Here is a 144,179-nt window from a genome sequence, read left to right as displayed (position 1 = left end):
CATTTTCATGTGTTTCTACATACATAGTTTCTACTTTACCAACCCTTATTTCACTTCTGATAAAGTGATATCTAATATCAGTGTGTTTAGACATTTTGTGGTACATAGGGTTCTTTGCTAAGTTACTTGCGCCCTGATTGTCAACATTCAACAAAACACACTCGCCTTCCTTACAAATACGCAAATCAACACACAACTGTTTCAAAGATTTTGCTTCCTGAATAGCTTCATTCAATGCCGTATACTCAGCCTCACAAGTTGACAAAGCAACTGTAGATTGCTTCTTACTCCTCCAAGAAACCAAACCACCGTTCTCACTCAACCTGAAACCGTAACTTGAAATACTACGCCTGTCATCCACATCGCCAGCCCAATCATAATCAAAAAAACCAACCAATTTTAAAACACCTTCACCTTTTCTAAATGTAAATGTCTGATCTATAGCATCCTTTAAGTATCTAAGAACATGCTTTGCCTCCATTAGGATTGCTTGTGTCGGTTTTGCCATCTTTTGAGACAGCTTTGTTACAATAAAGCACAGATTCAGGTCTAGTTCGTGTCATAACATATATAAGACTACCGACAATTTGTCTGTAAAGACTTGGATCTTCTAGCTGAGGCGATTGATCATGCGACATTTTATTTTTATCGGAAGATGATGGAGTGGGTTTGGGTTTACACTCCAACATGCCAAATTTTGTTAGTAACTTAATAATATATTGCCTTTGAATCATTGTTATTTCACCTTCTGAACATTTGAATTTAGTCCCTAAGAACCAGGACAATATTCCTAAATCTTTCATCTTAAAACGGTCGCTCAAGATTTTCTTGACACTCTGCATTAATGTTTCATTGTTAGCAACTATGATAATCTCATCTACCCATACTATTAGAATAGTAACATCTTTTCCTTTAAATCGCGTGTAAACTCATGGGTCGACTAATGATTGTTTGAAAGTTTTCCCGATTGAGTGTTCATACAATACGTTATTCCAATTCCTACCACTTTGTTTTAATCCATACAAAGACTTTTTCAGCCTGTACACTAATTTTTCACCATTTTTATATACTTTCTCATATCCTTTGGGTTGATGCATATAAATTTCGCAGTCTTTTGGGACGTTAAGATAAGCTGTTTTTACATCCATCTGATGCAATAACATGTTGTTTTGAACAGCGTGTTGAAGCAATACACGGATAAAACTCATGCATGCAGTTGGCGAAAAGGTTTCTTTGTAGTCAATACCGGAAGTCTGGGAGTATCCTTTTGCTACCTAACGGGCTTTATTGGTCTCTTCTTCATGTTGCCCTACGTTTACGGTGTATACCCATTTTCCCCTCACTATGTCTCTATTTGTTGTGGGTGGAACAAGTTTAAACGTATGTATTGTCAATTAACGCTTTCATTTCATCATTCATGGCTTTTTGCCATTTTACTTTTTAATTGAAGCTTATTGCTTGGGAATATGTCGTTAGGATGTTGGATACTCTATAGCAATAATCTACGGTATATGAGACAGTATCCTCCCCTGAAACTTCTTCTGTCACATACTCGTCAAAATATTTAGGCTTACTTCTTATCCTAGTGGGGTATCTTGATTCTCTAGATGTCTCTAGAGTACTAATGTCTTCGTTAGTTGTTTTGGGGTTTCTTTCTTGAAATTTTGCTATCTGAGGTGCAAGTTCTTCATCATCTAGTTCTGGCAGTTCCCTGCTACCTTCTCTGAAGAACTTAACGCATCTTACACGCTCTACCTTGTTAATGTCAGAGTAGTATAGTAGATATGCTGGACTATGTTTATCATACCCTACGAAAATACTTTCTTTCTTTTTTGGGTCTAACTTTTTTGAATTTTGTGAATAAGCGTAATAAACACAACCAAAAATGTGCATTTTGCTCAAGTCTGGTTTTGAGTCTGTAAACGCTTCGAACGGAGTTTTGTTCAACCTCGAATTAAAACAACGATTCCTAATATAAGCAGATAGTAGTAATATACATGGGGGTACGAATCCATAAAAAGTTTACTTTTTATGTATTCGAATCCCCCATGTATATTACTACTACACACCGTGGGTAAAAACTATTTTTATAACAACGTAAAATAAGACCATGGTTCAAAGACGTCCCTCTGGTAAAAGGTCATGTAAAAAAGCTGTGTAAAAAATAGTCATTGGGTAAAATCTCGAGGTTATAATCTATAGTTTAAAAATATGGAATCTATATGTTTTAAAAACGGTCTTTACAAACAAATGTTAAGAAAGCATCGGTTCGGAGGAAATTCGGCAGCGCAAATTTTAGCGTAGCTAAAATTGAGCAGGGGAATGGAATTTCCGAGAATTCTCAGCGATTTGGGGAAAATTTTCACGAAGTGAAAATTCGAGCGTCCCCTTACATTCGAAGAATATTCGAAGAATATTCGAGAATAACAGAGGCTTAAGAAATGCTCTTCAAAACCGTCTTTAATAATCAAGTGTTAATAATCAAGTGTTAACAAGACCCTGTCAGGCGCGTGTCTTAGTGCATGTTTTCAACAATGGTTGTTTAATGTAATAGCACATTTCATCAGCGCATGTATAATAATCAAGTGTTAATAATCAAGTGTTAACAAGACCCTGTCAGGCGCGTGTCTTAGTGCATGTTTTCAACAATGGTTGTTTAATGTAATAGCACATTTCATCAGCGCATGCAAGTGTTAATAATCAAGTGTTAACAAGACCCTGTCAGGCGCGTGTCTTAGTGCATGTTTTCAACAATGGTTGTTTAATGTAATAGCACATTTCATCAGCGCATGTATAATAATCAAGTGTTAATAATCAAGTGTTAATAATCAAGTGTTAACAAGACCCTGTCAGGCGCGTGTCTTAGTGCATGTTCTTAACAATGGTTGTTTAATGTAGATAGCACATTTCATCAGCGCATGTATAATAATACAATTTGTACAAAACTATGGAATCTATATGTTTTTTTTTAATTTGTCTGTCAAGCGAGTGTCATATAATTTTTGTTAAAATTGTTTTTAATAATTGTTTCAGGATTTTGAATTCTTTTGTATATCGCTTTTTATAAACAGTTATGTGATATGTAGTCAAACATGAGGATTATTCTTCATCTTAAGTTTTAGCTTGATAGTTATTTTTAATAAATTTTTTTAATTTTTCGATTTCATCATTTACAAATTTTTTAGTTGATAGAATATTATCTTCTATAGTAGCCCTAAAATTTTGTGAAAAACCATTATATGACATAGATAATGTAGATTGATGTTGTGAATAAACTTGAATTTTGGTTAATCCATTAAATGCTGCCAGCCATTTTCTTTTCCATTCGTCATAACCTAGTGAAACTGAAGATTTTGTTGGTTCAATAATTAATAAAATATTATTATCTTTATCATCAACACAGTATACGTGATATAAATCTAGTAATGCATTAACTATCTTTTTTTCATTATCATTTGTTACTTTAATGATAAATTTTTTTTTAATCTTATCTACCATCATATCTAATTTAATTGTTTTAGTGTTATCAGATGGATTTATTAATAAAAGTGTAAATTCAATAAATTTAACATTTTTAAAATAAATTCTGATAATATCTTGTCGGATATTAAAATTTTTATAATTTAATTGATTGCTATGGTGTACTACTTTACCATTTACTCTGCTATCAATTTCATTCTTTGTATAATAGTTAGTTAAATTAGAAGTTAAAGCATACTTACCATCTGTTTCATTCTTTGTATAATAGTTATTTAAATTAGAAGTCAAAGCATACTTACCATCAGATTGTGTTTTATTATAATAGTTATTTAAATTAGAAATCAAAGCATACTTACCATCTGTTTCAATCTTTGTATAATATTTATTTAAATTAGAAGTCAAAGCATACTTACCATCAGATTGTGTTTTATTATAATAGTTATTTAAATTAGAAGTCAAAGCATACTTACCATCTGTTTCAGTCTTTGTGTAATATTTATTTAAATTAGAACTTAAAGCATACTTACCATTTGTTTCATTCTTTGTATAATAGTTGGCTAATCTTGAAACAAAAACATATTTATTATCAGCTTGTATTTTAGTATAATATTTTAGTAAATTAGAAATCAAAGCATACTTGGAATCTGAGGCACTTTGGTATAATAGTTATTATCACTTTGTGATTTGGTATAATAATGGTCATTAAATTTATTATCAACTTGAGATTTGTTATAGTGGTTATTAAATTTATTATTAATTTGTGTTTTAGTATAATAATTATCTGATAGATGTGTTTTATCTACAGACCCTTGTATATTTACATTAATATCTGTTTTATCATGCCCATAAAATAAGCTCATTTATATTATTCCTCAGATTTTATATCTGGTTTATTATTTTTATGTTCGTAAACATGTCTACCTATTATTATAAAACCACTTAAAAAACCTAAAAAAGGTAAGATTGGTGATATTTTTTCTACTAAACTGTACACATCTCGTTTTAAAAGGTCGTCTGATTTAAGTTGTTTGGTTAATTCTTTGGAGTCTTCAATAGCATCAAACCCTTTTAATACATCTGAAAATTTTGATATAACTAAATCAGTTAAAAACTCATTGGCTTTTTGTAATCGTTTTTTCTCGTATTCAGTGTACAATTTATCAATAATTTTTTGACTAGCTTTTTTAATGTAAGCAACTGACTTGTCTAAATCACCATCTTCAGATAGTTTAAGTAGTTGATCTCTTTTATTAAAATTTTCTTGCGGTTTATCTTGTATATTATCATCACATACTGCATCTTTGATAGTATCATTTGCGGAATCAATCTCATTAATTATATCATCAATTGTTTCAGGTTCTTTACGCTTTGGCATATATATATTAACACATATTTTATTGCGGAATAACAATTTTCCATTGGTATGGATATATTAGTTGAATAAATAGATGAGCAAATTTATTATTTTTCAATTTTTTTGTTATTTCTTCTATATCATCTTTATCAAAACCATAAAGATAATCATCAAATATTGTTTTCATATTATTGCGGTTTGTATTATAAAATGCAACTAAATAACTTATATTTTCACGATAAGGTTTGGCAATACTTGTCAATTGCTGTGTAACCACAATAGTAGAAAGTCCATAATGACGAGCACTGAATGCTAAACGAACTAATTCAGATGTCCTATTTTTAATGTCTAATCCACTTGCGCAATCATCGAGAATAATAAGACTATTTGTACCTTTATATACATCACTAACATATTTTAAAACAATATCTATTTGATCTTGGTTACATTCTACCTTAATTAAATCAGAATCATTTATATATTTCCATTCTTGATAGGTTTTATTATATGATAATGTGGGGCATACTAAAATAATATAATCAAAATGGTTACTAAAGTTTTTTTCTAGCATTCTTAAAAGAATGAATGATTTACCACAATTTGTCATACCTACAATAATCATATTAAAAGGTGTATTCATTTATATATTACTGGTTATTTAGTATTGAATACTTTGTAGATCATTATTAACAAATTGAACAAGAGCATCACTAATAACATAGATGTAACAGTTTAAATCTTTTGTATATGCTCTCTTTTAATTTCAAGCAGAATGCCGTTTTGAGTATTAATAATTTTTCTACCGTTACCAGCAATATTTTTTTCTTGAAAGGTGCGTAGATCGATAACTAATGCAAATTTATCCTTATAAAATTTTTCAATTGTCATGAAGCAATCTATTGGAATAGTTCTATCAAAAAATTTTCTTGCTTCTTCATAAAAATGTTTTTTATTCATACCTTGGGCGAAAATACAATTTGGCACACCCTCTATTGTCACAGAAATTTTATCGATTAATGGAAATAGAAATTTTCACTATCACTAACTGAATCTTCTGTAAATAATAGTACAATGCCTTTCATACTTTTACGAGGGACATTTACGTTTATATTCTGTAATGTACTTGACTTATCCCATTTTTCCTTTTTTAAGAGGGTTATATGTTCATAAAATAGGCTTCTTCCTATAGAATATAAATTTGTCACCTCATTTGCAATTTCTTGGTTTTCAATAGTTTCATATTCAAGTTGAATATTTTCTAATTCATAATCACCTATATTTTGACCACTTTGGGGGATAAGGACTTGATCACTTGGTGGTAATGTTATTATGTATTGAAAGTTATTATTCATATTGAAAGGGCAATACAGACCATGGTCTTTAAGAATATTATCAATATTAATTTTTGTCTTATACCATAAATATCATACATTAATTTGTCTGATACTTTTCTGAACTTCCACTTGTTGCAGCAGTATCATCTTTCGAAATGCTACAAATACCGTATTCAATAAGGCCTTGTCGATCACTTTTAGGTAACCACAAGTCTTTGTATACACTTATAACATTATGTTCACTACAATCGTAAAGGGTTTCCCCAGCCACTTTAATTTGTAGTCTATGTTGTAAAATCTGACTGAGATTATTTATAAAGTGACTTTTGTATTACTGATTTTAAGATCAAACGATAGATTAAGTGAACCAGGCACTAAGCAACTATTTGCTTTCAATTTCGGAATATTAATATAAACTTGTTCATTCGGTTTAAGACTATTAGGGTTAAAGGTTATACTATAAAAGTACGGTTACCTTTAATTTTTGTCATAGCAGTTTTTTTATAACCAGGTATAAGCTGTTCTTGTAATAATCTATTCATATATATTAAAACATATTTTATTTTCTTCTTTGTTTATACTGATCATATATTAACAAAGCAGCAGCAATAGCTAAAATCCATAGATTAGAAGCTAGCCATGCTAAACCTTTAGCTCCCCAAGATATAGCCTGAGCGATAATATTCAATAATGGTCCTAACACTGGCCATAATTTCTTACCTATATTTGCTAAAGCCTTAGAAAATTTACTAGTAGTTTGAGCACCTTGTAGGATTGCTTTTCTAGCTCCTATGACAATAGTTGTAATTATACCAGCCACAGATATAGCTAAAGCTGATAATCCTGGGATATTTTCCTTAACCCATTCTTTAAATCGTTGTAATCTAGTAATGTCTTCTTCCTGTTCCTCTAGTACATCTTCTTTCTCTAATTGTTCTTCTTCTTCTCTAATTATAGTTTCTAATTCAGCGGCTCTTTCATGTAAAATAGTTAATTCATCAATATTGTTGTCAATACCATTTTCATTTTCATTTTCTTCTATTTCATTTATTCTAAATTGAGTTTTGTTTAGCTCTTCAGTAAAGTGGTTTATTTGTGCTTCTATGAATTGCGGGCGTGTTCTTTTATCAATAGTTCCAGAGGGGGTCATTACACCTTTATGTTCTCTAAGTTCTTGATTAGTTATTTGATTGAAATTTTCTGTATATTGAGTATTTAAATCAATCATAGGCATACTCTCTTCAGTTTTTAAAAATTCTTTTTGCAAATTAATAATTTTTGTAATTTCTTTTTTAAATTTTTCAATAGCTTCTTTAGCACTTTTTGATTTATTGTATTGTAATTTTCCATTATTATTACGTGTTAAAATAATTACATCTTTTTTGCTTCGTTTATTTCTTGTATTTAATGGTTTGTAAGTAATATTATTTATATCAGTTTTACCTAAATTGAATCTAAGTTTTATACCTTCATCATATGCCATACCTTTTAGTTGATTAAATCTAAACTCTTGTCTATAATTTTTTGTAATAAAATCTTCAACAGCAAAAGAAACTTCATTTTCAGGTCTATTAATATTTGTATAAATAGGAGTGGAAGTAGGAACATCAGGAATAGTATTAGTTTTATTTGTCTTTTTTCTTATTGTTACACCATAATTATCATCAGTAAATGATGTTTCATCAATAAATTGAAAATTTTGCCAATCTTCATTATCATCGTTATTATCTTCATTATAATCGTTATTATTTTCTTGCTTCTTATCTTCTAATTCAATATAATCAAAACCTCCTTCTGCCATTATATAGATTACTCTATATTTTGTATTTCACTTTCAGGAATCCAACTGTTATGTTTATTATCATAACCTAACCATTTAACTAAAACCATCTTTTTACCTTTAACCTTCTTACGTTTTAATATCTTTTCAACTCTATAAACATCATCTTTCTTATTAACAACTGATAGTTCCTCTTCATAAAATTTACCAATTATAGGCTCTCCTTCTAAATCTTCTATCTCATATAAATTCGGGTCTCCTCTAATAACTTTAGTCACTTTAAACAGCTCTTCTGTAAAATTTGCTTCATAGCCTTTCGTAAATATAGATTTATACTTTGATATTCTAACCATATCACCAATTTTAATCTTAGGTAATGGTAAATAAGCAACTTCATAACCGTATAATGTATTCCATACTTCATCTTCATTATTTTTATTAACATCTTTAGGCTTCATCAAAATTGTACTGTGTTTTGTATTGTTATAATTATATACTAAATCATCCAATATATCAACCCATTTATATGTTCCTTTACTGTAAAATATTTCCACATAGATGTTTTAAGCGTTCTGTTAAATCGTTCGACAATCGCAGCTTTTTATCATTTTTAGTAGAGAAGTACTTAATTTCATGTTTCTCTAATAATGATTTGACACCTACATTATAAAATTCTTTACCATCATCAAATTGAGCTAGTTTCGGGTAATCATTAAATCTATCTTTAAATTGACTTAATAGTTTTGCAACAGCTTTTGTCATATTATTTGTGTCTTTCCTATAAACAGGGATAGCAAATGCATATCTACTTAATATTTCAATAGCTGTTAATATCCAATAATAACCATTGTTTTTATACTTATAAGAACCCATATCAACTAAATCCATTTGTATTTGTTCACCAAGATAGTTTACCCTTGTGTGTCTAAATTTATGTCTCCTAATAATAGGTTTATATCTAGTGTATGTATCTTGAGATATTAACCATTCTTTAACCTGTTTTCTACTAACATCTATACCTTCTTCTAATGCTTTCTGATAAAGCCGTTCTGCTGATTGATAACCTGTTTTAGGATCATAATAAATATCTCTTAAACTTTGCTCAATTTTAATATCTTCATCCATTTAGCTTACTCAAGATAACATTCCAATAGAATACTACCTACATTCAAAGGGTTACCATCTTGATCTAATACATTAAATATTAGCTCGTTAAAGGATCCTTTTATAATTGTAACTTTAGATTCAATATCATTGTATTCATATACAGTACCAAATAACGACTGAATTGTTATTACTGGTAAAGTTAAAGTTATATTACTTTTTTTTCCTTCAGGATTATAATTATAACTTGAATTTACAATATTAGAAGAAATTTGAATATAGTTTAATCCTCTGTTTATATCCACTTTAGAAACACCATTTTGTACGATACCTTTTTTAATAGTTTTTATAGTATCATTAAAACCTAACATTTTAATAAGAGTATCAGACAATACTAATACCTCGTCATTATTATTAGTTATTTTACAAGTTCCGTTGTTTTCTACCATCTCAAGCTTTACGTTAACAGACTCAAGAAACGTTTTAAGCATTTTAAAAGTCCAGTAACCAGCATCTATATTATATTTTGTTGTGCCTATTGTAAAAGCTAAAGTATTATTTAATTTTATATTTTTATATTCCCAATACACATAAGCTTTTTTAATATATAAATATGAATAGTTAGTTGTTACTATACTTTCTTGTAAGTCAATTTTTTTACGATCTCCGTCTATAAAAACAGTGAACTTCATATATAATATAATATAGCTTATATTATATGTCAGACAAACAAATCGAAGAAAATGCTATAAAATTAAGTGATGATAATTCAAAACATGTATCATATACAACATGGCCTAAAATATATTTAGAAACAACTAAAACGCCTTCGTTTTCAAATCTTGTGGCAGCAATAAATGGAGATGAAGGTCATTACCAGGATTTTTTCGATCATATGCTGCATAGGTGGTCATCAAAGTTTATTGTAAAACCTACATTTCAAAGACCGGTAAATGTTAATATCTGTAACTTCAGATTGTATGTCACAGAGAATGATTATTTTATGAGCAGTTTCCCACCTATAACAGCCACGTGGTCAAGTGAAATTAAAAGTAAAAAAGAACAACCTACTGGTATAAGATACAATATTAAAAGTCATTTAAATTATAAACAAGAAGCATACTATGCTATGATTTGTGGATGTTATGTGGCTTCGTTTCTATCTGGTATTGGGCTTAATCATTTAAATTTTGATAAAAGCAGAATTATACAAAGCCTTGTTAAATACCATTTATATTATCAGATTAAAAAATTTATGAAGCACCCATCGTTATTAGATAAATATGACTTTACGGAATTGAAAAAGCATATACCTTATAAAGGTATTTTAAAATTTGATAAAAACAATGATGGGTATTATGTTAATTTTCAATATTCAACTACTGATTATCGTAGCTTCATTGCATATCATTCGGAAGGGATTACATTAATTGGAAAAATTCTTTTACAACAAAGCATTGAAAGTTTTGTTTATACAATTCTAGGTAGCCAAGCCGATACAAGATGGTCAATAGTTAATCATGGGGCTAAAAGCCTGCAAACTCAAAACGTTTTTAGAAAATTATTAAAAGATACTATAGTACAAAATGATACGACTGTATTTATATCTAACATGAGGAAAGCTATAAAAGACACGAATGTTATTTTGAATATGGCTATCAGTCCTGGTATGATTTTAATACCCAGCCGTTTGATTATTCTAAATAAAAAAATTGATGGGTATAATAATATTTTAACATTAGCTAATAAAAATATGCAATTCGGTATTAATTCTAAAATAAATTATTATGGAGTTAAAACGGAAGAACCGAAAAAAGTACATCAAGATAATGTACCATCGCAAAACCTAGATACTCTAGATGAAGTGCATAAAAAACCAGTAGTATATAAACATACAAAATTGATAGTAAATAATCCCCATCAAACAGATATGATTGCTTTACTTGGTATATCAACGCTATCAACATTCATATTAGTTAAATATGTTTTATAATATAATATGAAGAAAGTTCTAGATTTTAATCATATTTCGAGTGAGTTGAGTCAAGATGAATTTGAAAAGCTGAAAAAGTTGTATTTGTACTATCATAAAATGTATACCTGTTATAAATGGAAGTATAATAAATTAAAGAAAATTAGACTATCATTAAACATGGGAAGTATTTTTCTAGTCTCAACTGGTGGTATTGTTGGTAGCGTAACCCTGAATCCGATAGTTTTAGCCTCCCTGAGTGGTTTAGGGGCTTTAATTCAAGGTTATATGGTTAAAAGTAAGATTAATAATAACTTAGAAATGTGTAAATTTGGATATACATCATATGAAAAAATACTTATGAATATAAGGTCATATTTAAGAGGATTACCTTATGATGAAGTGATATTTCTATCAGACATAAAAGTTATCGATGATATTATAATAGACAATTGCACTACTATAGATGGTATGGTGAGTAAATATAACAAAAAATATAAATGATCTGTGAGTTATCTATAAGATTGTCTGTGAGTTATCTGTGAACAAAATCTACAGTATTATATAACATGTCTGAAGAAAATCTAAAAATTACTACATTTAAGAAAGAGAAAGACCCTATTAGAGTCGAAGCTGGTAAACGCTTAGCTGCTATATCAAAAGTTGCTAAAGAACAAAAAATGAGAAATAAGATTGAATTAGAAAATAAAAAGAAAATTGAGGATAATAGTTGGAATATTAATTATGGATTCTTATTTGGAGCAGTTGGAGTATTAACTGCTATTGCTAGTCTCTATTATGCAAGGAAAAATGATAAAAGGCAGGAAAAATTAACAAATGATAAAGCGAGAGAAGAAACAACTAGTGAAAAACATGTTGTGATACAAAAAAATAAAAAATATAATTTAGACTCATTTGAATAAAATATTTCCTATTATATATGAGTAATACTATGAATAAGAAACAATTTATGAATGAAGCTTTTGATGCAGTGCTTGTGACAACAACTGCTGTAGGTCTTTCTATGGTGTCTAAAAAACTACTAGGTCAAAAATTAACAGATACTGATAATATTAAAGATTTTACAAAATTAGCTATTGCTATTACAACATCAACAATGCTAGTTAAATATGCTCAAGACAAAAAATGGGTCCCTGAAAATCCATTTAAATCTACATAAATATATATGACAACTGTTATTACTAGTGGGATTGGAACAGCTTTTGGAGCTGTTGTTAATGGTTTAGGATTTAGTCTAGCAGGTTGGTTATTTCATAAACTTGATAAAAACGGTTATGTTGATGAAATGAAAAGATACCACGATTCTCTAATAAAACTACAAAAAGCTAAAGAAATTTTCGCTGAAAATGAAATTAAGCAAAGAGATAAAATTCAACAACTAAGACAAGAACTTCAATATTCTGATAATGATATAGAACTTACAAACAAAGCTTTAGATGCGCTTAGAAAAGTAAAAACGATACATTACAACGGGTTAACATTTCATAGAGAACCACAATTAAATGACTTTTACAAACCATCTAAGAATATGAAAAATTATCAATCTGGTACAATGGTTGTGATTGGTATTATATCTGGATATTTATTATATAAAATTACTTAAAAAATAAAATATATAGTATTAGTATATATGTATTGCAATGAATTTGTTCATAAAGAGTTAGAAGAGTTTTTTGGTTATGTAAATTGTTGCTTTTGTAATAAAAAGATTTGTGATAGTTATATTAATAGATCTTCTAGGGTATACTTATGTTGTGGAAATCAAGAAATTATTTCAGATAATAAAATGAATGTTTGTATACACTGTGGTACTGTTCACATGTACATAAATCATTTTGTTAATGAATGGATACCAGAGATTTGGAAATATCAAAAATCAGTTCATTCAAGGAGAAAATGGTTTTATAATAAACTTAAATTGTGTGTACCTTTTGAATATGTTGAGATGATTACAAATGATTTTATAAAAGTTGTTAGTACTATGATTAAACATAAGTTGATACAGAAAAAGAATATTAGCATGTATAACTATTATATAATATGCTTAGTCAGTCGTAGGGGTATACCATTAAAACACCATATTAAAGATATGAAAAATAGTAAGACAAAAATAGTTTTTGATAATAGATTGTTTGGTGAAGTATATAAAATTCTTGAGTGGGATAAAAATATCGACTGTACTTATTATAAAAATTGGATAGAGTCAAAGAAATAAAAAATTTACTATTATATATGAATCTTAAAGATCTATTAAAAAGATTAGAAATTTTATTCTATGTTGTAAAAAACTAGTTCTAATATAGAAGGTGTTTTGAAGGATTTTGAAAAACATTGTATAAAAAAAGGATAATTTAAACACCTTAAAAAATAATATATATAGTAATTATATAGAATGGTGAAAGTTATAAAAAACAAAGATGTATATAAATTTAAAGGACATGAAATTAATTTAGATTTATTAGATGAAATTATGAAAGATAAAAACATGTATATTAAATCATTAAAGTACGAACTTTATTATAAAGACGATATTGATAGATATATAACTAAATATTATGAATTGAATACAAATGAATGGTTATCTTTTTCAAAAGATAGATATAATGTTGAAAATATAAAAAAAATATTAGATGTTATGTGTAGTATGAATATTGATTATGAACCTGTTATATTGAATACATTTAAACCATCTAATATTTATACTATTAGTAGTGATTTTTATATACCTAATATATATAATATTAGTAGTGATTTTTATATACCACTGTTTACACATATCACTGAAGCTTTGTTTAATAAAGATCATGGATGGGATGATTGTTATTTTAAGTATGAAATCAACAATATAGATACAGATGTTTATGTTATAAAATTTGATTTATATGAATATGGTCCTTATATAACTGCTTCTGGTATTATTAGAATCTATCTTAAACGCATTAAATAACTATTTAAAAAATAAAATATATAGTATTAGTATATATATGTGTTCAGATAAACCAATACGAGGAAGACCAAAAATTTATACTAAAGAACAAATCAAACAACATAGGACATTATATATGCTATCAAAACCATGGCATTGTGATTTATGTAAAAAAACATATAGTTTATCATATAAAACTTTACATCTTAAAACTAGAAAACATTTAATAAATTCAAAAATTTAGGTGCGTTTAACAAAAAATTTAAATATATAATAATTATATATGATAGAAAATATAAAAATAATAATGAAATTCTTAGTCTAGTGTATTTCGCTGGCTGGGATTTTCGAATGGTTGATAAAGATTTATATTCTAAATTTAGTTTTTATATACATAGATGCTTTACCAACAAAATTATTACATTATCCACCTGATTCTACAGGATATAAAAAATGTAAAGATCTCCCAATATTTATACATACATTAATTACAAAAGCAAATAAACATCAATTAAAATTAGTTGAACATCATAAACATTTAAGGTTATTAATATTTAAAACTAATGATCATAAACAAGAACTTCACTACTATTATAATACAACAGTACAAGAAGCTCTTGATAATAAAATTATTAGAGAAAAATTAAACAAAGTGATCTGGATACATGAGAAGGGTTTCATACCATGGTATTTCGGTCTTGAACCAGGAATGTTACCCAACACAATAAAAACTAAAGCTAAATTAAGAGAATATTTACAAAATATTTAAAAACACTCAAAAGTTAAATAGATTAATTTAATTATTTTATAAAAAGTTTTAAATATAGATTTATTTCTATAATTAAAATTAGTGCGTTTAAAAAATAAAAATAAAATATATAGTATATATATGAATAGAGATTATTTAAATCGAAAGGTACTTAAAGACAAACCTATATTATATAATATGCAGAATATGAATAGAGATAAAACAAAACATAAAGTACTTAAAGACATGAGTATTTTATATAGTATGCCTAATATGAATATGATGAACTTCAAAAGTTGACTAAAGACGATTTAATTAATTTAATATTAAATCAAAAGCCGTGGGTTGAAGGTAATAACACTTCAATTTCCAAACCAGTACAAAAAGTACTGTCACAATCCAATATCAAACAAATGACTGTATCTCAGTTAAAAGTTATTGCTAAAGAAAAAAAGGTTAAAGGTTATTATAAACTTAGGAAAAACGAATTAATCAAAGTATTAACACCAGTCCCAAACCAAGAAAAGAGAAATGGTTAAAAGTATGAGAATAAAAATAAGAAACCAGTACCAACAAAAGAGTTAAAATAAGAGAAACAAACAATGCTCTTAAAGGATTTACTAAATATTATTGAAACACAATTAAAGATTTACATTTAAAACAAATATTAAAATTAAAAATTTGTTGGCTTGATTTGTTGATTGTTGATATATGATAAATACTGCTTATTTTAACAGTCAAGCTTTAACAATTATAAATAATGAAAATATTAATGAATCATTACAAATTTCAAAACAAAATATATTAAATATAATTAGTAAATTTAATCAAGAAGGTTCTTCATGGACTATTAAATCTATAGATAATCATTATCTTAATATTGTTAAATACAAGCCATTACAAGGATCTTCATATATTAATTTACCACAAGAACTTAAAAACTCTAAAAAAGGATTAATTAATATCAAAAATACAGATAATGAATGTTTCAGATGGTGCCATATTCGTTATTTAAACTCACAAAATAAACACCCAAACCGAATAAAAAAATCTGATAAGGAATATATTAACAAATTAGACTACTCTGGGATTGAATTTCCAGTCACTGTTAAACAATATAATAAAATCGAAAAGCAAAACAAAATTAACATTAATGTATTCGGTTATGAAAATAAGCAACCATACCCAATTTATATATCAAAAGAAAAATTTGAAGACCATATGGAACTACTATTGATAACTGATAATGAAAACAAACATTATGTATTAATAAAAGATTTTAATGCATTTATGTACAATAAAACAAAGCATAAGGAAAGAAAACACTTTTGTATGCGCTGTCTTCAATGTTTTAGTTCTGAAAAAATATTAAATAACCATATAGAAAACTGTATACTAATAAATGGTATACAATCAGTAAGAATGCCTGATAAAAATAATAACATACTTAAATTCAACAACTTTCATAAACAACAAGCTGTTCCGTTTGTTATATATGCTGACTTTGAAGCAATCACAGAAAAGATATCTGGTTGTAATCAGAATAATAAAAAATCATTCACCGAAGCCTATCAGAAGCACACAGACTGTGGTTATGGATATAAAGTTGTTTGTTGTTATGATGATAAATTTACAAAACCAATTCAACTATATAGAGGTGAAAAGGCTGTTTACAAATTTATGGAAGCTATGTTAAAAGAAGTTAAATATTGTAAATATATTATGAAAACTCACTTTAATAAACCATTAAAAATAACATCTGATGATGAAGAAGACTTTAAAAAAGCTGATGAATGTCATATCTGTAACAAAAAATATACTAACAAAGACATTCAAGTTAGAGATCATTGTCATATCACTGGTAAATACAGAGGATCGGCTCATCAAGATTGTAATTTAAAACTTAGAATAGACCCTAATAAATTAAAAATCCCAGTAATATTTCACAACCTGCGTGGGTATGACAGTCACTTTATTATGCAAGAGATCGGAGCTATTGTTAATAAGCATACATACAAAAACAAAAAAGGTGAAGAAACACAGATGAATATAAATGCTATACCTAATAATATGGAAAAGTATATGGCTTTTATGTTAGGAAACCATCTCACATTCCTTGATAGTTTTCAATTTATGAGCTCTAGTTTAGAAAAGCTTGTTAGTAATTTACCTAAAGAATCATTTAAATATACCTCTAATCAGTTTAAAGGCGAAAAACTTAATTTAATGACACAAAAAGGTATTTACCCATATGATTATATGGACTCGTTTGAAAAGTTTGATAATGGGCTGCCTTCAAAAAAAGACTTTTATAGTATTCTTACTGATGAGAATATCTCAGATGAACAATACAATCATGCACAAAAAGTGTGGAATACATTTAATCTTAAAAACATGGGTGAGTATCACAACTTGTATCTGAAATCAGACGTTTTGTTATTAGCTGATACCTTCGAAAATTTTCGAAAAACATGTCTTGAATATTATAAATTAGACCCATGCCATTATTTTACTAGTCCTGGTTTGTCATGGGATGCTATGTTGAAGATGACAGATATTAAATTAGAACTAATGACTGATATTGACATGTTTCAATTCATCGAAAAGGGTATGAGAGGAGGTGTTAGTTATATTGCTAATCGATATGGTAAGGCTAATAACAAGTATATGGAAACATTTGATAATAATAAGCCATCGAAGTATTTAATGTATTTAGATGCTAACAATTTATATGGATGGGCTATGTCACAATACCTACCTACTGGTGGTTTTAAATGGTTAACTGAGAAACAGATTAACAACATAAACCTTGCTAAATATCAAGAAGATAGTAAAAAAGGTTTAATTTTAGAAGTTGATTTAGAATACCCTGAAGAACTACATACTTTACATAACGATTATCCACTAGCACCTGAAAAAATTAAGGTCACTAGCAACATGCTGTCAAAATATTGTAAGACAATTGCTTCTAATTACAATATATCAACAGGTTTAGTTAATAAGTTAATACCTACATTACAAAATAAAGAGAAGTATGTGCTACATTATAGAAATCTTCAATTATACTTAGATCTCGGGTTAAAATTAAAAAAAGTACATAGAATACTCGAATTTAATCAATCTCCATGGTTGAAAAAATACATAGACTTTAATACTCAAAAAAGAACTAATGCAAAAAATTCTTTTGAAAAAGACTTCTTCAAATTAATGAATAATTCAGTATTTGGTAAGACGATGGAAAACTTAAGAAAAAGAGTAGATGTTAGGTTAGTAACTAATAAAGATAAATTATTAAAATTAGCTTCAAAACCTACATATGTAAGTAGTAAAATCTTTAATGAGAACCTTGTGGCTGTGCATAAGATCAAAGAACAATTGGTGCTCAACAGACCTGCATATGTGGGTATGTGTATCTTAGATTTAAGTAAAACTTTGATGTATGATTTTCATTACAACTATATCAAAAATCGGTATGGTGATAAAGCTAAATTATTATTCACAGATACAGATAGTTTAACATATGAAATTGAAACTAATGATGTCTATCAAGATTTTTGGAGTGATAAAGATAAATTTGATAACAGTGATTATGATAAATGCCATAAATATTATGATAATACTAATAAAAAAGTTATTGGTAAAATGAAAGATGAAGCTGCTGGAATAGTAGTTAAAGAATTTGTTGGTTTAAGAAGTAAGATGTATAGTTATATTAAAGACAATAATAAAGGAGATAAGAAAGCTAAAGGAATTAAGAAAAATATTATAAAAAACAAAATAAAACATGAAGACTATAAACAAACACTATTTGAAAACAAACAAATACATCATACAATGAAAACAATTAGAAGTGTAAACCATCAACTTAGTAGCTATGAAATTAATAAAGTATCACTTAGCTGTTTTGATGATAAACGTTATATATTAGATGATGGTGTAACAACATTAGCTTATGGCCATTATAATATCGGTTCAAATAACTAAATATTAACAAACAGTTATAATGTGTAGTAAGCATGTAGCGTGGGCCTCTGTTAGAGTAAAATCATACATACCTGCTCCTCATGTTTGACTACATATCACATAACTGTTTGTAATAAGTAATTAATACAAAAGCGATATACAAAAGATTCAAAATCCTGAAACAATTATTAAAACAATTTTAACAAAATTATATGACACTCGCTTGACAGACAAATTAAAAAAAAACATATAGATTCCATAGTTTTGTACAAATTGTATTATTATACATGCGCTGATGAAATGTGCTATCTACATTAAACAACCATTGTTAAGAACATGCACTAAGACACGCGCCTGACAGGGTCTTGTTAACACTTGATTATTAACACTTGATTATTAACACTTGATTATTATACATGCGCTGATGAAATGTGCTATTACATTAAACAACCATTGTTGAAAACATGCACTAAGACACGCGCCTGACAGGGTCTTGTTAACACTTGATTATTAACACTTGATTATTAAAGACGGTTTTTTGAAGAGCATTTCTTAAGCCTCTGTTATTCTCGAATATTCTTCGAATATTCTTCGAATGTAAGGGGACGCTCCGAATTTTCACTTCGTGAAAATTTTCCCCACCGTCGCTGAGAATTCTCGGAAATTCCATTCCCCTGCTCAATTTTAGCTACGCTAAAATTTGCGCTGCCGAATTTCCTCCGAACCGATGCTTTCTTAACATTTGTTTGTAAAGACCGTTTTTAAAACATATAGATTCCATATTTTTAAACTATAGATTATAACCTCGAGATTTTTACCCCCTTTGAAACAATGACTATTTTTTACACAGCTTTTTTACATGACCTTTTACCAGAGGGACGTCTTTGAACCATGGTCTTATTTTACGTTGTTATAAAAATAGTTTTTACCCACGGTGTGTAGTAGTAATATACATGGGGGATTCGAATACATAAAAAGTAAACTTTTTATGGATTCGTACCCCCATGTATATTACTACTGCAGATGCCATGACGGCATATGTCCACATGGATTTTGGTAGTTCCGCTTCTAGCAATAGACACCTAGCCATGTTAAATAAAGTTAACCACGATATCTTAACTGTGCCGTTCTGGTGTGGCGAATATGATGCACTAGTTTCGTGTCTAATTTTGTTTTCCATAAGAATCGATTTGAATTTCTCCCTGGTAAATTCAGCGCCGTTATCACTTCTTATGCGCTTCACATTTCCGTAAGGTGCAACATCTGCTAAAAACTGTATTAATGCTTGTGGTGTATCGCTTTTATGGTTAAGAAAATAGACCATATTCAATGCTGAATAATCATCCACAAACGACAATGCATACCTAAGCCCTTCTCTTCCTTCCGGATCAATAGGACCTGCAAGATCTGTGTGAATGAACTCAAGAGGACACCTCGCCTTTTATCTTCGAGCTTAATTTTCGTCTGACACATTTTACCTTGCGTACAAACCTCACAATCAACTTCCCTCAAGTCTGTGATTTTCATCCCTTTAACCACCTTCTCTAGTTTCCGAACATCCTTGTAGTTGCAGTGACCTAAAACCTTGTACCACTCGTAAAGAGAACATAGATTTTTATTCGAAGATGATATGCTATTTATATAGTAAAGTTTGCCTTTTTGTCTTATTCCAAACGTTGTGCCATCAGGGACATATTAGGTACTACTTAATAAGACATCCTGCGCATTTCCATTCAAATCAACTAATTTGACTTTAGCAGTACCTTTACCGACTACTACGTTGGCTTTACTGCCATGTGCTAATTTAATAACATGCGTTTTACTATCAAATTTACTATTAAAATCTATAAATTTTGACTAATCGTTAATAATGAGGCTTGTAGCTCCTGTGTCCACCAGTAAAGTTAAATTCGCTTCATCTTTATCTATCACGTCTGCTTCAGCGTTCTCTTCTTCATCCTTTGACACAAATAAAAAGGAGTGTTACCGTTCACTGTCACAGCGCTGCTCGTCTTTAGCTGACTTGGACGTTTCTTTCGTATTTCGGCAATCTTTCGTGTCGTGAGTCTTGGTCTTGGATATGGAGTCCAATTTGTTCCCCTTCACGCGGCATTGTGAGCTTTTGTGTCACTTTCTTCCACATTTGAAACAATTTCCGTCAAATTTTGGTTTCGCATACATAACGTTGTCACCTAACCATGCATTACTCAACTTTACACGTCCTGATATCTTGCCATAGCAAGGCCACAAACGCAAGGCCATTAAGGCATTCACGATGTCTAAATGATTTCGACTTCTACCACTTATATGCGAAATCGGATTGGAATATATACTAGAGATCAAGTGTCTCAGAGACAAAAAACAAGACATTTGCATCCTGAAATTGAAACAAAAACTCGAGTTGAAAGTAGATGCCTTTTAAAAAACGCAGTCTCGGTTAATATAAATAAAATTACATCAATTGCCTTTGGAACGCTTGCTTTGCTTTAGTGCAACAACTCGGTCTTTGACTACAGTCTCTGTTCGCCTTTTGCTCTGATTGTTGAGGACGACATAACAAATAATTCTTATCGCCCGGTTATTGGCGATATCTTCGTGCTGTTCGCAGACGAACTCTTTGTTACACAAAATGGTTTTCAAAAGATCCTCCGCAACAAATCGCGATGGCAAGCTAGAGTCTTGAAAAATATTTGCTGCTGCATTCAGTACAGCAAATCCATGAGCAACAAAATTACCCAACGCAGCAGATGGTTCCTTCAATCCGCCACGAGAAAGTAACTGCACACATGGCGAAACACCATTATTGGTTAGTAGTTGCTAAAAGCAACTATTGCAAAGCTTAATCAGCTTTTTTGCAATGTACCCAGCAACGTTATCAGAAATTTCCTTAGAAGCATCCGTCAAACATATCCTATTACACTCAGATATGATTGGCTGCACGGAGTCTCTAAATTCTGCTACTTTTTCCGGTGATTTTTCATCGGTGACTTTGACCCCATCATCAATGTCCAGTTCTTCCTTCACAAGCCTTTTAATTTTTAGAATCTTTTCTGAGAATACCACATCTTTTAAGCCGACCAAAAAACGACCACCACTCATTTGGCGGTACTGACCATACCGTTTTTCCAAAGGATCACTCTGGAAGCGCGAAGTCAGCACATATGAATAACCCTCACTTAAAAGTTCTTCAATTAAAGCAGCATAGCAGCGAAGGGTGCATTGAAGCGCATGACTAGTTTGAGCAGTAAGATTGAATTTGTCGCAATTCGACAATTATAGGTTATCCCACTCGTCAATCCAATCTGCAAAGGCTCTCAAGAATTCGGGTTTTTTTGTCATTGTGAACTGCAGCATTCCCAAGGCGATTAAAGGTTTAAAATCGGGATTTTGAATTTGAAATTGTCCACCAAACATCGACAAGGTGCAAGAAACTTGCAGCGTCGTCGGCTTTGTCAGGTAAATAATGTCTTATGCCGGTAGCAGTTAAACGTGAAAAAATGGCTAAAGCTACGGGTACATTCTGTTTACAATTTCCCGGGTGTAAAACCTTCGCACTAAGTTCAGGCGCTCACCTTAAATTTGCCTCAAGTTTATGATCTTTCTCGTACACCTCATGAAGTAACCACCACGAAATCTCTCCTCCGCTTACTAAAATAGGGTCATAAAACCCAGTAAAATTGAAAGTAGAAAAAAGAAACCTTTTGCGATTCAGCAAATTATTTCTGATGTTCTTCACCAGGTGAACAGAGTCAAAAAACAGATAGGTCTTCTGACTATTCAGTGTGATATACAGATCATCAACACCGGCGCCACACGCAGAGCGCAATTCCTTGTATGAATTGACGTTCGAAGAATGATCATCCGATACAATTCCTCTGACACCGAATCCGTTTCTTGAAGTAGTTTCAAACAGGCTAAAACCTCGTCTTTTAACCATTTCCCAGTTATTTGTTTCTCGGGAAGGGATTTCACAACATATAGAATGTTACTATTTAACCCAACGATCATGAAACATACCACACCTTTATACAGCTCACCTTGTTCATCTGCGCCATACGATTCACCAGCAATGTACTCCTCGAACTTCTGAAGAAACATTTCATCCACGATCAGAATCACATCATCAGAAATACTGCCGTTGCCTTTAAGAAGGTTTGCAGCTTTCAATGCATCGATCTTCCCAGCTGTTATTCGCCGGAGGAGGGAAACAGATGGCAATTTAAACTCTTCTTGCAGCAGTTTGTAAGTCTGTAGAGATGTATAACGTAAGAAGAAGGCATACTGAATCATATTTGCTGAATACACAGGGCTCTTCTGATATTTCAACTTCCTTAACTCTTCCAAAACACCGCTACAGAATAAGCTCTTTTGTTCAACATAGGCAGGGAAATTGTGGAGCATACTTTTACTGGTCAATTTACACTGACCTCTACGAAACCACTCGGGTAAAGGAAGCGGGGCACCTCGGTGGTAAAGGCATACGCGCAGATCAACATCCACTCGGATGCAAACTGTAACTTCAGGCACAGATTGTTCATTCTTTTCCATTTTGAAAAAAAAATGGCATGGTCGTCATTGCGAAAAAAAGAAAACTAGTGACCAAGTTCGTGAAGAAGTGAGTCGTTAATGTCACCAAAATCTTTGATTATGTCAAGGTGCTTGAACTTGTCAAGCTCATCTTCCTGAAAATCGCGTTGAGTCGAAGGTTTTCAAAGCTTTGGGATTGAAGGTTGCAGTGAGGGACGATCTTTCAGGCTCTCTGGATGGATGGTTGGAATTGGCTTCATTGACTTAATGAGGCGAGGATACTCGGTATTTCGCTTGATATACTTGTCCTCGAAGTGATGTTCGCATATAAACACGGATTTCAGTTCAGCGGTGTCATGAGCTACTCTGCTCAAGAACAAGCGCCATATCGGTTGTAGCTCCTCGTCTTTTGTAAACTGGAATACAGTCCCACTAGCGTGTCCTTTGTAGTTGGTGTAACACCCAGCAACGCTACATTTGTTTGGCATTCTGCACTGCAACTGACGAACAACTCAATCAAGATCTTATCTCAAACACTCAACTAACCAAGACAAATTTATTTTGAAATGAACAACTTCCTCAATAACAATCATTTCAGAAGAAAACGGGAAACGATTCATGAAAAACTTTCTGCTTGTCATGCTCTATTTTTAGATTTGAGTAGAAAACTTATTGAATATTTGAAAATTCAATGGCGTTGCATTTGTGGCCTTGCTATGGCAAGATATCAGGCCGTGTAAATATGAGTAGGCCATGGCCTACCTCAGTTTTTGGTGACAATGGTTTATTATTTTCTTCATAACTTCGTAACGAGTTTTTAAATTCCGTAAATGTCATTTGTCTTTCCCTTTGAACTGTTACGGTAGCAAAGACGCCGTACGTGCTTGGCAGACCCTTTAAAACCATTGCAATGAGTAGTGCATCACTTATTATCTCCTCTTGCTTCTCGTAAGGCTGTTGCCGATCGTTCCGCTTGCAATATATAATCTGTGACTGTCTCGTCGTCACGTTTCTTCAGTGAAATGAGTTTCGTGCAAAGAGTGATGATGCGAGGCTTTCCTCTGCGTTGATAGTAATGTCTGACGATTTCTATAGCTCTCCGTCCATTGTCTTTCGCCTCCCAAATCACAAGAGACAAACTTCTGTCGTCCAGACATTGGACGAACTCTGCAAAAGCGTCAGCCAGTTTTGAAGCTGCTGGTTTTCTCTCTCACTTGTTGATTTAATAAATACGTCGTACAGTTTTTAAAGACGCATATAGCCCAAGAGTTTTACTTCCCATAACTCGTATTTGCTTTCGCTTCCATAGAAAAGCAAACTTCTCCTCGGCCCATAACCTGTTGAGTTCGAGTTACTCGTCATATCTCTTTTCGTAATATACTCTTTACCTTCAGTAACAACCACGAGTGAACTTAATGGTCCAACTGATTTTTATTATTTTACAGTGCAGTATTTATAGTCTTTATTACAAATAACAAATATTATTGTTGGTCGGAATAGCTCCTCTATTTAAGCTATATATGGTACATAAAGAAATTTAACTAACGTTAATAAATGTACTTTGGCTGTTAGCCGTGTGGGAACGGATACATTGGTAAAGCAAACTACACACATACTATTTCCTTAACATGTTTCTGTGGTTTATGAGCATGACTCAACAAAATTTAAGACAAGTTTTTTGAACTTTTTTGTTATTTTCTAGATTTTCCAAAACATTTCAAGTGTTAGGCAGGCTTTAAAAAACTTTAAATGCATGCAAAGAAACGCAATAACTAAATTGTACATTTTATGGCATTTACATGAAATTTGCTTGTCGATTACATACAGAATACTATAAAATGGTAATAACAGAATTTACCACAGCATTTTAGAGTGTTCAATTAATTTGTTTATTTAATGTTCGCCTGGACACAGTCTCAATTCTGTATTCTATACAACTAGAATGAATTTATTGTTTGTTTTTTTCTATAAAACATGACTTACAAGATATGTCCTATATTTTACATGATTTTTATTGAAAAGGAAGAATACTTGAAAAATTTCTCAAGGTTGTCTTTGTAATTAATTCTAGAAGGCAATCAGATCTTCTATAAGAAATAGGACTTTTTTTAAATGCATAGGCTAAACACTCTGCTTCATATATATTTCCAATGTACAGCTGACTAAGTAGTCATTGTTTCAAGTAGAGTGCCTGTACAAACTTTGTGTGTCAGTTAGACAAATTGTTAAACACCTTCCTAAGTGATAATATAACTCAGTACCTCCATTTTCATTCCAACATGCAGTGGCGTCGATAAAGGGGGGCCTGGGAAAAGGGGCACGTATCCCCTAAATATTGGCTGTGATCCCCATTTGAATTTTAGATAAGAGCCTTCATATGCATCATTCAAAATTGAAAAAGAAGCACATGGCATTAATGTAGTACTTACAGCATTCACACAACTTTACTGTAAAGGGAAGCATTCTATTAGATGTGTATAGCATTCTATACACACATTCACAATGACAATACACATTACCTGTACACACAATACAATGACGTAAGAACCAGATAACAAATATGGCTAACATGACGTTTACTCCTCATTTGACTCTGAAGATGACTACCGCTAAGGTTGTCAAAACGTCAGTCAACAACAACAAAAACAATCCTTCTCAGGACTTTATTAACCTGGACGATCATCATTTACAAACATGTAGTTAAACTGGGAAGTTAAGAAAATGAAACTATTCATGTTGTTACAAATATTTCAAAAATTTCCAAATGCAGAAGCAATTTTTAGAGCCTTTCGCTAGTGACTGACCTGGAACAATTTTTGTGCCTTTCCACTCGCAAAATCCTGGCGACGCCACTGCCACAATGTAGCCAAATGCCTAAATGCAGGAAAACTAAAATGTCCAATTGCGTTGTTTTCAGCTGCCATCCTCGATAATCATTTACACGTACAAGTAAAATTGTAACATTACGTAGCTAAGTTTGATCTTCAACAATTTTAGTGGTCTATAAACTCTACTTAAAGAACCAATTTATGTTGATATTAATAATTTTATGACCCTTAGATGCAGTCAAGAGAAAAAATTAATAACTCGTATCTGCAAGAAATACTTACAGATGTTGTTGAAAAGAAAATTGTTGATCTTTTTATTCAAGAATGGAACACTCATTACAAAAAATCCCACGGAGAATGGGAAAATACAAACGTCAGTGGTATGAAGTTGTTCAATATTGAAAAAACAAAAAAGAAACCTCTTGACAAACACATTATGTCAAAATTTCAAGATGGTGACACCAGTAAGTGGGATTGTACGACACTATTTGCAGCAATATTGTTTTCCAACTCAGTTGGAACAAAACTTGACTCCAAATCTAAGGCTGCTGTGGATAAACTTCGTGTTATCAGAAACAACTTCATCCATGAAAAAAAAGGAAAAGTTGCTGATGACGAATTTAAAACAATGCTTTGTGATATTGAAAACTCATTTCAAGATCTAGGATTTTCATTCACTGAAATTATCAAAATAAAAAGTAAACGAAACATATTTTATTCTTTTCAAGTACTTCCTTGCAAATCAAATCACGATGTGGTTAAACGTACAGAGTTACTTAATCAACTCACAGCAGATCTCAATAACTTGCGCAGTACTAACAATAATGAACTAACATATTACTATATTTCTGGTAATCCTGGAAGTGGTAAATCTGAATTAGCTAGACAAGTTTGTGAAGAAATGTATAACTCGTTTGACTGGGAAAAGAATACGACATTTGTGATGACACTCGAAGGAAAAGATATCGACTCTCTTTTGAAAACGTATGTAGAACTTTGTAAACGATTAAGCAATGATAAAACTGTCATTGAAAATATCTCAAAAGAAGCAAAAAGCAGCGAAGAAAAAATTAAAGATTTTCAATTATTCCTGACACAACAGCTGAAATTATGGCAAACATGGTGGATTGTTGTTGATAACGTGATTGAACTTCATAAAATTTATCCATTATTACCTCAAGTTGGTGATCATAGCTGGAAAAATGGTCAAATTATAGTCACTGTCCAAAATACAGATGCTATACCACCAGATGGAAATCTAAATAAACACATTTCAGTTAGTCATGGTATGAACAATGAAGAATGTCGACAACTTCTATCTGTCTTTTCTGATATTCATGATAAAGATGAAAAATTTTTAAAGGATTTATCAGACAAATTAAATCGTCAACCGTTGTTCCTGGCAAATGCTGCTTCCTACGTAGGTAGTGTAAAAAGTGTAAATCCGACATTCACCTGGGAGCAATATTTTGATAAGTTGAATGAAGGAGGGCGAGAGAACATCGATGGCAATTTTCAAAAAATAAACACGTCTTACTTAGGAATGAAAACTGTTATGTTAGCAGTACAAAAAAATGCTGAAGAATCCATCTTGTTAAAACATGTTTTTAAACTTTTCTCAATAATATCTTTCGATCCCTTACCACTAGATGTTATAATACATTTTATTAAAAGCATTGATCCACAAATATCTGCAGAAGATGTCTGTCTACAATTAAATCATTGTTCTTTATTCCTTCAAACGGAAAACAACGACATCCGCCTCCACAGCTTTGTACACAAAGCCATCATAAATTATTCATCGCAGACCTTTGGCTGTAAACAAAACAAAAATAATTCTAAAAAGTCTGCAGCTGATCTTGCCTGTCAAGTTGCTTGTGCACTAAATCATTTTGAAGACAGAGAAGATGAAATCAAAATAATTCCACATCTAATTAAATTCATAACAAAGTCATCATTTCAACATTTCCTAAATAAGTTGATCGATGTAAAATATTTCTTTTTTTTCATTAAAAAACAAGAACTTAATGAAAGAAATTGGAAATTTGCCAAATATTTTGTAGATGTTTTCGAAAGATTTTACAACTATCAACTTGCAACGAAAGTACTTTATGAAATAACAGAAATTCAAACTAAAGTGTTAGGTGTTGATCATATTGATGTTTCATATTCGTACAACGAGCTGGGTGAATTGCTTTGGAAGAATGGAGAATATGAAAATGCTAAAGATTTTCTCGAGCGAGCAATGAAAACTCAAACAAAAGCATTTGGAAATTTCCATGTTAATATTGCAAAAACGTATAACAATCTGGGTTTGGTTTACATTGAGATGGGAGAGTACGAAAAAGCAAAAGATTTTTATGAACGAGCGATAGAAACTAAAACAAAAGTATTTGGAGCTGACCATGTTAATATTGCGACAACGTACAACAATCTAGGTTCGGTATACAGTAAAATGGGAGAGTACGAAAAAGCAAAAGATTTTCATGAACGAGCGATAGAATTTCAAACAAAAACATTTGGACCTGACAATGTTGATATTGCGACAACGTACAACAATCTGGGTTTGGAAAATGGGAGAGTACGAAAAGCAAAAGATTTTATGAACGAGCGATAGAAATTCAAACAAAGCATTTGGACCTGACCATGTTAATATTGCGACAACGTACAACAATCTGGGTTTGGTTTACAGTGATATGGGAGAGTACGAAAAGCAAAAGATTTTATGAACGAGCGATAGAAATTCAAACAAAAGCATTTGGACCTGACCATGTTAATATTGCGACAACGTACAACAATCTGGGTTCGGTTTACAGTGAAATGGGAGAGTACGAAAAGCAAAAGATTTTATGAAACGCGCGAAAGAAATTCAAACATTTGGACCTGACCATGTTAATATTGCGACAACGTACAACAATCTGGGTTCGGTTTACAAATGGGAGAGTACAAAAAGCAAAAGATTTTTTGAACGAGCGAGAAATTGAAAACAAAAATTTGGACCATGTTAATATTGCGACAACGTACAACAATCTGGTTTACACAAATATGGGAGAGTACGAAAAGCAAAAGATTTTATGAACGAGCGATGAAATTGAAACGGATTTGGACCTGACCATGTTAATATTGCGACAACGTACAACAATCTGGGTTTACAATGATATGGGAGAGTACGAAAAGCAAAAGATTTTATGAACGAGCGATAGAAATTCAAACAAAAGCATTTGGACCTGACCATGTTAATATTGCGACAACGTACAACAATCTGGGTTTGGTTTACAAGATATGGGAGAGTAAGCAAAAGATTTTTATGAACGAGCTATAGAAATTCAAACGAAAACATCAGGACCTGACCATGTTAATATTGCGACAGCGTACAACAATCTGGCTTTCGTTTACAGAATAATGGGAGAGTACGAAAAAGGAAAAGAGTTTTGTGAACGAGCGATAGAAATTCAAACAAAAGCATTTGGACCTGACCATGTTGATATTGTGTCAATGTACAACAATCTCGGTTCGGTTTACAAAGATATGGGAGAGAAAAGCAAAAGATATGAAAGCGATTCAAACGAAAAAATTTGGACCTGACCATTTAATATTGCGACAACGTACAATCTTTTGGTTTACAATGATATGGGAGAGTACGAAAAGCAAAAGATTTTATGAACGAGCGATAGAAATTCAAACAAAGCATTTGGACCTGACCATGTTAATATTGCGACAACGTACAACAATCTGGTTCGGTTTACAATAAAATGGGAGAGTACGAAAAGCAAAAGATTTTATGAACGAGCGATAAAAATTGAAACGAAAATATTTGGATCTGACCATGTTAATATTGCGACAACGTACAACAATTTGGGTTCGGTTTACAGTAAAATGGGAGAGTACGAAAAATCAATAGACTTTTTTGAACGAACGATAAAAATTCAAACAAAATCATTTGGACCTCACCATGTTATTATTGAAACAGTGTACAACAATCTGGGTTCGGTTTACGATGATATGGGAGAGTACGAAAAAGCAAAAGATTTTTATGAACGAGCGATAGAAATTCAAACAAAAACATTTGGTCCTGACCATGTTAATATTGCGACAAAGTACAACAATCTGGGTTCGGTTTACAGAAAAATGGGAGAGCACGAAAAAGCAAAAGATTTTTATGAACGAGCGATAGAAATTAAAACAAAAGTATTTGGAGCTGACCATGTTTATATTGCGACAACCTACAACAATCTTGGTTCTGTTTACAAAGATATGGGAGAGTACGAAAAAGCAAAAGATTTTTATGAACGAGCGATGAAAATTAAAACGAAAGCATTTGGACCGGACCATGTTTATATTGCGACAACGTACAACGATCTGGGTTTGGTTTACAATAATTTGGGAGAGAACAAAAAAGCAAAAGATTTTTATGAACGAGCGATAGAAATTCAAACAAAAACATTTGGACCTGACCATGTTTATATTGCGACAATGTACAACAAACTTGGTTCTGTTTGCAAAGAAATGGGAGAGTACGAAAAAGCAATAGATTTTTATGAACGAGCGATAAAAATTCAAACAAAATCATTTGGACCTTACCATGTTAATATTGCGACAATGTACAACAATCTGGGTTTGGTTTACAGTAAAATGGGAGAGTACGAAAGAACAAAAGATTTTTATGAGCGAGCGATGAAAATTAAAACGAAAGCATTTGGACCTGACCATGTTAATGTTGCGTCAACGTACAACAATCTGGGTTTGGTTTACAGTAAAATGGGAGAGTACGAAAAAGCAAAGGATTTTTATGAACGAGCGATGAAAATTAAAACAAAAGCATTTGGACTTGATCATGTTTATATTGCAACAACGTACAGAAATCTGGGTTTGGTTTACAGAGATATGGGAGAGTACGAAAAAGCAAAAGATTTTAGTGAAAGAGCGATGAAAATTGTAACGAAAGCATTTGGACCTGACCATGTACTGCAATAAAATACAACAATCTTCATTTGGTTATAAACAAACTATAGATATTGAAACTGAAGCATTTGGACTTCTATTTATCTTTTATTTTTTATTCGCTAGAAGCTAAAATACTCCTGTCTTTGAGAAAACGTACAAGGAGATAGAAGAAGAGGAAATGAATTTGTAGCTCATTTTCAATGAAGAAGAAAATCAATTTTTCTTTTCATTTTAGATATTCATTTTTTTTTCCTAAACATTACTTGAACATTAGAGAACTTCTGTACAAACTATAAAAAGTTTATATTAGGAATGAATTTGTAGGGCAACACCGTCCTTTAAAGTATATATCCATATTCAGGAGTGAATGACATGGCCAGACATTTTTGGCTAATGTCTTTACATCTGATAAGAACAGTAAAGGAGTCATTTCTACTGGTGTCTTTACTACTGATATGGACAGCAATGAGTCATTTTCATTGCTATGAAATTCATGTCTTGCTTTTGCTTTAGTTTATACTTTACATTGCTTTGAAACTGATTCTCCCAGCTACATAAATTATTTTACCACAAAATCACAATATAAAATGTTGTGGTTATCTCTGATCCCAAGAAAATTAAATATAAATTAAAAACGAGATTCACTGCACTTAAATGTAAGCGAAAAATGAACATTGTCAAAACAATTAAGGTGTAAATCCCCAACCGTATTTAAAAAGAAATGTTGAATCAAGTAACCAAACTATTGACATTCTCTGCACCCACAATTCTTTTAAATACAAATTATATTTTTTACCATTTATCACAGTGAAAAGAAATTTGTATATTTGCACAGCAAAGCCAGTGTTTGGGCTGTTTAGAAAACTTACTAAGCACTGTAAATTTTACATGTAAATAATGTACATGTTAAGATTTTTCTTATTAAACAACAAAAAAAACCAAACAAACACTCCATTTAAACCTTTGCCTGCAGAAATTGAAAATACAACTGTTGCTGGTCAGCTAAAGTGGAAAGAAATCATACCCAAAAGCCATGGCTAACAAAGCATCTTGCTCCTTGAAATGGCGCCACAAATCCATTCCTTTCCGCAGACTAAACACAATAAGAATCCTTTGCTGACAAGCGTTTTGATAGATCTGGCATTGGTGACCACCTGACAATGTAATTTATCTTTATGTATGTTTTAGGTAGTGATGTAGCCAAGAAAAATGGAGCTTTACTCTAATTCTGTGTGTCTGGCCCATATTTACTGTTGTCATCTCGTATGTAGTGTAGTGAGTAACGAAAAATTAATTAAACAACAAAATATTTATTTTCATAGCACTGGTACACTTGCTATACACTAAGAGTTGTCATGGTGTTATTAAAGGGCTGGATTCTTATATCTTCCTTTGATTCTTATTTTTTTATTTTCCGTAAACTATACACGTATTTAATAAAATATACATTTAAGTTGATTTATCCAAAGGGGAACCCACACGGTCTGGGGATCTAAGTTCTTGATACAGGGTGTTCCAAAAAAAGTTAATTCAACTTTTACTTGCTGATGTGTGTAAATTACTGAATAAATAACTGTAGTTTTAAATATTTAAAAAAAAGTTCTAGGTTCTAGCTATGGAATGCTATGTTGTTTGTTGCGATTTGGAAAGAAAATGAGTGAAATGCAAGCGCGTTGAAAAATTTTTGTCAAAGTCGCATTCTTTCAACTTTGAGCATTTTCCCATCAACATGAAAGGTGCTTCACTTTGATTTTGCTGTTTTTTTGACTGACTATCACATATTTCATGGTGATGTCTCATTTTTCAACCTTGACAATATTTGAACTTATCTGACATTTACAATTTCCATGATTCAGCAAAAATTGATCCTCAAGGAGACTTAATTAAACGTAGTTAAATACATAATAAATTAATAACTACATACGTATAATATAGAAGCTACAATGCATTAAAAATCCCAGTCAAGAAACTTATTTTAGATACATTTATACCTCCTAGCGTGGAGATCAATCATTGCCGCTGAATCATGCAAATTTCAAACTATCGGCTGATTTCAAAGATGACCAGTTCTTTTGAGACATATTGTAAGATATTTTGATTACAAAAGAAATTTTGCAAAGATCATCAAGTGTACGCTCACTACGCTGAAATCGATCGAGGTGTTTAACTACACTGTGACGCATTTGGAAGAAATAAAAGCATAGAGCACTGTTTTACCCGCTGTTAATCAAGTTGTACTAGATTTTGAAACCCTTAATTAGCATTAAATTTGTTTCTATATCTCAAATATAATACGCTTTAATAATTATTTTAAACATTAATTTGTTTTATCTTTCGTCATTGACTTCAATTTTCGTCGATCAAAACAATAGTTGACTTGAAGTGTGATTTTATTTTTTTTTTGTGTCATCTCTATCCTAATCATAAAATTTTTCTGAACTATTGTAAAGATAACAACATCGCAATGAAGACATAATTGAATTCATCTCTTGGCATAGGAAAAGATTAAACTCTTACCTCAAGGTTTATTAAATATTAAAAGAATTCCGTACATGCATTAATTTTATGAATGGCTTCGAATGTTACCTTTGACATAAAAAACAAGTTGAAGTTAGAAAAAGTACAACTTTTGTGCCAAAGGAATTTGATGCCACTTTTTAAGAATGTATGGTATTTTGATTCATTCATTTTTTATCATTTTCGCGCACTATTTAAACATAAACGACGCAGCATTTATTAAAATAGAATTCAGATTAAGACAGTCTATTTCTGTGCCAAGGTATTTATAAACTTCCTTTATATTGTAAGTTCTCATCACCTAACTAAAGGATTGTATCACATTAGCCAAGTCGTTGAAATATATTAGGAATAACAAAGGGCCCAGAATAGAAACTTGTGAGTTTCCTTTGAGACTTTCTTCTTCCTGTGATATAACTCTTCATATTATAAAGAGAATATATAACAAAAGAGAGACGCAAAGGTATAGAAGCTGAGGTAGACCCAAAGGTGGACAAAAACATAGACAAAAAGGTAGACACAAATAAAGGCAAAAAGATATACAAAAAGATACACGAAAGATTGACAAAAAGACGAAGATTAATGGAAACAAAAAGGTAGACACAAAAGTAGACGTGAAGACTAAAGTCAGACAAAAACATTACAATGTGCAAGGATTGTCGTTTCACAAAAAGATAAATTACTATTTTTTCAGCAGCAAACTGAAAACAGTTACACTTATTTTGGAAGAAAAAGAATGGACAATATTTTACATTTCACACTTCAATCAAAGAGAGAGTTCTCTCCTAACAAGAATATCTAAAATCACATTTACCTGAACATGTTATCAAAAAAGTGAAAGATATATTTCGCTTTCGGCAAATATTCTTACAAAGTACTTTCAAAGTACTTTCAAGTACTTTCAAAGTACTTGACTAACATACTGCAACCACTCACAAACAAATCAAAACACAAGCTACAATCCACTGAAACTTTCATTAAAAAACTGTGCACTATACAAATACCAGACAACTATATACTAGTGTCTTTTGATGTGAAATCACTGTTCACCAGTCTTCCACTTAATCTGGCACTTACTTGTACAAAAACCCTCATTACAAACACCACGGACGTACTGCCATTACCGACAGAAGACATTATGGAGTTACTAGAGCTCTGCCTCACCTCGACTTACTTCCAATACAAAGGAACACACTACAAACAATTACATGGGACAGCAATGGGCTCGCCCGTTTCTGTTGTAGTTGCTGAAATTGTAATGCAATCTATAGGGGAACGGGCACTCATGACTTACAAACATGCACTACCTTTTTGGTTTCGCTACGTAGATGACACAATTACAGCACTACATGCAGACGAGATTGATGACTTCCATACTCACATCAACAAACAGAACAGCCACATACAATTTACCAAAGATGTCGAAAAAAAACGGAACTCTTCCTTTTCTCGACTGTTTGGTAAAACATGACAATCAAAACTAGGAACAACAGTTTATCGCAAGCCAACACATACTGACCGACTACTAGACCAATCATCTTACAACCCTACATCACACAAAGCCACCACAATCAGAACATTAACAAGACGTGCACAAATCATATGTGATTCACCGGACGCTCTACAAAACGAAAACAACTATCTCAAACGTGTTTTGACAAAACAACTATAACTCTGACTTTATCAAACGCAACACTTACAAACCCAACGAACCCAACGAAACGAACAACTCAGTGACAACAGCAACGATACCTTACATCAAAGGTACGTCTGAGACTATCTCGCGTATCTTACGACCATACAACATACGTGTCGCACATAAACCAATCACAACATTACGACAAGTACTAACGAACATAAAGGACAAAGAACAACCCAACGAACGACAAGGTGCAGTTTACAAAATAAATTGCTCCGACTGCCACGCCTCCTATATCGGGGAAACTGGCAGGAACTTAAACATAAGACTTACTGAGCACAAACGAGCTACTAAGAAACAAGACAAAACTAATCACATTGCCGAACATCACCGAATCACAAAGCACAACATTGACTGGGACTCGGCAAAATGCATCACTTACAGTACTGACTATAGACAACGGCTTACATTAGAAAGTTGGTATACCAACTTGGAACAAACCCCCCTGAACAGATCACAGCAATTACCGGCACCTTACAAACGACTTATTCACAATACAAACAAACGATCAACTAAAAACATTACACTTCAAACTAATTCACAATGACAATACACAATTGACACCCACACATTACAACTAAAACGTCACACCTAAATCACACATCACAACTAAAAATAAAATATTTCACTTCACACTAATCCACAATGACAATACACATTCCCTGCACCTGTACACACAATACAATGACGTAAGAACCAGACAATAAATACGGCTAACCTGACGTTTACTCCTCATTTGACTCTGAAGATGACTACCGCTAAGGTTGTCGAAACGTCAGTCAACAACATCAAAAACAGTCCTTCTCAGGACTTTATTAACCTGGACGATCATCATTTACAAACATATAACGATACTCCCGGGTTCAAACCATTTACTTTATAATGATTAAATTATTAACGTACCGAAGCAGAAAAGAGTTCCTCATACTTTGCATTAAATGTAACTTCTTTCATTGAAAGATCGATGTGTCTTCTCAATTCCTTATCATAGCAAATCGATTCATAGATTTAGCCTTGGTGTTGGTGGTTGCCTAGTTAGGACTTTGGATAAAAACTATTACACTTTACCTAAACATCAACAATTGGCGCGCTGTTTAAAAGAAACTTAGATTTTAGAGCATCCATATTGACAGTGCTCTCGATTGACTTTTCACCTTCTTTAGATTTATCATTATTACTTCTCTCTTCATCAGAAGAATCACTTTGATAAGACACCAACGATTTGGGACTTGCAGCTAAATCGAGAGATCGGAGCACAGAAACCATATTGAAATTTGTCACGTGAAACGTGAACTGAAAGATAAATATTAAATGTCACCATCGTTACTCGCGCGAATTGTTTTATCGTCTTGCCGCGAAATACGATTTTACCCACTTTAACTTTTTTGTAAAAAAACATCATCGTATGCGCATTGTCAACTTTCTTGTTCTCCTTCCATTGTATTGCTCTATAATAAAGCTAAATATCTTAACGTTTTAAGTTCTTTATTATTCGTGAAAAGCGGTATGTGGAATAACAATACGAAGGTATTGCAAGTTTAATTCCTTCATCACACTAAGCATATGCCAGACTGGAAAGTATGCAAACTGCGCAAGCTAGATCAATTTTTTTTAGAAATTTTGCGCGGCGGATTTTCAATTTTGCTCGGCGGATTTTCGACTTTGCGCTGCGAAGCCATAAAATATTCGCGAGACGTCAGTTTTATTTTTCCGTATCACACTCCATTTTTGATAGTTTGCAATTGCAAATAATTATGAAACATAACATAAAAGATGATACATGTGTATAGCTGTAGCTTACCTTAAGTTGGAGCTTGCAACTCTCCTTTTACAACGTGAGGATGTGTCATGTGTAATCACAAAAAAATGCCACTTTACCTTAGGTATTATGTAACGAGTCGAACGACCAACGTACCACGTATGTTTATCATTCATCTGTTTCATCGTTTCATCACAGCGTATGATACGATAAAAGGTAGGCACCAAATAAATTTGATTTACTGACGTCGTCAAATACGTCGTCAAAAAAAACAAATCAATCAGGAACCATCTTTTGTATAATCAGCAGCCAGATTGTGGAGTAGAAGGTTTTTCAGTTAATAATTGTTTATAATCAGCAGGCAGATGGTGGACAAAAAAGGTTTTCAGTTACTAATTGCTTATAATCAGCAGCCAGATGGTAGAGTAGAAGGTTTTTCAGTTAATAATTGTTTATAATCAGCAGGCAGATGGTGGACAAAAAGGTTTTCAGTTAATAATTGTTTATAATCAGCAGCCAGATTGTGGAGTAGAAGGTTTTTTAGTTAATAATTGTTTATAATCAGCAGGCAGATGGTGGACAAAAAAGGTTTTCAGTTAATAATTGTTTATAATCAGCAGCCAGATTGTGGAGCAGAAGGTTTTTCAGTTAATAACTGTTTATAATCAGCAGGCAGATGGTGGACAAAAAAGGTGTATGTAAAATAGATGTTACTGAAATGAAATTATTAAAACAGGCCAAACAACATTTTTATACTTGTCAGATATACCATATCTTAGTTGCATACACATATTAGCAATGGAAAAATATCTGGTTGTGTATGATAGAAAGTTTGGTATTGAAGCCAAAGATTTTATTGAAAAAAGTAAGTATTGTGTGTTACTCTTTCAGGATATAAGGTGTCTGAACAGCTTCACCAAATTTTGACTTACACTTACATACTATTTGTTTGAAGATCCTTGTCAAAGATGTGAGAACTTGTTACATATTAATCTAACATTGCATGAAGTGAATGTCTCAAATTTGTATTTGGCTTATTTTTTCAATGTAAAGTTCTTCATGTTGTATGGGAGGAAATGTCTTCATCCTTAAATATCAGTTTATTGTACATTTCAAACCCTTGTGAAGTCATCCTTCTGTGTTTTTACAAGACCCTTGTGAGACATTGTTCTTATTACATGTGGACGTCAACTAGCATAGCTTTACAAGCAAAAATATTGTTAAAACTTGTGAATGATTATTCACACAACATATTTATCTCATCCAATTTCTTTTATGAATGCAGAATCCACATCCATGATGCAGTCTGTTTTCAATGATCATTCCTACCATGAGATGCGACCTGAAGAAGTATATTTTGTTTTGTGAAAATAACTTTTTTGTACAAATACACGTACAGTTTCTCAACCTTCTAGTACCCCACAATTTGTTATCATACATCCTGTGCTTAAGTTCAGGAGCTTCTATAAAGCTATTAGGGGGATAGCCAATAGGGCAAATTGAATTTGTTTATGACTATTGAGGTATACACATTCATACTCAAATACATACATAGCCATATACCTACAGTACATACATTAAGTAGTATAAACTAAATGTATGATAAAAATAGTAAAGTCATATTCACCATTAGCTTTACGTGTCTGATATATATATTAAGCACTTTCTAAGGATTTTGTGAAGTCATAATTAATCATAATTATTAAGCTGCATACACATACACACACATAATACAACCTTAAGATAAATGATTTTACATATTTTAGGACTTGTTTAGTGCAGTGTGCAGGGAGGTTCAGTAGATTGCTGTAAAACCAGTGAATAGTCCATGGGGGGTTTGTACTTTTGTGTATTCAAAAGTAACGCCGCCCCAGCCCGAGTTAAAATGTTGCAGCTGCTCGTCATATCATTGCATTCATGTGACAACCCGTGCAAAAGCCATGCAAATCGTTGACGAGGATGAAATGGATTCTCCATTGGCACTTTTTAAGTTTTCCTTTGGAATTACACCAGAGATGCGAGACTATTTTGAATTGGCTACACTTAGCAAAGAAAAGGTTTCTTTATTTGAAACAGGTATGCAAGATAATCTGCAATGGTGAACATCCTTTTAGCTTTACATGTACTATTTCCTTTATCGGTATGGTATTTAGCACTTTCTAGCATTTTGTATATATTACAATTTAATTATTTTAGGCAATGAGAATGATGCAAGCGATTTTACTGATCTTCCTGAAAAAAATGGTCATAAAATTTTGGCGCCATCTGAAAGTGGTATTTGCTCTTGTGGTGCAGAGTGGGATAAGCGTTCTATTCAAGATGAATGGTTGTACGTAGACGTGTGTTCAGTTGCGTACTTTTATTCAATCCATGATGTGAAGGGTAAGTTCTGATTTGTTATAGGGTACGCTTTGCTTCATAATTATTTGACTTAAATCATAATTATTTTGTGTATTGTAGACCTTGCTCCTCTTGTGCTACGAAAAACCATTATGATGGCATTGAAAACAGGATTGTATGGTTTGGATCATATGCAATATCTCATGCCGTTCTAAAAGATTCCAATCGGCTTTTCATAACGTCGAGGTACTTTTTAATGAAAATTTTTTGAAGCATTAGTAGCTACGTTTGTCCATTATTTAATTTTCTCGCCCTATGTCTTTTGAATGTTTTTTCTTTTTTATTCTTGTTCAGTTTACCTATGTACAAATATTATGTTGCGTATGTACAAAGGCAAGTGTCTTCTGGTAATTTTAATTTCCCAAAGGAAATAACTTACGCCAAGTTTCGTCTCGCTATCATTGCCATGATACGGTAAGCATCATTTCATTTTCAGCTTTAAAATATGAATATTCCATTGAGATAGTGATCGCTTATTTTATTAAGTTATTGAATTTTCTCTTATTAAGGTTGCTTAATATTGATTTTGACAATGGGTTTTTTTTGTGAATTATGTGGAAGAATTCCCCAAAAGGTGGTGATGGATGGAACAACTCTTGGAATACAGAAAACTTTCTTACCAAATAATTTAAGAGAGTCTGATACTGGATTGCTAGATGGAAGATAAGTATTTTTGAAGTTTATCTGTAATATATAGTATATACAGGCCTGCTAATTAGTAAATACGAGTGTTCATCTACGTATCAGAAAGCATTTTATGCATGATGGTGACTTCTCTCACTTTGTTTTTGTACACAGCTTATAGTTTTAAAAAGAACAACCTGTTTTCTTTTGTCCAATACTAGGTTTGAAATGCGCAATTTCATCAACAGGAGAAATGTGCGAGCTTTATTAAAGAAGTACAGTGATTCAAAGCTAAGTTGGGACGTATTTCAAGAATTAAAATCTGAAGTAAGAAGAATTTATTACGAGTACAAAATTTTGTATGACCACTCCAGAGCTCATTTTATACTATAATTTCTCGTATTTATAGATATCTTCATAGGGGCTTAGGACTCTACTTGAATGGTTAGAGAAACAAGAATTCATCACTAGTTGTCCAAACTCGTGCAGAAGGTTAATGGCAGCATTGGCTTCTCACAAACCAGTATGCGCAATTGTGCCAGCCAAAGAAGAAGTTTTGGACCTCTTGATAAGGATGTCTGATGGAGCCAATCCAAAAGACAATCCTTCCACTGATTTAAAACTTCTTCATGAAGAAGTGCCCCTACTGTTTAACGTCATTGAGACTAGCGAAGAAATTCCAATTACTATTCAACCGCTGCTAAAGGAATTGCTACAAAAGGCGATAAGTCCGTTCGAATTCAAGGACGGTCAGTGGCGTTTGCCACACAACTTACCTGCGGTGTCTCAAAATTCGTCCCGTGGATATCTATCTTGTCTGCCAGAACTGGTTCAACGAGGGAATTTTGCTCTTGACAATAGGAAGACACAGCAGGGAGATTGTGAAGAAAAAGTTATCTAAATATTAATCTCGTTCCTTTTCTTGCATCATGAAATGTTTCTCTAGTCCCATTTCGTCTTCTTCGTTTCCTACTTCTTTAAGATATTTCTCTTTGTTGTGCTCGTAGTCCATATCTTCATCTTGAATTTCTTCTTCGTCGATATCTTCATGCTTCTTTTCTTGTTTGAACTCGTCTGCTTTCTCCTCGTTTATTTCCTCTATTTCAGTTTCTTTTTCCATGTCCTGGTACTCTTCTTCGATGTTTTCTTCATTAAACTGTACACATCAATTTATTAATAGGATGTGTAATAATCACATAAAGTGTGGAGAACGTATTGTAAAAATACAATTCTTTTTTTACATTTTTTACATTTATTCAAAGTATTATCTTACGTCTGTAATGTAATTCCAATAGGAAAGGACGATTTCGGTTAGTTCTGCCTTGTTGAGAACTTTCCTGAAAATTTTCTTATCGTTGTTGCCATCTGGAAGAATTGCAATCAATTTTAAACATGGTTTAGAAAACATAAATAAATAGACATAAAATAAAAGACATAAATAAATCATTAATTAAACCTAGTGGAATCTCTTTTCTTGCTGATGGTGAACAAAACGGTATGTGTAACGGCCAAAAAGATGGTTGTTCTGCTTTGGACCAAAAATTTTTAATTCGGGCTACAGGCCATTTGTTTCCTCCCTTAGACCCTGTAGCAGTATAAAAATATTTGTCTCTGCTTATGTTTTACAAACATGAAACTTATTTAAAAATGAAACATGTTTGTGCCTGAAAATGCTGATGAAGGAAGAACCATGTTAAGCACGAGGTTTCTGAGTTCTTCACACGACCATTTTCCTCTTCTTATTTCATCAAAAGCTTCAGAGTCGATTAAATCAGGTCGAACTCTTTTTGACTTCAATACGTTTTCATTGTTTGCTATATAGATATTTTAAACTTCACAATTGTATATGTCAAATGATCATATATATATATAACAGTGATGCTTATTTTTAATATCAGAGAATTAAAAGAGCAGTAACAGTATTCACCAGATGACGTTATTGAAGACCACAAATCATTTTCAATATATTTGCATACTATGTCGCTGGCAACGTCCAACACATCTTCGCGCAACCCAGGACTTCCTACAACACAGAATGGGTTTGTTTCAATACAGTTAAACATATGCGTGTTCAAGTAGTGAACTCAAAAATCAATAACCTGCTGTTCGAACATTTCCGTTCCCATCCAAATATAATAAAACAAGAGGACCGATTCGATTAGTCTGGGACACTTGATCAATCTAAAATCATGAAATTACATGAAATATTATCAAAAATACAAAATAAAAAATACAAAAGCAAACTTACGCGCTTTACCAGACGCTTTCTCATTTTGTATGCATTCAAACTTTCATTTTTGCTGATTAACTCTTTCCTCTAAACGAATTATCATGTGACATAAACTTTATGCCATAAAGAACGAATCATTATTATTAAATATTTATCAACATAACAGGAAAGAAATTACATTAAATACCGGTCTCTGACTCTTTTTCACACGTGTCTCTCCCCGCGAATTTGTCTTCATTGTATTTTTCAAAGTCATAGAAGTATTCCTAATTGTTGAGTTCGAGTTACTCGCCATATCTCTTTCTTAGTATATTGTATACCTTCGGTAACAACCACGAGTGAGCTTAGTGATCGAACTGATTTTTATTATTTTACAGAGCAGTATTTATACTCTTTATTACAAACAACAAATGTTATTATTGGTCAGAGTAGTTCCTCTGTTTAAGCTATATATGGTACATAAGGAAATTTAATTAACGTCAATAACTGTTTCTTGGCTCTTAGCCGTGTGGGAAAGGATACATTGATATACTGGCATACTTTATATTTCTACCACATTTTTCTAAACACTTTAACACTGTTAGCATTCTCATCACTCGTTTAAACTCAAACCAATAAGATCTCTGTAATAAAACGTTTTTACGACCATGGTTATATATGCCGAAAACTAACATACTTAATATTTCTACCACATTTTTCTAAACACTTTAACACTGTTAGCATTCTCATCACTCGTTTAAACTCAAATTAATAAGATCTCTGTAATAAAACGTTTTTACGACCATGATTATATATACCAAAAACTGGCATACCTAATATTTCTACCACATTTTTCTAAACACTTTAACACTGTTAGCCTTCTCATCACTCGTTTAAACTCAAATTAATAAGATCTCTGTAATAAAACGTTTTTACGACCATGGTTATATATGCCGAAAACTGGCATACTTTATATTTCTACCACATTTTTCTAAACACTTTAACACTGTTAGCCTTCTCATCACTCGTTTAAACTCAAATTAATAAGATCTCTGTAATAAAACGTTTTTACGACCATGGTTATATATGCCGAAAACTGGCATACTTTATATTTCTACCACATTTTTCACTTTAACACTGTTAGCCTTCTCATCACTCGTTTAAACTCAAATTAATAAGATCTCTGTAATAAAACGTTTTTACGAACATGGTTATATATGCCGAAAACTGGCATACTTAATATTTCTACCACGTTTTTCTAAACACTTTAACACTGTTAGCCTTCTCATCACTCGTTTAAACTCAAATTAATAAGATCTCTGTAATAAAACGTTTTTACGACCATGGTTATATATGCCGAAAACTGGCATACTTTATATTTCTACCACATTTTTCTAAACACTTTAACACTGTTAGCCTTCTCATCACTCGTTTAAACTCAAACTAATAAGATCTCTGTAATAAAACGTTTTTACGACCATGGTTATATATGCCGAAAACTGGCATACTTTATATTTCTACCACATTTTTCTAAACACTTTAACACTGTTAGCCTTCTCATCACTCGTTTAAACTCAAATTAATAAGATCTCTGTAATTAAACGTTTTTACGACCATGGTTATATATGTCGAAAACTGGCATACTTAATATTTCTACCACATTTTTCTAAACACTTTAACACTGTTAGCATTCTCATCACTCGTTTAAACTCAAACTAATAAGATCTCTGTAATAAAACGTTTTTACGACCATGGTTATATATGCCAAAAACTGGCATACTTAATATTTCTACCACATTTTTCTAAACACTTTAACACTGTTAGCATTCTCATCACTCATTTAAACTCAATCTAATAAAATCATGTAATAAAACGTTTTTACGACCATGGTTATATATGCCGAAAACTGGCATACTTAATATTTCTACCACATTTTTCTAAACTTTTTAACACTGTTAGCCTTCTCATCACTCGTTTAAACTCAAACTAATAAGATCTCTGTAATAAAACGTTTTTACGACCATGGTTTTATATGCCGAAAACTGGCATACTTAATATTTCTACCACATTTTTCTAAACACTTTAACACTGTTAGCCTTCTCATCACTCGTTTAAACTCAAAAAATCTTTTGCTTTTTCGTACTCTCCCATATCATTGTAAAACGAACCCAGATTGTTGTACGTTGACGCAACATTGACATGGTCAGGTCCAAATACTTTTGTTTGAATTTTCATCGCTTGTTCATAAAAATCTCTTGCTTTTTCGTGTTCTCCCATTTTACTGTAAAACAGACCCATACTGTTGTACGTTGGTGCAATATTAACATGGTCAGGTCTAAATGTTTTCGTTTTAATTTCTACCGCTCGTTCATAAAAATATTTTGCTTTTTCGTACTCTCCCATTTTACTGTAAACAAAACCCAGATTGTTGTACGTTGGCGCAATATTAACATTGTCAGATCCAAATGCTTTCGTTTCAATTTTCATCGCTCGTTCACAAAAATCTTTTGCTTTTTCGTACTCTCCCATATCATTGTAAATCAAACTCAGATTGCAGTACGTTATCCCAATATTCACATGGTCAGGTCCAAATGCTTTTGTTTGAATTTCTATCGCTTGCTCATAAGAATCTTTTGCTTTTTCGTACTCTCCCATATTTTGGTAAACCGAACCCAGATTATTGTACGTTGACGCACCATTGACATGGTCAGGTCCAAATACTTTTGTTTGAATTTCCATCGCTTGTTCATAAAAATCTTTTGCTTTTTCGTACTCTCCCATATTTCTGTAAACCAAACCCAGATTATTGTACCTTTTTGCATTATTAACATGGTCAGGTCCAAATGCTTTTGTTTGAATTTTCATCGCTCGTTCAAAAAAGTCTTTTGCTTTTTCGTACTCTCCCATATCATTGTAAACCAAACCCAGATTGCTGTACGTTGGCGCAATATTAACATCGTCAGATCCAAATGCTTTCGTTTGAATTTTCATCGCTCGTTCAAAAAAATCTTTTGCTTTTTCGTACTCTTCCATTTTATTGTAAACAAAACCCAGATTGCTGTACGTTATCGCGACATTAAGATGGTCAGGTCCAAATGCTTTTGTGTGAATTTTTATCGCTCGTTCACAAAAATCTTTTGCTTTTTCGTACTCTCCCATATCATTGTAAACCAAACCCAGATTGTTGTACGTTGTCGCGACATTAAAATGGTCAGGTCCAAATGCTTTTGTTTGAATTTTCATTGCTCGTTCATTAAAGTCTTTTGCTTTTTCGTGTTCTCCCATTTCGCTGTAAAACGAACCCATACTGTTGTACGTTGGTGCAATATTAACATGGTCAGGTCCAAATGTTTTCGTTTTCATTTCTATCGCTCGTTCATAAAAATCTCTTGCTTTTTCGTACTCTCCCATTTTACTGTAAACAAAACCCAGATTGTTGTACGTTTGCGCAATATTAACATGGTCAGGTCCAAATACTTTTGTTTGAATTTTCATCGCTCGTTCATCAAATTCTTTTGCTTTTTCGTACTCTCCCATGTTACTGTAAACAAAACCCAGATTGTTGTACATTGGTGCAATTTTAACATGGTCAGATCCGAATGCTTTCGTTTCAATTTTCATCGCTCGTTCAATAAAATCTTTTGCTTTTTCGTACTCTCCCATATCATTGTAAACCAAACCCAGATTGTTGTATGTTATCCCAATAATAACATGGTCAGGTCCCAATGCTTTTGTTTGAATTTCTATGGCTTGTTCATACAAATCTTTTGCTTTTTCGTACTCTCCCATATAACTGTAAACCGACCCCAGATTGTCATACAATTTTGCAAAATTAACATGGTCAGGTCCCAATGCTTTTGTTTGAATTTCTATGGCTTGTTCATACAAATCTTTTGCTTTTTCGTACTCTCCCATTTTATTGTAAACCAAACCCAGATTGTTGTAACTTGTCGCAATATTAACATGGTCAGGTCCAAATGTTTTCGTGTCAATTTCTATCGCTCGTTCATAAAAATCGTTTGCTTTTTCGTACTCTCCCATTTCACTGTAAACGGAGCCCAGATTGTTGTACGTTATCGCAATATTAACATGGTCAGGTCCAAATGTTTTTGTTTGAATTTTTATCGCTTGTTCACAAAAATCTTTTGCTTTTTCGTACTCTCCCATTTTTGGTAAAGCAAACCCAGATTGCTGTACATTGTCGCAATATTAACATGGTCAGGTCCTAATGTTTTCATATTAATTTCTATCGCTCGTTCATAAAAATCTTTTGCTTTTTCGTACTCTCCCATATCATCGTAAACCCAACCCAGATTGCTGTACGTTGTCGCAATAATAAAATGGTCAGGTCCAAGTGTTTTTTTTTGAGTTTCTATCGCTCGTTCATTGAAATGTTTTGCTTTTTCGTACTCTCCAATTTGACTATAAGCCAAACCCAGATTGCCGTACGTTGTCGCAATAATAACATTGTCAGGTCCAAGTGTTTTTGTTTGAATTTCCATCGCTCGTTCATAAAAATCTTTTGCTTTTTCATATTCTCCACTCTTCGAAAGCAAGTTACCCAGCTTGTTGTACGAACCTGAAACACGAATATGACCAACACCTAACACTCGCTCGAAAAAATCTTTAGCATTTTCATATTCTCCATTGTTCAAAAGCAATGAACATAGCTCGTTATACAAATATGAAACATCAATATGATCAACACCTAACACTTTAGTTTGAATTTCTGTTATTTCATAAAGTAGTTCGATTGCTAGTTTATAGTTGCAAAATCTTTCCAAAACATCTACAAAATATTTGGCAACTTTCCAATTTTTTTCATCAAGTTTTTGTTTTGACGATTTTACATCGATCAACTTATTTAGGAAATGTTGAAATGATGAATTTGTCATGAATTTATTTAGATGTGGAATTATTTTGATTTCATCTTCTCTGTCTTCAAAATGATTTAGTGCCCAAGCAATATGACAGGCAAGATCAGCTGCAGACTTTTTAGAATTATTTTCGTTTTCTTTACAGCCAAAGATCTGCGATGAATACTTTATGATGGCTTCGTGTACAACGCTGTGCAGGCGGATGTCGTTGTTTTCCGTTTGAAGGAATAAAGAACAATGCTTTAATTGAAGACAGACATCTTCTGCAGATTTTTGTGGATCAATGCTCTTAATAAATGCTATTATAACATCTTGTGGTAAGGGATCGAAAGATATTATCGAGAAAAGTTTAAAAACATGTTTCAACAAGATGGATTCTTCGGCATTTTTTTGTACTGCTAACATAACAGTTTTCATTCCTAAGTAAGTTGAGTTAATTTTTTCAAAATAGCCATCCATGTTTTGTCGCTCTCCTTCATTCAACTTATCAAAATATTGCTCCCACGTGAATGTCGGATTTACACTTTTTACACTACCTACGTAGGAAGCAGCATTTGCCAGGAACAACGGTTGACGATCTAATTTGTCTGATAAATCGTTTAAAAATTTTTCATCTTTATTATGCATATCAGAAAAGACAGATAGAAGTTCTCGACATTCTTCATTGTTCATACCATGACTAACTGAAATGTGTTTATTTAAATTTCCATCTGGTGGTATGGCATCTGTATTTTGCACAGTTACTATAATTTGTCCATTTTTCCAACTATGATCACCAGCTTTAGGTAATAATGGATAAATTTTATGAAGTTCAACCACGTTATCTACAACAATCCACCATGTTTGCCAAGATTTCAGTAGTTGTGTCAGCAATAATTGAAAATTTTTAATTTTGTCTGCGCTACTTTTTGCTTCTTTGAGAATATTTTCAATAACAGTTTTATCATTGCTTAATCGTTTACAAAGTTCAGCATAAGTTTTCAAAAGAGAGTCGATATGTTTTCCTTCGAGTGTCATCACAAATGTCGTATTCCTTTCCCAGTCAAACGAGCTATACATTTCTTCACAAATTTGTCTAGCTAATTGAGATTTACCACTGCCAGGATTACCAGAAATATAGTAATATGTTAGTTCATTATTGTTAGTACTGCGCAAGTTATTGAGATCTGCTGTGATTTGATTAAGTAACTCTGTACGTTTAACCACAGCGTGGTTTGATTTGCAAGGAAGTTCTTGAAAAGAATTAAATCTGTTTCGTTGACATTTAATTTCATTAATTTCAGTGAATGAAAATGCTAGATCTTTAAATGACTTTTCAATATCACAAAACATTTTGTCAAATTCGGTATCAGATACTCTTCCTGGATTATCATGAATTAATTTGTTTCTAACAATACGAAGTGCATCAACGGCAGATCTAACTTTTGAGTTAATTTTTGTTCCAATTGACTTGGAATACAGTATTGCTGCAAATAGTGTTGTAGAATCCCAATTACTGGTGTCACCATCTTGAAACTTTGACAAAATATGGCTGTCTAAAGGTTTCTTTTTTGTTTTTTCAATGTTGAACAACTTCTGACCACTAACGTTTGTATTATCCCATACTCCGTAATTAATTCTCCACTCTTGGATAAATAAATCAACAAGTTTCTTCGTAACAACATCTGTAAGAATTTTCTGAATGTAGTAGTCATTCCTTTCTTCTCTTGACTGCATCTACGGATTATAAAAAGATAAAGATGAACATGGATATAGTTTATTAACCATAATTTATGGACAACTGAAATTTGTTGAATATTATCATTTCGTAAATTTTCAGTTGTATATGAAAGTGGTTAATGAAGGTGGTAGCTAAAAACAACCCTGTGAATATTTGTGTTTAAAGTTGTCCTGCATTTAGAGATATCTGTGGAAGTTAGACAAGTTCTTAAAATCTTTCATAAATAACAATACTTTTTATGCCTCCATGGTCATTCTATCGTGTCGTCAAGAAAAGTGAAGCAAGTTTAGTTTATAAGTTTTAGTTTATATAAGTTTAAAACTTATGTAACGACTGCGTATAGAAAAATAGACCAGACAGAGAAATGTTATCGTCCCCCAACGCGGGAGTTTACTTGAGTAGACTTTTTGTCAATATTTAGGCGTTGATTTCAAAAAACGATGTCATACTGGCAATTTTGGGGGCTTTAAAGGACATTGGCAACGAAAATTTTTATGGCATATTTTTGAACCTTTGTGATGTCTAACAACTAAAATAGAAAAATTTTTTCTCAAAAATATTTTGTTGCTGAGAAATTTGCAGCACAAGTTTTAAAAATTGCGACATCTTGGATAAAATTTTGATAAAATTATCTCGAGCGGTAGTGACGTCATTGGCTGGTGAGCAGTCAAAACAACAATACAATATACTTTGTGATTGACTGCGTTACAACACATTTAAAGCGTATTTTACGGGTTTTTTTTGCTGTAATGGATGACATACATGAAAATCAACCGGGTGAGGTTCTGCCCTATCAATATGAACCTGAAGTGAAGGCCGAAACTAGTGTAGAAAGCTGTTCCGAACAGGAGAGTGAGCAGAGCGACTTGTCCTCGTCGGAGGATGAAATACATGCTGAATTTGAGAAAGCAAATGCTTAGCGCCTTCAAACTCTTAGTTGGTGTAAGTGTGGACATTGTACTTTGTCAAAAAAGGCAATCGAGTGTTTTGTTGCCATGAAAAAGCGCTTGAATACGATGAGTATGAGACAACACACCAAGAATTTAGGGACAATATGCTCTCAGAAAGTGTGTTAAAGATAGACGTGTGTCGGCATCTTGAAGAAAACTGGCCCCTGTCTGATGAGGATCTAGAGAGAATACACAAGCTGTATCGATTAGTTGCCTATCAAAGATGTTCTAGGTGGATTTTTCAAATTTTGGGGAAGAAACATCGAAGACCATTTTCTGCTTGTGTTTATGCTAGCATACGAAAACGCTTCGCGTCACCAGACGGACTTTATACACATTTTAAATACGCATGTTATCACGAAAGACCGAAAATTTAGTCTTAGACAGACGGCAAAGCCTAGTTGTAAGATCTGCTAAAATAAACGTTTCTACGTCTTAGAACGACTAAATATTGGAAAAGTATATAAGCGTGATAAACTACACAACTTTTGTTAATCTTAACAACCGCCGACGGTTGTTTTTGTTTTAAAATTCCAGTGAACAAATGTGCTATATATTTTTATAATACTATTATTTTATATTGTGTCATTCAGTGGATACCAGCCAATGACGTCAGTAATGTATTCCGGCATAATTTAGCATAAGCCTTTTTTCCCAAAATGGCGGATAAGGATTCAACTTTATGTCAAATTTTCTCAACAGCAAAATTCAAAAGAGACACGAAAACACGAAATTAAGTATTCCATAGCTATCTATGATAAACGTATGAAAAAAAATTTTTGTTGCCAATGTCCTTTAAGCCTCCTTTTCATAAAAATTGTTATTTTAGCTTTATTTCCCATAGACATACACTTTGACATCGTAAGACGTTTAAATATATCAAAAGAACAAAAATTAGTACAGAAGGCTCAGAGGAAAAATAGAAAGACATTTTACCTTTAGATTTGTCTAAATCTTTAATGCTTTTTGGTGAACGTCATTTCCTGGCGTACGTTTGCAAAGGAGTTTTTTGGAAACGAACTTTACCATGGGCGCCAGGGTCACGGGGGCAGATGGTTGCTCCTTTTCACATTTTGAACAAATAGTAGACGTTTATCCTATTCCCGATATGCAAGCTCCTCGCTTACAGATTCTTCGACTTTTATCTGATTCAAAGTCTTGTTAGCTGGTGTATCTTTAACTCAGCTGTAATTTAGCGCACATTTTATAAAACAATTTAATTCATTTCTAAGGAAGAAATAGACATTATTTTTGAGCGCAGAGAATGTAATGTGTAAGTACTGTTTACTTTGAAAAATTTACATGTTAAATTAGTAACGTTTTTGTTATGAGGAACATAAATTTTTGCGTTTGTGGGAACAGCAACTACATAGTCGAATTTTGCTGGCAGAATTTTTCATCGCTTATGTTGAGTCATGCTCATAAAGAACAAAAATACGTTTAGAGAAATAGAATGTACATAGTTGGGTTTACCAGTGTATCCGTTCGCATACGGTTAACACCCAAGAAACACCTATTGACGTCATATATGACGTCCTTATGTACCATATACAGATTAGATATTAGATAGAGCAACTATTTGACCAATGATAATATTTGTTATTTGTTATGAAAACTATATAAATATTGCTCTGTAAAACTATAAAATCAGTTCGTTCAATAAGTAGAAATTTGGAGCAATACCACGTGATTTACGAGCAAAAAAGATGCAAATAAAAAGAACAAGACAATTGCTGATACGAGTGGTCAAACCAAAATAGCATCATTTTTTCATTTCCAAGAAATTGGTGGAAAATTGACACACGATAGCGAAATATTAGAAAGGAAGATGCCACCCCCATCAACTAGCAGTACTTACTACGCTTTCGAAAATGCTTGCTGACGCCCAAGAATTATGCGATAACTTGTATGGCCTTGCTGGTATAAGCCCGAAAATAGGGTTTTACTTTTTGAAAACATCCAGAAGGAATTGTCATAAGTTTATATTTAATAAAAACAAAAGTTTTTTTTCAATTTGAATAACTTTATAATTTGTTTCCGAAAAATACAGCAAAGCGATTGACTATAGTTTTTGAATGAAAGTCATCTTCGGTTGAATTGGAGATTCTATGCAGTGAGCTCATAAAATTCATGAAATCATGAAAATCTTTAACAATTGATCATTTTGTAGTTATGTAAAACAAGAATACATCGACAACATTTGCACTAAATACTCATGTTGTAAATATATCTTGTTTAATTACTGTTAACAATGCAAAATATGGTCAACTTTAGATTTTGATAAAAAGTAATAATTGAAGAAAAAAGAAATTGTTTTACTTCTTCACAAAAGCTATGACGTAAAAAATAATTCAAATAATACAATAGACGTGTCATTATTTTGCCTCATGTTAATTTTGTAGCTTTGCTATATTGACACAATTTGAAATTAACGGTTGCAGTAAATTGGTATTGATGAGGGAAAGGTCGGTATTTTCAAAGTGTAAATCATTAAAAATTTATCTGTGTTTGAAAATCCCACCAAAATAAAGAAAATTTATCCATATAAAACATACGTGGCACTAATGTATAAGTTTTATTTAACTACAATATTCGTGACATCAAAACAAAACAATTGAGACATGGACACGAAACATTAAATCATAAAGTTATATACACTATTACATAAAGGCGAGTAAACTTTAAAATCAACATACCTTCACAAATTCACAAAGATTACAAGACACAACCAACTAAATGATATCTCAGGTGCTGCGTTCTAGTCGATTCTGTGGAATAATTTAAATGATTTACGTTTCCGGTCACGTGAGATATGTTACCCCTACCCTTACAAAAAAGGTTCCTACAATATACCGGAAGAAAAACCCCTTTCCTTTTACCAACCAAACAAATTCTCAACAAATTTATTGTACAAATACTATAAACAATTTTAACCAGAAGCAGAAGCAGTTGCTAAATAGTCTCAAAATCTTTATACAACAACGATGGAGATGTACGGAATTTTCAGTATTTTCTTATTAAATACGATATGTATAGTTTCAGAATTTATTTTTATTTAAGACTTTTTATAATTCTGCCTTATGACACTTTAATTTTGTCAATAGTTATAGCCAAGAGTTAAGTCAATATAAAGTTTGTCTAAATGGCAGTAATTCCAGGACGCTTTAATTTCTACGCAGCCTACAAATATGCCATTGCACTGTCCGAGACTAATTTCACGTCGTTTCAGGGAAAGGTCTGCAGCAACAAAATATTCAAAAGGCTCAAATTTTCGACATTTTTCAGATTGATGACAATAGTCTTTACAAACTTTTTCTTTACCAGACGTCATTTCAATGTAGAGTGCACCTGTAGAATCTTATTTATTAACTGTAAATGGTGTTGAGTCCTCTAAGACGCATGTTAGTAGACGAAGAGATACTAAAAAAGAATAGGATAAACCTACGTGTTTCTTGCCCTTTGTTACATGTCTAGCACGTGAAAAGTTTTTTCTTCATAATTTCACAGCCTTAATTGTTTAATTGTTTAATTTGTGATTTTTTAATCTCACGCAAATAACATTTATTAACATTTATTTCTTATAGAACAAATGTAAATGGTTTTAAAGTTCAAATGGATCATAATGGATCGCCATTTCCACTATTCTGTTCAGAATCACCCTCCATTACGGTCAGAATCATGTATGTTGCATTATTTATTAGTTTGCTGTCCTTATAGCGATTGTTTTTGAAAACGAATGAAGTGGAAAGATGTCGAGCTGTTCATCCTATTCATAAAAAAACCTTGAAGTTTTTTAATTATGTGGTAAAACTGCAAAAGTTTGCCTTGTTTTAACTTTGTGTTTGACATCCTATCATTAAGCAACGAATATTTTATTGCACGAATTTGTTCAAAGATATTTGCTACGGAGATAAACCACTGCATATTTATGCATCACGTTGGAAAATTTAGCCTAAGACACAGAAATTAATGGGGAGCGTCCGAGCGTATTATAAATTAAATATTGTATTGAATTTAAAAACTTGAACATTAAGGTCAGGGTTAGTTTTGTTAATGTGGAGTGCTTCTTTGATTTTAAAGTGCTTCTATGACGAAAACGTAACGTTAAAAAATCATCGATTTTAGCATTTAATAGTTTAAACATCGTTTATCAATTATTGCTTTCGTAAAATGTGAGGAGAAATAATTAGATAACGAGGGAGTTATGAACATTTGAAATGTTCAATTTTCCTGTCCGCCATTAAAATTGGCCATTTTGAATATATACAATCAGCAAAGGTCTGTGACGTCATAGTCTTAACACGGCAAGAAGCGCACATTGGAAAGTATACAAAGTAATACATAAATAGAGCAAACAAATGTCAAATTCATCGAGTTCTAGCTCGCTCTCAGAGTCTTCGATCGAGACAAACGCATCGGTTTCTTCATAGGAATTTGTGACGGCAAATTCGGACGAATCTAATCCTAAAATTTTGCCATTTGCCGATAATATTGAACCGCTTGCTTCGCCCGATGAAATTGCTGAGTACGTAGCTGCAGTCGCAGAAGAACGGCGGGTTGAAGACATGCTGCAAGATCGTTTTGATGCCCGTGTTGATGTTACTTCATAGTAAAGGCTGAAACACACTGGGCAGTCGCTTGAGTCGCGCGTCCAAAGCGAATTGATGCGCACGCGTCAGTCGCTTGAACGCTAGAAACACACATGCAGGGACCATCGCGACTTTTACCGTGGCGTCTATTGAACATGGCGGTGATTTTAGTTTGTTACAGTCACAGATATCACTTAAACTTTTTATTTCGGCCTTTATTATAGCTACTAATATATGAATATTCACTCAGTACAAACTACTATGTTGTGAAAAGAGAACAAGCCAGCTAAAACACTCCAATATTTTCATAGTCTATTACGCGTGTATCGTGGACAATCTTGTTCTGTGCACTAAGGTTGTGCATTAGGGTTCCAGTTTGTAGCTCCTATTGTCCCTATTTGATAAGTCATATAAAAACTGAAAGTTTCCAGTGTGAATTCACCATATATTGCCTTCGTTTTCCAAAGTATAATCTATAAATTTCGTATGATGCTTAGGACAGGAAATATGATATGCATTTAGGAAGTTAAAATGTATCTATTGGCCAATCAGTGTAAAGCGACTGAAGCGACCAAAGTCAAAAGTTCAACATGTTGAACTTTCAAAGCGACTAGCTGACGCGACTACGGTACTAGCTTAGTAACCACGCAAAGCGGTAGTTTTAGACGAGAGACTAAAGCGACTGCCTAGTGTGTTTCAGCCTTTAAGGGTTGACAAAAAGATTCAACGAACAATGGCCCCATTCACACCTTTAATGGCCAAATTGTATGTTTCATATAAAGTTATCATAGGTAACGGAAGCCGATTCAGATCAAAGTAACACTCTAAAGGCTGAAACACACTGTGCAGTCGCTTTAGTCGCGCGACTAAAACTACCAAATTGCGCGGTCACTAAGCTAGTAGTTTTAAGGCCAATTTCCATTACAATCGCTTTGCCCGCGCGGTCCTAGCGGGCGTGATCACAAATTGCACGCGCGTACACAATGCAATTTCCATTGATTGGTCTTGGCGGCTTCGCGCGTTCGTTTAAAAATTACTTGTTTCCAAGATGGCGGCTTTAAATAGGAGACTACTTATTTTGATTTTATTAAGGCGACGGTCGCAAAGAAGGAAATATAGAAAGCGTTTTTGGATAAGGAATATATACTCAAATAGAAAAGCAAAAGGGGAATATCATACTTTGGTACGTGAGGCAATGTTATTCGACCACGAGTTTTTCTTTCAAATGTTTCGAATGATACCAAGTAAGTTTGAAGAGCTACTTGGCTTAGTTGCACCAAGAATCACACGTTGGAAAGCCCGGCGAGAAGCTATTGGGCCAGAAGAAAGACTTGCAGTAACATTGAGGTACTTAGTTACTGGTGATGCATTCATTTCTATTGCAGCAAGTTATCGATTAAGTGCTGCCACTGTTGGGCGGGTTGTCAAAGAAACGTGTCAAGTATTATGGGAAGTACTTTGTGCTAAAAAGTATTTGAATGTTCCTCAAACACCTAATGGATGGATTGAGCTGGCTCGTGGCTTTGAAATTAGATGGAACTTTCCAAATTGCGTGGGTGCAATTGATGGGAAACATGTTACCATACAATGCCCCCCAAGAGGAGGTTCCATGTTTTTCAACTACAAAAAATTTCACAGTGTTGTCTTGATGGCAGTAGTCAATTCAAAATATGAGTTTATTATGGTTGACATTGGCGATTACGGAAGGCTTAGTGATGGAAGTGTATTTGCCAGCAGCAACCTTGGCATTGCAATGGAGAACAACATGTTGAATTTACCACCTGAACGAACACTGCCAGGCACAAACAAACATTTTCCATACGTTTTTGTGGGAGATGATGCATTCCCATTACGAACATATATGGTTAAACCCTATCCGAGAGGTGTCATTCAGTTAGCTAAAAAAATTGCGAATTATCGTTTTTCAAGAGCTAGACGAATTGTTGAGAATGCTTTTGGAATAGCAACATCAAGATTCAGATTGTTTAGATGTGCAATTACTGAAAGTGTTGAGGTTGCTGTTGAAGCTACAAAGGCTATAACTGTACTACACAACTTTTTGATGGCTGGTAGACATTCTGAGATTAATAACTCATACTGTCCACATGATGATGTTGATGTTGAATGCGAAGGCCATGTGAGAGAAGGGCTTTGGAGGAGGCAAGGGAACAACTGCCCTGGTCTTCAGGATGTCACGAACTTGGGATCCAATAATTATTCAGTTAATGCAAAAAATGTTCGCGATAATTTTCGAGATTATTTTAATTCGAATGCAGGATCTGTTCCATGGCAACAGGCAGCTGTTACAAGCACATCTGACAGTTTCAACATAAATTATTGAGTTTGACCACCAACGTTTGATGCAAGTCTACAGACAATATTAAACTTATTATCTGTGTGGGTCTACTAATTTCAATAAAGGTCATAACAGAACATTATTTCATTATTTATATGTTTATATATTTTCATCAAATCAAAATGTTTATAATAAGTAGACTGAAATTTTCCTAGATTAAGGTTTAAAATAAAAAATGGAGGAAATATGTTAACTTCTTTTCTTTTATGTAATTTTTACAACAAAAAAATGACACACATAATGTAATTTTTACAACAAAAAAATGACACACATAATGTAATTTTTACAACAAAAAAATGACACACATAATACATTGGTCATATTTTTTCTGAACATAACCATCAGCTTTTGTAAATTCAAATTTCATTCTACTCATTCTCACCAAATTCATATTTCATTAACACTTGTTGTATTTCTACCCTGGCCATCCTATTTTTCTTGGGTGGTAGTTTCTCCAATATTTCAACAATACTGTTGCAGAACAAATGATTGCTACTTCTCCAGTCTTGTGTTTGTTGTTTCTGTTCATCTGACTGAGATAATGCATTGACAAGAAGCAAGTCTATTTTATCTTGACGGTCAGATCTCTTTGTTGTACGCTTTGGTGTTTGGTTGGTCAGTATATCTGGACCAGCATGAGCTTTCCTTTTGTTACAACGAGTTTTATAAGTCGACATATCAGGTGTTGATCCCGAAGCAAGTAGTGGAGGTGAAGGTGCAAAGCTGTCATCACGTATACTTCCAGAATCAGTATTAATAATTTCATTAGATAGAGTAATATTGCTAGTTGTTTCTCGATTAGAAACAAAGTCTTTAAGGAAAAGTAGATTCTCAAACAGCTTGCATGATGGTGTTTTAGAAGCACCTGCCCCTGATTTTTCAGCATCTTTTATTTTCTTCAGACATCTCATCATACCATCTCGTAAGTTCTTCCATCTGCGCTTCAAAATATCAGCTAAAAGTAAGGAGTGCGTTTGTATTTATTAACTCCTGGCTTTTTAGTCATTTTATACCAGCTGGTAATATTATGCAAAATCAACAAACATAAACTCAAACTTTTAACACAGAAGTTAATGCATGCTTCATGTAATCACTGAAAGACGCCAAGTACTCAAAAACCTATTCACAAGTTTGTGAAACATATCTTGTGGAGTGTTAAATCATTAATCTGCATCTATATTTAGTTATTTACCAATTATGAAGGATTAACAAAGTCATACACACCATTCCTGTTTAATTTGAGAGATATTTCTTTCCAGGCTTGGTTCTTTTTTACTGTGTCTTTATACCCTCTTGATGATGTGTCCCACAGTATTCGGTATCTGTGAACTTCTTCCACCAAATGTTCGTCTAGTTGTTCATCATCGTCCTTTTCTTCCAAATCAAGCTGTTGGGATTCCAGCAAATTTTGTGCTTCCAGTGGTGGAAGACTGGAGCTATGGTTTGCCCTTGTTCCATTGATACGGGTCGCCTCCACATACCTGATGTACTAGCGACTTGCATGTTTATAAAAGATGAATTGTTAAACTCCGCCATGTTTATCATACATTGCATTGATTGCTTTTGTAGTATGCGGTGTGATTGGTTAATACCAATCACGTGTATCTTTGGACGCGCGACTTCGCCAAGAAAGTAAAAAATTTTTAACTTTCAAAGCGTGCACGCCAGTGTTCAGGCGAAGACGCGCGCTGTCGACAATATTCACACAGCGCATGCTAAAAAATGTTCGCTTCGCCCGCGCGGGCAAAGCGATTGTAATGGAAATTGGCCTTTAGTCGCGAGTCCAGTCGCTTTGGAAGTTTAGCATGTTGAACTTTTGACTATGGTCGTCTCAGTCGCTTTCATGTGATTGATTGTTTCCTAGCTCAAAATGTCAATTAATGAAGTTTACGTGAACAAAGATGGCTGGTTAAGAAGAAGCGCTAATAAATTCTTTTCCTGTATTATTTGATCTTGCAGACAAAAATTTTAAAAATGAGCCGATGAGAGTGAATGCGTGGCATCAAATTCTAGACGATCTGAGAGCTGTTGGCTTTACAGGAACAGGTAAGGAGCAATTTATTTATCTTTGATATTTTTCAGTGATGCCGTGATAAGAAATGTTGTCTGTTGAAATTAGGATTGTTTGACATATTGAGCATATTGTTTTATCAATTTTATCAGTTGAGGAGCTCAAGGCCAAAATGAAAAACCTTAGAGATGTATACGTCAGATACAAAAAGAAAAATGATGCTGCCATAAAATCAGGAGCTCCAGCTTCATCCACACCATCATGGGAGTTTTGGGTTCGATGACAATGGTTGGACGATTACAAAAAGCGTCAACGGTAAGGCATACATATTAACATTAATGTCTCCTTTTATTATTGTGTTACTGTATAGGGCTGAATGTGTAAAGTAGCATAATGATCGTGGGTTTTAAGAGTGTTAATTCTTTATATAGAACATCAACTAACATGTCTGTCACTGTGATTGAAGATGAATCAGTCAATGAAGTTACAGATGAAAGTAACAGCATTGGTGCATTGACACTCACAGTAGATAATCTGAAGAGCAGGCAGTTTTCTGAAGCAGTCGATCCGACTTCGCACTTAATCTCATTCCAACCCATATCATCACCATCATATCTTTCATCCATCTCAGCTTCATCATCAAGAGCAGCAACACCATCGGCACCACCTCCTCGATCAAACAAAAAGAGAAAGAGAGCTCAAGATGATGGTCCTAACGAATACCAGCTGCAGTTGCTGAGCAGTTTGGAAAAAATTACTCAACAATCAGCATCTACCCCAACTGAGTCATCAATGGACGAGTATGAACATTTTGGCAGAAGCATGCATTACAAATCAGAAAGCTTCCTTCTGATTACCTTAAAGCACTGGCTAAAAAAAGAATCCAGGATGTTCTTTTTGACATTGAATGTAATGAAAAATAATTGTGCTTTACTCTATATTACAACAAAAAAGTAAAATAAAATTATATCAATGAGTTTTTTTCACATATTCCTGCTGCCGTGAAAGTTGACCAACTTCTGAATTAAAATACATGGCAAACTTTTCTCTAATTTTGGATGCTTCACTACTGTAGTTTCTTTGCTTGTTGCGAGATAATGATTCAAGCACACGGGTTGTTTTTTGCCTCCAAGACCCTTCATGAACATTGCCTGATGGATCCACAGTATCTGTGAAACCAGCTGGACTGTAGGAAACATGGCGTGTTCGGAGGAAATTGTGCAAAATGCAAGTAGCCTTGACAATTTTGGACACCTTTTCTGGTTCTGCTATAATGGTTGTTTTAAGTATTCGCCACTTGGATACCATTATACCTGATACAAATATCAATTGAAGAGAATATTGAAAAGTGTTTGATTCAAAACTCCATAAAGAAAATGAGCATGTAAATACAAACCAAAGGTGTTTTCTATTGTTCGCCGAGCTCTTGACAATCTGTAGTTGAAAACTCTCTTTTGAAGGCAATCCAGTACCCTTCCTGGATAAGGTCGCATCATCCAGGTTTTAAGAGGAAATGCCTCATCTGCAACCACAGTATAGGGAAGGCTTTCATTTGTTCCTGGTAAAGGCTCATCAGCAGGTAGATGCATCTCACCTATCAAATAAAATTTGTAAGGTGAATACTACTTTCAACACGGAATACTTTAAAGAGATATGATACCGTTTAAAAAAGCTGATCCAAACTGTGAATTAGCAAAAACTCCCCCATCACTCCATCTTCCAGCTTCACCAATATCCACAAAGATAAATTTGTACTTGGAATCGCACAAAGCCATTAACACCAAGGAAAAGTGTTTTTTTATAATTGAAATACAAAGATCCAGAGTTTCTCGGAGCCTGAACAGCGATATGTTTCCCATCTAGTGATCTAATGCAGTTTGGAAAATTCCATGTATAAGCAAATCTGAAAACATACAACAAACAATGATGCAGTGGCACCATAAGTCTACAATAAAGTAACTCATGTTTTAACTTTACCCTTCAGATATTTTCTTCCAGTCACTTGGTTGCGAAGGAGCCTTCATGTATGTGGGGACAAGAACTCTCAAAGTGCATTACACGTATCGTAAACAACCTCACGAACTGTGCTAGCCCCACGACGATAAGCAAATGCTATGATTGCCTCATTTGAGTATCTTGCCTACGAAGAGATGGACCAACCAAAGCCAGCAACTCATCAAATATATGAGGGCTCATACGCAAATACAGATTAAACTGCTCCTCATCGGTTCTTAGTTCTTGAACCAAGTGCAGAAAATCTCCTTGTACTCTCCTTCGCCTGTTTATTGACGAGCCCATCATCTTTTCATTTTATTATTTTTTCCCGTTTTTCAACCTCTTCAAGCTCGTACAATATGCATACAGATGCTAGTAACTTAGCCTGATGACTAGACGCCATGTTGATAGTCGCAATGTGGTCGCCATGCTCGTTTTCGCATGTGTGTTTCTGACGTTCAAGCGACTAACGCGCGCGCATCAATTCGATTTAGTCCCGTGACCAAAGCGACTGCACAGTGTGTTGTAGAATTATGTTAGCGAGTATGGGGCCAAAGGAGGAGTACATTGAAACCCCCATCGGTTTGTTTAAAAATTTCATTGTCGAAAGAAAAAGCGCTTTTAATGCAACAGTCAATAATAAGTTTTTTAAGAGTTCTTTTCTCAAGTTTAGTTAAAATTTGATTTTCTCAAAAATTTCTTTCCAAAATTATTTTTATTGCTCTGTTCAAAGGCACGTTGGTAAATAAAGATTCGACGTCAAACGAAACGAATTGATAGCCTTCAATAAATTTTCAGCCTTATGTTTCAGCCTTACGAATGACATCTAAGAGTGTCGATGCTTCAAATAGCAGCTTCGTTAGGTTTAAAGCCAGTTATGTTTAAATCTTCTTTGTTTATGCTGGATACAGACACTTCATTTTGTATTTCCTTTAAAACCTTAGTATAAATGTATATTATATATTCGAAGTTTGCCTGGATATATTATTAGTTCTCTCAAATTGTCTAAATTTATCATCTGCAATATATGTAAGTATATAATAGTTGTAACTTGTGCTAACGTCGCTCTCTTGACGTTGTTGGTGTTGGTGATTTCTTCCAAATAGTAGGTACGGCACCAGGTTTGAGCCGTCTGGTCATACCACTCAAATGGAATAAACGCTCAAAACAATCTTCGAGAAGTGATTCGAACAAATCATTAATCGAATTTCGCGCGAACTCGGATTAAAATTTGCGCGCTTCGTCTGAACAAATTTAACCCAAATTCTTCTCAAAGACTCGTCATTTGGGCTTTTATGCAAAGAAATGCCTGTACTTCTAATAGTTTTATTACTGCAATCTTGCCCGAAACAGCGTGTTGGGATGTTAAAAAAATTGAAATATATAACCTTTTAAATCTCTATTTGTATATAGTGTTATATTGTAAACAGCCGCAAGTCAAGACTATGACGTCACAAGCACCTTCCTTCTTGAAAATACAAATATAGCGCCTTTTATTGGCAGCTCTTAAAGTTCAAGATTTATCGCTTCGTCACTCGAGCAGCATTAAATATATTGCGATAAAATTTCGCCAGAAGACATTTTTTTACATACACTATTAATCTATGAAAAAAAACGAGAGGCAAAATTTTCGTCATAGTAACACTTTAAGGGTGAGTAAGGCGTCAGCAGTGTCGATGATTTTGAAGCAAAAGGGTGAATAGTTGGTTTTACATGAGTGAGATTTAAGAAGGTGTCGTGAGACATGAGAGTTTTTGTCCGTTGTGGTATGTTCCCTGATTCTGGTGGATAAATGGCGCGAAGTTTCGCCAATGTATCGGGAATTACATCCCGCGCAATTAAATTCATATACCACCATAGATTTAATTGAATCAGGGATTGGGTCTTTGAATGAGAGTAGGTTTTTGATTTTGAATGATATGAAAATTAGTCGAATGTCAATATCTGTACAGAAGCGTTTCATAATGTTTGTAAGTCTGCGTTGTGTGTGTCGTGAGTAATGTCCGATAAATGGTAGTTTGAGGTATAGAGTTGTTATTTTGGAATTTTCATTTGTGTTGGTTGTAATCGTCGTGTCAGGTGTTTCGGTGTCTAGTTTAAGGTTGTTGCTTTGTTTGTTGTCGAGATATCGTTTTACGGTTCTGTTAATAAAGTGTAGTGGCTAAGAGTTTCGTAAAAGAGTGGATGTGATGTTTTTTATGTCTCGTTGAAAGCCATTGTTCGTATTGCTAAGTTTGTATGCTCTGTCGATTAGTGTGCGTATAAGTCCGGTTTTGTATGAAAGCGGTGTGAAACTAAAATAGTTCGTCAGACGTCCTGTAGATGTACTACAGCTGTCATGGGATTTTGTTAATAAAATCTCAAGAAATGGCAGTTGATCTTGTTGTTCAGTTTCAAATGAAAATCTAATAATTGGGTGCTGTGAAAGATGAGAAGTCGTCGAGAAAAGTGAAAGAATCTTTAGTGGAGTGGTCATCTGGTATGAGTGGTGTTAGTATAGAACTAAGATACTTAGCTAAATTGTAGTTGTACGAGTTGATTGATGAAACTATCGGTCGTTGTGGAGGCGATTGTTCTGGTTCTCGTTTCTTGTGAAGTTTCGGTAAGCCATAGAAACGTGAGGGATTAGAACCTCTGGGGAAGATATCATTATAAACTTTGTTGTTAATCGAGTCTTTCTTTAGAAGCTTCCCTAACAGTCGTTGTAGTTTGGCTTCACGTGATAGTGTGACGTCTTCTTTGAGTGGGGTAAACTTTGCTGTATTGTTAATGATTTTAAGGCAGGAGTTACGATACATTTTACGATCCATAATTACGACGCCGTTGCCTTTGTGCGGTTTGAGAATGATAATGTTTGTATTGTTGCGAATGTTTTTAGGATGTGGTGTTTTTTGAAGTCAGCTGGTGTCGGGTGATAAGATGAGATAAACGAGTGAGCGATGTGTGCCAGCTCTGTTTTGAGATGTGCGTAGTCTTTTTGATTGCGAATGTTGTGTTTTATAGTTTGGTGGAAACCAGCTGACTTCAAAAAACACCACATCCTTAAAAACATTTGCAACAATCCAAACATTATCATTCTCAAACCGCACAAAGGCAACGGCGTTGTAATCATGGATCGTCAAATGTATCGTAACTCCTGCCTTAAAATCATTAACAATACAGCAAAGTTTACCGCACTCAAAGACGTCACACTATCACGTGAAGCCAAATTACAACGACTGTTAAGGAAGCTTCTAAAGAAAGACTCGATTAACAACAAAGTTTATAATGATATCTTCTCCAGAGGTTCTCAACCCTCACGCTTCTATGGCTTACTGAAATTCACAAGAAACGAGAACCAGAACAATCGCCTCCACTACGACTGATAGTTTCATCAATTAACTCGTACAACTACAATTTAGCTAAGTATCTTAGTTCTCTACTAACCCTACTCATACCAGATGACCACTCCACTAAAGATTCCTTCACTTTCCTCGACGACTTCTCATCTTTCACAGCACCCAAACATTATATTTTCATTTGAAACTGAACAACAAGATCAACTGCCATTTCTTGACATTTTAGCAGTGAACTCCATATATATATAGCTGGAATGATAACGACAATACATTTTATAGATATAAAATTGAAGCCAAAGTCCTAGTCTCTTGCGCGGTTTGTACGTCAGTTCCATTCCTTCAAAGTCGAATATTCACGCGGTTTGTACGTCAGTTTCATTCCCCTGAGTGCCAAACATACACGGCCAATATAAATTTGAATACAAATTGCAAAAGCATAAACATATAAACAACATCACGACAAACAACACACGAGGACAACTCTTCGCAAAAGGTTATTTTTTACAGCTGAAACTTTACTACAGTGAGTTCGTTGTAACTTACAACTTGTAACGAGGAAAAGCCAACTGAAAATTACACTTTATGCCAAAAAGACAATACAATAAAAAAATATGACGAGAAAATATTTAAGCAAAAATTTTTCTTACATCGGAAGGTAAATTTTCAAACGGTGTCAGACAGTGTTTGTCTTTTTTTGTCATTTCAGTGGATTTAAAGATCAGTTTTTCCGAAGAAAAAAGAAACTTGAATATCCAGTTTCATAAAAAATATTGAGTCTATAACTCGCATTTTTACTTTTTACAGAGCGATTGTATTTTTCATCGATTTTGATAGTGCTTGAAATACTAAATGGTTGTCATCTCGGTATCAATAATTGAATATCCTTAAAGACTTTGCATGTTTGTAAATGTAGATCGTCCAGGTTGGTATAGTCCTGAGAAGGACTGTTTTTGTTGTTGTTGACTGACGTTTCGACAATCTTAGCGGCAGTCATCTTCAGAGTCAAAAAAATGACTCTAAGTAGTCATCGCTAAGATTGTCCTTCTCTCTTTGTCCAACAAAAACAGTCCTTCTCAGGACTATACCAACCTAGACGATCTACATTTACAAACATGTAACGATACTCCCGGGTTCAAACCATTTACCGTAAAGACTTTGATATGTTTTAAAGGAAAACCGCAACGTAAGAGCAGTTTGACCAAGTTCACCTCACCTTGATTCTCGATTTATCACTATGATTCACTTTCCGTGAACCTTTTCATTCCAAAAATTTCGTTATTTTTACGCTCTGATCAAGATCCGAACTCTACCATTACCAAGAGACAAATGATTAAAAAAATTAAAATGAACACGAGAGACTAGAGCCTGACGTGTGATGACGAATGATGACGACAAATATTTTTTTGGCTTCAATTTTTGGCTTCGGTTATCATTCCAGTTATTCAAATGTCGAGTTCACTGCATTTTACTAACAAAATCCCATGACAGCTGTAAAACATCTACATATCACAAACCAACATACACAGGACTTCTGACGAACTATTTTAGTTTTATACCGCTTCCATACAAAACCTGACTTATACGCACACTAATAGACATAGCATACAAACTTAACAACACGAGCAATGGCTTTCAACGAGACATAAAAAACATCACATCCACTCTTTTACGAAACTCTTTCCCACTACACTTTATTAACAGAACCGTAAAACGATATCTCGACAACAAACAAAGCAACAACCTCAAACTAGACACCGAAACTCCTGACACGACGATCACGACTAACACAAATGAAAATTCCAAAATAACAACTCTATACTTCAAACTACAATACATCGGACATTACTCACGACACACACAACGCAGACTTACAAACATTATGAAACGCATCTGTACAGATATTGACATTCAACTAATTTTCACATCATTCAAAATAAAAAACCTTTTCTCATTCAAAAACCCAATCCCTGATTCAATTAAATCTATGGTGGTATATGAATTTAATTGCGCTGGATGTAATTCCCGATACATTGGCGAAAATTCACGCCATTTATCCACCAGAATCAGGGAACATACCACAACAACAGACAAAAACTCTCATATCTACCGACACCTTCTTAAATCTCACTCATGTAAAACCAACTATTCACCCTCTTGCTTCAAAATCATCGACACCTCGTTCACCCTTAAAATCAAAGAAGCACTCCACATTAACAAAACTAGCCCTGACCTTAATGTTCAAGTTTTAAAATTCAATACAATATTTAGTTTATAATACGATTGGACGCTCCCCATTAATTTATCTTATTTCCTTTTATTGTTGTAATTTATGTATCATATTACTTTTATATAAACCCTGTATCACTTATTATTTCACTCATACTGAAGATGGCATCATGAGATGTCGAAACATGTCTATTTTAAAAAAATTTGTCGTGTATATTAAATGCGCATTAGCAATAGTGCTTTTACGAAATTATCCATGAATATCTTATTTCCTCTACTACCTCGTGACCATGCACATGATGTGTATCGATGTAGAACATTACTATTATATAGTAGAAATTTATTTCTTTTTATTATTATATAAAGATATATGAAAGTTAACAAGTTAATTTTCCAAACTTGAGTCGAGCTAGTTTCAAATCTCACCCAAATCAACAAATTTATCTTTATAAAACATTTACATACGTACATAACGCGGAAGTAGAATATTTTACAGAAAAACAAAATAATCGATAAATGGACATGAAACATTAAATCACAAAATCAAAATACAATTTAACAACGAAAGGTAAAGTTTAAAATCAACATACCTTCACAAATTCAGAAAGATTACAACACACAACCAACTACATGATATCTCAGGAGCGGCGTTCTAGTCGATTCTGTGGAATAATTTAAATGATTTACGTTTCCGGTCACGTGAGATATGTTACCCTACCCCTAGGAAAAAGGCTCCTACAATATACCGGAAGAAAAACCCTTTCGTTTTGCCAACCAAACAAATCACTTCATTCGTCTTATGAGACGTGGCTAAAAGCCGGTAAAGTACAGGTACAAAACGTCGGCTGGTAGTCGTGGGAGATACATACGTTGTACTTTGGTCGTTTAACTTATGTTATTGTGTCATTGGTAATATCGATAATATTTTCTGATTTGTGATTTTCTTGCTGGTAATTTTAAAAGATGCCAAGGTACACCAAATAACGGCCTTATAGCTGTTAGACTTTTCAACATTTATTGTCATTTTATAGATTTTTATGATAATTTTTGTAGGAGCAATAAAAGGTTTAAAGCAACTGTAGCTGTCACATATCATGATGAGGATGGCCATGTTGAGAGAGAGGAGGTGGATTTGTCAGAATTGGTTACTGAGGATCATAGAGGAAGCTGTTCTTTTAACAGTCCTGATAATTGTGGTACATTGGAAGGCCATGAACTGGGAATGAAACAAGATAACAGTGATCTTGAAAGTGATGTTCACCATGATTGTGAAGAATCATCTTCTTATTACCAGAAAGTTGAAAGAAAACAAAAAGCATGGGAAAATTTGCAACATTCAGTTATAAAGAATACATTTCAGTTTGCTGGCAAAATTGGAGCAATCTGAAGTGTATTCATTGTGATAATGAAGCAAAGTTTAGGTGCAGCGATTGTGGTCCAATGGCAAAGTATTGTGAGAACTGTATGTTAAAGATGCACACAACCGTAAATATTTGTCATCATGTTGAAATAATTAAGATACCCTTTATGAGCTAGATATTATAAAAGTTTTTACAGTTAACTCTCTCAACACTTGCAACAAAAAATGCAAAAATAAAATGAGAGTTTACATTGAGAAACATGATATGAAGCACTAGTCTAATATTTTTTATATATGCATAAAAAAGGGGATTGGTTACAATTAATTTTTACGAGGTTATTCATTGCTTTGTAGGATGGCATGTTTTGGCCATATAAACTCATGAACATGCTGCTGTATGATTGTTCATGCCAAACAGCTCGTCACAAAAGAAGTGCTTCTGTTGTTGATGTTAAAGGTATGTTATATGTAAAATGTGCTGCAAAAGTTTTTTCATTTTAGCTGGGATGGTTCAACACAATTATAATTTTGGATCTTTTTCAATTTTTAGGCTCCTTTTGTACTGTTGAGGTACACTTTTGCTCATGCTCTCCAGAGTTTGTTCAACTTCGGCAATTTGGCCTTTGGGGTGGAACACCTACAAAACCAAGAATTGCATTTGCAATTGAGTTTTTTGGAATTGATTCATTCTGTGCATATGGAATGCCAGTCATCAATAAAAAGCATTTGTCAGTCATTTGAAGAGCTTAATCATAACCACATATTCTCTTCTTATGCAACACCAAAAATGTATCCTGTCATTATAGATGCTTTTGAAGAATATAGGTAACTACATGTAGGTCACTGATTTATTGCACTGCTGTACTACGTATGAATTGCTGGGAAAGTTGAAGTCAATTTTATAGCCTAAGAATCTCATCTTAAGAGATGTATTTAATTGGAGGAAATCAAAATGCTAAAGTTTATGATGGGAAAGGGTTTTCCTCAAGTATTACTGTCTTGCACTGTATTTTGTTTATGTCATTTGTTTAAGAGTGCATAATTGCTTACTTTGTGTCATTGTTTTTTTCAGAATTTACAGACATAAAGTAAACATGTTGAGCTGTGTTATTCCTGAGCTTGATGAAGGAAATATCTGTCCTACTTGTCCCAAAGTGAGTTTATTCGTATTACTTGTTTAACAATGACAATTTAGTAAGAAGAACATTAGCAATGCTATCTCAAACACCTTTTTGACTGCATCATTTGCATCATTGAACTCAAATACATTGCATGATTTTATCCTTCACCATTTTATTGAAGACTGATGGTGTGATCTTTGAGTCTCTTGATGCTCTATTTATTGGACGAAGGAAAAAGCTGGGCAGAGTCTTGGAAAACCTCTATTTGGACAACTGATGTTGTATGATCAGAAACATGTTGATCAATTTGTTGCCAATTATACCACACCTACATCAAACAAGGTCAATGTAGCTTTAATATACTTTGTTATTCTAATGAAAATTCAGGCATGGAAGTTACAGTGCTTTGAATATATTTGATTTTTTACATTCTCTACCACATAGTTTTTATTTTCAATAAATTTGTGCCATGGGCTTTAGGAAATAAAGCTCTTGTATACTTTTTTGTTTGTTACATATTGATACTTATAGCGATACTTAAACGAAGTGAAGCCAATTGTCATAACATTAATTATCATAGTTACCATGAATATTCATGTTTCTTTTCATTTCTTGGCTTTTGGGTACATCTCCCAGAACACTGCGTTTATTAAATACAATGGCATACATTTAAAAAAATTGGCACGCAATTCATACATGTTGGTAGCCTGCAATTACTTAGCTACTGAATGAAGTAGATTTAATCAACATAGCCAAAATAAAATTATATATTTAATATTATTTTACGTCAAACTTTTTCAAGATTTGAAAATGCCATTTAGTTTTATGATCAAGTAATTTTCTAACCCTGGAATCCAATGTTCTACACAGTAAAAATAGATTGGTCAAAATGAGCAAAAAAATTGGTCATTTGAATGCACCTAAGAAGAATCATTTTTATAGGTCAAAACAACCAATTCCTAAATTGGTCAAAAATACCAAAAAGAAAAATGGTTAAATATACCAATTTATTTCACCAATTTTATTTGGTTGTTTTTACCATCAAAAAAGCATTTTTTTCAGGTGCATACCCATGGCCATTTGAGCAATATAGAGGATCTTTTTAACTAAGGTAAAGAAAATCAATCACACAATTATAAATAGCACATTTTTTGCAAACACAGAATACTTAAAATCTCTACTACATGCCATTAATTAACACTACAAAAGTTTTCTACTTCATAGAAGAAATAAAATGATCGACAAAAGTTGGCAATTGAGCCTTACAATTGCCATTCAAATTTAAAAGCAAATGTTCTAAAAGAATAAATACATTTTTGCAATGTCCATTAACGCCTTTAGGATACTCAGCATTAAAAGTATAAAAAGAACTAAGTAAAATAGTAACTGCATTGACAATATTTTCCATTTTCAGCTTTGCCACAATCATCACCTCAGCCACCAACATTATTGAATGAATGTTTCTTAATGTTCCTGTTGATAGGAGTCCAGGAGATGAACTTTTGTTAATGATCTCTTGAACTTCCCCCAAGCTTTTACCCTTCAACAGAGATAAAATTATTTATCAATTTTTTCACACATTTATGCAGAAAATATTATTTGTGACAATATCAACTCTTACATCAACAATGTCCCAAAAAGCTATTTTGCTTTTAAATTTGAATGGCAATTGTAAGGCTCAATTGCCAACTTTTGTCGATCATTTTATTTCTTCTATGAAGTAGAAAACTTTTGTAGTGTTAATTAATGGCATGTAGTAGAGATTTTAAGTATTCTGTGTTTGCAAAAAATGTGCTATTTATAATTGTGTGATTGATTTTCTTTACCTTAGTTAAAAAGATCCTCTATATTGCTCAAATGGCCATGGGTATGCACCTGAAAAAAATGCTTTTTTGATGGTAAAAACAACCAAATAAAATTGGTGAAATAAATTGGTATATTTAACCATTTTTCTTTTTGGTATTTTTGACCAATTTAGGAATTGGTTGTTTTGACCTATAAAAATGATTCTTCTTAGGTGCATTCAAATGACCAATTTTTTTGCTCATTTTGACCAATCTATTTTTACTGTGTAGAACATTGGATTCCAGGGTTAGAAAATTACTTGATCATAAAACTAAATGGCATTTTCAAATCTTGAAAAAGTTTGACGTAAAATAATATTAAATATATAATTTTATTTTGGCTATGTTGATTAAATCTACTTCATTCAGTAGCTAAGTAATTGCAGGCTACCAACATGTATGAATTGCGTGCCAATTTTTAAATGTATGCCATTGTATTTAATAAACGCAGTGTTCTGGGAGATGTACCCAAAAGCCAAGAAATGAAAAGAAACATGAATATTCATGGTAACTATGATAATTAATGTTATGACAATTGGCTTCACTTCGTTTAAGTATCGCTATAAGTATCAATATGTAACAAACAAAAAAGTATACAAGAGCTTTATTTCCTAAAGCCCATGGCACAAATTTATTGAAAATAAAAACTATGTGGTAGAGAATGTAAAAAATCAAATATATTCAAAGCACTGTAACTTCCATGCCTGAATTTTCATTAGAATAACAAAGTATATTAAAGCTACATTGACCTTGTTTGATGTAGGTGTGGTATAATTGGCAACAAATTGATCAACATGTTTCTGATCATACAACATCAGTTGTCCAAATAGAGGTTTTCCAAGACTCTGCCCAGCTTTTTCCTTCGTCCAATAAATAGAGCATCAAGAGACTCAAAGATCACACCATCAGTCTTCAATAAAATGGTGAAGGATAAAATCATGCAATGTATTTGAGTTCAATGATGCAAATGATGCAGTCAAAAAGGTGTTTGAGATAGCATTGCTAATGTTCTTCTTACTAAATTGTCATTGTTAAACAAGTAATACGAATAAACTCACTTTGGGACAAGTAGGACAGATATTTCCTTCATCAAGCTCAGGAATAACACAGCTCAACATGTTTACTTTATGTCTGTAAATTCTGAAAAAAACAATGACACAAAGTAAGCAATTATGCACTCTTAAACAAATGACATAAACAAAATACAGTGCAAGACAGTAATACTTGAGGAAAACCCTTTCCCATCATAAACTTTAGCATTTTGATTTCCTCCAATTAAATACATCTCTTAAGATGAGATTCTTAGGCTATAAAATTGACTTCAACTTTCCCAGCAATTCATACGTAGTACAGCAGTGCAATAAATCAGTGACCTACATGTAGTTACCTATATTCTTCAAAAGCATCTATAATGACAGGATACATTTTTGGTGTTGCATAAGAAGAGAATATGTGGTTATGATTAAGCTCTTCAAATGACTGACAAATGCTTTTTATTGATGACTGGCATTCCATATGCACAGAATGAATCAATTCCAAAAAACTCAATTGCAAATGCAATTTTGGTTTTGTAGGTGTTCCACCCCAAAGGCCAAATTGCCGAAGTTGAACAAACTCTGAGAGCATGAGCAAAAGTGTACCTCAACAGTACAAAAGGAGCCTAAAATTGAAAAAGATCCAAAATTATAATTGTGTTGAACCATCCCAGCTAAAATGAAAAAACTTTTGCAGCACATTTTACATATAACATACCTTTAACATCAACAACAGAAGCACTTCTTTTGTGACGAGCTGTTTGGCATGAACAATCATACAGCAGCATGTTCATGAGTTTATATGGCCAAAACATGCCATCCTACAAAGCAATGAATAACCTCGTAAAAATTAATTGTAACCAATCCCCTTTTTTATGCATATATAAAAAATATTAGACTAGTGCTTCATATCATGTTTCTCAATGTAAACTCTCATTTTATTTTTGCATTTTTTGTTGCAAGTGTTGAGAGAGTTAACTGTAAAAACTTTTATAATATCTAGCTCATAAAGGGTATCTTAATTATTTCAACATGATGACAAATATTTACGGTTGTGTGCATCTTTAACATACAGTTCTCACAATACTTTGCCATTGGACCACAATCGCTGCACCTAAACTTTGCTTCATTATCACAATGAATACACTTCAGATTGCTCCAATTTTTGCCAGCAAACTGAAATGTATTCTTTATAACTGAATGTTGCAAATTTTCCCATGCTTTTTGTTTTCTTTCAACTTTCTGGTAATAAGAAGATGATTCTTCACAATCATGGTGAACATCACTTTCAAGATCACTGTTATCTTGTTTCATTCCCAGTTCATGGCCTTCCAATGTACCACAATTATCAGGACTGTTAAAAGAACAGCTTCCTCTATGATCCTCAGTAACCAATTCTGACAAATCCACCTCCTCTCTCTCAACATGGCCATCCTCATCATGATATGTGACAGCTACAGTTGCTTTAAACCTTTATTGCTCCTACAAAATTATCATAAAATCTATAAAATGACAATAAATGTTGAAAAGTCTAACAGCTATAAGGCCGTTATTTGGTGTACCTTGGCATCTTTTAAAATTACCAGCAAGAAAATCACAAATCAGAAAATATTATCGATATTACCAATGACACAATAACATAAGTTAAACGACCAAAGTACAACGTATGTATCTCCCACGACTACCAGCCGACGTTTTGTACCTGTACTTTACCGGCTTTTAGCCACGTCTCATAAGACGAATGAAGTGATTTGTTTGGTTGGCAAAACGAAAGGGTTTTTCTTCCGGTATATTGTAGGAGCCTTTTTCCTAGGGGTAGGGTAACATATCTCACGTGACCGGAAACGTAAATCATTTAAATTATTCCACAGAATCGACTAGAACGCCGCTCCTGAGATATCATGTAGTTGGTTGTGTGTTGTAATCTTTCTGAATTTGTGAAGGTATGTTGATTTTAAACTTTACCTTTCGTTGTTAAATTGTATTTTGATTTTGTGATTTAATGTTTCATGTCCATTTATCGATTATTTTGTTTTTCTGTAAAATATTCTACTTCCGCGTTATGTACGTATGTAAATGTTTTATAAAGATAAATTTGTTGATTTGGGTGAGATTTGAAACTAGCTCGACTCAAGTTTGGAAAATTAACTTGTTAACTTTCATATATCTTTATATAATAATAAAAAGAAATAAATTTCTACTATATAATAGTAATGTTCTACATCGATACACATCATGTGCATGGTCACGAGGTAGTAGAGGAAATAAGATATTCATGGATAATTTCGTAAAAGCACTATTGCTAATGCGCATTTAATATACACGACAAATTTTTTTAAAATAGACATGTTTCGACATCTCATGATGCCATCTTCAGTATGAGTGAAATAATAAGTGATACAGGGTTTATATAAAAGTAATATGATACATAAATTACAACAATAAAAGGAAATAAGATAAATTAATGGGGAGCGTCCAATCGTATTATAAACTAAATATTGTATTGAATTTTAAAACTTGAACATTAAGGTCAGGGCTAGTTTTGTTAATGTGGAGTGCTTCTTTGATTTTAAGGGTGAACGAGGTGTCGATGATTTTGAAGCAAGAGGGTGAATAGTTGGTTTTACATGAGTGAGATTTAAGAAGGTGTCGGTAGATATGAGAGTTTTGTCTGTTGTTGTGGTATGTCCCTGATTCTGGTGGATAAATGGCGTGAATTTTCGCCAATGTATCGGGAATTACATCCAGCGCAATTAAATTCATATACCACCATAGATTTAATTGAATCAGGGATTGGGTTTTTGAATGAGAAAAGGTTTTTTATTTTGAATGATGTGAAAATTAGTTGAATGTCAATATCTGTACAGATGCGTTTCATAATGTTTGTAAGTCTGTTGTGTGTGTCGTGAGTAATGTCCGATGTATTGTAGTTTGAAGTATAGAGTTGTTATTTTGGAATTTTCATTTGTGTTAGTCGTGATCGTCGTGTCAGGAGTTTCGGTGTCTAGTTTGAGGTTGTTGCTTTGTTTGTTGTCGAGATATCGTTTTACGGTTCTGTTAATAAAGTGTAGTGGGAAAGAGTTTCGTAAAAGAGTGGATGTGATGTTTTTATGTCTGTTGAAAGCCATTGCTCGTGTTGTTAAGTTTGTATGCTATGTCTATTAGTGTGCGTATAAGTCAGGTTTTGTATGGAAGCGGTATAAAACTAAAATAGTTCGTCAGAAGTCCTGTGTATGTTGGTTTGTGATATGTAGATGTTTTACAGCTGTCATGGGATTTTGTTAGTAAAATGCAGTGAACTCGACATTTGAATAACTGGAATGATAACCGAAGCCAAAAATTGAAGCCAAAAAAATATTTGTCGTCATCATTCGTCATCACACGTCAGGCTCTAGTCTCTCGTGTTCATTTTAATTTTTTTAATCATTTGTCTCTTGGTAATGGTAGAGTTCGGATCTTGATCAGAGCGTAAAAATAACGAAATTTTTGGAATGAAAAGGTTCACGGAAAGTGAATCATAGTGATAAATCGAGAATCAAGGTGAGGTGAACTTGGTCAAACTGCTCTTACGCTGCGGTTTTCCTTTAAAACATATCAAAGTCTTTACGGTAAATGGTTTGAACCCGGGAGTATCGTTACATGTTTGTAAATGTAGATCGTCTAGGTTGGTATAGTCCTGAGAAGGACTGTTTTTGTTGGACAAAGAGAGAAGGACAATCTTAGCGATGACTACTTAGAGTCATTTTTTTGACTCTGAAGATGACTGCCGCTAAGATTGTCGAAACGTCAGTCAACAACAACAAAAACAGTCCTTCTCAGGACTATACCAACCTGGACGATCTACATTTACAAACATGCAAAGTCTTTAAGGATATTCAATTATTGATACCGAGATGACAACCATTTAGTATTTCAAGCACTATCAAAATCGATGAAAATACAATCGCTCTGTAAAAGTAAAATGCGAGTTATAGACTCAATATTTTTATGAAACTGGATATTCAAGTTTCTTTTTTCTTCGGAAAAACTGATCTTTAAATCCACTGAAATGACAAAAAAAGACAAACACTGTCTGACACCGTTTGAAAATTTACCTTCCGATGTAAGAAAAATTTTTGCTTAAATATTTTCTCGTCATATTTTTTTATTGTATTGTCTTTTTGGCATAAAGTGTAATTTTCAGTTGGCTTTTCCTCGTTACAAGTTGTAAGTTACAACGAACTCACTGTAGTAAAGTTTCAGCTGTAAAAAATAACCTTTTGCGAAGAGTTGTCCTCGTGTGTTGTTTGTCGTGATGTTGTTTATATGTTTATGCTTTTGCAATTTGTATTCAAATTTATATTGGCCGTGTATGTTTGGCACTCAGGGGAATGAAACTGACGTACAAACCGCGTGAATATTCGACTTTGAAGGAATGGAACTGACGTACAAACCGCGCAAGAGACTAGGACTTTGGCTTCAATTTTATATCTATAAAATGTATTGTCGTTCATTCCAGCTATATATATATGGAGTTCACTGCTAAAATGTCAAGAAATGGCAGTTGATCTTGTTGTTCAGTTTCAAATGAAAATATAATGTTTGGGTGCTGTGAAAGATGAGAAGTCGTCGAGGAAAGTGAAGGAATCTTTAGTGGAGTGGTCATCTGGTATGAGTAGGGTTAGTAGAGAACTAAGATACTTAGCTAAATTGTAGTTGTACGAGTTAATTGATGAAACTATCAGTCGTAGTGGAGGCGATTGTTCTGGTTCTCGTTTCTTGTGAATTTCAGTAAGCCATAGAAGCGTGAGGGTTGAGAACCTCTGGAGAAGATATCATTATAAACTTTGTTGTTAATCGAGTCTTTCTTTAGAAGCTTCCTTAACAGTCGTTGTAATTTGGCTTCACGTGATAGTGTGACGTCTTTGAGTGCGGTAAACTTTGCTGTATTGTTAATGATTTTAAGGCAGGAGTTACGATACATTTGACGATCCATGATTACAACGCCGTTGCCTTTGTGCGGTTTGAGAATGATAATGTTTGGATTGTTGCAAATGTTTTTAAGGATGTGGTGTTTTTTGAAGTCAGCTGGTTTCCACCAAACTATAAAACACAACATTCGCAATCAAAAAGACTACGCACATCTCAAAACAGAGCTGGCACACATCGCTCACTCGTTTATCTCATCTTATAACCCGACACCAGCTGACTTCTTTGTAACTGCAATTAGTAACTGCAAGTAAAATAGTAACTGCATTGACAATATTTTCCATTTTCAGCTTTGCCACAATCATCACCTCAGCCACCAACATTATTGAATGAATGTTTCTTAATGTTCCTGTTGATAGGAGTCCAGGAGATGAACTTTTGTTAATGATCTCTTGAACTTCCCCCAAGCTTTTACCCTTCAACAGAGATAAAATTATTTATCAATTTTTTCACACATTTATGCAGAAAATATTATTTGTGACAATATCAACTCTTACATCAACAATGTCCCAAAATAGCTTTTTGTTCATAACTCGATGGGTGCATTGGTCATCTAACACATAAGGCAAACATGTCATTATACACTGGTTCTTGACCTCTAAAATAATCAACATAGCATAGAATGAATATATTACCATTATCACTCTCTAAAGCATTAACACTTCAGTATAAATAGGGATTTTAACTTATTGATTTTTACACCAACCTTTCTCATCTTCAACTGGACAATCCTCCAGCTCTTCAAGGATACTGCTGATATTCTTTTGCTTTGTCTTTTTAATAACAGACAGCATTTTATATTTGTTCAAATTCCATCGTTCCTTCATGTCTTGCACAACATCACTCTTCTCCAAAATACGTCCTAACTCTGCTTTCAGCTGGAAAAAATTAAACCAAAAAACTAATTATCTTTCTCTAAGTAATTGTGATTCAACAGACAGTTTTGCTACAGCATACATACTCATGGACAGCGGCAGATTAATAATTGGCAAAAAACTCTTTTTAAAAATTCATATGCTACATATAATCTGTTGAATTAAAATTGCTTGTAGTACTAGAATCTAGTAAAGTATACCATGCACATATGAATATTACCCTCTCATCAGGCTAACATGCCTGATACTTCAACCCATACCTAAACCATTTTATGTAGAAAACCTGTGAGACATCAATTTACCTTTTGAGTAACGTCATTCCAAATACACGTAAACTTCTTGTGAAGTTTTATTCGAGGAATCATCTGATAAATATCATGTGGTTCTAAATTGAAAAAATCCTCGCCGTCGACTTGATTAGCTTTAAAAATATAAGAAGCAAAACGTCAATGAAATTACGTTATTGCTGTTGGTATTCTCTAAAAGCGCTCGAGCAAATCTGCCTGCTAGCAAAACGTAAACAAGGCAAGTCATCTATAAATCTAATTTTGAATTATTTTCTACACTAGATTTATGCACGAGACAACAACCCTCACACATGCGACCTACATTTCAGGATGAGACAATACCTTTAAAATCTTCGACAATTTCATCCAATTTGTTGTTTTTCAAAAAAAGAATAATGTCAGCGACAGATGATTGCTTGTTGATTTCCATTTCGCCCACAATAGAAAAGTTTAAACGGTTAAATGCACTTCAACAAAGCACAAGAAGGTTAGAAACACGCCACGCGACTACATATATCGGCAACAGGATGTCAGGCACGTGCCGCTTTGCGTAATGTGTCGTGTGACCAAATCGACCAATCGCCGCAAGTTCGCAACTAATTGGACAAAGAAATGCACTTAATGACACTTAATATTGATCTGATTTTACTCATTCATTGCTCTAACAAACGGTAACGGAGTTGTCACTTGACTAGTGACGCAAGAATATTCGTAAAAATCAATTAATTATGCCACGATTGTGTTGTCAGGTATGTGCAACGTTTTTTTCAACGTCTGTCGCTGGAATAATGCATCATTTGGTCGCTGTTCATGAACACGATGCCAGATTGCTTATTATCTCCGAAGTGCCGGAATGTAATTCAATCTTCGCTAAGGTAAGCTTTTGATTCTTGATACGACACTGATTTGTTTGTTATTTGTTAAAAATATTTACTTATTCAGTGCGTTCACAGAGTTGTTGTTTAGGTTAACTCTTACAAAAGTCATCTTAGAAGAAAGCACGCCAATGTTGACTTAAACTCACGTCATCTATGTTGCGTTGAATCAGCGAGTAGCACTCACAACAATTTTTGTCCTGATGAGGATGGCCTTGAACTCTTAATTGATGAATTCAACATGGAAAATGAACTTGATGACTCTGTTCAAGCAATGGAACACAAAAAGGCTCAATTTCTTCTAAAAACAAAAGAAATCAATCTGCTCACACAAAAATGTGTGGATAACATTGTAGAAGAATCCACTGAACTTGTCCAAGGAACAGTCAAAGCATTTAAACACGGTTTACAAAATTGCTTAGAGAAAGCTGGATTAAATTATAATGATGTGCCAGGTCTTGATGAATTATTTGATGAAGAACATGCTATCTCAAGTCCATTCAAACATATTTCCACAAAGTATAAATAGAATGCTTATTTTGAGGAGCATTTTGGCTTAGTTGTAAGTTTTATTTCTATGTTTTTGACTTTTTAGAATGTTTAGAGTTTTGGATAAAGTTTTTGAGATTTTTAACATATTTGAGCCAGCTGCTCTTTAGTGCTTGTTATGCATAATCATTATTTTAATTGTAGCAACTCAGACGAATTAAACTTGGACACAGAGTTGTGAAAAGACGTTCAAGGACTGTGTACAAAGAGGTTATTAAAGATAATGAAATCATGTACATACCACTGCTTAAATCCTTGGAAAAAATGCTCAATGTAAAAGGAGTACTTGAACAGGTCAGATTGTTAATAGCATGGTTGTGTTTTTTTATGTTGGCAAGTTTATCAAACTATGACAACTACATCTTTGCAAGTACCCATATCAATAACAGGGTTGCAAAATATTAATACATGTTCTATGTATAACCATAAAAGGAACTTTATGTGTGTTTTACTGTGTTAGTTTCCATGAAAGCAAAACAATGATGACATCGTTTATTAGAGCACATTTCCAAAAATATATTCCAATTATTTCATGAAAATATGAAAATAGCCTGATTTTAATTTGAAATGTCTGATGGTAGGAAGGCACCCATCCTACCACCAGACATTTCCATTGCTGGTTAATAATAAATTTAATTTATTAATAAATTTAATATTTTCATTCTTCGATTTCAATTTCAGCTAAACCATGGTCATCTTCGCAACATAAACATGATGATGTGATTGAGGATGTTTGCGATGGCCAGTATTTCAAAACCCATCTCTGTTTTCCAAGGACTCAACTGCTTTACAAATCATGCTTTACTATGATGAGTTGGAAATTGCAAATGCCCTTGGTAGTAAAACTGGAAAGCATAAGTTAGGTAATAATTTAATGACATCATAGTGACTAAATCAGTCACTCAAATGTAAAAAAGTGTATGAGCAATGAAAGGCTATAAGAAGCTCTTATTACATCATATGCCATTATTTCTGTATGACAGGAGTTGTTTACTACACAACTGGAAATATTGATCCTCGATATCGATCCAAGCGTGATAACATTCACCTACTCCTTATGGCAACAGTTCTAATTATCAAAAAATATGGCATTGACATTCTCTTTGAGCCTTTCATGAATGACCTTGAATACCTTGAACAAGTAAGGATCCTATTTATTGTTTTTTAGCTTATTACCTGTTATTGATAATTGTGCAGAAAAAGTAGTTTGATAAAAATTGCTTAAAATTAACTGTCACACTTCTTTTTTGAGGATGGTGGTCACCAGTTCATTGTTAAAGGTGAACCTATGTCATTTTCTGGGACTATTGTGTTGGTTTCTGGAGACAATCTTGGATCACAACTCATGGGTGGATTCAAAGAAAGTCCAGGTGCACATTTGAAATGCCAGCAATGCATGGGAACCACTGAACAAATAAAGCAGAAAGTATGTATGTTTATTATAATACATTATTAACCTGTTTCAACATAGATAAAATGTAGATTGAAGAAATTGAAGAAAACCCAGAACTGAGTAAAGCATATGGGCTTTGCAGGAGATCAGTTCTTCAACTCTAGGTATTTTCATCTAGCAGATGGCATGCCAGGTGATGCAATGCATGATATACTAGAAGGAGTACTTCAGTATGTATGTAAAGAATTGCTGAAGGACTTCATATTTAAAGAAAAATTTTTAACAGTGGAGCAACTTAATGAAAGAATTAACTCTTTTGATTATGGATATTTTAATGATAAAAACAAGCCATCACCAATCACGCGGACAACTTTGAGGAGTGAAAACAATAGTTTAAAGCAAAAAGGTAGGGTGTAGTGATTGTCACAAGAATTAATACCATCACCCTTGATTTAAATGATTGGTTTTTCTTTTTATAGCAAGACAAATGTGGTGCCTTGGAAAATTCCTTCCTTTAGCTCTCGGCATTGCCATTCCTCAGGATGAAGAAAAGTGGATGCATTTTCTGTTGCTCCTTAAAATTGTTGACATTGTTTTTTCACCAATCAAAAGCACTGATGAACTTGCTATCCTGGAAAGAGACCTGAAGAAATTTTTGTGGAAATTCACCCAGCTTTATCCTGGGCTTTCAGTTATACCCAAGATGCATTACTTGGTTCATTACCCAACTCATTTACAGGTATGATTTTGCTAGTTTGTATCTTAGTTTATAAATAAAAATATGGTATGTAACTCAAAATGCATGTAAAAATTTCATCATTGGTTTCCTCTATCTAACATGAGTCCTTGATTTTTCAGATTTGGACCAATGATTCGAACTGGTGCATGCAATATGAAGCAAAGCACAGTTACTTTAAAAGATTGGCTTCATACTTTGGAAACTTCACTAATGTTGCACTTAGCCTTGCTGAACGACATCAAACCAGAAGTTGCTATCTAAGAAATCAACCCATTGCAAAAAAGCCTAAAATTGGTAGGATTTTTTTGAATAGATTGATTTTAATTCTAAAACAAAGAGATCAATTTTAGTAACCTCTCTAGTAAGATAACAAATTGATGTTTGTTTGTTTCTCTTTAGATTCTGCAAAAGAAATTGTTGCTAAGGATAGTGAACATTATTATTTGCTCAAAGAGAGGAACTAAACTTAAGTGACATTAGTATTTTGTCAAGGTAAAGTACACATAGTGATTATTTTTATTACAGAAGATGGTGACTATTGCGAGAAAAAATTGCTAGTACTTTATAAAATGAAACCATGGCTGTAATCTGACTCTTAGACAATTTTAAATCCAACCCAGATCCATTATGCGCTTAATTTGCGTCTTAGTAAGCATAAGCATGTCAGGGCCGTCAAGTGCTTTTTTTGGTAAGTCGTATAGTCAGTGCGGTTCCTTCTCTGACTGCCTTTGCCAGGTTATTTTTCTGAGCCGTTGAAAGTGTAACGCCGTGAACTGTGTAGTTATTACGTCCACCACTTTAGCAGCTGCACCACCTTTCCTAACTACACCACTACCAGCAACTTCTTTTTGCGTGCTGCCGGTGATAGCACCTGATATAACTGCTAGGCCTAGAGACGGTAACAGTTTTGGTATGAGTTTAGTGACCGTAGGTATGAGTTTTCCTATAAGATTTCCAATAAAGCTATCGCCTTCTATTTTTCTTGACCCAGGAAGATAAATACCAGCGCCTTTAAATTCCTGAGTGATTACTCGCTCCATGGCGGGTCTGAGAGCTTCAACAAATATTGCGTTATTAATGTCCGACATTTACTTATCATTTAACATTAAAGATGACTACTGCTAAGGTTTTTGAAACGTCAGTCAACATCAACAGCAACAGTCCTTCACAGGACTCTACTAACCTCGACAAAAACGTAACGATACTTCCTGATGCAAATATTCACTTTATACAGCACTTTTTAATAACATTGAAGTATTTGTTTTCCTGTAGTTCATCCTTCTACCGTCGTGATAAAAGAAGGCAATGGAGATATTCGTACTTATGTATTATTGTATTATTTTATCTTTCTCTTAGGTCTGGTCACACTCTAAAGGTGTTTCTGCAATAGGATTCTTTCCGAAATCTGCTCATCTTCTTCTGTCGTGTAGCATGGATTGTAAAATTAAGGTAAAAAGTCATTTTCTCTGTCTTACTTGTCGTTGTTCATTTTGAGTTTGGTTGTACATCGTTGAATGTTCCTCCAACATTACTGGAGGTGAGAATTTTTAATAAATTACCATTACGACAAGCAATACATTTGAAACAATAAATTTCCTTTCAGAAACTGCAAGATGATATTCATCTAAGCGCGACGGCTCTGTTTTTGTAAAATCTAACATAAGACGAGGAAATTTACCCAGGTAATGTGGGATATTTCACATTCATTTGGTTTGGTTACAGGTCACATTTTTATTGATTCAAAACATTATTGAAAAAATAACATTTGCATTTTGTTGTATATAATGCAAGACTTTTTGTCATTCGATGTACATAGCGTTCCTTCTTTGTCATTTGATATACATAGCGTTCCTTCTTTGTCATTTGATATACATAGCGTTCCTTCTTTGTCATTCGATGTACATAGCGTTCCTTATTTGTTATTCGATGTACATAGCGTTCCTTCTTTGTCATTCGATGTACATAGCGTTCCTTTTTGTCATTCGATGTACATAGCGTTCCTTCTTTGTCATTCGATGTACATAGCGCTCCTTCTTTGTCATTCAATGTACATAGCGTTCCTTCTTTGTCACTCGTTGTACATAGCGTTCCTTCTTTGTCATTCGATGTACATAGCGTTCCTTTTTAAGTCTTTACTGTCCTAAATGGGTCTTGATATCTTTGGCTGTTATATGTTCAAAAAGTTTGATTTATTTTAGAATGTTGGAGGTGATATTAGACACACGTATTATGGTAAAGAAAGCTATGAAAGATTGTAAAGATGGTAAAGTAAGTTGGTTTTATTAAATCTTTGTTTTGAAGCGAACTTTGATGTTTTATAAGATCCAGTAGCTAAAACGTCATGTAGTTTTCATCATGTTCAAAAAGATGCCTTTCCACTCTTCGTTTGTTTTCTTTAATCATTAATTATGGAAATATTTAATATTAGAAATAATGAGCAAACTAATATTATAAATACTTATATAAATTATTATTTAATAATTTACTAATTTATTCTCATCATCTGTGATCCAGTGGTTCAAATCTATCAAACACAAAAAAAACGTCACCTTCATATCCTTCGACATCGTAGACTTTTATCCATCCATTAATCAAGACCTACTTAACAAAGCACTGGATTTTGCCTCAACCTACGACAACATCACAAACGCCGAAAAACATCATTATACACGCTAAGAATTCATTCCTTATACACAACCAACAACCCTGGCAAAAGAAATATAACTTAACATTCGACGTCACAATGGGTAGCTTCGACGGAGCTGAGACATGCGAACTCGTAGGAAGCTAACTCCTTTCTCAACTACAAAACATCACAACAGACATAGGACTTTATCGAGACGACGGACTTGCCATTTCAAACACCACACCTCGAGAAACAGAGAATATTAAAAAAGAAAATATGCCGGATATTCAACAACAATGGACTACGCATAACTATTGAAGCAAACAAAAAAATCATCGACTTCCTTGACATCACCTTCAATCTTAACAATTTTTCATATCGCCCTTACACAAAACCCAACACTTCTCTGCAATACGTCCACAGCGAAAGCAACCATCCACCATCCATAACGAAGAACATACCCGACGCCATCAACAAACGTCTATCTTCACTATCATCGGACAAAGCATCATTTGACCAAATAACTGCACCATACCAAAAAGCACTCGATGAAAACGGATACCGATACATACTAAAATTCGACTCAGACTCTACTACCAAACGGAAAAACAGACTTCGACAAAATATACTTTGGTACAACCCTCCATTCAGCAAAAACATCTACACGAACATTGGCCACAAATTCCTTTCATTAATCGACAAACACTTCCCCATAGACCATAAACTCAGTATTTCTGAGTAAATGGGATGTATAAAGATAATTACCTAAGAAACCAGCCTTGTTTCAATTTGATGTACTTTAGAAAGTTACTTGTTAGGTTAAGTAAAAAGGGGGTAAACCATATTATAATTAACTATAAAAATTGAACAAAAATTGCTTATAGACAATACTCCTTATTTGGCTTTGTAGTATTTTATCTATGAACGGAAACTAACATCTGCAGTGCACATTTTTCTTTTAGTTTATAGAGACACTTGAAATAGTTGACCAATTTGAATAACGTAAACATAAACATATTTTTCACGGGGTGTTGTTATTTGAAATTAAAGTAATTTGGTCTGTTATTTTCAATGTAAATGATATTTCTCGGAATTGTCGAAACAATATTTTTGTTGCATATTTTTTCTGACACTAAATTTCTGCAATTATTGTTCTTTATCCCAAATATATATAAAAATCATGAAAATTTGTGTCACCGTCACGTATATAGTTCATCTATAAAGATAATCATCTAAGAAACTAGCCATGTCTGAAAATGATGTACTTTAGAAAGTTTCATGTTGGGTTAAGTAGAAAATGGATAAAACATAATATAATGAACTCTAAAAATTGAACAAAAGTTGTTTATAGACAGTACTCTTTTTTGGCTTATTGTATCTTATCTATGAACAGAAACTAACATCTGCAGTGCATATTTTTCTTTTAGATTGTAGAGACACTTGAAATACTTGACCAATTTTGAATAACGTCAAAATAAACATTTTTTTCCCGGGGTATTGTTATAAGGAATTAAAATAATTTGGTCTGTTATTTTCAATGTAAATGGTATTTCTTGGACTTGCTGAAACAATTTTTTTGTTGCATATTTTTTCTGACACTAACTTTCAGCAATTAAAGTGTTTTACGTTTTTACATGAGACTGATGGTAAACTAAAACTTGAATGCATGTATGATAAAGAATATTCGATTAGACATTGAAACTTAGATTTAGGATTGAGAGAAATAATCAAGAGAAAGAGGTACATAATTCAACAAATTGAAATAGGGGAAATCATCATCAAACATAAATACAGAAGCCATTTTAAAGAGCAAGAAATATATGCAGAACAAACGATACATTTCTTGGCACTTGTTTGTTCTGCTAAAATTATTCAATATTACAAGACCATTTTTGAAGATGGAAAACGCCTTTTAACTGCCTGAAACAAAATATTTGAAGATGTAAGAATTTTTCAATACTGCAAACTTGCATTCTTATATTTAGTTCTTGAGACTTTTTTTACTTTGACAGTTCTGTCAAAATGCTCAGAAATTTCATTCAATTCAGAACTTATATAATTATGGAGTCGAGCTTCTCTCTACGACAGACAGATGTTGTAAACAGAATATCATGTATATCATGAATAATGTAATTCATAAATTTTGCTTTTAAAATGTTTAAGGGGGGAGGGTTTACAACATTAATGTGTCTTTTTGTCCTTATTTTCAGTATTTTGAGAGAGGAAAGGGAATGAATACGTTGAAATGAATTAAATATAATAAAAACATGAGAAATTAAAATCGTGCCAAATGGGATGTATAAAGATAATTACCTAAGAAACCAGCCTTGTTTCAATTTGATGTACTTTAGAAAGTTACTTGTTAGGTTAAGTAAAAAGGGGGTAAACCATATTATAATTAACTATAAAAATTGAACAAAAATTGCTTATAGACAATACTCCTTATTTGGCTTTGTAGTATTTTATCTATGAACGGAAACTAACATCTGCAGTGCACATTTTTCTTTTAGTTTATAGAGACACTTGAAATAGTTGACCAATTTGAATAACGTAAACATAAACATATTTTTCACGGGGTGTTGTTATTTGAAATTAAAGTAATTTGGTCTGTTATTTTCAATGTAAATGATATTTCTCGGAATTGTCGAAACAATATTTTTGTTGCATATTTTTTCTGACACTAAATTTCTGCAATTATTGTTCTTTATCCCAAATATATATAAAAATCATGAAAATTTGTGTCACCGTCACGTATATAGTTCATCTATAAAGATAATCATCTAAGAAACTAGCCATGTCTGAAAATGATGTACTTTAGAAAGTTTCATGTTGGGTTAAGTAGAAAATGGATAAAACATGATATAATGAACTCTAAAAATTGAACAAAAGTTGTTTATAGACAGTACTCTTTTTTGGCTTATTGTATCTTATCTATGAACAGAAACTAACATCTGCAGTGCATATTTTTCTTTTAGATTGTAGAGACACTTGAAATAGTTTACCAATTTTGAATAACGTCAAAATAAACATTTTTTCCGGGTATTGTTATAAGCAATTAAAATAATTTGGTCTGTTATTTTCAATGTAAATGGTATTTCTTGGACTTGTTGAAACAATTTTTTTTGTTGCATATTTTTTCTGACACTATATTTCAGCAATTATGGCTCTTCATCCCAAAATATAATGAAAAATCATGAAAATTTGTGTCCCCGTCCACATAAAAGTACTTGTCTTGCGTGATGTCAAAATTCAAAAAGCCAATATTACTAGCACTTTAAGACACGACAAGTTTTGTTTCAGTTACATTTTTTCTAAGCTGCTGTTGGAGAAGGATAGAAAATAACTTATCAGAATTCGAAGGAGAAATTTCATTGATAGCCAAATTTCCTCTTCAATGGTAAGCAAAGAAAACATAAAGAAAACTTAAAATTCAGAGTTTATAACATAACGCAAGAACAATAGCTCTATATGTTTGTAAATGATGATCGTCCAGGTTAATAAAGTCCTGAGAAGGACTGTTTTTGATGTTGTTGACTGACGTTTCGACAACCTTAACGGTAGTCATCTTCAGAGTCAAATGAGGAGTAAACGTCAGGTTAGCCGTATTTGTTGTCTGGTTCTTACGTCATTGTATTGTGTGTACAGGAAATGTGCAGGAAATGTGTATTGTCATTGTGGATTAGTGTGAAGTGAAATATTTTATTTTTAGTTGTGATGTGTGATTTAGGTGTGACGTTTTTAGTTGTAGTGTGAGGGTGTCAATTGTGTATTGTCATTGTGAATTAGTTTGAAGTGTAATGTTTTTAGTTGATCGTTTGTTTGTATTGTGAATAAGTCGTTTGTAAGGTGCCGGTAATTGCTGTGATCTGTTCAGGGGGGTTTGTTCCAAGTTGGTATACCAACTTTCTAATGTAAGCCGTTGTCTATAGTCAGTACAGTAAGTGATGCATTTTGCCGAGTCCCAGTCAATGTTGTGCTTTGTGATTCGGTGATGTTCGGCAATGTGATTAGTTTTGTCTTGTTTCTTAGTAGCTCGTTTGTGCTCAGTAAGTCTTATGTTTAAGTTCCTGCCAGTTTCCCCGATATAGAGGCGTGGCAGTCGGAGCAGTTTATTTTGTAAACTGCACCTTGTCGTTCGTTGGGTTGTTCTTTGTCCTTTATGTTCGTTAGTACTTGTCGTAATGTTGTGATTGGTTTATGTGCGACACGTATGTTGTATGGTCGTAAGATACGCGAGATAGTCTCAGACGTACCTTTGATGTAAGGTATCGTTGCTGTTGTCACTGAGTTGTTCGTTTCGTTGGGTTCGTTGGGTTTGTAAGTGTTGCGTTTGATAAAGTCAGAGTTATAGTTGTTTTGTCAAAACACGTTTGAGATAGTTGTTTTCGTTTCGTAGAGCGTCCGGTGAATCACATATGATTTGTGCACGTCTTGTTAATGTTCTGATTGTGGTGGCTTTGTGTGATGTAGGGTTGTAAGATGATTGGTCTAGTAGTCGGACAGTATGTGTTGGCTTGCGATAAACTGTTGTTCCTAGTTTTTGATTGTCATGTTTTACCGAACAGTCGAGAAAAGGAAGAGTTCCGTTTTCTTCGACATCTTTGGTAAATTGTATGTGGCTGTTCTGTTTGTTGATGTGAGTATGGAAGTCATCAATCTCGTCTGCATGTAGTGCTGTGATTTTGTCATCTACGTAGCGAAACCAAAAAGGTATTGCATGTTTGTAAGTCATGAGTGCCCGTTCCTCTATAGATTGCATTACAATTTCAGCAACTACAACAGAAACGGGCGAGCCTATTGCTGTCCCATGTAATTCTTTGTAGTGTGTTCCTTTGTATTGGAAGTAAGTCGAGGTGAGGCAGAGCTCTAGTAACTCCATAATGTCTTCTGTCGGTAATGGCAGTACGTCCATGGTGTTTTTAATGAGGGTTTTTGTACAAGTAAGTGCCAGATTAAGTGGAATACTGGTGAACAGGGATTTCACATCAAAAGACACTAGTATATAGTTGTCTGGTATTTGTATAGTGCACAGTTTTTTAATGAAAGTTTCAGTGGATTGTAGCTTGTGTTTTGATTTGTTTGTAAGTGGTTGCAGTATGTTGGTCAAGTACTTTGAAAGTTCGTAAGTAGGCGAACCACAGAATGATACAATTGGTCGCATGGGTATTTGTGGTTTGTGAAGTTTTGGTAGTCCGTATAGTCTGGGTGGTCGTGGTACTGAACATCTGAGTCGATAGTAAATACGTTCAGATATAATGTTAGATTTTCTCATAGAGAAGATCTTGCTTTTAAGTTTGCGTACTAGTGATGGTGTTGGGTCTCGTTTGAGTTGTTCGTACGTTTGTCTGTCGTTAACCACAGTCATGGACAGGAATGATTACTTTAACAAAATGGACGCACTTCTGTTGTAGTTGCTGAAATTGTAATGCAATCTATAGAGGAACGGGCACTCATGACTTACAAACATGCACTACCTTTTTGGTTTCGCTACGTAGATGACACAATCACAGCACTACATGCAGACGAGATTGATGACTTCCATACTCACATCAACAAACAGAACAGCCACATACAATTTACCAAAGATGTCGAAGAAAACGGAACTCTTCCTTTTCTCGACTGTTTGGTAAAACATGACAATCAAAAACTAGGAACAACAGTTTATTGCAAGCCAACACATACTGACCGACTACTAGACCAATCATCTTACAACCCTACATCACACAAAGCCACCACAATCAGAACATTAACAAGACGTGCACAAATCATATGTGATTCACCGGACGCACCTATATATTTCAAAAACATATAGATTCCATATTTTTAAACGATAGATTGAAAATTCGAGTTTTTTACCCCCCTTTGAAAACAATGATTTTTTTACGCAGCTTTCTTTACATGACCTTTTGCTGAGGGACGCCTTTTGAACCATGGTCTTAATTTGCGCTGTTATAAAGATAGTTTTTACCAACGGTTAAAAGTAGTATCGTACATGGGGGATATGAGAGCACTTTTTGTGCTCTCGAACCCCCATGTACTCTACTACTATCATCATCAAACATAAATACAGAAGCCATTTTAAAGAGCACGAAATATATGCAGAACAAACGATACATTTCTTGGCACTTGTTTGTTCTGCTACAATTATTCAATATTACAAGACCATTTTTGAAGATGGAAAACGCCTTTTAACTGCCTGAAACAAAATATTTGAAGATGTATAAATTTTTCAATACTGCAAACTTGCATTCTTATATTTAGTTCTTGAGACTTTTTTTACTTTGACAGTTCTGTCAAAATGCTCAGAAATTTCATTCAATTCAGAACTTATATAATTATGGAGTCGAGCTTCTCTCTACGACAGACAGATGTTGTAAACAGAATATCATGTATATCATGAATAATGTAATTCATAAATTTTGCTTTTAAAATGTTTAAGGGGGGAGGGTTTACAACATTAATGTCTCTTTTTTGTCCTTATTTTCAGTATTTTTGAGAGAGGAAAGGGAATGAATACGTTGAAATGAATTAAATATAATAAAAACATGAGAAATTAAAATCGTGCCAAATGGGATGTATAAAGATAATTACCTAAGAAACCAGCCTTGTTTCAATTTGATGTACTTTAGAAAGTTACTTGTTAGGTTAAGTAAAAAGGGGGTAAACCATATTATAATTAACTATAAAATTGAACAAAATTGCTTATAGACAATACTCCTTATTTGGCTTTGTAGTATTTTATCTATGAACGGAAACTAACATCTGCAGTGCACATTTTTCTTTTAGTTTATAGAGACACTTGAAATAGTTGACCAATTTGAATAACGTAAACATAAACATATTTTTCACGGGGTGTTGTTATTTGAAATTAAAGTAATTTGGTCTGTTATTTTCAATGTAAATGATATTTCTCGGAATTGTCGAAACAATATTTTTGTTGCATATTTTTTCTGACACTAAACTTCTGCAATTATTGTTCTTTATCCCAAATATATATAAAAATCATGAAAATTTGTGTCACCGTCACGTATATAGTTCATCTATAAAGATAATCATCTAAGAAACTAGCCTTGTCTGAAAATGATGAACTTTAGAAAGTTTCATGTTGGGTTAAGTAGAAAATGGATAAAACATAATATAATGAACTCTAAAAATTGAACAAAAGTTGTTTATAGACAGTACTCTTTTTTGGCTTATTGTATCTTATCTATGAACAGAAACTAACATCTGCAGTGCATATTTTTCTTTTAGATTGTAGAGACACTTGAAATACTTGACCAATTTTGAATAACGTCAAAATAAACATTTTTTTTCCCGGGGTATTGTTATAAGGAATTAAAATAATTTGGTCTGTTATTTTCAATGTAAATGGTATTTCTTGCACTTGCTGAAACAATTTTTTTTGTTGCATATTTTTTCTGACACTAAATTTCAGCAATTATGGCTCTTCATCCCAAAATATAATGAAAAATCATGAAAATTTGTGTCCCCGTCCACATAAAAGTACTTGTCTTGCGTGATGTCAAAATTCAAAACGCCAATATTACTAGCACTTTAAGACACGACAAGTTTTGTTTCAGTTGCATTTTTTCTAAGCTGCTGTTAGAGAAGGATAGAAAATAAATTATCAGAATTCGAAGGAGAAATTTCATTGATAGCCAAATTTCCTCTTCAATGGTAAGCAAAGAAAACATAAAGAAAACTTAAAATTCAGAGTTTATAACATAACGCAAGAACAATAGCTCTATATGTTTGTAAATGATGATCGTCCAGGTTAATAAAGTCCTGAGAAGGACTGTTTTTGATGTTGTTGACTGACGTTTCGACAACCTTAGCGGTAGTCATCTTCAGAGTCAAATGAGGAGTAAACGTCAGGTTAGCCGTATTTGTTGTCTGGTTCTTACGTCATTGTATTGTGTGTACAGGAAATGTGTATTGTCATTGTGGATTAGTGTGAAGTGAAATATTTTATTTTTAGTTGTGATGTGTGATTTAGGTGTGACGTTTTTAGTTGTAGTGTGAGGGTGTCAATTGTGTATTGTCATTGTGAATTAGTTTGAAGTGTAATGTTTTTAGTTGATCGTTTGTTTGTATTGTGAATAAGTCGTTTGTAAGGTGCCGGTAATTGCTGTGATCTGTTCAGGGGGGTTTGTTCCAAGTTGGTATACCAACTTTCTAATGTAAGCCGTTGTCTATAGTCAGTACAGTAAGTGATGCATTTTGCCGAGTCCCAGTCAATGTTGTGCTTTGTGATTCGGTGATGTTCGGCAATGTGATTAGTTTTGTCTTGTTTCTTAGTAGCTCGTTTGTGCTCAGTAAGTCTTATGTTTAAGTTCCTGCCAGTTTCCCCGATATAGGAGGCGTGGCAGTCGGAGCAGTTTATTTTGTAAACTGCACCTTGTCGTTCGTTGGGTTGTTCTTTGTCCTTTATGTTCGTTAGTACTTGTCGTAATGTTGTGATTGGTTTATGTGCGACACGTATGTTGTATGGTCGTAAGATACGCGAGATAGTCTCAGACGTACCTTTGATGTAAGGTATCGTTGCTGTTGTCACTGAGTTGTTCGTTTCGTTGGGTTCGTTGGGTTTGTAAGTGTTGCGTTTGATAAAGTCAGAGTTATAGTTGTTTTGTCAAAACACGTTTGAGATAGTTGTTTTCGTTTCGTAGAGCGTCCGGTGAATCACATATGATTTGTGCACGTCTTGTTAATGTTCTGATTGTGGTGGCTTTGTGTGATGTAGGGTTGTAAGATGATTGGTCTAGTAGTCGGTCAGTATGTGTTGGCTTGCGATAAACTGTTGTTCCTAGTTTTGATTGTCATGTTTTACCAAACAGTCGAGAAAAGGAAGAGTTCCGTTTTCTTCGACATCTTTGGTAAATTGTATGTGGCTGTTCTGTTTGTTGATGTGAGTATGGAAGTCATCAATCTCGTCTGCATGTAGTGCTGTGATTGTGTCATCTACGTAGCGAAACCAAAAAGGTAGTGCATGTTTGTAAGTCATGAGTGCCCGTTCCTCTATAGATTGCATTACAATTTCAGCAACTACAACAGAAACGGGCGAGCCCATTGCTGTCCCATGTAATTGTTTGTAGTGTGTTCCTTTGTATTGGAAGTAAGTCGAGGTGAGGCAGAGCTCTAGTAACTCCATAATGTCTTCTGTCGGTAATGGCAGTACGTCCATGGTGTTTGTAATGAGGGTTTTTGTACAAGTAAGTGCCAGATTAAGTGGAATACTGGTGAACAGGGATTTCACATCAAAAGACACTAGTATATAGTTGTCTGGTTTTTTTAATGAAAGTTTCAGTGGATTGTAGCTTGTGTTTTGATTTGTTTGTAAGTGGTTGCAGTATGTTGGTCAAGTACTTTGAAAGTTCGTAAGTAGGCGAACCACAGAATGATACAATTGGTCGCATGGGTATTTGTGGTTTGTGAAGTTTTGGTAGTCCGTATAGTCTGGGTGGTCGTGGTACTGAACATCTGAGTCGATAGTAAATACGTTCAGATATAATGTTAGATTTTCTCATAGAGAAGATCTTGCTGTTAAGTTTGCGTACTAGTGATGGTGTTGGGTCTCGTTTGAGTTGTTCGTACGTTTGTCTGTCGTTAACCACAGTCATGGACAGGAATGATTACTTTAACAAAATGGACGCACTTCTGTTGTAGTTGCTGAAATTGTAATGCAATCTATAGAGGAACGGGCACTCATGACTTACAAACATGCACTACCTTTTTGGTTTCGCTACGTAGATGACACAATCACAGCACTACATGCAGACGAGATTGATGACTTCCATACTCACATCATTAAACAGAACAGTCACATACAATTTACCAAAGATGTCGAAGAAAACGGAACTCTTCCTTTTCTCGACTGTTTGGTAAAACATGACAATCAAAAACTAGGAACAACAGTTTATCGCAAGCCAACACATACTGACCGACTACTAGACCAATCATCTTACAACCCTACATCACACAAAGCCACCACAATCAGAACATTAACAAGACGTGCACAAATCATATGTGATTCACCGGACGCTCTACGAAACGAAAACAACTATCTCAAACGTGTTTTGACAAAACAACTATAACTCTGACTTTATCAAACGCAACACTTACAAACCCAACGAACCCAACGAAACGAACAACTCAGTGACAACAGCAACGATACCTTACATCAAAGGTACGTCTGAGACTATCTCGCGTATCTTACGACCATACAACATACGTGTCGCACATAAACCAATCACAACATTACGACAAGTACTAACGAACATAAAGGACAAAGAACAACCCAACGAACGACAAGGTGCAGTTTACAAAATAAACTGCTCCGACTGCCTCCTATATCGGGGAAACTGGCAGGAACTTAAACATAAGACTTACTGAGCACAAACGAGCTACTAAGAAACAAGACAAAACTAATCACATTGCCGAACATCACCGAATCACAAAGCACAACATTGACTGGGACTCGGCAAAATGCATCACTTACAGTACTGACTATAGACAACGGCTTACATTAGAAAGTTGGTATACCAACTTGGAACAAACCCCTCTGAACAGATCACAGCAATTACCGGCACCTTACAAACGACTTATTCACAATAAAACAAACGATCAACTAAAACATTACACTTCAAACTAATTCACAATGACAATACACAATTGACACCTCACACTACAACTAAAAACGTCACACCTAAATCACACATCACAACTAAAAATAAAATATTTCACTTCACACTAATCCACAATGACAATACACATTTCCTGCACATTTCCTGTACACACAATACAATGACGTAAGAACCAGACAACAAATACGGCTAACCTGACGTTTACTCCTCATTTGACTCTGAATATGACTACCGCTAAGGTTGTCGAAACGTCAGTCAACAACATCAAAAACAGTCCTTCTCAGGACTTTATTAACCTGGACGATCATCATTTACAAACATATAACGATACACGCGGGTTCAAACCATTTACTTTATAACAATAGCTCTTATGGATTTCACTTCCTTATTAAGAACATACATTTCATTTATCATAGTCATGCTTATACGTAATCCAACAGATAATCTAACACGATCTTTATCTTATAAAATACTTAAAGCTTTATGAAACATTTTGTATGTATTTTTAAGCATTTTCTGTAATTAAGGGTAGCGCAGCATGCATCATATATACATAGCTGCCAACTGGTAATTTGACTAGTCTAAAATTCTTTAAAAAAATTTACCGTTTTGCAAATCTCTTTATCATTTCATATTTATCATTATGTTGAAAACAAAAAGAATTGATTGATCACAACCAACGATAAAGTTCTACTAATTGATATTTAGAAATGTCTGGAAATGTATTAAATTAGTATTATATTGATACGCCAGAGGAAATAGTAATCTAAAACTTGAATGCATGTGTGATAAAGAATACTTGATTGGACATTAAAACTGAAATTTATGATTGAAAGAAATGATAAAGAAAGAGAGGTACATAAATCAACAAATTAAAATGGCGCAAATCATCATCAAACATCAATACCGAAGTCATTATAAAGAGCAAGAAGTACATGCAGAACAAATGATACATTTCTTGGCTCTTGTTTGTTCTTGTTTGTTCTATGTTTCTTGCTTCTTCTGCAACAATCATTCAATATTGCAAGAATATTGAAACAAAATAATTGAAGAAGTAGAAATTTTTTTAATACTGCAAAGTTGCATTCCTCTATTTAGCTTTTTAGACTTTCTTTACTTTAGCAGCTCTGTCAAAATGCTTATAAATTTCATTTAATTCAGAACTTATATAATTAGGAGAGTCGAACTTCTTTATACGACTAACAGATGTTGTAAAGCAGAATATCATGTATTGCTTAAAGGGCCTCCCTTTCTGTAACTAGACGGCATGTAGTTACAGAGACAAACGAGTCTATTAAACACTAAGCAACAGATTATTTTGCGTTTAATTTTGCTGGCTTAGTTAGCAATACGTTTTTCCCATTCATCTGGTAAACTGAGTTAACAAAAGCAAATTTGAAATCAACCGATTTTAAATTTTTTGTAAACTGCTCTTCGTGAATTTCATAATTTGCGTCATTTCCTTATGGTGGACATTAAAATGTACTATATCTTTCTATGCTTTCGTTTCCTAGAAACCTTATATCTATTTATTCAAAACACGTTCTACGCTGGTGAACTCTTCTTATATGAATTGTTGTAAGCATGAGTCTTTATAATGAACAATTTGCCTAATCTATTGCAACAATATTCAATCATCATCAATTTTCTGAAAGGAAACGTGAAAATACTCTTTGGATAAGGAAGTTAAAATGTTACATGATTATAGAAATCAATACTTGATTTATACATCCCTAAAAAAGTTTAAGAACAAACTGATTATATGATTATATTGATGATAAGCCTTTCATAAATAAAGTAAATGTTTTACTACAAAAGCTTTAAAGAAATTAATAATCATCCACCTTCTAATAAATAGAAAATAAAGATGATATCAAGTTCAACAAAAGTGGTTCTTGGGACTCTCCTAATCCTGTCTATTAGTGGCCATATAGTAAATGGTAATGACGACATATCAATCTGCAAGAAAAGGTTAGAAACACTAAAAGACGACGTGAAAGAATGGATAGAAACTTGCGTTGATAAAATGGCAATGACGATAACACAACTGCATGCAAGGAAGTAAAACAATACAACAAAGAAATGATGCAAATGCAAACGGAAATGTGTTTTTACAAAGGTATAATCTTTAGATTTGACAAATTTTCATAGTTTCTTGTTCATAGCACTAAAATAAAAGTATGCATCAATAATAGGTAGAAGTTATGCAGCCAATCTAATTTCAGTTAGTACTAAATTTCTACTGTGAAAAACTCTTTCTAAAAACACTCTTTCTGGTTTCACCAATATTATGATACTAAAGTCTATAAAGGTTTGCATTTTACTATTCCACCTGCATCGTTGTTACTTATATATTTTTTATTATTTATTTAGGTGTTTATCCAAAGCCATATTTCATTATTTTGAGCTTTGATCAAATATACTCTGTTGATTCTATTACTGGAGATATTCATGTCAGCACTATTAATGGCTCCAGTAAGAATAAATTTGACCATGCATCAAAATATAATGACATTGAAGTTGATGTAGTTGAGAATGTGCTTTACTACACTGATGACAAAGACATCAAACGGGGAAATCTTGACTTGACTGGAAACGAAATTGTTGCGGAAAATGTTTCTGTTCATGATATTACAGTTGACTGGATTGGTCGTCGTATCTTTTACATTGACTCCACGAACATTATCTACCAAATTTTTTTGGAAAAGAAAATTACAAGTGTTATGAGGCTTCAACCAGGCTTGCGATTTTCTAGCATCGCATTTGACTCAAAACAGGGGTAAGGCGATATTGAAATTCTTTTTATTAACTTGTAAACGTAAAATTAAGAAACTATGTCAATCTATTGGAGGCTTTTCTTAAGTAAGCTAAGAGTTTTTGTTATTAGAGACTGCATTTTAATTTAATAGAAAAGTTGAATTTTTGAAGTCCGTATCATGGCCTGTTATTTGAAAGTACAAGAATAGAAAAAAATATTGATTTCCGAGGGAAAACAAAACTCGCTTTTACCTGAGGGTGCGAATATTAAGTATTTTTTGTGTATAAAGAAACAAACGTCATATATTTAGACAGCTTTTCAATAAAATCAACGAGATTTGGCCAGCAATATTTTATTGCGTGACTATGAGGCATTTGAAACCAACTGCAAGGATGAGCTCAGTTCGTGTGATTATTCAGCACACACGCAGCAGAAAATAACATGCAGATCCTGAAATTGCAAAAATCGACAGCGATACTTATGTTAAGCAACCAAAGAGCTTTGACAAAATGTAACAACGGAGAAAACAATGTTTATAATTGATGAATTCGTTAAATGAAATAAAACATAGATAGAAACTACAATAAAGTATTAAATAAATACTTTACCGATGAAACTTCAGTCAAATACTCACACAACATTGGTTTGCCACAACCTACAAACAAAAAGTATTCCAATTTCACTGTGCAACTTGGTGTTCTACATTTATTAAGATTACTGGCTTCTGCTGGCCACCCAAGAGCACTTTTCTTTGTGAGAAAATGCAATTTGCTTGACGCCTCCATAATAATCATATGCTTAATAAGATATAACCTACGCAAAAGATTTCACCAGATTGGGAGCATTGTTTGTTGCTTTGCTTTGCCCTTTCAATTACTATAACCCTTTTTGAGACAGTGTAAGAGATGTGCAACAATCTCAATACGAAATAGCAATAAAGTTTTAAAAAATTCACGAAGCTAATGAACGTCAAAAACTTCAACCTTTCGTTTTTTATTGAAGATAAAAAAAATATGCGCACATTCCCACGTAGTTACATCAAAAAATATAAAAAAGAATTTAATTTTCAAAAAATGTGGCAATTTAGAAAAAAATCAGTATATCAAGTTTATGGTGTTTCAAGCCTTCTTTTAACTTGCATTGAATGGCGGAGTATGTTGAAAAGGCAAGAGCTGCAAATTAACTGTATGCACACTACTCTTTAATAAATCCAATCACACATCCGATCAAATCACCGGAATCGAAAATCGTTCCACTACCTTTAGTTCATGCAGTGTTTCTTAGTGTAATTGATGCAAACGTCAGATCTGTAGTTGCTCAACTGATGATGAATCTGAAGATGATAATCATGTTAGAGATTAAAAATAAATTGGCTGAACAGCCTGTGAAGTGAGAACTTTCTGAATATGTTATGAGTAATTTACGAATTTCAAAAAATTTCCCTTTCTAACGATTCCTACGAGCTCTCCATTCATGTAAGCCTTCTAATCAATAAATACAAGTCTTCACCCATCGTTAAAGAAAGTTCCATTGCACTTAACCTCTCTTAGCTTAAGTATATTTTACTTCCCAACTTCTTTATCAAATATTCCATTTGACACCGCCTCTTAAGTCGTAATTTAACACCTATCTTGTCTTACATCAATACAATATCTTGTCTTAACATCGCATTATAAATTATAAATTTGACTGAATATGTCTTGACTAAGGACGAAACGTCGGTATAAATTCCATTTTAAAACTTTTGGTCTAATTCTATGACTCTAATTAAAACTTTATGTTGGGCATTAATTTTTATCATATTACAAGAAAAAATAATTTTTGCGAACACAAAAACCAAAAGAATGGTAGTATATGCGAGAAAGTTTTTATAGACTTCGGGGCAAGGTGAAATGAACGACAAGAAGACATGGACTTTACTGTTACTCAAATGAGTAATATATTTAAGAAATGTATAAAGAATGCAAATATGCTGCGATGATAATTAAAACTGCCAGATGCATAAAACATTTTTGATAAAGTAAGGGCCATAGTGTTCAAGCAGTTTTTGCAGCTTGTCTAATCCAGAGATTCTTAAAAACATGAACATGACATGGCGATAGAATAATCATTTTTAAATGATACCAATAGTGCTAGCTCCAGTGTCAATTTTTTCTAATTTTTCAGAAAAACAATGAAGAAATTTGACATTTGATTAGAGAAGGTTAAGATAGTTGTAAAAAATCGTTTGTCCAAACAAACTAAAAAAAAGTATCAACAAAAGACAATGTTTGTGAAGCTATAGCTCTTTTAAAGACATTTGTAGACGATGATCCATCCAAGGAGCTGCTACTTTTCATGCGAGATGAAACTGAAAAATTAAGAAAGCTTAAACCTGAAATGACAAAGCTTTCTTAAATTTATATCTACATTAAATGGTGCATATCATTTACCAACACCAAATTTTCAATTCGAACAAAACTTCCACGCATCAGATAATTTTTAGCATTATCAATTACCAACACAATTCATTCAGCAGCCACTCCAAACTACAGCATTACTCATTCCGACAACAATCTCAAACAATACCAATCATTATAGAAGTTATGTGAATAAAAATAACATATTACATTTATTATGCTCTGAATCACATGCAATGTTTAATTACTTCATATATTTTAGTTCGGTTTTCAAACGAGGGACTTCAAATATTAAAGATGATCTTTTCCTGTTAGCTAAAATAGCTTTATGTTGCTATATTACCAAATTTCATGAATATGTTCCATTAAACCGTCTATATATGAAAGTAGTTCTGAATACTTTGACAACATCTTTGTCTAAATTAAAAAAATCTATCTTTCCTTTTATGCATATATTAGCCTGTTTATTGTTTATGTATTTCATTACGTATAGAGAAAACAATGTACAAAACAAATATTTTTATTAAGGTATCTATTCTTGGCAGAAAGTACAGAACTTTTCTTATGGTTATGGAGCATGAATGCAAATAAACATCATATCTTCTCAGTTTCACTTCAATCAATAGCACATGATCTAACGCTTGACATGGCTAAAGAGAAGATTTATTGGCGAGTTTCAAACGGAAATGTTTTTTTCTTGTGATTACTACTCCCATAATGTAATTGATTTTGGAACTTCAGGAGGTCCCATGGCAGTATTTAAAGATTTCATTTATATCATAACTAGTGTCGGACGAAGTGTCGTTAGTGTCCATAACACAACAGATCAACGTATGAGGCGTAAATATGTTCTTCCTGTAAACAACGGTTATCTTGATTTGGCTGTAGCTATACACAGTATCACTCCTGACTCAAACGGTAGTTAAATATTTACTTATTTGACATAACAAGCTAAGACTTGCAAAAACTCTCACGCTAATGTACTTAAAATTGAAAGACGTTAAAAAGTTTAAAGTTACAATGCATTATTAAACGGTTGTTCTTCCTTCCAAAATTATAGAAAATTTGATAAACATTAAGTTTAAAGTGCAAAGTGTCTAATCTGGATGTTTTTGCCGTTTGTCTATTCTTGCCAAATTTGTTGGGTGTTAAATTTATATCCTTATTGTTTCTTACATCATTTCAACAATCACTCTGGCTTGTAACCAGTTTTAAATAAGAAAAAAATTCATGAAAATAGAATGAAAGACAAAAACGTCCAATTTGAGCATGTTGTGAAGTGAGCTTAATATTTATCAAATGTTCTAAATATTTAGTACATTGCAAAACAGAGTTCAAACTCTTAAATCTTTGGATTAAACTAGATTTGAAACTTTTCATTTTCTTTCTGCATGCAGTTCAAAGTGAGGCAATTACGAAGTACGCTCATGATTTCGAGATTAAATCTTAATTCAATTTTACTTTTAAATAATCAAGACAAGGCAATGCCAAAATACATGAGCTTTGGCACATTTTGTTAGAAATATTGATGAATTGATAATTTCCTGAACATTTCTTAATTATATAACTTCTTTAGATACATCCTTTATAGTATCCCGAACAGCCAGCAAATCTGTTCATACTCTGTAAATTTTCAACATTTATTTAATTGTTTTGTTTTTACGATATTCGTGAACACCAAAGATATCGACAATACATCACAAATTTCCTAGCTGGGTACGTCATAGTGGATACTGAATAACAAATTGTTTTCTTTGAGAAAAAACATGTTTTCTTTTGAAATCCATAGTTGATTTTATTTTTAATTTTATTATTCTATATAGCGACAAACACTTTTCGACTTCCTTTATGTGGACCCAACACTTACTATCGTAAAATTAATGGATCATTAAACTGCACGTGTATGAAAGGATACTCAGGAGAATGTAACTCGTGCCAGGGTATGGATTTATAACTAAACAAACACAACTTGTTCCACAAGTACATAATTGAACATAACCTATTATATCTATGCCCATAAAAAGATTAAGTAATACCAGAGAAAAGGACCGCCTATTAACCAAATTTTCCGTGGAGGAATGTGATAATCCTTATATTATTTGTTTTGTTACGATTTTTACATTAACTATGGCTTTTTAAAGCTGCAGGCTTTAGCTTATGTAGCTCCATAAGAATTTTTTTGCATATGAAAAAGGAGCATCTCCAAATTAACACTGCAGTGTAACTTTATGTCTTTTAATTTCGTGCTGTCTATCTTAAGAATTCATTTTTAAATTCGTTTTTAAGTGACCGTTAAGATTTAGCTAAAGCCATACCTAGAGAGCACCAAAAACGTATTTCTGAATAAGTAAAAGACAGTTATTTTAAAATACGATATAGTTTTCCACGTTGTAAGCGAAGAGTCTATGTGAACAATTTACTTTTATTTTTTGCTTGTTTCAACAAGTTATGGGGCAGTGTTGCCATATGGCAATAAAATCAAATGTTTGATGGAAAACTAATGGGAACATTCGCAAGTTAAAGTGTTAATAAGATATTTATATTACAAAAGAAATGAGGACTGATCTAAATAAAAATTATTTAGACTCATGAAAGTCAAATAGTGTCTACTTGTCTAAAACGTTTTGATATTGTACTCATGTAATATTTTTTATCAATTTTTTGTTACTAATTTAATTCATTAATTTCGCCTTAGAAGATTTTACAATGGCATCTAACATATTAGGATACTTTATATGTATACATGTAACTTAGAATATTTCGGAGTTGAGACTGCTATGTTTTGCATTATCTCTTGATTTTCTTTTTTTATCAGTTATCAACTCTGTTAGACTTCGGGGACCAGAACGTTCTATTGGCAAAGGTCGTGTAGAGGTATTTTACAATGGAGAATGGGGAACAATTTGTGATGATGGCTGGGATATAAACGATGCTAAAGTTGTGTGTCGACAACTTGGTTATGACTTTGCTTACATGTCTTTGCAAGGAGGTTATGTTCCTTATGGCAGTGGAAGAATATGGTTAGACGACGTTCAATGTGTAGGAAATGAAAATTATATTTCGAGTTGTTCACATAGAGAATGGGGATTGCATAATTGTGGACATTTTCAAGATGCTGGTGTACAATGTTCAGGTTTGTATGTACATTATTTACATTTTTATACCAAGATGATAAACTGAATTATTCGAGGCATCTTCAATGATTAATTGAAACATTTAATATGATTTTATAATACTGAAATAGATATTGACAAATGCCTTAAGTATAAACACAGCTTCGGACGTAAATTAACCAAATAAACACAACTCGTTCCATGAGTACATAATTAAACATAACCAATTTTATGATTGCCCAGAGAAAGATTCGACAATACCAGAGAAAATGGGCAGACCATTGGCCAACTTTTCCTTGGAGGAATATGATAATCCTTAAATTATCAGTTTTGTTACGATTGTTTACATTCATTATAGCTATTTAAAGCTGTATGCTGTAGCTTATGATGCTCCATTAAAATTTTTGCACATTAATAAGGAGCATCTCCAAATTTACACTGCAGTGTAATTTTATGTCTTGTAATGGCGTTCTGTCTATCTTAAGAATTAATTTTTAATATCGTTTTTAACTGATCGTTAAGATTTAGCTAAAGCCATACCTAGAGAGCACCAGAAACATATTTCTCAATAATTAAAAAGACAGTTGTTTTAAAAATGCGATAAAGATTCCTGCGTTTTAAACGAAGAGTATGAGTGAACTATTTACTCTTTATTTTTTGCCTGTATCAACAAGTTATGGGGTAGTTTTGCCATATTGCAATAAAATGAAATTATTGAATGGGAAACCAATGGGGAAAGTTCGCAAGTTAACGGGTTAAGAACTTATTTATATTACATAAAGAAATGAGGACTGGTCTAAATAAAAAATTTTTTTTGACTCATGAAAGTCAAATAGTGTGTCTGATGGTCCAAAACGTTTTGATATTGTACTTATGTAAGTTTTTTATCAAATTTTGTTACTAATTTAAATGATTAATTTCGCACAAGAATATTTTACAATGGCACCCATAACAGGATATTTTATATATAAACATGTAACTTATAATATTTTGGAGTGAAGACTTCTAATTTTTGCAATATCTCTTTATTTTCTTTTTTTATCAGTTATCAACTCTGTTAGACTTCGGGGACCAGAAAGTTCTATTGGCAAAGGTCGTGTAGAGGTATTTTACAATGGAGAATGGGGAACAATTTGTGATGATGGCTGGGATATAAACGATGCTAAAGTTGTGTGTCGACAACTTGGTTATGACTATTATTTCAGGGCTTTACTACGACGTAATGTTCCACGTGGCAGTGGAAGGATATGGTTAGACGACGTTCAATGTGTAGGAAATGAAAGTAATATTTCGAGTTGTTCACATAGAGAATGGGGATTGCATAATTGTAGACATTATAAAGATGCTGGTGTACAATGTTCAGGTTTGTATGTACATTATTTAAATTTTTATACAAAGATGATAAACTGAATTATTTGAGGGATCTTCAATGATTAATTGTTTAATATGATTTTATAATACTGAAATAGATATTGACAAACACAGCTTTGGACGTAAATTCACCAAATAAACACAACTCGTTCCACGAGTACATAATTAAACATAACCAATTTTATGATTGCCCAGACAAAGATTCGACAATACCAGAGAAAATGGGCAGTCCATTGGCCAACTTTTCCTTGGAGGAATATGATAATCCTTAAATTATCAGTTTTGTTACGATTGTTTACATTCATTATAGCTATTTAAAGCTGTATGCTGTAGCTTATGATGCTCCATTAAAATTTTTTTGCACATTAATAAGGAGCATCTCCAAATTTACACTGCAGTGTAATTTTATGTCTTGTAATGGCGTGCTGTCTATCTTAAGAATTCATTTTAAATTCGTTTTAACTGACCGTTAAGATTTAGCTAAAGCCATACCTAGAGAGCACCAGAAACATATTTCTCAATAATTAAAAAGACAGTTATTTTAAAAATGCGATAAAGATTCCCACGTTTTAAACGAAGAGTATGAGTGAACTATTTACTCTCTATTTTTTGCCTGTATTAACAAGTTATGGGGTAGTTTTGCCATTTTGCAATAAAATGAAATGATTGAATGGGAAACCAATGGGAAAGTTCGAAGGTTAACGGGTTAAGAACTTATTTATATTACATAAAGAAATGAGGACTGGTCAAAATAAAAATTTTTTTCGACTCATGAAAGTCAAATAGTTTGTCTGATGGTCCAAAACGTTTTGATATTGTACTTATATAAGTTTTTTTATCAAATTTTTGTTACTAATTTAAATGATTAATTTCGCACAAGAATATTTTACAATGGCACCCAACATAACAGGATATTTTATATATAAACATGTAACTTAGAATATTTTGGAGTGAAGACTTCTATGTTTTGCAATATCTCTTTATTTTCTTTTTTATCAGTTATCAACTCTGTTAGACTTCGGGGACCAGAAAATTCTATTGGCAGAGGTCGTGTGGATGTATTTTACAATGGAGAATGGGGAACAATTTGTGATGATGGCTGGGATATAAACGATGCTAAAGTTGTTTGTCGACAACTTGGTTATGACTATGCTGGCAGGGCTTTACTAGGAGGTAATGTTCCACATGGCAGTGGAAGAATATGGTTAGACGAAGTTCGTTGTGTAGGAAATGAAAATAATATTTCGAGTTGTGCACATAGTGGATGGGGATCACATAATTGTACACATGATAAAGATGCTGGTATACAATGTTCAGGTTTGTTTCTACATTATTTACATTTATTTACAAAGATAATAAACTGAATTATTTGAAGGATCCTCAATGATTAATCGAAACATTTAATATGATTTTCAAATACTGAAACAATATTGACAAATTCCTTAAGTATAAACACAGCTTCGGACGTAAATTAACCATATAAACACAACTCGTTCCACGAGGACATAATTAAACATAACTATTTTATGATAGCCCATAGAAAGATTCGATAATACTCGAGAAAAAGGGCAGTCCATTGACCAAATTTTCCGTGGAGGAATGTAATAATCCTTAAATTATCTGTTTTTTTACGATTGTTTACCTTTATTATAGATTTTAAAGCTGTAGGCTGTGGCTTATAATAGCCCATTAAAATTTTTTTTGCATATTTAACAGAAGCAAATCCAATTTAACACTGAGTGTAATTTTATGTCTTTTAGTATCGTGCTGTCTATCTTAAGAATTCATTTTAATTTGTTTTAACTGACCGTTAAGTTTCAGCTAAAGCCATGCCTAGAGAGCACCAGAAACGTATTTCTGAATAATTAAAAGACAGTTATTTTAAAATACGATATAGTTTTCCACGTTGTAAGCGAAGAGTCTATGTGAACAATTTACTTTTATTTTTTCTTGTTTCAACAAGTTATGGGGCAGTGTTGCCATATGGCAATAAAATCAAATGTTTGAATGGAAAATTAATGGGAACATTCGCAAGTTAAAGTGTTAATAAGATATTTATATTACAAAAGAAATGAGGACTGATCTAAATAAAAAATTATTTAGACTCATGAAAGTCAAATAGTGTCATACTTGTCTAAAACGTTTTGGTATTGTACTCATGTAAGTTTTTTTATCAATTTTTTGTTACTAATTTAATTCATTAATTTCGCCTAAGAAGATTTTGCATTGGCATCTAACATATTAGGATACTTTATATGTATACATGTAACTTAGAATATTTCGGAGTTGAGAATTCTATGTTTTGCATTATCTCTTGATTTTCTTTTTTATCAGTTATCAACTCTGTTAGACTTCGGGGACCAGAAAGTTCTATTGGCAAAGGTCGTGTAGAAGTATTTTACAATGGAGAATGGGGAACAATTTGTGATGATGGCTGGGATATAAACGATGCTAAAGTTGTGTGTCGACAACTTGGTTATGACTATTATTTCAGGGCTTTACTACGACGTAATGTTCCACGTGGCAGTGGAAGGATATGGTTAGACGACGTTCAATGTGTAGGAAATGAAAGTAATATTTCGAGTTGTTCACATAGAGAATGGGGATTGCATAATTGTAGACATTATAAAGATGCTGGTGTACAATGTTCAGGTTTGTATGTACATTATTTAAATTTTTATACAAAGATGATAAACTGAATTATTTGAGGGATCTTCAATGATTAATTGAAACTTTTAATATGATTTTATAATACTGAAATAGATATTGACAAATGCCTTAAGTATAAACACAGCTTTGGACGTAAATTAACCAAATAAACACAACTCGTTCCACGAGTACATAATTAAACATAACCAATTTTACGATTGCCCAGAGAAAGATTCGACAATACCAGAGAAAATGGGCAGTCCATTGGCCAACTTTTCCTTGGAGGAATATGATAATCCTTAAATTATCAGTTTTGTTACGATTCTTTACATTCATTATAGCTATTTAAAGCTGTATGCTGTAGCTTATGATGCTCCATTAAAATTTTTTTGCACATTAATAAGGAGCATCTCCAAATTTACACTGCAGTGTAATTTTATGTCTTGTAATGGCGTGCTGTCTATCTTAAGAATTCATTTTTAAATTCGTTTTTAACTGACCGTTAAGATTTAGCTAAAGCCATACCTAGAGAGCATCAGAAACATATTTCTCAATAATTAAAAACACAGTTATTTTAAAAATGCAATAAAGATTCCCGCGTTTTAAACGAAGAGTATGAGTGAACTATTTACTCTTTGTTTTTTGCCTATATCAACAAGTTATTGGGTAGTTTTGCCATATTGTTATAAAATGAAATGATTGAATGGGAAACCAATGGGGAAAGTTCGCTAGTTAACTGGTTAAGAACTTATTCATATTACATAAAGACATGAGAACTGGTTTAAATAAAAACTTTTTTCGACTCATGAAAGTCAAATAGTGTGTCTGATGGTCTAAAACGTTTTGATATTGTAGTTATGTAAGTTTTTTAATCAAATTTTTGTTACTAACTTAAATGATTAATTTCGCACAAGAATATTTTACAATGGCACCCAACATAACAGGATATTTTATATATAAACATGTAACTTATAATATTTTGGAGTGAAGACTTCTATGTTTTGCAATATCTCTTTATTTTCTTTTTTTATCAGTTATCAACTCTGTTAGACTTCGGGGACCAGAAAGTTCTATTGGCAAAGGTCGTGTAGAGGTATTTTACAATGGAGAATGGGGAACAATTTGTGATGATGGCTGGGATATAAACGATGCTAAAGTTGTGTGTCGACAACTTGGTTATGACTATTATTTCAGGGCTTTACTACGACGTAATGTTCCACGTGGCAGTGGAAGGATATGGTTAGACGACGTTCAATGTGTAGGAAATGAAAGTAATATTTCGAGTTGTTCACATAGAGAATGGGGATTGCATAATTGTAGACATTATAAAGATGCTGGTGTACAATGTTCAGGTTTGTATGTACATTATTTAAATTTTTATACAAAGATGATAAACTGAATTATTTGAGGGATCTTCAATGATTAATTGAAACTTTTAATATGATTTTATAATACTGAAATAGATATTGACAAACACAGCTTTGGACGTAAATTAACCAAATAAACACAACTCGTTCCACGAGTACATAATTAAACATAACCAATTTTACGATTGCCCAGAGAAAGATTCGACAATACCAGAGAAAATGGGCAGTCCATTGGCCAACTTTTCCTTGGAGGAATATGATAATCCTCAAATTATCAGTTTTGTTACGATTGTTTACATTCATTATAGCTATTTAAAGCTGTATGCTGTAGCTTATGATGCTCCATTAAAATTTTTTTGCACATTAATAAGGAGCATTTCCAAATTTACACTGCAGTGTAATTTTATGTCTTGTAATGGCGTGCTGTCTATCTTAAGAATTCATTTTTAAATTCGTTTTTAACTGACCGTTAAGATTTAGCTAAAGCCATACCTAGAGAGCATCAGAAACATATTTCTCAATAATTAAAAACACAGTTATTTTAAAAATGCAATAAAGATTCCCGCGTTTTAAACGAAGAGTATGAGTGAACTATTTACTTTGTATTTTTTGCCTGTATTAACAAGTTATGGGAAAGTTTTGCCATATTGCAATAAAATGAAATGATTGAATGGGAAACCAATGGGGAAAGTTCGCAATTTAACCGGTTAAGAACTTATTTATATTACATAAAGAAATGAGGACTGGTCTAAATAAAAATTTTTTTCCACTCATGAAAGTCAAATAGTGTGTCTGATGGTCCAAAACGTTTTGATATTGTACTTATGTAAGTTTTTTTTATCAAATTTTTGTTACTAATTTAAATGATCAATTTCGCACAAGAATATTTTACAATGGCACCCAACATAACAGGATATTTTATATATAAACATGTAACTTAGAATATTTTGGAGTGAAGACTTCTATGTTTTGCAATATCTCTTTATTTTCTTTTATTATCAGTTATCAACTCTGTTAGACTTCGGGGACCAGAAAGTTCTATTGGCAGAGGTCGTGTAGAGGTATTTTACAATGGAGAATGGGGAACAATTTGTGATGATGGCTGGGATATAAACGATGCTAAAGTTGTGTGTCGACAACTTGGTTATGACTATTATTTCAGGGCTTTACTACGACGTAATTTTCCACGTGGCAGTGGAAGGATATGGTTAGACGACGTTCAATGTGTAGGAAATGAAAGTAATATTTCGAGTTGTTCACATAGAGAATGGGGATTGCATAATTGTACACATTATAAAGATGCTGGTGTACAATGTTCAGGTTTGTATGTACATTATTTAAATTTTTATACAAAGATGATAACTGAATTATTTGAGGGATCTTCAATGATTAATTGAAACTTTTAATATGATTTTATAATACTGAAACAAATATTGACAAATGCCTTAAGTAAAAACACAGCTTTGGACGTAAATTAACCAAATAAACACAACTCGTTCCACGAGGACATAATTAAACATAACTATTTTATGATAGCCCATAGAAAGATTCGATAATACTCGAGAAAAAGGGCAGTCCATTGACCAAATTTTCCGTGGAGGAATGTAATAATCCTTAAATTATCTGTTTTTACGATTGTTTACATTCATTATAGCTTTTAAAGCTGTAGGCTGTAGCTTATAATAGCCCATTAAAATTTTTTGCATATTTAACAGAAGCATCTCCAATTTAACACTGAGTGTAATTTTATGTCTTTTAATATCGTGCTGTCTATCTTAAGAATTCATTTTAATTTGTTTTAACTGACCGTTAAGTTTCAGCTAAAGCCATGCCTAGAGAGCACCAGAAACGTATTTCTGAATAATTAAAAGACAGTTATTTTAAAAATACGATATAGTTTTCCACGTTGAGCGAAGAGTCTATGTGAACAATTTACTTTTTATTTTTTCTTGTTTCAACAAGTTATGGGGCAGTGTTGCCATATGGCAATAAAATCAAATGTTTGAATGGAAAATTAATGGGAACATTCGCAAGTTAAAGTGTTAATAAGATATTTATATTACAAAAAGAAATGAGGACTGATCTAAATAAAAATTATTTAGACTCATGAAAGTCAAATAGTGTCTACTTGTCTAAAAGGATTTGATATTGTAGTCATGTAAGTTTTTTTATCAATTTTTTATTACTAATTTAATTCATTAATTTCGCCTAAGAAGATTTTACAATGGCATCTAACACATTAGGATACTTTATATGTATACAGGTAACTTAGAATATTTCGGAGTGGCGACTTCTATATTTTGTATTATCTCTTGATTTTGTTTTTTTATCAGTTATCAACTCTGTTAGACTTCGGGGACCAGAAAGTTCTATTGGCAAAGGTCGGGTAGAAGTATTTTACAATGGAGAATGGGGAACAATTTGTGATCATGGCTGGGATATAAACGATGCTAAAGTTGTGTGTCGACAACTTGGTTATGACTATTATTATTTCAGGGCTTTACTAGGAGGTAATGTTCCTTATGGCAGTGGAAGAATATGGTTAGACGACGTTCGTTGTGTAGGAAATGAAAATAATATTTCGAGTTGTTCACATAGAGGATGGGGATTGCATTATTGTACATATTATAGAGATGCTGGTGTACAATGTTCAGGTTTGTATGTACATTATTTACATTTATTTACAAAGATAATAAACTGAATTATTTGAAGGATCCTCAATGATTAATTGAAACATTTAATATGATTTTATAATACTGAAACAATATTGACAAATGCCTTAAGTATAAACACAGCTTCGGACGTAAATTAACCATATAAACACAACTCGTTCCACGAGGACATAATTAAACATAACTATTTTATGATTGCCCATAGAAAGATTCGATAATACCAGAGAAAAGGGCAGTCCATTGACCAAATTTTCCGTGGAGGAATGTAATAATCCTTAAATTATCTGTTTTTTACGATTGTTTACATTCATTATAGCTTTTAAAGCTGTAGGCTGTAGCTTATAATGCCCATTAAAATTTTTTGCATATTTAACAGAAGCAAATCCAATTTAACACTGAGTGTAATTTTATGTCTTTTAGTATCGTGCTGTCTATCTTAAGAATTCATTTTTAATTTGTTTTTAACTGACCGTTAAGTTTAAGCTAAAGCCATGCCTAGAGAGCACCAGAAACGTATTTCTGAATAATTAAAAGACAGTTATTTTAAAATACGATAAAGTTTTCCACGTTGTAAACGAAGAGTCTATGTGAACAATTTACTTTTTTTTTTTGTATCAACAAGTTATGGGGCAGTGTTGCCATATGGCAATAAAATCAAATGATTGAATGGAAAACCAATGGGAAATTCGCAAGTTAAAGTGTTAATAAGATATTTATATTACAAAAGAAATGAGGACTGATCTAAATAAAAATTATTTAGACTCATGAAAGTCAAATAGTGTCTACTTGTCTAAAACGTTTTGATATTGTACTCATGTAATTTTTTATCAATTTTTGTTACTAATTTAATTCATTAATTTCGCCTAAGAAGATTTTACAATGGCATCTAACATATTAGGATACTTTATATGTATACATGTAACTTAGAATATTTCGGAGTTGAGACTTCTATGTTTTGCATTATCTCTTTATTTTCTTTTTTTATCAGTTATCAACTCTGTTAGACTTCGGGGACCAGAAAGTTCTATTGGCAAAGGTCGTGTAGAGGTATTTTACAATGGAGAATGGGGAACAATTTGTGATGATGGCTGGGATATAAACGATGCTAAAGTTGTTTGTCGACAACTTGGTTATGACTATTATTTCAGGGCTTTACTACGACGTAATGTTCCATGGCAGTGGAAGGATATGGTTAGACGACGTTCAATGTGTAGGAAATGAAAGTAATATTTCGAGTTGTTCACATAGAGAATGGGGATTGCATAATTGTAGACATTATAAAGATGCTGGTGTACAATGTTCAGGTTTGTATGTACATTATTTAAATTTTTATACAAAGATGATAAACTGAATTATTTGAGAGGATCTTCAATGATTAATTGAAACTTTTAATATGATTTTATAATACTGAAATAGATATTGACAAATGCCTTAAGTATAAACACAGCTTTGGACGTAAATTAACCAAATAAACACAACTCGTTCCACGAGGACATAATTAAACATAACTATTTTATGATTGCCCATAGAAAGATTCGATAATACTCGAGAAAAGGGCAGTCCATTGACCAAATTTTCCGTGGAGGAATGTAATAATCCTTAAATTATCTGTTTTTACGATTGTTTACATTCATTATAGCTTTTAAAGCTGTAGGCTGTAGCTTATAATAGCCCATTAAAATTTTTTGCATATTTAACAGAAGCATCTCCAATTTAACACTGAGTGTAATTTTATGTCTTTTATATCGTGCTGTCTATCTTAAGAATTCATTTTAATTTGTTTTAACTGACCGTTAAGTTTCAGCTAAAGCCATGCCTAGAGAGCACCAGAAACGTATTTCTGAATAATTAAAAGACAGTTATTTTAAAAATACGATATAGTTTTCCACGTTGTGAGCGAAGAGTCTATGTGAACAATTTACTTTTATTTTTTCTTGTTTCAACAAGTTATGGGGCAGTGTTGCCATATGGCAATAAAATCAAATGTTTGAATGGAAAATTAATGGGAACATTCGCAAGTTAAAGTGTTAATAAGATATTTATATTACAAAAGAAATGAGGACTGATCTAAATAAAAATTATTTAGACTCATGAAAGTCAAATAGTGTCTACTTGTCTAAAACGTTTTGATATTGTACTCATGTAAGTTTTTTTATCAATTTTTGTTACTAATTTAATTCATTAATTTCGCCTAAGAAGATTTTACAATGGCATCTAACATATTAGGATACTTTATATGTATACATGTAACTTAGAATATTTCGGAGTTGAGACTTCTATGTTTTGCATTATCTCTTTATTTTCTTTTTTTATCAGTTATCAACTCTGTTAGACTTCGGGGACCAGAAAGTTCTATTGGCAAAGGTCGTGTAGAGGTATTTTACAATGGAGAATGGGGAACAATTTGTGATGATGGCTGGGATATAAACGATGCTAAAGTTGTGTGTCGACAACTTGGTTATGACTATTATTTCAGGGCTTTACTACGACGTAATGTTCCACGTGGCAGTGGAAGGATATGGTTAGACGACGTTCAATGTGTAGGAAATGAAAGTAATATTTCGAGTTGTTCACATAGAGAATGGGGATTGCATAATTGTAGACATTATAAAGATGCTGGTGTACAATGTTCAGGTTTGTATGTACATTATTTAAATTTTTATACAAAGATGATAAACTGAATTATTTAAGGATCTTCAATGATTAATTGAAACTTTTAATATGATTTTATAATACTGAAATAGATATTGACAAATGCCTTAAGTATAAACACAGCTTTGGACGTAAATTAACCAAATAAACACAACTCGTTCCACGAGTACATAATTAAACATAACCAATTTTACGATTGCCCAGAGAAAGATTCGACAATACCAGAGAAAATGGGCAGTCCATTGGCCAACTTTTCCTTGGAGGAATATGATAATCCTTAAATTATCAGTTTTGTTACGATTCTTTACATTCATTATAGCTATTTAAAGCTGTATGCTGTAGCTTATGATGCTCCATTAAAATTTTTTTGCACATTAATAAGGAGCATTTCCAAATTTACACTGCAGTGTAATTTTATGTCTTGTAATGGCGTGCTGTCTATCTTAAGAATTCATTTTTAAATTCGTTTTTAACTGACCGTTAAGATTTAGCTAAAGCCATACCTAGAGAGCACCAGAAACATATTTCTCAATAATTAAAACGACAGTTATTTTAAAAATGCGATAAAGATTCCCGCGTTTTAAACGAAAAGTATGAGTGAACTATTTACTCTTTATTTTTTGCCTATATCAACAAGTTATTGGGTAGTTTTGCCATATTGCAATAAAATGAAATGATTGAATGGGAAACCAATGGGGAAAGTTCGCTAGTTAACGGGTTAAGAACTTATTTATATTACATAAAGAAATGAGAACTGGTCTAAATAAAACTTTTTTTCCACTCATGAAAGTCAAATAGTGTGTCTGATGGTCCAAAACGTTTTGATATTGTAATTATGTAAGTTTTTTATCAATTTTTGTTACTAACTTAAATGATTAATTTCGCACAAGAATATTTTACAATGGCACCCAACATAACAGGATATTTTATATATAAACATGTAACTTAGAATATTTTGGAGTGAAGACTTCTATGTTTTGCAATATCTCTTTATTTTCTTTTTTTATCAGTTTTCAACTCTGTTAGACTTCGTGGACCAGAAAGTTCTATTGGCAGAGGTCGTGTGGATGTATTTTACAATGGAGAATGGGGAACAATTTGTGATGATGGCTGGGATATAAACGATGCTAAAGTTGTTTGTCGACAACTTGGTTATGACTATGCTGGCAGGGCTTTACTAGGAGGTAATGTTCCACATGGCAGTGGAAGAATATGGTTAGACAAAGTTCGTTGTGTAGGAAATGAAAATAATATTTTGAGTTGTTCACATAGTGGATGGGGATCACATAATTGTACACATGATAAAGATGCTGGTATACAATGTTCAGGTTTGTTTCTACATTATTTACATTTATTTACAAAGATAATAAACTGAATTATTTGAAGGATCCTCAATGATTAATCGAAACATTTAATATGATTTTCAAATACTGAAACAATATTGACAAATTCCTTAAGTATAAACACAGCTTCGGACGTAAATTAACCATATAAACACAACTCGTTCCACGAGGACATAATTAAACATAACTATTTTATGATAGCCCATAGAAAGATTCGATAATACTCGAGAAAAAGGGCAGTCCATTGACCAAATTTTCCGTGGAGGAATGTAATAATCCTTAAATTATCTGTTTTTTACTATTGTTTACCTTCATTATAGCTTTTTAAAGCTGTAGGCTGTGGCTCATAATAGCCCATTAAAATTTTTTTTGCATATTTAACAGAAGCATATCCAATTTAACACTGAGTGTAATTTTATGTCTTTTAATATCGTGCTGTCTATCTTAAGAATTCATTTTTAATTTGTTTTTAACTGACCGTTAAGTTTCAGCTAAAGCCATGCCTAGAGAGCACCAGAAACGTATTTCTGAATAATTAAAAAGACAGTTATTTTAAAAATACGATATAGTTTTCCACGTTGTGAGCGAAGAGTCTATGTGAACAATTTACTTTTTATTTTTTTCTTGTTTCAACAAGTTATGGGGCAGTGTTGCCATATGGCAATAAAATCAAATGTTTGGATGGAAAATTAATGGGAACATTCGCAAGTTAAAGTGTTAATAAGATATTTATATTACAAAAAGAAATGAGGACTGATCTAAATAAAAAATTATTTAGACTCATGAAAGTGAAATAGTGTCTACTTGTCTAAAACGTTTTGATATTGTACTCATGTAATTTTTTTTATCAATTTTTTGTTATTAATTTAATTCATTAATTTCGCCTAAGAAGATTTTGCAATGGCATCTAACATATTAGGATACTTTATATGTATACATGTAACTTAGAATATTTCGGAGTTGAGACTGCTATGTTTTGCATTATCTCTTTATTTTCTTTTTTTATCAGTTATCAACTCTGTTAGACTTCGGGGACCAGAAAGTTCTATTGGCAAAGGTCGTGTAGAGGTATTTTACAATGGAGAATGGGGAACAATTTGTGATGATGGCTGGGATATAAACGATGCTAAAGTTGTGTGTCGACAACTTGGTTATGACTATTATTTCAGGGCTTTACTACGACGTAATGTTCCACGTGGCAGTGGAAGGATATGGTTAGACGACGTTCAATGTGTAGGAAATGAAAGTAATATTTCGAGTTGTTCACATAGAGAATGGGGATTGCATAATTGTAGACATTATAAAGATGCTGGTGTACAATGTTCAGGTTTGTATGTACATTATTTAAATTTTTATACAAAGATGATAAACTGAAATGATTGAATGGGAAACCAATGAGGAAAGTTCGCAAGTTAACCGGTTAAGAACTTATGCACAAGGGTTAAACTAGCACCTTTTTAATGTGGGTGGGGGGGAATAAAATTGCCCTGCAAGGACACAAGATGCCTTGCAGATCATATAGATTAGTACTTATTCAACAATAAAATATTGTGATGATTCAACACATTTTCGCTATATATTTTTGTAATACATATTGTATTCTTGTGACAGAACGCACTTTAGCGTATTATTAAATCTTTAATGTCATTTTTTGCATCCTTGCAGTTGCCCAATTTTTTATAATATCATTTAAGTCAACATTGTCCGTAAGATCTTTTTCACATGCAAGAACGATTAAGTCATTAAATCGCGTATCTTTCTTTGTGGATCTCAAGCAGTTTTTGAGAACCATATACTTCCTGAAACACCTTTCATCTTTTGCAACGGATACTGGAGCGGTCAGCAATAGTTGATACGCCTTGCACACCATTGGAAAGACGTTTTTGTGATTGAAAGCAAATAACGCAACGTCTTGAAGGGATTTGGGTTCTGATTTAAGTTGTGACGACACAATATTAATGAAAACTTCCAACTCAGACAGCAGTAATTCTGCCTCAACATCTTATACCGCCGGTGGAAAAAGACTACACTTTTCATGAACTGATTCAGCCATCGGCCTTTCTAGTGGCAGCTGTAAGCTCTCTCCAAAAGGTTTTATCTGGTCGATGCAAACTTTAATGATATTGGTATACTCGGTAATAAGGAGTCTAGAACCAAGTACATTTCTTTTGGTACAAATGTTTAAAGGTTTTCTGTTGTTATTTCGGAATGCTCACCAATTCGTTTGGGTGACTTTCTTGATCGATGATGACATGTGTATTCTGCCATTACGTCTATTCCTACTTTGATAACGAATGCAACCATTGCCTCTATCTCTGAGTCTAATCCGTTATCGTCACTTCGAATTTGTCTAAGGTTTTTTACTGTAGCATCAATCATATTAAGTGAATATATTATATTTAACCCCTCCTCCTGCTGTTGTTTGATTAGGGATTGGTTTTGTCATTATGATTTGCATGAAAATAAGAGCAAAAAGAAAGTCAAAACTAAGAAATTTCTTTTTATTCCATCGCCTTTAGATTTTACTTTTGATTCTACTTCTCGAGCATTAATAACTTTCACAATAGCATTTGGTATTACCTCATAACTTCTCCAGACAGCATCAATGGACTCAGAATTGTAAACCCATCTTGTCTTTGACAAGTTTCGAAACTTTAAATTGTTTTCAACATCTTTGCAACTTTCTTCTCCAATTTTATTTCTTTTTGTGCTTTTGCTAAAGAGCACATATACGTAATCTAGAGCGCTGTACGTTGATTTACTTATTGAGCTATAATTGCAACAATGTTCGTTGAATGTATTAGACCGATGTCTCTGGCAAGGGATGTAAGGCACTTGTCGTTTTAAAATTTCTTGCAACACTTTTTGAGCACCATTTAGTTATCCAGATATTGATGTTGCGAAATCGTATGTTTGAAATGCAAGCATATCTATATCGATTTCATTTTCTATTAAAGATTTAATGACACCTTTAGCCGCTCCAGCATCGGTTTTATCAAGGCTCTCTTTCATTTCAAGCCGTCTCTCGCATCGGATGCTCATCTGGTTGACATATTTTACAGCGACGATAAGCATGTCTTGATTCAAAGTATTAGGTGTAGTGTCTGCAGACACAGAAAATACACAGGCTGACTTAATTCAGCACAAATTTCATCCCTCACAGATTGAGCCAGCAAATGATGCATCTCATTTTGTGCTTCTGACCTTGTATGTGTTGTACTATATGGCCTTAGGCGCTGATCGTCCAGCCACAGCTTGAGAACAGGAGAATGTATTAAAAAAAGATTTACAATCTGAATGAATTTTCTGTCCTAGTCTTTGCCGCCTTCTCTGGATGCCAACGACTGCTTGCCTGAGTGCGAGCCACATCAAGAAGAATCAACATAATTTCTTTGTTCTTTTCTTCATCTGCTTTCTCTTGTATCATTATTTCCTTCATTTTCGCATTCATCATTACATCAATATGGCCAGATGTTATTGAGAAACGAGCAAAATCAGCCAGAGTAGCTTGGTGGGAGTTGCTACTGAAGTGTTTATTAAGTTTTCCTTTATAAACACTTCAGGAAGAAAGATTATATTTTGTTCTTTTACTTTTCATTGCAAAAAATGACGTGCTTCATCTTTCTATTGCTACAAAGGAAAAATACTATGATTATGCCAATGGATGAAACGTTTTGATTTAATCATGGTAAGACTTGGCAAACACAAGTAGTATTTAACGACAAAATTTAAAACTGGCCAAAATTTGCAAAATTTTTTCCGTTCAGATCATGGATGGGTTTTCCTATATTCCATGATATAGACTGAAAGCAGGAAATCGCTTTTCTAAGAGTTAAATTTCATGAAATTTTATAGGCTATAAGGAAAGATCCTAGTGATGGGGAATCATGTCAAAGAAATACACTAAAACCTAATTTCAATCGAAGATCGTAAAAAGTGTCGTGGAAAATTTGAAAGCTTATGTAGAAAATGTTGTGTGTTTGACATTTTTATCCATTGTTGAAATGTATCTGTAATACAAAACTACGTGTAAACAAATTGTAATCAACCATATTATCATATAAAGTAAATGTACATATTATCATAATCTATAAAAAAAGTAAAATGATGAAGTTTAATTTCTCTAAGAATAAAATATTATTGACAAATCAAATGATTTACTGAATTACATTATCTTTATCAATTGACAAATCAAGCCGTAAGATTTTCTTTTGAAGTTACATAAAGTTATTGCGTGGATTCCGCAAGACAATGCCGGCAATTGCTACCTACCATGCCACTTGTACTGCCCACCAACCAGAGATGAAAACGATTGCATGAAAATCAAATTAATAAAATCAGTTTATGATGTGTTGCCAAAGGAGAGGCAAACCTCGACTAGCTTTGTAATTAAAAGAAGTCTTAAAATCCATCTATTGTAAATCTTGACATTTAGTTTTTCCGTTGGGACTTGTTAGTCCTGTAGATTGATTTGCCAATAAATCGATGCATTGTAGGAATCAGAAATGTTTGGAATATGATATCGAAATAAAAATTAAGAATCATTTTGTCTCACTCAAAATGGATGACGATTTTAGAAAATGACGTCAGATATTGCATTCATGAATTATTATGTTTCCAATCATTTATGATTTATCAAACATCAAGCACAACATAGAGTACCATTTCTTGGATTGCAATGCTTATAATTGTATAATGAATGCAAATTATAAATTATTAGTGAAAACATTTCATTTTTTTGAACTTTTTCTTAGTACAGACTACAGCTAAAATAAAGTGTTTATCTTTCTCATGACATATATCAGTGAAGAATCATAACCAGTATCTCTCAGAAAGTTTTGGTAATTCAGAAAATATACTGTTACGTAACGTTAAAGTATCGTTAACTTGACATCATTTCATATTATAAAATAAACACAACGAAGCACGTGCGCTGATGGGTTTAGACCTGTGTTTGCATGAGTTTGCGAAAACGATCTAAGCTCAACCAATCAAATCAATCAATCAATCAAAGAGAATTTGCAAATTAATCATGACTACACGTTAAAAGAATATTATAACGGTTTTTTGTTTCGCATTATTGTTATTTTTTTAAAAAAATAAGATGTTTTTCGTGTTTGCACTGGCCTTTGCAAGTGTGTCTGGGGTAAAAATTCTTGACCATGTGCAACCCTAGACATTCGGTCTCAGGCTTACACTGATCTGCTCTTGAGTTCTCCCAAAGGTATCCTGGGATTGCATAAGCCTGTGCAAACACATGCAGTAAACATCTTTTATTCATTAATTTGTGTATGAATTACTTACGTTTATTTATTACGTGTATGAATTACTTAAGGTTAAAGGTTAAAGGTTAAAGGTTTTTATTATTCATCTTCAGATTAAAAAGTACGATGAATTTACATTGAATTTCTATATTTTCATACTATACTAAAAATTACATGTTAACTTTATTATATATATATTTACAAGATCTAGCAATAAAAGATTGTTTATGACGTTTGGTCCGAGATAAAATACTATAAGTTTTGCTTTTACGCAACTTGTGCGAATTTTCTTTGGGATAAGGTACTAAAATTTGCATGGATGATCAGGTTCCTCTATAATCCTTTTGATCTCTTGGATAGTTGCTAGTTCACGTCTGCTTTTAAAGAGGGCAAGTAGTTTTATCTAGTTGTAAAATTTTTAAACTTCTTCTTTGTACACGTTCAATTTCCTGCTGTAAAAAATGTGGAAGTCCTGCCCAGACTGCCGATGCATACTCTAATACTGGTCTTATTTTTGATGTATATGTTAATAATCCAACATCTGAAGGTAATTGAGACTTCCTACAAAGTCGAAGATGATATAGTCTTTTATTTGCCTTGCTTGTAATTTGGTGTACATGTTCATTCCATTTAAGATCATTTTGACATGTTACGCCAAGAAGTTTGAAATTAGTAACTCTTTCTATTTCTTCTTCTCCAATAAATAGGGAGGATGGTTCTTGTATTGAGTCCGTAAAGCATATCCACATATCCTTTGTTTTTTTCGGATTCAGAGCCATTCTGTTATTATCAGCCCATTTCCGTAATTCGTCGATTAATTTTTGCATGGAACTGCATTCACCTCTTTCGACAATCTGGTTCTGAGTGCAATCATCCGCATATTTACATGTATTAGCATCTATTTCTTTAGGAATATTGTCCTCTAAATCATTTATATATACATTAAAGAGCACTGGTGATATGACAGCGCCTTGTGGCACGCCAAAGGGCAAGGTTGGATGGATGACATGGCTCCTTGTAGGTTGACTTGTTGCGTTCTTCCTGTCAAAAACTTCGAATCCATTGCCAGAAAGACTTATTAATTTCCATAGATGCTAATTTTGTAGTAATATATTGTGATTCACCATGTCAAACGCCTTTCGAAAATCTATAAATAATACGTGAACTCCCTTTCTACCTAATTGAGAATTATCTGTTGCATTATACCAATTTTGTGTCATAGATATTAGAGCAGATACAGTAGATCGGCCATGAGTAAAGGCATGTTGGTTACTCTTTATTTTGAAATCTGATTTATTCAAATGGAGTTGAAGTTTGTCTATTACTTTAGCCATTTGAGGAAGGATAGATATAGGTCTGAAGTCATTTTCAACATTGCTTGGATTATTAACTTTAGCAACTGGAGTTATTAGTGCATGTTTATATTGGCTGGGGTACTTGCATTGTTTTATACTTGTGGTTACTATATTGTGTACGACTGGTGCAAGATCTTCGCAAAAACGTTTAAGTATCCATGCCGGAATTTTGTCATCACCTGTTGCTTTTCTGGGATTTAGGTGCTGTAGACAACTCTTGACCTGTCCAATAGATGGTAAAGGAGGTTTAACATCCTTAAGCGTTTGGTTGATCAAGTTATCTTCAATTTCGTAGTTGGGTAATTGGTTTAACCAAGGTTTTGTAAAGACTTGTTGTAATTTTTCAGCTAGTTCCAGTACATTTTCATCATAAACATTTCTTTTTACATTATTCCTGCTATTAATTCCCAACATTAAGAAGATTGATTTATACCATTTTTTGGGGTTAGTCGTACGAAAGTCTTTTGCTTTTCGTTTGTAATATGAAATTTTGGCGTTGTTTATAAGTTTTGAGACATCAGAGCATAGTTTTTCATAACGTGCTTGATTTTTACATGAGAAAGCACGTTGTCTGGCTTTGATCTTTGATTTTATAAAGCTTGTCATCCAAGGTTTATCTGAAGCATGCATTCGTACTGTTTTTCAGGAATAGTTTCATCCATAATACTAAGCATCGTCGAGGTAAAAGCATTTACTTTTCATCTACATCTTGTACATTAAAGACCTCCGACCAATCTTCAAGAATAAGTTTTCTGCATAAGACATTTACTTTTCCAGGTGTTAAGAGTCTTACCCTTCTGGGAATTGTTGGTGTTTTTTCTTTCTGTTTTGGCACTAATAGAAGGCAATTGTGATCAGAACGTCCCAATGGTGGTAGATGCTGTGTTGGTTTATACATATCTCGCATATTTGTCAAGACTTGATCCAAAACGTTTTTCCTCTGGTTGGGTATAGGATAGATTTTTAAATTGAAACAATTACATAGATTAGTCAAGTTTAATTTATTGAAGTCTCCAGCAACTATAATTGCAGAGGATGGACGTTCACATAGCAACTGATCTAAATTTTGATGAGATATTCAATCATATCATGTTCTTTTCGGCACTTTGTCCAGGTGGATAATAAATAATGACGATAATAATTGCACTAAATGGGCGAGGCGTTCTTGTTGGTTTAAGCACTAACCATAGCACCTCTTTATCATTGTCTTCATCAAATAACTTACGACTAACAGGTATACTTTGATGTACATAAGTAAGAACTCCTCCGCCAAGGGTGGGTCTGTCTTTGCGAAATATTTTGTATTCATCATTAATCGATATTGCTGTGTCTGGTATATTTGGAGAAAGCCAGGATTCTGTAATCAGTACAACTTCAGGACCATTATTCATGACGACTCCATGTAGTTCATCAATTTTATTAGTTATATGACATGCATTTGTGAGCATGATTGTTGGGAGAAAGGTTTTACTGGATCATTACTATTAGTTATAATTTCTATACAGTTGCATTTGCCATAATTGTATCCCTTCTTTATTTTAATATGTTTGATTGGTTTCTCTCGGTTATACGAACGTCAATGGAGAAGATGTTATCATTGGTTGTGTAATCTGATGCGATTAAGCCACGATGCATTCGATCCATTTTCCTTCCCAGCTTAGCCCCGAAACCAGTCCTATACTGAGAACAAACGTCAACATGCGGTTCAATAGTAGTTATTTTTCGTTCAGTGTTTGATGAACAAAGTGTAGGTATGTTAACCATTCTTTTGCTTTGTTCTTCCTTTTGCAAGATGTCTGATAATCGTACTTCAAAAAAGCTTGTTTGCGAAGATCTTGGTGATGTGAGTATGTTGGGGGATGATGGTAATACCGAAAAGGGGTACTCTTATGATAAAAATTGTTTTTCTTTGTACTTTTAGAAGGTGTTTGAGATGGTGGATATTTAATGGCGTTAAACTTGACTTGATAATTACCATCCTTAGAGTTGTTTTGCTTTGAGTTTTGGAAAACAGTAGTAGGACTCGGCAGTTGCTCGGTGTTAATTGCTGTAAGCGATGTTAAATTGTTTTTGATCAGAAAGGACTTCATGAGTTGTATCAACTGGGTTTGATGACTTCTGTTCCAGATGGATAGTAGCAGCAGAATTGTTTATCTGGAGTTGTTCCATGCCAGCATGATTTGTAGTATACTTGATATGTTGTTTTTCACGATATTTAGTCATTTGCATTGAAAACGTGTCATTGAAATTTTGTTTGTTATTAATTGTAGTATAATTTTGTAGGGTAACCGGACAGTTTTTCGCCTTGGTGTAATTATTTTGTGTTTGGCACGATATATTTCTAGTTGATCATCAAGAGAGTTAAGCGATTGTGATGGAACAAAATTATTGCAAATTTTAAATTCATGTCTATTGTTTCTAGTTTCAATAGCTCGTTCAGTCTTTTTGTTTTCAAATCTCTTTTTTAACATTAATACATCCGTTCTAAGCTCTTTAATTTCCAATTCAAGTTTGATATTTTTATCCTTTTGTACTTGCAACTCTGTTTGCAATGCCCTTATATCATCTATGAGAATTTGAGCCTTTGCTTCGTGGGGAAAAGATTGGGTATTTTCTAAAGTTTGAAGTGCATCGACTCGGCTTTGAATAATTTCGATATCAAGTTTAATATCTTCGATACACTCTTTAATGTTAACATTCGACAGTTGAGGTGTCATTCCACCTGAGGCTTGGGAAGGAATACGTTGTAAACATCTACAACATACCTTTGTATTAGCTTTAAATTCCTCCAAAGTTGCAGATACACACATTTGAATTAGACAATATCTTAGTTGATTACCGCTTTCTCCTTGAAACATCAAAGTATTCTGTCTACCACAGTACCAAGTACAAACCAGATCATTGCTTGAACCGACAAACTTTCTTGAACTACCTCCCGGTGATGACCATTTACCTCGTTGATCAAGGTTAATTTCGAAAAAATCTTGCAGTGTTTTTAAGGAATTTTGCCATTTTAATCGTTTTCCATCATAAACAATACATTTAGAAGCTTTAAAACTATAAATTCTTTCTATATCACACTTAAGATTACATTGATCGCGAGACAATAAAACACAACCTTCCGCCATGTTTGTAGTCTTCCGCCATGTTTGTAGTCTTTCGTAAATCACTTACGGTGATTTACGTTTCCGGTCACGTGAGATATGTTACCCTACCCCTAAGAAAAGGGCTCCTACGATATACCGGACGAAAAACCCCTTTCGTATTACCAAACAAACAAATCACCCATTCGTCTTATGAGACGTGGCTAAAAGCCGGTAAAGTACGGGTACAAAACGTCGGCTGGTAGTCGTGGGAGATACATACGTTGTACTTTGGTCTTTTAATTTATGTTATTGTGTCATTGGTAATATCGATATATTTTCTGATTTGTGATTTTCTTGCTGGTAATTTTAAAAGATGCAAAGGTACACCAAATAACGGCCTTATAGCTGTTAGACTTTTCGACATTTATTTTCATTTTATAGATTTTTATGATAATTTTTGTAGGAGCAATAAAAGGTTTAAAGCAACTGTAGCTGTCACATATCATGATGAGGATGGCCATGTTGAGAGAGAGGAGGTGCATTTGTCAGAATTGGTTACTGAGGATCATAGAGGAAGCTGTTCTATTAACAGTCCTGATAATTGTGGTGCATTGGAAGGCCATGAACTGGGAATGGAACAAGATAACAGTGATCTTGAAAGTGATGTTCACCATGATTGTGAAGAATCATCTTCTTATTACCAGAAAGTTGAAAAAACAAAAGTATGGGAAAATTTGTGACATTCTATTATAAAGAATACATTTCAGTTTGCTGGCAAAATAGGAGCAATCTGAAGTGTATTCATTGTGATAATGAAGCAAAATTTAGGTGCAGCGATTGTGGTCCGATGGCAAGGTATTGTGAGAACTGTATGTTAAAGATGCACACAACCGTAAATATTTGTCATCATGTTGAAATATTTAAGGTAGCCTTTATGAGCTAGATATTATAAATGTGTTTAAAGTTAACTCTCTCAACACTTGCAACAAAAAATGCAAAGTGAAAATGAGAGTTTACATTGTGAAACATGCTACGAAGCACTAATCTGATATTTTTATGAATGCAAGAAAGGGGATTGATTACAACTATTTTCTAAGAGGTTATTCATTGCTTTGTAAGATGGCATGATTTGGCCATATAATCTCATGAACATGCTGGTGTATGATTGTTCATGCCAAACAGCTTGTCACAAAAGAAGTGTTTCTGTTGTTGATGTTAAAGGTATGTTATATGTAAAAAGTGCTGCAAAAGTTATTTCATTTTAGCTGGGATTGTTCAACTCAATTATACTTTTAGATCTTTTTCAATTTTTAGGCACCTTTTGTACTGTTGAGATACAGTTTTGCTCATGCTCTCCAGAGTTTGTTCAACTTCTGCAAATTGGCCTTTGGGGTGGAACACCTAAAAAACCAAGAATTGCATTTGCAATTAATTTTTTGAATTGATTCATTGTGTGCAGATGGAATGCCAGGCATCAATAAAAAGCATTTGTCAGTCATTTGAAGAGCTTAATCATAACCACATATTCTCTTCTTATGCAACACCAAAAATGTATCCTGTCATTATAGATGCTTTTGAAGAATATAAGTAACTGCATGTAGGTCACTGATTTATTGCACTGCTGTACTACGTATGAATTGCTGGGAAAGTTGCAGTCAATTTTATAGCCTAAGAATATCATCTTAAGAGATGTATTTAATTGGAGGAAATCAAAATGCTAAAGTTTATGATGGGAAAGGATTTTTTCTCCAGTATTACCGTCTTGCACTGTATTTTGTTTAAGAGTGCATAATTGCTTTCTTTGTGTCATTGTTTTTTCAGAATTTACAGACGTAAACTAAACATGTTGAGCTGTGTTATTCCTGAGCTTGATGAAGGAAATATTTGTCCTACTTGTCCCAAAGTGAGTAGATTCGTTTTACTTGTTTAACAATGACAATGTAGTAAAGGGAACATTAGCAATGCTATCTCTTACACCTTTTTGACTGCATCATTTGCATTATTGAACTCAAATAAATTGCATGATTTTATCCTTCACCATTTTATTGAAGACTGATGGTGTGATCTTTGAGTCTCTTGATGCTCTATTTATTGGACGAAGGAAAAGCTGGGCAGAGTCTTGGAAAACCTCTATTTGGACAGCTGATGTTCTATGATGAGACACATGTTGATCAATTTGTTGCCAATTATACCACACCTACATTAAACAAGGTCAATGTAGCTTTAATATACTTTGTTATTCTAATGAAAATTCAGGCATAGTGCTTTGAATATATTTGATTTTTTTACATTCTCTACCACATAGTTTTATTTTCAATAAATTTGTGCCATGGGCTTTAGGAAATAAAGCTCTTGTATACTTTTTTGTTTGTTACGTATTGATACTTATAGGAGTGTCATGGTTTTCTTGCTGGGAATGCTGTTCGATCAATGAATCGCTACAGAGCTCTTGATGAAACAGCAATCTTTGGGCGAGGCTGTCGACATGAGTTCCTAAAAAATTCTTAAATTTGAAACATGAGAGAGGTCTGTTACACACATTTTTCTCTATTTTTACCTAAATGTTCTTAGTTTGTAAGAGGTGGTTATGATGCATGCATTTGATGGTGTAAATTTATTTTTTTCAGTTGGTTTGCCACTTTCAATGCTTTTTGCAAGTGCTGAAACTTTTTGCATCCATGTAATTGCATTATTTAGAAAAATATTCGTACTCTCCCATTTTACTGTAAACCAAACCCAGATTTTTGTACGTTCTCGCAATATTAACATGGTCAGGTTCAAATGCTTTTGTTTTAATTTCTATCGCTCGTCCATAAAAATCTTTTGCTTTTTCGTACTCTCCCATATCTCTGTAAAACGAACGCAGATTCTGGGACATTTTCGAAATATTAACATGTTCAGGTCCAAATGCTTTTGTTTGAATTTCTATCGCTCGTTCATAAAAATCTTTTGCTTTTTCGTACTCTCCCATATCTCTGTAAACCAAACCCAGATTGTTGTAGATTGTCACAATATTAACATGGTCATGTCCAAATGTTTTCGTGTCAATTTCTAACGCTCGTTCATAAAATCTTTTGCTTTTCGTACTCTCCCATTTTAGTGCAAACCAAACCCAGATTGCTGTACGTTCTCGCAATATTAACATGGTTAGGTCCAAATGTTTTTATTTTAATTTCTATCACTCGTTCATAAAAATCTTTTGCTTTTTCGTACTCTCCCATTTTACAGTAAACCGAACCCAGATTGTTGCACATTATCACAATATTAACATGGTCAGGTCCAAATGTTTTCGTTTGAATTTCTATCGCTCGTTCACAAAAATCTTTTGCTTTTTCGTACTCTCCCATTTTAATGCAAACCAAACCCAGATTGTTGTACGTTCTCGCAATATCAACATTGTCAGGTCCAAATGCTTTTGTTTTAATTTCTATAGCTCGTTTATGAAAATCTGTTGCTTTTTCGTACTCTCCCATAAAACTGTATACCAAACCCAGATTGTTGTACGTTATCGCAATATTGACATGGTCAGGTCCAAATGCTTCGTTTGAATTTCTATCGCTCGTTCTAAAAAATCTTTTGCTTCTTCGAACTCTCCCATTTCACTGTAAACCGAACCCAGATTGTGGTACGTTTTCGCAATATTAACATGGTCAGGTCCAAGTGTTTTTGTTTGAATTTCCATTGCTTGCTCGACAAAATCTTTAGCATTTTCATATTCTCCATTCATCGTAAGCAACTTACCCAGCTCGTTGTACGAATATGAAACATCAATATGATCAACACCTAACACTTTAGTTTGAATTTCTTTTATTTCGTAAAGTACTTTAATTGCAAGTTTATAGTTGCAAAATCTTTTCAAAACATCTACAAAATATTTGGCAAACTTCCAATTTCTATCATGAAGTTTTTGGTTTGATGATTTTACATCGATCAACTTATTTAGGAAATGTTGAAATGATGAATTTGTGATGAATTTAATTAGATGTGGAATTATTTTGATTTCATCTTCTCTGTCTTTAAAATGCTTTAGTGCACAAGCAACTTGACAGGCAAGATCAGCTGCAGACTTTTTAGAATTATTTTCGTTTTTTTTACAACCAAAGGTCTTCGATGAATAATTTATGATGGCTTCGTGTAAAACTCTGTGCAGGCGGATGTCGTTGTTTTCCGTTTGAAGGAATAAAGAACAATGCTTTAATTGAAGACAGACATCTTCTGCAGATTTTGTGGATCAATGCTTTTAATAAATTGTATTATAACATCTTGTGGTATGGGATCGAAAGATATTATTGAGAAAAGTTTAAAAACATGTTCCAATAATATGGATTCTTCGGCATTTTTTTGTACTGCTAACATAACAGTTCTCATTCCTAAGAAAGTTGAGTTTAATTTTTGAAAACTGGCATCCATGTTCTGTCGCTCTCCTTCTTTCAATTTATCAAAATATTTCTCCCACGTGAATGTCGGATTTGCACTTTTTACACTACCTACGTAGGAAGCAGCATTTGCCAGGAACAACGGTTGACGATTTAATTTGTCTGATACATCCTTTAAATATTTATCATCTTTATTATGAATATCAGAAAAGACAGATAGAAGTTGTCGACATTCTTCATTGTTCATACCATGACTAACTGAAATGTGTTTATTTAGATTTCCATCTGGTGGTATAGCATCTGTATTTTGGACAGTTACTATAATTTGACCATTTTTCCAGCTATGATCACCAACTTGAGGTAATAATGGATAAATTTTATGAAGTTGAACCACGTTAACTACAACAATCCACCATGTTTGCCAAGATTTCAGTTGTTGTGTCAGCAATAATTGAAAATCTTCAATTTTTTCTTCGCTGCTTTTTGCTTCTTTCAGATTATTTTCAATGACAGTTTTATCATTGCTTAATCGTTGACAAAGTTCAGCGTAAGTTTTTAAAAGAGAGTCGATATCTTTTCCTTCAAGTGTCATCACAAATGTTGTTTTATTTTCCCAGTCAAACGAGTTATACATTTCTTCGCAAATTTGTCTAGCTAATTCAGATTTACCACTGCCAGGATTACCAGAAATATAGTAATATGTTAGTTCATTATTGTTGGTACTGCGCAAGTTATTGAGATCTGCTGTGATTTGATTAAGTAACTCTGTACGTTTAACCACATTGTGATTTGGTTTGCAAGGAAGTTTTTGAAAAGAATTAAATGTGTTTCGTTGACATTTAATTTTATTAATTTCAGTGAATGAAAATGCTAGATCTTTAAATGACTTTTCAATATCACAAAGCATTGTTTGAAATTCGTCATCAGCAACTTTTCTTTATTTTCATGGATGAAGTTGTTTCTGATAACACGAAGTTTATCCACAGCAGCCTTAGATTTAGAGTCAAGTTTTGTTCCAACTGAGTTCGAAAACAATATTGCTGCAAATAGTGTTGTACAATCCCACTTACTGGTGTCACCATCTTGAAATTTTGACATAATGTGTTTGTCATGAGGTTTAGGTTTCATTTTTGTTTTTTCAATATTGAACAACTTCATACCACTGACGTTTGTATTTTCCCATTCTCCGTGGGATGTTTTGTAATGAGTGTCCCAATTTTGAATAAAAAGATCAACAAGTTTCTTTTCAACAACATCTGTAAGTATTTCTTGCAGATACGAGTTATTAATTTTTTCTCTTGACTGCATCTAAAGGTCATAAAATTATTAATATCAAGATAAATTGGTTCTTTAATTAGAGTTTATAGACAACTAAAATTGTTGAAGATGTAACATAGGTACGTAATGTTACAGTTTTACTTATATGTGAGAATGAATATCGAGGATGGCAGCTGAAAACAACGCAATTGGACATTTAGTTTTCCTGCATTTAGGCATTTGGCTACATTTTGGCAGTGGCGTCGCCAGGATTTTGGGGGGTGGAAAGGCACAAAAATTGTTCCAGGTCAGTCACTAGCGAAATGGCGCTGAAAATTGCTTCTGCACTGGGAAATTTTTGAAATATTTATAACAACATGAATAGTTTCAATTTTTTAACTCATGTAAAATATAGGACATGTCTTGTAAGTCATGTTTTATAGAAAAAAAAAACAAAAAATTCATTCTAGTTGTGTAGTATGCAGAATTGAGACCTCGTCCAGGCGAACATTTAAAGAACAAATTAATTACACACTCTAAAATATTGTGGTAAATTTTGTTATTACCATTTTATAGTATTCTGTATGTAATCGACATGGAAATTTCCTGTAAATGCCATAAAATGTACAATTTACTTATTGTGTTTCTTTGCATGCATTTAAAGTTTCTTAAAACATGCCTCACACTTGAAATGTTTTGGAAAATCTAGAAAATAACAAAAAAGCTCAAAAAACTTGTCTTCCATTTTGTTGAGTCATGCTCATAAACCACAGAAACATGTTAAGGAAAAAGTATGTGCGTAGTTTGCTTTACCAATGTATCCGTTTTCACACGGCTAACAGCCAAAGAACATTTATTGACGTTAGTTAAATTTCCTTATGTACCCTATATAGCTTAAATAGAGGAACTATTCCGACCAATAATAATATTTGTTATATGTAATAAATATTATAAATACTGCTCTTGAAAATATCAAAATCAGTTCCATTATTAAGTTCACTCGTGGTTGTTACTGAAGGTATGGAGTATATTACGAAAAGAGATATGGCGAGTAACTCGAACTCTACAGGTTATGGGCCCAGAAGAGGTTTATTTTTCGATGGAAGCGAAAGCAATTAAAAGTTTGGAAAAAAAATTCTTGGGCTATGTGTGCGTATTCAAAAATTGTAAGACGTATTTATCGAATAATCAAGTGAGAGAGAAAGCTGAGGTAGGTGACAACGTTATGTATGTGAAACCAAAATTTGACGGAAATTATTTCAAACGTGGAAGAAAGAGACACAAAATCTCACAATGCCGAGTGAAGGGGAATAAATGGTGCTCCATGTGCAAGACCAAGACCCTCGATACGAAAGATTGCCGAAAGACGAAAGAAACGTCCAAGTCAGCTAAAGACGGGCAGCGCTGTGACAGTGAACGGCAACACTCCTTTTTATTCGTGTCAAAGGATGAAGAAGAGAACGCTGATGTGGACGTGATTGATAAGGATCAAGCGAATTTAACTCTACTGGTGGATACAAGAGCTACAAGTCACATTATTAACGATAAGTCGAAAATTTATAGATTTTGATAGTAAATTTAATAGTAAAGCACATGTTATTGAATTTGCAGATAGTCCAGCATATACTACCCTGACATTAACAAGGTTGAGCGTGTAAGATGCGTTAAGTCCTTTAGGAGGATAGCACGGAACTGCCAGAAGTAGATGATGAAGAACTTGCACCTCAGATAGCTAATTTGCATGAACGAAACCCCAAAACAACTAATGAAGACATTAGTGCTTCAGAGACATCTAGAGAATCAAGATACCCCATCAGGATAAGAAGTAAGCCTAAATATTTTAACGAGTATGTGAGAGAAGAAGTTGCAGGGGAGGATACTGTCTCATATACCGTAGATTACTGCTATAGAGTATCCAACATCACAACGGCCTATTCCCAAGCAATAAGCTCCAATGAAAAAGGTAAAATGGCAAAAAGCCATAAATGATGAAATGAAAGCGTTAGTTGACAATGATAAGTTTGAACTTGTTCCACCCCCAACAAATAGAGACATAGGGGGGGATGGGTATACACCGTAAAAGTAGGGCAACATGAAGAGAGACCCATAAGGCCCGTTATGTAGCAAAGGGATACTCGCAGACTCCCGGTATTGACTACAACGAAACCTTTCCGCCAACTGCACGCATGAGCTCTATCAGTGTATTGCTTTAACACGCTGTTTAAAACAACATGTTATTGCATCAGATGGATGTAAACACAACTTATCTTAACGTCCCAATAGACTGCGAAATTTATATGCATCAACCCGAAGGATATATGGAAGTAGATAAAAATGGTAAAAAATTAGTGTACAGGTTGGAAAAGTCTTTGTATGGATTAAAACAAAGTGATAGGAATTGGAATAACGTATTGCATGAACACTTCATCGGGAAAACTTTCAAACAATCGTTATGCGACAAATGCGTTTACACGCGATTTGAAGGAAAAGATGTTAGTATTCTAATAGTATGGGTAGATGATATTGTCAATGTTGCTTACAATGACACGTTAATGCAAAGTGTCAAGAAAATCTTAAGTAACCGTTTTAAGATGAAAGATTTAGGAATATTGTCCTGGGTCTTAGGTACTGAATTCCAATGCTCAGAAAGTGAAATAACAATGAGTCAAAGGCAATATATTATTAAGCTACTAACAAAATTTGGCATGTCAGAGTGTAAACCCAAACCCACTTCATCTTCTTCCGATACAAATAAAATGTCGCATGATCAATCGCCTAAGTTAGAAGATCCGAGTCTTTAGAGACAAACTGCTGGTACTCTTATATATGTTATGACAGGAACTAGACCTTATCTGTGATTTATTGTAACAATGCTGTCTCAAAAGATGGCAAAACCGACACAAGCAAACCTAATAGAGACAAATCATGTTCTTAGATACTTAAAGGATACAATAGATCAGACAATTAGAAAATGTGAAAGTGTTTTAAAATTGGTTGGTTTTTCTAATTCTGATTGGGCTGGCGATGTGGATGACAGGCGTAGTGTTTCAGGTTACGGTTTCAGGTTGAGTGAGAACGGTGGTTTGGTTTCTTGGAGGAGTAAGAATCAATCTACAGTTGCTTTGTTAACTTGTGAAGCTGAGTATATGGCATTGACTGAAGCTATTCAGGAAGCAAAATTTTCGAAACAGTTGTGTGTTGATTTGCGTATTTGTAAGGAAGGCAAGTGTAGTTTGTTGAATGTTGACAATCAGGAGGCAATTGACTTAGCAAAGAACCCTATGTACCACAAAAGGTCTAAACACATAGATATTAGATATCACTGTCTGAAATTATGTAAATAAATTAATAATATAATTATGTAAATAAATAATAATTGTTATTTGAGACTAGGAACGTATCGTTAAAGCGGAAAAAGGAACTTATGATTATTAAGTATTTTAGAAGGGTCAAATTAAGACGGCATTGTCTTTTGTTGATGCATGTGAACGAGTAAGGAGCATGAATTGGAATTGATGTATAACTGTGACTAGAAAATTAAATTGATGACATTTGAGAATTGTGTTTGACTACGCGTTAGCTTTAGTATACAGTCCCATAGAGAACCGGTGGACGCATAACTGCTTTGTGCTAACAAGCAAGGGAGAAATTTGCTACACGTGGTCCTTCGAGTCGGAGCTTTTATTTAGAAAATTCCAGTTCGGTAGTTGGAAAGAACAATGGAAGAGTTAATGAAAAAGAAACGAGTGCCCGCAGGACATAGAAGATCGGCGAGAAAAATCGCCAGTAATTTGAAAGACAAAATAAGAGGAACAGACGGTGAGATCGATAGAAATGAATTGAAACAATTACGAGAGGGGTTAAATTATAAAATTGCAGCATTGAAAGTCTTTGATGAAACAGTTATCGAACTCCTGAGCGAAATAATGGAAGAAAATGTGGAAGAAGAACTGGGTAAAGAAATAGAAGATGCGGATGAGATACGAGCGGAATTCGAGAGACTAATTTTGGATTCAAACGATATCATCAAGAAGTCAATTCTCTCAGTTGAAACGGCAACAAGGACATTGAACGACACATTGAATAGCAGTTCGAGTAGTAAGACGCAAAGAGTTATTCGAGCAAAACTCCCAAAGCTGGAAGTAAAGAAATTTAGCTGACGGTTAAAGGAAAGGCAAGATTTTTGGGATTCGCTTGACAGTGCGGTGAATAGCAATGATGGATTGGCGGACGTAAACAAGTTTGCGTACTTGAGGAGTCTTTTACTCGAACCCGCAACGGGATTAGCGTTAACTTCGGCGAACTATCACGAAGCAGTAGAGTTATTGAAAAGTAGATACGGCAAAAAGAACGTGATCCAGAAAGCACACATCCAGGAGCTGATGAATGTTAAAATCCATAACGGACGAAGGAGATATCGACAAGCTACGGCGGTTATACGACACCTGCGAGACGAACTACCGTGGGTTAAAGGCCCTAGGAGTGGACGAAGCCGCGTATTCAGCAATCGTAGTACCAGAAATTATTGCAAAGTTACCAGACGCCTTTCGATTGACGACTACAAGAGGCCACGATTTCCCTCAGTGGTCAATGAAAGAGGCGTTGAATGCGATTCTTAAAGAGTTAGAGCTTCGAGAAGCTCACAAGCCGATCGGACAAAGAAGCAAGGGAAATGACGGGGAGAAACAACGAGAAAGATGGAGACATTATAGACAAATCGGGTCGGCGTCAGCGCTTCACGCAAAACACGAAGGTCGCAACGAGGGGTCAACAAACGATAAAGCAGCACGAAACTGCGTTTATTGTCTCGGGGAACACAGACCGGAGGATTGTAAGAAAGTCATTAATGTAAATGAGAGAAAACAGCTGATTCGTAAGTACGGAAGATGTTTTATTTGGTTGAAGAAAGGAAATGTCAGTAAAAATTGTAATAATAATAATAAATGTAATGCATGTGGGAAGGCACACCGTAGGTCAATTTGTGAAGCCAATGGCATTCTTTCAGGCGATGTTCAAACCAAACATTCTATTTTGGGATCTCATTGTAGGGTAGCATTACAGACAGCACAGGCTTTTATTAAGGGAGATAAGGGAAGTGCTAGAGTCAGAGTCTTTTTTGATTCAGGAAGTCACAAGTCATTTGTGAAAGGAAAGATAATACAGAGAGCAGGTATTCAGGCTAGTAGAAAAGAATGGGTAGAAATGAAATCATTTGGTCAAAAGAAGGCTGAAGGTAAATTGCGAGAAGTGTTTCAATTAGAGTTGACTTCAGTTACGGAGGAGAGAGTGTGAATATTGAAGCATACAGTGTAGACTGTATATCTCAACTTAGAAATGAACATGTGGAGTTGAGAAAAAGGGATTATTCTCATTTAAAATGTCTGTGGTTTTCAGATGTTTGCAAGGATAAGGATGTTTTGGAAATTGAGGTTTTGGTCAGAGCTAATTATCTTTGGTGGTTTCAGGAAGGAAATGTTGTTCGGGGACAGGTAGATGAACCGGTGGCTGTGTCTACTAAATTTGAAAGCTAGAAACGATTTAGATAACTTGCACACTCAAGTAATTTTAATTGCTCATGAACGCTCTAGCAATTTAAATTTGGATATGAATGTCAATCGTTTGTGGGACTTTGTGTCATTGCATGTTGGAATGAAAATGGAGGTACTGAGTTATATTATAACTTAGGAAGGTGTTTAACAGTTTGCGAACTGACACACAAAGTTCTCTAACTGACTCACGCTTTTGCAGAGTTGATCCAATGTCTGGACGACAGAAGTTTGTCTCTTGTGATTCGGGAGGCGAAAGACAATGGACGGAGAGCTTTAGAAATCCTCAGACATCACTATCAAGTCAGAGGAAAACCTCGCATCGTCGCTCTTTTCACGGAACTCACTTCGCTGAAGAAAAGTGACGACGAGACTGTCACAGATTATATATTGCGAGCAGAACGATCGGCAACAGCCTTAAGAGAAGCCGAGGAGATAATAAGTGATGCACTACTCATTGCAATTGTTTTAAAGGATCTCCCAAGCACGTACGACGTCTTTGCTACCGTAACAGTTCAAAGTGAAAGACAAATGACATTTACGGAATTTCAAAACTCGTTACGAAGTCATGAAGAAAATATCAAACCATTGTCACCAAAAACTGAGGTAGGTGACAACGCTATGTATGTGAAACCAAAATTTGACGGAAATTGTTTCAAATGTGGAAGAAAGGGACACAAAAGCTCACAATGCCGAGTGAAGGGGAAGAAATGGTGCTCCATATGCGAGACCAAGACCCACGACACGAAAGATTGCCGAAAGACTAAAAAAACGTCCAAGTCAGATAAAGAAGGGCAGCGCTGTGACAGTGAACGGCAACACTCCTTTTTATTCGTGTCAAAGGATGAAGAAGAGAACGCTGAAGCAGACGTGAAGGATGAAGATCAAGCGATTTCACTCTACTGGTGGACACAGGAGCTACAAGCCACATTATTAACGATAAGTCAAAATTTATAGATTTTGATAGTAAATTTGATAGTAAAGCGCATGTTATTGAATTAGCAGATGGCAGTAAAGCCAACATTGTAGTCGGTAAAGGTACTGCTAAAGTCAAATTAGTTGACTTGCATGGAAATGCGCAGGATGTCTTAGTAAGTAATGCCTTATATGTTCCATCTTACGATCAAAATATGTTCTCAGCAAATGCTGCCGTAGAAAAGGAGGCAAAAGTCAAATTAGATAAACACGATAAGCATGTACAGTGCCCTGATGGCACAATGTTTGGAATAAGGCGAAAAGGCAAACTTTACTATATAAATAGCATATCATTTTCGAATAAAAATGCATGTTCTCTTTACGAGTGGAACAAAGTTCTAGGTCACTGCAACTTCAAGGATGTTGGGAAACTAGAGAAGGGGGTTAAGGGGATGAAAATCACAGACTTGAGGGAAGTTGAGTGTGAGGTTTGTAAGCAAGGTAAAATGCGTCAGACGAAAAGTAAGCTGGAAGATAAAAAGGCGAGAGGTCCTCTTGAGTTTATTAACACAAATCTTGCAGGTCCTATTGATCCGGAAGGAAGAGAAGGGTTTAGATATTCATTGTAGTTTGTGGATGATTATTCAGGATTGAATATGGTCTATTTTCTTAGGCATAAAAGCGATACACCACAAGCATTAAAACAGTTTTTAGCAAATGTTGCACCCTATGGAAATGTGAAGTGCATAAGAAGTGATAAAGGCACTGAATTTACAAGCGAGAAATTCAAATCAATTCTTAGAGAAAACAAAATTAGGTATAAAACTAGTGCAACATATTCGCCACACCAGAACGGCACAGTTAAGAGATCGTGGTTTACTTTATTTAACATGGCTATGTGTGTATTGCTAAAAGCGGAAATACCAAAATCCATGTGGACATATGCCGTCATGACATCTGCTTGTATTAGGAATCGTTGTTTTCATTCGAGGTTGAACAAAACTCCGTTCGAAGCGTTTACAGACTCAAAACCAGACTTGAGCAAAATGCACGTTTTTGGTTGTGTTTGTTATGCTTATTCACAAAATTCCAAAAAGTTAGACCCTAGAAGTAAACAAGGTATTTTCGTAGGGTATGATAAAAATAGTCCAGCATATCTACTATACTACCCTGACATTAACAAGGTAGAGCGTGTAAGATGCGTTAAGTTTTTCAGGGAGTGTAGCAGGGAACATCCAGAACTAGATGATGAAGAACTTGCACCTCAGATAAGAAAATTGCATGAAAGAAACCCCAAAACAACTAACGAAGACATTAGTGCTCCAGAGACATCTAGAGAATCAAGATACCCCACTAGGATAAGAAGTAAGCCTAAATATCTTGACGAGTATGTGACAGAAGAAGTTTCAGGGGAGGATACTGTCTCATATACCGTAGATTATTGCTATAGAGTATCCAACATCCTAACGACATATTCCCAAGCAATATGCTCCAATGAAAAAGTAAAATGGCAAAAAGCCATTAAAGATGAAATTAAAGCGTTAATTGACAATGATACGTTTGAACTTGTTCCACCCCAAAAAATAGAGACATAGTGGGGAATGGGTATACACCGTAAAAGTAGGGCAACATTTCGTAAAATAGTAGCAAGACGTTTCCTCTCTTAATCCCCCCTTACAGGCGACCAAGTTTCCCACCCTACGTTATCAAGCATCTTTGCTCACATTAACGCAACTGGAAACACCCCCAATTTAGACGACTTTAAAATAATCTCCTCTTCTAACGATTCTTATGAACTCTCCATTCATGGGAGCCTTCTAATCAATAAATACAAGCCTTCACTAAACGTGCAAGGAAACTCCAATAGACTTAACCTCTTTTAATTTCTCTTTATTTTACTTCCTAACTTTCTTATCATATAATCAATTTGACACCGCCTCCTTTAGTAGTAATTTAACACCTTTTTGTAAATATAATATCTTGTCTTAACATCCTATTTATTATTTGTCTGAAGATGTCTTGAGTAAAGACGAAACGTTACAATAAATTCAATTTTACAATTTTTTTGGTCTATTTCTATGGCTCTAATTAAAACTTTATGTTGGGCATTAATTTTTATTACACGATTTCGTAAAAGCATTATTGCTAATGTGCATTTAATATACACGACAAGTTTTTTTAAAATAGACATGTTTTAACATCTCATAATGCCATCCTCAGTATAAGTGAAATAATAATTGATGCAAGATTTATATAAAAGTAATATGATACATAAATTACAACAATAAAAAGGAAATAAGATAAATTAATGGGGAGCGTCCGAATGTACTAAAAATTCAATACAATATCTAGTTTATAATTATCTTATTTCCTTTTTATTTGAATGTTTTATGCAGTGCGGTGTTTGAAATTAAATGAGATATGATCTTCGCATTTAGCTGGACAATTTAAGCAATCGTCTCAGGACCTGAAATCAGGTGATTCGGATTGACCCATGATCTGCAGTGCCGGTGCAGTGCTCTGACCACTGAGCTATGAAGTCACACAGTGGTGAGCAGGTCAATATTGTTGGGCTCATGTTTTCTGCACCGCACTGCATAAAACATTCATATGACATTCATTTCACGAGAAACATGAGCCCAACAATATTGACCTGCTCACCACTGTGTGACTTGGTCAGCACTGCACCGGCACCGCAGAGGTCATGGGTTCGAATCCCGAGTCACCTGAATTTTCAGGTCCTGAGACGATTGCTTAAATTGTCCAGCTAAATGCGAAGATCATATCTCATTTAATTTCAAACACCGCACTGCATAAAACATTCATATGACATTCATTTCACGAGAAAACATGAGCCCAACAATATTGACCTGCTCACCACTGTGTGACTTCATAGCTCAGTGGTCAGAGCACTGCACCGGCACCGCAGAGGTCATGGGTTCGAATCCCGTTGAGTCACCTGATTTTTCAGGTCCTGAGACGATTGCTTAAATTGTCCAGCTAAATGCGAAGATCATATCTCATTTAATTCCTTTTTATTGTTGTAATTTATGTATCATATTACTTTTACATAAACCTTGTATCACTTATTATTTCACTCATACTGAAGATGGCATCATGAGATGTCGAAACATGTCTATTTTAAAAAAAACTTGTCGTGTATATTAAATGCGCATTAGCAATAGTGCTTTTACGAAATTATCTATGAATATCATATTTCCTCTACAGCCTCGTGACCATGCACATGATGTGTATCAATGTAGAACATTACTATTATATAGTAGAAATTTATTCATTTTTATTATTATATAAAGATATATGAAAGTTAACAAGTTAATTTTCCAAACTTGATTCGAGCTAGTTCCAAATCTCACCAAAATCAACAAATTTATCTTTATAAAACATTTACATACGTACATAACGCGGAAGTAGAATATTTTACAGAAAAACAAAATTATCGAAAAATGGACATGAAACATTAAATCACAAAATCAAAATACAATATAACAACGAAAGGTAAAGTTTAAAATCAACATACCTTCACAAGTTCAGAAAGATTACAAGACGCAACCAACTACATGATATCTCATGTGCGGCGTTCTTGTTGATTCTGTGGAAAAATTTAAATAATTTACGCTTCCGGTCACATGAGATATGTTACCCTTACCCTAGGTAAAAGGCTCCTACAACATACCGGAAGAAAAACCCCTTTCGTTTTACCAACTAAACAAATCACTCTGAAGATGACAACCGCTAAGGTTGTCGAAACGTCAGTCAACAACAACAAAAACAGTCCTTCTCAGGACTATACCAACCTGGACGATCTACATTTACAAACATGTTACAAACATCAAACATATCTCCCCATTCGTCTTATGAGACGTGGCTAAAAGCCGGTAAAGTACGGGTACAAAACGTCGGCTGGTAGTCGTGGGAGATACATACGTTGTACTTTGGTCGTTTAACTTATGTTATTGTGTCATTGGTAATATCGATAATATTTTCTGGTTTGTGATTTTCTTGCTCGTAATTTTAAAAGATGCTAAGGTACACAAATTTTGGCCTTATAGCTGTTAGACTTTTCAACATTTATTTTCATTTTATAGATTTTTATGATAATTTTTGTAGGAGCAATAAAAGGTTTAAAGCAACTGTAGCTGTCACATATCATGATGAGGATGGCCATGTTGAGAGAGAGGAGGTGGATTTGTCAGAATTGGTTACTGAGGATCATAGAGGAAGCTGTTCTTTTAACAGTCCTGATAATTGTGGTGCATTGGAAGGCCATGAACTGGGAATGGAACAAGATAACAGTGATCTTGAAAGGGATGTTCACCATGATTGTGAAGAATCATCTTCTTATTACCAGAAAGTTGAAAGAAAACAAAAAGCATGGGAAAATTTGCGGCATTCAATTATAAAGAATACATTTCAGTTAGCTGGCAAAAATTGGAGCAATCTGAAGTGTATTCATTGTGATAATGAAGCAAAGTTTAGGTGCAGTGATTGTGGTCCAAGGGCAAAGTATTGTGAGAACTGTATGTTAAAGATGCACACAACCGTAAATATTTGTCATCATGTTGAAATATTTAAGGTAACCTTTATGAGCTAGATATTATAAAAGTGTTTACAGTTAACTCTCTCAACACTTGCAACAAAAAATGCAAAAATAAAATGAGAGTTTACATTGTGAAACATGCTACGAAGTACTAATCTAATATTTTTTATGAATTCAAGAAAAGGGATTGATTACAATTAGTTTCTACGAGGTTATTCATTGAGACGTTTGGCGTGAAAAATTCATGGACCGGTCAACACCCCTGGCGGGGATTAATATGGCCGGTATATAAATGTTGTTTGTTTGTTTTGTTTTGAGGTTATTCATTGCTTTGTAGGATGGCATGTTTTGGCCATATAAACTCATGAACATGCTGGTGTATGATTGTTCATGCCAAACAGCTCGTCACAAAAGAAGTGTTTCTGTTGTTGATGTTAAAGGTATGTTATATGTAAAATGTGCTGCAAAAGTTTTTTCATTTTAGCTGGGATGGTTCAACACAATTATAATTTTGGATCTTTTTCAATTTTTAGGCACCTTTTGTACTGTTGAGGTACAGTTTTGCTCATGCTCTCCAGAGTTTGTTCAACTTCTGCAATTTGGCCTTTGGGGTGGAACACCTACAAAACCAAGAATTGCATTTGCAATTGAGTTTTTTCAATTGATTCATTCTGTGCAGATGGAATGCCAGGCATCAATAAAAGCATTTGTCAGTCATTTGAAGAGTTTAATCATAACCACATATTCTCTTTTTATGCAACACCAAAAATGTATCCTGTCATTATAGATGCTTTTGAAGAATATAGGTAACTGCATGTAGGTCACTGATTTATTGCACTGCTGTACTACGTAAGAATTGCTGGGAAAGTTGCAGTCAATTTTATAGCCTAAGAATCTCATCTTAAGAGATGTATTTAATTGGAGGAAAGCAAAATGCTAAAGTTTATGATGGGAAAGGACTTTTCCTCAAGTATTACTGTCTTGCACTGTATTTTGTTTATGTCATTTGTTTAAGAGTGCATAATTGCTTTCTTTGTGTCATTGTTTTTTTCAGAATTTACAGACATAAACTAAACATGTTGAGCTGTGTTATTCCTGAGCTTGATGAAGGAAATATCTCTCCTACTTGTCCCAAAGTGAGTATATTCGTATTACTTGTTTAACAATGACAATTTAGTAAAAAGAACATTAGCAATGCTATCTCAAACACCTTTTTGACTGCATCATTTGCATCATTGAACTCAAATTGCATGATTTTATCCTTCACCCTTTTATTGAAAACTGATGGTGTGACTTTGAGTCTACTGATTCTCTATTTATTGGAAATTTTTTAAGTTGTTGCTGTGTTTTCATTTTCTGGTAAAATCCCTTTTTGTAGTGTATTCCAAAACTGTGGTAATACATATGCCAGGTTAACAACATTATCTGAGATCCAACATCCAAGTACAATTCGTAAGTATGCGCTGTAATGTGTGTGATTGCTTTGGTATATTGATGGAATATTCTTTGTGGTTGGCTTAGAAAATGATAGCATGCTCTTGAAAAAGGCATAGTTATAGCTTGATATAGCCATCATAATCATTACAACCACGCCACAAACATTGCTACATGTTTGGAATGGATACGCTTTCGAACAATTGTCTGTGCACTTTTGTCCTCCTCTAACCCGGCATCTACTATCAGGATCATGTGTCATTGTTACTGAGTAGTTGGCTATGCTGTCCCAAATATTATGTGCCTTGATGAATTTATCTAAAATGTGTAGAAGAGTGTTCGGAAATTGCCAGCCTAATGAATCCCCATATGTAATGTTTTTGTCATTAGTGTCTACATAGCAAAGTACCCAATGGTTTCCGGGGGTGCAAATCATCTCCAAGGAATGTGTTGCCATTGCTTTTTTTCACCAACATTTATGGCAAAACAGAATTTTTGAAATGAATTCATTTTAATCATGGTGTAGGGCTGTTGTGGGTGGTTTTGTTCCATTGAGGTACACATAATATGCATCTGTTTTCTTTTGGTTTAGGTTTGTTGTCAACCAGCATATGTGGTCACTTGACACCCATCTGTCAACACATAACCTGGACATCTCATTGGATGACAATCCTCGTTCTTTCATAATCTCACTATATGGGGTTCTGTACAAAAGCTTCTGAAAGGCTGTAATTGAAGCAGCTGATGGATGTTCCACCACCGTGTCTGGTTTGTTCAATGGTCGTGAAAACCAGGCAATTTCCTCTTCGACTTCTACTTGTATGCTTTTTAAGGTGTGAAATTTCTGCAGATTGGTGATGCAATTGATATCTAACCTTCCTTGTGATGTGTTGATACATGCTCCTTTGCTTGTACTTGATGCCTCAACTATTTTTCTCCATTGTTGCAACTGGTCCATACTTGGCATAGATGTTACATGGCAAGGATCAACAACTGAATCATCATCTGTACTGCAATTTACACCTTTGGTAAACCATTTCTCAATCTTTGGCAACAAAGACTCAAAAGCCTGACCTCTAGTTAGCTTGCTCAGTACGGGCTCTATCTTTTTTGAAGCTTTTGTGAGAGACAAAACCTCCAAATAAATTATGTACATATAATTAACAAAACTAATTTCCATTTCAATATTATGAATTTTTAATGCATCCTATGTCATGTCAGGGCCTATATTTATGTTGCCTTGCACCACCATCCCCATTGCACTGCAAAGGTCTGAACTAAATAACCTAAATAACTGCATAAAATTTGCAAGTAGTGCAATGCAGTGAAAGTTCCGGGGTAAGTCAGAATATGTTTATGTTTAGTAGCTTATTATAAATTTAAAATACTATAATAACAACACTGCTGATATTGTTATAATTATTACCAATCATTTCCAAAGTATTGCCAATACGGCAGTTGTCAAGTAGTTTCATGTATTCTGACTTACTCTACAGCGAAAG

General features: G+C 33.4%; 14 protein-coding genes and 7 long non-coding RNA genes across 33 annotated transcripts; 12 read left to right on the top strand and 9 right to left on the bottom strand.

Annotated features, from left to right (window-relative positions):
* The first annotated feature begins 26,259 nt into the window (after positions 1–26,259).
* Positions 26,260–29,474, top strand: LOC124457278. Its single transcript, XM_047007556.1, has 3 exons — positions 26,260–26,501; positions 26,766–27,178; positions 29,436–29,474. Exons 1-3 carry the CDS (start codon positions 26,270–26,272, stop codon positions 29,472–29,474), a joined length of 684 nt encoding a protein of 227 aa, XP_046863512.1. The 5' UTR covers positions 26,260–26,269.
* Positions 29,475–29,859: 385 nt separating this feature from the next.
* Positions 29,860–30,990, top strand: LOC124457422 (nephrocystin-3-like; the record flags this gene model as incomplete). Its single annotated transcript, XM_047007681.1, has 1 exon — positions 29,860–30,990. A coding segment is annotated over exon 1 (1,077 nt), but the record flags the coding sequence as incomplete, so codon positions are not given.
* A 6,749-nt stretch (positions 30,991–37,739) lies between these two features.
* Positions 37,740–40,020, top strand: LOC124457423. 3 transcript variants are annotated; one of them, XR_006952572.1, is made up of 6 exons: positions 37,740–37,821; positions 38,242–38,306; positions 38,723–39,032; positions 39,153–39,338; positions 39,651–39,770; positions 39,918–40,020. XR_006952572.1 is itself a non-coding variant. In XM_047007682.1 (5 exons), exons 3-5 carry the CDS (start codon positions 38,897–38,899, stop codon positions 39,728–39,730), a joined length of 402 nt encoding a protein of 133 aa, XP_046863638.1. In that variant the 5' UTR covers positions 37,740–37,821; positions 38,242–38,306; positions 38,723–38,896. The 3 variants fall into 3 exon arrangements, 1 of the variants encoding a protein (XP_046863638.1); XR_006952571.1 differs by having other exon boundaries at positions 39,866–40,020; XM_047007682.1 differs by lacking the exon at positions 39,918–40,020 and having other exon boundaries at positions 39,651–39,730.
* Positions 39,615–40,056, bottom strand: LOC124457424. The gene is made up of 2 exons (XR_006952573.1): positions 39,977–40,056; positions 39,615–39,792 (listed from the first exon to the last, which is right to left on the bottom strand). It is a non-coding gene; the product is annotated as an uncharacterized LOC124457424 (long non-coding RNA).
* An 828-nt stretch (positions 40,057–40,884) lies between these two features.
* On the bottom strand, positions 40,885–41,784 carry LOC124457277. The gene is made up of 4 exons (XM_047007555.1): positions 41,645–41,784; positions 41,437–41,565; positions 41,254–41,345; positions 40,885–41,136 (listed from the first exon to the last, which is right to left on the bottom strand). Exons 1-4 carry the CDS (start codon positions 41,670–41,672, stop codon positions 40,885–40,887), a joined length of 501 nt encoding a protein of 166 aa, XP_046863511.1. The 5' UTR covers positions 41,673–41,784.
* Positions 41,785–44,035: 2,251 nt separating this feature from the next.
* Positions 44,036–46,093, bottom strand: LOC124457276 (nephrocystin-3-like). The gene is made up of 3 exons (XM_047007553.1): positions 45,766–46,093; positions 44,358–45,387; positions 44,036–44,040 (listed from the first exon to the last, which is right to left on the bottom strand). Exons 1-3 carry the CDS (start codon positions 45,976–45,978, stop codon positions 44,036–44,038), a joined length of 1,248 nt encoding a protein of 415 aa, XP_046863509.1. The 5' UTR covers positions 45,979–46,093.
* Positions 46,094–55,373: 9,280 nt separating this feature from the next.
* On the top strand, positions 55,374–56,666 carry LOC124457275 (protein ALP1-like). The gene has a single exon (XM_047007552.1). The coding sequence runs from the start codon at positions 55,374–55,376 to the stop codon at positions 56,664–56,666; it is 1,293 nt and encodes a 430-aa protein (XP_046863508.1).
* Positions 56,667–57,007: 341 nt separating this feature from the next.
* Positions 57,008–58,217, bottom strand: LOC124457274. The gene is made up of 3 exons (XM_047007551.1): positions 58,163–58,217; positions 57,906–58,055; positions 57,008–57,636 (listed from the first exon to the last, which is right to left on the bottom strand). Exons 1-3 carry the CDS (start codon positions 58,215–58,217, stop codon positions 57,050–57,052), a joined length of 792 nt encoding a protein of 263 aa, XP_046863507.1. The 3' UTR covers positions 57,008–57,049.
* A 1,321-nt stretch (positions 58,218–59,538) lies between these two features.
* On the bottom strand, positions 59,539–60,467 carry LOC124457272 (protein ALP1-like). The gene is made up of 3 exons (XM_047007550.1): positions 60,353–60,467; positions 60,089–60,286; positions 59,539–60,005 (listed from the first exon to the last, which is right to left on the bottom strand). The coding sequence occupies exons 1-3, from the start codon at positions 60,465–60,467 to the stop codon at positions 59,662–59,664; spliced, it is 657 nt and encodes a 218-aa protein (XP_046863506.1). The 3' UTR covers positions 59,539–59,661.
* Positions 60,468–67,065: 6,598 nt separating this feature from the next.
* Positions 67,066–67,638, top strand: LOC124457271. Its single transcript, XM_047007549.1, has 2 exons — positions 67,066–67,222; positions 67,305–67,638. The coding sequence occupies exons 1-2, from the start codon at positions 67,215–67,217 to the stop codon at positions 67,636–67,638; spliced, it is 342 nt and encodes a 113-aa protein (XP_046863505.1). The 5' UTR covers positions 67,066–67,214.
* Positions 67,639–68,331: 693 nt separating this feature from the next.
* On the top strand, positions 68,332–69,255 carry LOC124458490. The gene is made up of 3 exons (XR_006953219.1): positions 68,332–68,436; positions 68,684–68,765; positions 68,914–69,255. It is a non-coding gene; the product is annotated as an uncharacterized LOC124458490 (long non-coding RNA).
* Positions 69,256–71,144: 1,889 nt separating this feature from the next.
* Positions 71,145–72,068, bottom strand: LOC124458491. The gene is made up of 3 exons (XR_006953220.1): positions 71,964–72,068; positions 71,635–71,716; positions 71,145–71,486 (listed from the first exon to the last, which is right to left on the bottom strand). It is a non-coding gene; the product is annotated as an uncharacterized LOC124458491 (long non-coding RNA).
* Positions 72,069–76,772: 4,704 nt separating this feature from the next.
* On the bottom strand, positions 76,773–78,185 carry LOC124457270. The gene is made up of 5 exons (XM_047007548.1): positions 78,083–78,185; positions 77,756–77,874; positions 77,285–77,456; positions 77,076–77,176; positions 76,773–76,994 (listed from the first exon to the last, which is right to left on the bottom strand). Exons 1-5 carry the CDS (start codon positions 78,168–78,170, stop codon positions 76,773–76,775), a joined length of 702 nt encoding a protein of 233 aa, XP_046863504.1. The 5' UTR covers positions 78,171–78,185.
* On the top strand, positions 78,186–79,634 carry LOC124458493. 3 transcript variants are annotated; one of them, XR_006953223.1, is made up of 4 exons: positions 78,186–78,411; positions 78,490–78,615; positions 78,694–79,177; positions 79,309–79,634. It is a non-coding gene; the product is annotated as an uncharacterized LOC124458493 (long non-coding RNA). The 3 variants fall into 3 exon arrangements; XR_006953222.1 differs by having other exon boundaries at positions 78,188–78,411; positions 78,707–79,177; XR_006953224.1 differs by lacking the exon at positions 78,490–78,615 and having other exon boundaries at positions 78,208–78,489; positions 78,707–79,177.
* Positions 79,635–81,438: 1,804 nt separating this feature from the next.
* Positions 81,439–102,606, top strand: LOC124458489. 5 transcript variants are annotated; one of them, XR_006953215.1, is made up of 11 exons: positions 81,439–81,590; positions 81,696–81,788; positions 82,653–82,745; positions 82,900–82,978; positions 83,495–83,564; positions 96,421–96,681; positions 96,936–97,341; positions 100,248–100,637; positions 101,403–101,435; positions 101,543–101,659; positions 102,535–102,606. It is a non-coding gene; the product is annotated as an uncharacterized LOC124458489 (long non-coding RNA). The 5 variants fall into 5 exon arrangements; XR_006953214.1 differs by lacking the exon at positions 101,403–101,435; XR_006953217.1 differs by lacking the exon at positions 101,403–101,435 and having other exon boundaries at positions 83,495–83,568.
* Positions 83,297–96,586, bottom strand: LOC124458495. The gene is made up of 3 exons (XR_006953226.1): positions 96,576–96,586; positions 89,951–89,961; positions 83,297–83,367 (listed from the first exon to the last, which is right to left on the bottom strand). It is a non-coding gene; the product is annotated as an uncharacterized LOC124458495 (long non-coding RNA).
* Positions 102,607–102,692: 86 nt separating the features above from the next.
* LOC124457269 (deleted in malignant brain tumors 1 protein-like) lies at positions 102,693–112,061 on the top strand (the record flags this gene model as incomplete). Its single annotated transcript, XM_047007547.1, has 8 exons — positions 102,693–102,852; positions 103,878–104,195; positions 105,203–105,520; positions 106,538–106,855; positions 107,887–108,204; positions 109,222–109,539; positions 110,553–110,873; positions 111,880–112,061. Coding segments are annotated over exons 1-8 (2,253 nt in total), but the record flags the coding sequence as incomplete, so codon positions are not given.
* A 1-nt stretch (position 112,062) lies between these two features.
* Positions 112,063–119,447, top strand: LOC124457268 (deleted in malignant brain tumors 1 protein-like; the record flags this gene model as incomplete). Its single annotated transcript, XM_047007546.1, has 5 exons — positions 112,063–112,195; positions 113,208–113,525; positions 114,554–114,871; positions 115,896–116,213; positions 118,742–119,447. Coding segments are annotated over 5 exons (1,107 nt in total), but the record flags the coding sequence as incomplete, so codon positions are not given.
* Positions 119,448–124,922: 5,475 nt separating this feature from the next.
* LOC124458494 lies at positions 124,923–125,299 on the top strand. The gene is made up of 2 exons (XR_006953225.1): positions 124,923–124,972; positions 125,055–125,299. It is a non-coding gene; the product is annotated as an uncharacterized LOC124458494 (long non-coding RNA).
* A 1,663-nt stretch (positions 125,300–126,962) lies between these two features.
* On the bottom strand, positions 126,963–130,317 carry LOC124457267. The gene is made up of 3 exons (XM_047007545.1): positions 129,988–130,317; positions 129,451–129,853; positions 126,963–127,084 (listed from the first exon to the last, which is right to left on the bottom strand). The coding sequence occupies exons 1-3, from the start codon at positions 130,273–130,275 to the stop codon at positions 126,963–126,965; spliced, it is 813 nt and encodes a 270-aa protein (XP_046863501.1). The 5' UTR covers positions 130,276–130,317.
* A 10,251-nt stretch (positions 130,318–140,568) lies between these two features.
* Positions 140,569–142,361, top strand: LOC124458486. Of its 5 annotated transcripts, none has more exons than XM_047008495.1 (5): positions 140,569–140,670; positions 140,814–141,279; positions 141,581–141,683; positions 141,777–142,049; positions 142,298–142,361. In XM_047008495.1, the coding sequence occupies exons 1-4, from the start codon at positions 140,654–140,656 to the stop codon at positions 142,028–142,030; spliced, it is 840 nt and encodes a 279-aa protein (XP_046864451.1). In that variant the 5' UTR covers positions 140,569–140,653; the 3' UTR covers positions 142,031–142,049; positions 142,298–142,361. The 5 variants fall into 5 exon arrangements, with proteins under 5 accessions (XP_046864451.1, XP_046864450.1, XP_046864452.1 ...); XM_047008494.1 differs by having other exon boundaries at positions 141,777–142,059; XM_047008496.1 differs by having other exon boundaries at positions 142,307–142,335.
* Positions 142,362–144,179: the final 1,818 nt, after the last annotated feature.

Source organism: Xenia sp. Carnegie-2017, unplaced genomic scaffold (assembly GCF_021976095.1).
Source record: "Xenia sp. Carnegie-2017 unplaced genomic scaffold, XeniaSp_v1 HiC_scaffold_6, whole genome shotgun sequence".
Taxonomy (NCBI): domain Eukaryota; kingdom Metazoa; phylum Cnidaria; class Anthozoa; order Malacalcyonacea; family Xeniidae; genus Xenia; species Xenia sp. Carnegie-2017.
This window is presented reverse-complemented; position numbering and strand designations above follow the sequence as displayed.

Bases quoted from the DNA above. Each gene is read 5' to 3' on its own strand.
- LOC124457423 (XM_047007682.1), top strand. From the start codon at position 38,897: ATGCAAATCGTTGACGAGGATGAAATGGATTCTCCATTGGCACTTTTT. The intron at 39,033-39,152 runs GTATGCAAGATA...TAATTATTTTAG, and splicing joins GGTTTCTTTATTTGAAACAG to GCAATGAGAATGATGCAAGC. The intron at 39,339-39,650 runs GTAAGTTCTGAT...ATTCTTGTTCAG, and splicing joins TTCAATCCATGATGTGAAGG to TTTACCTATGTACAAATATT.
- LOC124457278 (XM_047007556.1), top strand. From the start codon at position 26,270: ATGCAGTCAAGAGAAAAAATTAATAACTCGTATCTGCAAGAAATACTT. The intron at 26,502-26,765 runs GTAAGTGGGATT...ATTCTTTTCAAG, and splicing joins ATTTCAAGATGGTGACACCA to TACTTCCTTGCAAATCAAAT. The intron at 27,179-29,435 runs GTGATTGAACTT...TTTCGTTTACAG, and splicing joins GGTGGATTGTTGTTGATAAC to AATAATGGGAGAGTACGAAA.
- LOC124457276 (XM_047007553.1), bottom strand. From the start codon at position 45,978: ATGGGAGAGTACGAAAAAGCAAAAGATTTGTATGAACAAGCCATAGAA. The intron at 45,388-45,765 runs GCACCAATGTAC...CATTTTAATGTC, and splicing joins GATCTGACCATGTTAAAATT to GCGACAACGTACAACAATCT.
- LOC124458486 (XM_047008495.1), top strand. The intron at 141,280-141,580 runs GTAACCTTTATG...ATTGCTTTGTAG, and splicing joins ATCATGTTGAAATATTTAAG to GATGGCATGTTTTGGCCATA. The intron at 141,684-141,776 runs GTATGTTATATG...TTCAATTTTTAG, and splicing joins TTCTGTTGTTGATGTTAAAG to GCACCTTTTGTACTGTTGAG.
- LOC124457270 (XM_047007548.1), bottom strand. From the start codon at position 78,170: ATGGAAATCAACAAGCAATCATCTGTCGCTGACATTATTCTTTTTTTG. The intron at 77,177-77,284 runs GTTGGTGTAAAA...TGATTATTTTAG, and splicing joins TCCAGTTGAAGATGAGAAAG to AGGTCAAGAACCAGTGTATA. The intron at 76,995-77,075 runs GTAAGAGTTGAT...TCTCTGTTGAAG, and splicing joins TATTTTGGGACATTGTTGAT to GGTAAAAGCTTGGGGGAAGT.
- LOC124457267 (XM_047007545.1), bottom strand. From the start codon at position 130,275: ATGCAGTCAAGAGAAAAAATTAATAACTCGTATCTGCAAGAAATACTT. The intron at 129,854-129,987 runs GTTGGAACAAAA...GATATTGAAAAG, and splicing joins CAATATTGTTTTCGAACTCA to TCATTTAAAGATCTAGCATT. The intron at 127,085-129,450 runs AAAGCAGCGAAG...AGAATTTTTTAG, and splicing joins AAATAATCTGAAAGAAGCAA to GAACTCATGTCGACAGCCTC.
- LOC124457277 (XM_047007555.1), bottom strand. From the start codon at position 41,672: ATGGTTCTTCCTTCATCAGCATTTTCAG. The intron at 41,566-41,644 runs GCACAAACATGT...ATACTGCTACAG, and splicing joins TCCTTCATCAGCATTTTCAG to GGTCTAAGGGAGGAAACAAA. The intron at 41,137-41,253 runs GTAAGATAATAC...TGATGTGTACAG, and splicing joins ATTGGAATTACATTACAGAC to TTTAATGAAGAAAACATCGA.
- LOC124457272 (XM_047007550.1), bottom strand. From the start codon at position 60,467: ATGGCTTTGTGCGATTCCAAGTACAAATTTATCTTTGTGGATATTGGT. The intron at 60,287-60,352 runs GTATCATATCTC...TTTATTTGATAG, and splicing joins TGGATCAGCTTTTTTAAACG to GTGAGATGCATCTACCTGCT. The intron at 60,006-60,088 runs GTTTGTATTTAC...TATTTGTATCAG, and splicing joins AACAATAGAAAACACCTTTG to GTATAATGGTATCCAAGTGG.
- LOC124457275 (XM_047007552.1), top strand. From the start codon at position 55,374: ATGGCGGCTTTAAATAGGAGACTACTTATTTTGATTTTATTAAGGCGA.
- LOC124457274 (XM_047007551.1), bottom strand. From the start codon at position 58,217: ATGGCGGAGTTTAACAATTCATCTTTTATAAACATGCAAGTCGCTAGT. The intron at 58,056-58,162 runs GTATGTGGAGGC...TTGATTTGGAAG, and splicing joins GCAAGTCGCTAGTACATCAG to AAAAGGACGATGATGAACAA. The intron at 57,637-57,905 runs GTGTGTATGACT...CCTTACTTTTAG, and splicing joins TCTCAAATTAAACAGGAATG to CTGATATTTTGAAGCGCAGA.